The 142,998-nt window shown below is 40.3% G+C and overlaps 6 protein-coding genes, 6 long non-coding RNA genes and 3 pseudogenes across 38 annotated transcripts; 9 read left to right on the top strand and 6 right to left on the bottom strand.

Moving 5' to 3' along the window:
- Positions 1-3,668: 3,668 nt before the first annotated feature.
- On the top strand, positions 3,669-6,041 carry LOC133734493 (uncharacterized). The gene is made up of 4 exons (XR_009858347.1): positions 3,669-3,805; positions 5,365-5,441; positions 5,667-5,806; positions 5,980-6,041. It is a non-coding gene; the product is annotated as an uncharacterized LOC133734493 (long non-coding RNA).
- A 14,029-nt stretch (positions 6,042-20,070) lies between these two features.
- Positions 20,071-22,686, top strand: LOC133728529 (ankyrin repeat-containing protein At5g02620-like; annotated as a pseudogene).
- A 4,294-nt stretch (positions 22,687-26,980) lies between these two features.
- On the top strand, positions 26,981-29,413 carry LOC133732316 (ankyrin repeat-containing protein At5g02620-like). Its single transcript, XM_062159845.1, has 3 exons — positions 26,981-27,824; positions 28,106-28,629; positions 28,715-29,413. The coding sequence occupies exons 1-3, from the start codon at positions 27,203-27,205 to the stop codon at positions 29,363-29,365; spliced, it is 1,797 nt and encodes a 598-aa protein (XP_062015829.1). The 5' UTR covers positions 26,981-27,202; the 3' UTR covers positions 29,366-29,413.
- An 8,430-nt stretch (positions 29,414-37,843) lies between these two features.
- LOC133734453 (endoplasmic reticulum oxidoreductin-1-like) lies at positions 37,844-49,184 on the bottom strand (annotated as a pseudogene).
- A 9,773-nt stretch (positions 49,185-58,957) lies between these two features.
- LOC133728593 (endoplasmic reticulum oxidoreductin-1-like) lies at positions 58,958-63,801 on the top strand. Of its 9 annotated transcripts, none has more exons than XM_062156011.1 (9): positions 58,958-59,279; positions 60,090-60,169; positions 60,275-60,321; positions 61,157-61,281; positions 61,451-61,564; positions 61,663-61,865; positions 61,978-62,101; positions 63,141-63,253; positions 63,610-63,801. In XM_062156011.1, exons 4-8 carry the CDS (start codon positions 61,261-61,263, stop codon positions 63,180-63,182), a joined length of 504 nt encoding a protein of 167 aa, XP_062011995.1. In that variant the 5' UTR covers positions 58,958-59,279; positions 60,090-60,169; positions 60,275-60,321; positions 61,157-61,260; the 3' UTR covers positions 63,183-63,253; positions 63,610-63,801. The 9 variants fall into 9 exon arrangements, with proteins under 9 accessions (XP_062011995.1, XP_062011996.1, XP_062011997.1 ...); XM_062156012.1 differs by having other exon boundaries at positions 60,269-60,321; XM_062156013.1 differs by having other exon boundaries at positions 60,090-60,321.
- Positions 63,802-69,700: 5,899 nt separating this feature from the next.
- On the bottom strand, positions 69,701-70,504 carry LOC133731060 (endoplasmic reticulum oxidoreductin-1-like). The gene is made up of 3 exons (XM_062158527.1): positions 70,385-70,504; positions 69,896-70,108; positions 69,701-69,784 (listed from the first exon to the last, which is right to left on the bottom strand). Exons 1-3 carry the CDS (start codon positions 70,499-70,501, stop codon positions 69,701-69,703), a joined length of 414 nt encoding a protein of 137 aa, XP_062014511.1. The 5' UTR covers positions 70,502-70,504.
- Positions 70,505-72,981: 2,477 nt separating this feature from the next.
- LOC133734556 (uncharacterized) lies at positions 72,982-75,353 on the top strand. The gene is made up of 3 exons (XR_009858403.1): positions 72,982-73,397; positions 74,072-74,147; positions 75,081-75,353. It is a non-coding gene; the product is annotated as an uncharacterized LOC133734556 (long non-coding RNA).
- A 4,894-nt stretch (positions 75,354-80,247) lies between these two features.
- On the top strand, positions 80,248-84,589 carry LOC133728527 (uncharacterized). Of its 13 annotated transcripts, XR_009855893.1 has the most exons (8): positions 80,248-81,208; positions 81,305-81,529; positions 81,787-82,308; positions 83,000-83,164; positions 83,247-83,339; positions 83,462-83,500; positions 84,202-84,255; positions 84,330-84,589. XR_009855893.1 is itself a non-coding variant. In XM_062155930.1 (5 exons), exons 2-5 carry the CDS (start codon positions 81,474-81,476, stop codon positions 84,217-84,219), a joined length of 228 nt encoding a protein of 75 aa, XP_062011914.1. In that variant the 5' UTR covers positions 80,255-81,208; positions 81,462-81,473; the 3' UTR covers positions 84,220-84,589. The 13 variants fall into 13 exon arrangements, 1 of the variants encoding a protein (XP_062011914.1); XR_009855892.1 differs by having other exon boundaries at positions 80,249-81,208; positions 84,202-84,589; XR_009855888.1 differs by lacking the exon at positions 83,462-83,500 and having other exon boundaries at positions 80,250-81,208.
- A 4,029-nt stretch (positions 84,590-88,618) lies between these two features.
- Positions 88,619-90,537, bottom strand: LOC133727796 (uncharacterized). 3 transcript variants are annotated; one of them, XR_009855362.1, is made up of 4 exons: positions 90,419-90,537; positions 90,239-90,310; positions 88,774-89,073; positions 88,619-88,671 (listed from the first exon to the last, which is right to left on the bottom strand). It is a non-coding gene; the product is annotated as an uncharacterized LOC133727796 (long non-coding RNA). The 3 variants fall into 3 exon arrangements; XR_009855361.1 differs by lacking the exon at positions 88,619-88,671 and having other exon boundaries at positions 88,707-89,073; XR_009855360.1 differs by lacking the exons at positions 88,619-88,671; positions 88,774-89,073 and adding an exon at positions 90,039-90,107.
- Positions 90,538-90,898: 361 nt separating this feature from the next.
- Positions 90,899-100,812, bottom strand: LOC133731884 (uncharacterized). The gene is made up of 3 exons (XR_009856849.1): positions 100,781-100,812; positions 91,733-91,819; positions 90,899-91,034 (listed from the first exon to the last, which is right to left on the bottom strand). It is a non-coding gene; the product is annotated as an uncharacterized LOC133731884 (long non-coding RNA).
- LOC133733689 (uncharacterized) lies at positions 94,462-96,155 on the bottom strand. The gene is made up of 3 exons (XR_009857840.1): positions 95,953-96,155; positions 95,791-95,865; positions 94,462-95,043 (listed from the first exon to the last, which is right to left on the bottom strand). It is a non-coding gene; the product is annotated as an uncharacterized LOC133733689 (long non-coding RNA).
- A 2,740-nt stretch (positions 100,813-103,552) lies between the features above and the next one.
- Positions 103,553-104,785, top strand: LOC133731058 (uncharacterized). Its single transcript, XM_062158526.1, has 3 exons — positions 103,553-104,032; positions 104,186-104,389; positions 104,495-104,785. Exons 1-3 carry the CDS (start codon positions 103,553-103,555, stop codon positions 104,783-104,785), a joined length of 975 nt encoding a protein of 324 aa, XP_062014510.1.
- A 16,914-nt stretch (positions 104,786-121,699) lies between these two features.
- Positions 121,700-122,626, bottom strand: LOC133731057 (protein WUSCHEL-like; annotated as a pseudogene).
- A 3,836-nt stretch (positions 122,627-126,462) lies between these two features.
- LOC133733859 (uncharacterized) lies at positions 126,463-129,674 on the top strand. 5 transcript variants are annotated; one of them, XR_009857946.1, is made up of 9 exons: positions 126,463-126,563; positions 126,669-126,758; positions 126,860-126,942; positions 127,101-127,416; positions 127,610-127,704; positions 128,229-128,312; positions 128,520-128,623; positions 128,856-128,980; positions 129,106-129,674. It is a non-coding gene; the product is annotated as an uncharacterized LOC133733859 (long non-coding RNA). The 5 variants fall into 5 exon arrangements; XR_009857945.1 differs by having other exon boundaries at positions 126,669-126,942; positions 128,856-128,976; positions 129,316-129,674; XR_009857944.1 differs by having other exon boundaries at positions 126,669-126,942; positions 129,316-129,674.
- A 4,279-nt stretch (positions 129,675-133,953) lies between these two features.
- Positions 133,954-137,784, top strand: LOC133728524 (ankyrin repeat-containing protein At5g02620-like). Its single transcript, XM_062155928.1, has 3 exons — positions 133,954-134,889; positions 136,293-136,813; positions 136,900-137,784. The coding sequence occupies exons 1-3, from the start codon at positions 134,271-134,273 to the stop codon at positions 137,533-137,535; spliced, it is 1,776 nt and encodes a 591-aa protein (XP_062011912.1). The 5' UTR covers positions 133,954-134,270; the 3' UTR covers positions 137,536-137,784.
- Positions 137,785-142,998: the final 5,214 nt, after the last annotated feature.

The following is a 142,998-nucleotide window of genomic DNA, read 5'->3' as shown; positions in this document are numbered from 1 at the left end:
GGGATGATTCACCCACATTCATCACTTCAACACAAGTTCATCATCGTCGCGACTGATTTCTTTACAAAGTGGGTTGAAGCAGAACCTTTGAAGGAAGCATCTGGTGGCACGTTGCGACAATTCCAATTCAGAAACATCATCTGCAGATTTGGGATCCCAGAAGTTTTTGTTTCGGACCGGGGGGCGGCTTTCATGGGTGGTGAAGTTGATAAACTGGCAAGAGAATGGGGAATACAGTTCATCCATTCCAGTCCTTACTATGCTCAGTCTAACGGTCAAGCAGAGGCCAGCAACAAGATCATTATCAATTTGCTGAAGAAAATGTTGGAAGCTAATCCACGACAGTGGCATGAGACACTTTATGAAACTCTTTGGGCCTACCGCACCTCTAAGCGGAATCCCACCGCGACAACACCTTACGCTTTGATGTTTGGCCATGATGCAGTCCTGCCGTTGGAAGTCAACGTCCAATCATTACGAGTTCAAGAGCAACATCATCTCATTGGAGAAGACTACGTTCAGGCTATGTGGCAGGAACATGAAGACCTTAGCGAAAAGCGTTTGGAGGCTTTAGATAGTTTGGTCATGGAAAAGCAACGAGTCGCTCGCGCCTATGACAAGCGGACGCGGGGAAAGAGTTACAGCGAAGGAGAGTTAGTTTGGAAAGCAGTTCTCCCGCTTGGCGAAAAATTAGATGGTCGCGGCAAATGGACTCCAAGATGGGAAGGTCCGTACATCATCTATAAAATCTTAGAGAAAGGAGCTTTTCATCTCAAGGACCTGGATGGAGATGTCCATCATAACCCTATCAATGGCAGATACTTGAAGAAATACTTTCCCAATGTCTGGGACTCGGAGGAGTCGTAGACAGTTTCTTCGCATAAGACATGGGGGGCACGCTAAAGTTTTGATTGCCTACAACCTGTCCAAGTTTCGCTAGATCCATGGGGGGCAATAAAGTTGGCAAAGGAAGCGTCAGTTCATGACAGAGGCATTTCAGATCACGGCATTCAAGTTTTATGGCCTATTTAGAGGCCTATATGAAATCAGTCAAGCCAATACCAGTGGCTTTTGGAGCAACAACATTATAAGAGCAGTGCTGATTCAAGACCTCTTCAGTCAAGACGAAGACCTTTGACTTCGAGGTCTGGGGGGCAATGTTTGGACCCAAAATGAGCATTTTGGTTTGACAAAGCGTGTCTTGGAGAAATTGAGCCAATATCAGTGGCTCACATATATATTTTCGATAAGTTCAAAAATATATTATTAAGAGGCTAAATAAGGCCTACCAAACATGGAAATGAAAAATCAACTTTAGCACATTTTCCTACTTCGGCTAGGAGAAAGCGAGCTAGACAAGATATGAGGGATGGCGGACTAACCATCCGAACTCCAAATGAGTTGAAACTTTCCAGATTAATTCTAGACATCCCATTGATCATTTCTTATGAAGAGTGCCAAAGCTCGTTCAGAGTGGAAAACCTTCAAACAAACAGTCCAATTTTCTACAGAAGCAAAACTTGGAAACTGGACCTGTAAGAGGTCCAGCAGTTTTTTCGGCCCAACCACTATATGAAAAGCTCTGAAAATTTATCAGGGTGATCTACACTCATAGTGGAACATTTCTTATGAAGACGTCATGGTCAAAAACGGAGTTCTTGATGGAGATAAAATTGAAGGAATTTCCTTGTCTAGAAAGGCTTGGAAACTGGACCTGTAAGAGGACCAGCAGCGTTTTCGGTCCAACCACTATATGAAAAGCTCTGAAAATTTATCAGGGTGATCTACACTCATAGTGGAACATTTCTTATGAAGAAGTCATGGTCAAAAACTGAGTGCTTGATGGAGATAAAAATTGAAGGATAAGGGAGCAGAAAATGACTCAAACCTAACATTCCATTAAGTGTTTAAGTGCTCAAACCTAACATTCCATTAAGTGTTTAAGTGCTCAAACCTAACCCATTATGATTTGTTTTTAAGGCCAAATAGTGTTGCTTGGTAGCCTATAAATAGAGGCTACAAAACAAGAACAACAGCACCAATTCATTCATCAAAACATCTCTAAGATGATCTAAGTTCTCTCTAGAGCAACCTCTCTAAGAGCAACTCCTTTCCTTCTCTTTCTCTTATAGGTGATCACACTTTAAGTCCTAGTCTCCTCAAGAGCCGACTTTCAGTGCCACCAAACCCTCTGTCAACGTGCTTCGGTCCTAGTCTCCTCGGGAGCCGACGGTAGTGCCGCGACCACAACGGTTACAGAACCAGCCAAGCAAGGGTAACGCCCTAGCAACCCAGCCAAGCTAAAGTCACGCTTTAGCAAGTTCTCTCTACTTCCCAGTGGTTCTCGCTCTGCTCGATCTACAACATCGAGTATCGATTGTGATTTTCAAGAAGCTCAGTAAAAGTCCTCGCCACGAGGCATAAAGAATCCCACGACGAGGTTGGTGCTCTCCTCGTCTACAATTGCTTGAAAGAAGTCAGGTCAAGGGACACCCCCGACGACCGCACCCGAACGGTGCTGGCACGCCCGCGCAGAAAAGAAACTGTTGACCAGCTCAAGAAAAACTGGAGCCAAACACAAACACAGAGACCTTTAAAACCCCAAAACAAAATCATTGAAAATACTAAACCTGTTACCTGTGACCTTAACAAAATAAAAGCATTTAAAATAAACTAAGAACAGTTCACAATTATGAGAAGAAATATTTCAATAAGTTCTTAACATGGGAAAAGACAAACCACGAGCATAACATGAAAATCAAGTAAGGAAAAGATAAACAAGTCTTCCACTTCTTTCATGACTTATCAGATTATCAAACCAAAATACATAACCATACTGTTCTTCAAAGTATAATTGACATAAAGAAAATAGAATTTAGCACTTCAGCAGTTTTACCAAAGTTGAGTGAACGCAAACAAAAGACCCAAGAAATGCCAAACCACATTTGCTATTAAAAAGATAGGAAAAATTAACATTCTAGGTTCTAACCACAATGACATCTGAAATTCAAATGAAGTAAATAGTACATAAACCTAACAAGTACAACTATTGTACTTGGTGAAACACAATGAAAATGGTAATGCAAAACCCTTTTTGGGCTAGTGTCGGCTAGAAAACAGGGTAGTGCAACTAATAGCATTAAGATATGCACCCATCTGCATATACAATGCAGAGAGACATGTATGAACTTTGCAACTACAGTAAGAATATGAATAAGCATCATGACATCTAGAAAGTGGTCTTATAAAAACTGAACCAAGTTGCGAGGTAGCAGATCACATAATTAAATTCAATGTTTGGATCTAACCAAGAAGAATCAACTAAGAAGTATGGAAAGAATTCCACCTACAGAACAGAAATAGAAAACATACATTACAATCAAGTTAAGTATAATTGCTTAAAAGAAAAGCAACTCATACAGTACAGAAATACAGAATAGCAGATAAAAATCAAACCACCACAAGCAAAGAAACCACATCACTGTTCATATACTCAATCGTCACAAATTATACATATATCTAAAGCTGAGTTTACTATTCCTAACTGTTCACTCGGGGGATGAAATGACGGTTTGGCCCCTGGCTTCTTATACAAATTACAATTGCTGTTGGAAATACACCGACTATGAATTTTTTTTTTTTTTTTCCTTTTCTTTTTGTGTGGTCAATTTAGAATGATCGAGAGATAGCGAGACAGAGAGCGTCAGACCGAGAGTGTTAGAACGATCTCGGGATAGAGAGACAGAGAGCGCTTCTGAATGAGAGAGAAATTTGATCCATCATTGTTGCAGGCAGAAAGAGAGAGGTATTGAGCTTTGGTGTTTTGTGTTGATCATATTTTTTGCTTGGTTCGCATTCTTTCTTTCGTTGAATGGTAAGAATTTTGTTTGGGTTCTTTTGTCACCGATAATGGTATTTGGTTTCAGACTGGGTTCTTTGGTTTTGGATTGGATCTTTTGTTGTTGGTGGTTTTGAATTGATATGGGTTTGTGCGTTTTGGGGTTTTGTTTGTCTGCTGGTTTGGGTTGTTGATGATTGATCGGAGAGGTTTCAAGTCATGTTTTTGGTGTTTAGCAGTTTATTGAATTTCCTTGATTTGTGAGTTTATGATTTTAAAGTTGGTTTTTGTTTTAAGATTTTAATAGAGATTGAGAATTGTTTCTGCTTTTTTTTTTTTTTTTTTTGAATGGGGTTTGGAACCCAGCCTAGCTGGGAGGCTCAGCCCCACGCCCGGTTCCATTTATTATATTAATAGTAAAATTTTGCATCGGGGGGGACGTATCACCTAAACCCCGAGCTACAGATAAACAATGACAATAATCCTCATAGAGAACAAAAATGAGCCGTCATCTAATCAAAACTTTGAAATTGGTAAACACCAGAGACAGAGCTTGAGACGTTTTGAATCATAGTTATTTTAAAGGTTTAGGCATAACTTGCTTACTGTAAATTTTATGGCAGCTTTAGACATTAGTGTTTTAAATATTAGATATTTGAGGATCAATGCCAATCGATGTTAACCAATTTGATTGAATAATCTAATTTTAAAGCTTTAGGCGTAATCTGCTTAATCTAAATTTTATGGCAGCTGTAGATATTAGGATTTTAAACAATAGACATTTGAAAATTGAGCTTATGTCCCGATGAAGTGCAAAAGTTACCTGAGGAAGATGAAAACGTTAGATATCTTCTTTCATGCCTATTGATATTTACTATGAGACACTTGCATTTGTATTTAATTGTTACTTAAAGCTAAACCTAATTACATTTTTTTAAAATATGTAAATGTTACTAGAAAAGGGTAGTGGACAGATCACCTGACCCTACAGGCAGCTGCGGACCGAGTTTAGGGTTAGCTTAATTGAATGGCTTGGTAAAAAATGTCCTCTGCCACTTCCAGATATTTTATTGCTGAAAATGGGATTCTTGGAGTGTGGGTTCATTTGAAAAACACACTGTTGCCTTCAATTTTTTTTTTTTTTCACATATATTGGTTCGTGATTAGATTCTTTTTTACTGCAATTATGTTGCTTGAAGACTTAAACATGTTGCATCCTTATGTTTCCATAACTTAGGCAGGCAAACTAATGTGTTCATTAGGAGTATAAGCTTGGAAAGACTGGAAAAGTAATCCATTTAGGAATCATGCCAATAACTTTCGCAACATTCTTTTGAGGTCCAATAGTAGTGGTTAGCATTATCTTTTTTTTTTTTTTTTTTTTTAAGTCTGATAAATGATACGAGTCAGAGATAGTAGATTTACTTTATCTTCTACATTTGCCAAGATGTGTCCATGTTTTTCATTGAATCTGATCTGACTCTGCATATCAAAGGCTCATGCATAAATGGATTTGGCATATGCAGCTACAGACTTAATCATTTCATGAGCTGGTGCAATGACTTGCTATGAGATTTTGGCAACTGGAAAGCCTTCCATTCTGGTAATTTCAGTTTTCAATTTCTGTTGTAGAACTAAAGCATGCCATGATATGATCATATATGAGACCTAATTAATGTCTTGCTTCTGTTTTCATGTTGCATGAGGCTATCTTTCGTGTCAATCTAACATGCCCACTATCAACCATGTTTTGATTATGTTCTTAATGTCCATAGTTTTGCCTATGTTCTGCCAAGGGGAAAACTCATTATTACTTTTGAATTTGTAGATACAGTCACCCGATGTTGCTGAAGGACATCAATTTAAAAATGCTTCTTTGTTGGCAGGGAGTGCCAAAATGGAAGAGAGGGTGAAGGAGGGAACTGAAAACATCTTCCCTTGGTTTTAAGCATTCAAATCTTTCAAAGGGTAAGAATATATATCAGTATCCATAGCTTAGCCATATATTTATTTGCCTGGTTGTCGTAATGCAATTCAAGACTTAACGTAAGAATATATTTTTTCATTACTCATAGTTGAACAAAGAAACAAGTTATTCAATTTCGCTTTTATATTTAATGGTTTTTTCTTTTATTCTGTAGGAAGAGCACATTGAAATTGCCAAAGCTAAGAAGAAGCTGAGGAAGAGCTTGATACTCAGGCATGTTTTCTTACCAGGCTTTGTTATCTCCAGATCTATCTGTTAATCATTCTGCTCTGATTACTTGCCTTATGAAACTCTCTAATTTGACACTGTTGAAACAGATCAAAGGCTTGCAGTATGTTATCCAGCATAAGAGCATTCTGTTTCGAAAATCCTTAAACAGATCAAACAACTTATAAACACACGTGGAGAAGTCATTGTAAATGCCGCTGTACAAGGCAAGATTCAGGAATCAGTCGTTCATATAGACAAAGAAACCCTTAATTACTCTCATCTTTTTGTTGTACTTTGTTTTTTTTTTTCCAAAAGTTTTTAAGCTAACAGATCAGTTTTTGGATTATATTATTTTGATAATATAATGCTTTGTTCATTCTTGAACCAGATTCATACAATGTAAACTAAATTCTGAAAAATTCGTTTAGCGCATATTTTTTGTTTCATCTAAACACATCTTGGCTGGTTTTCTGAACCAAAAACTTAAAACTGAACATAAAAAGATCAAAATACAAAATCTACCCCGTGGCATCGCGCGGGTTCTCTTGCTAGTGAAATACTAAGAGACCACATCGCTGTTCATATGATCAATCATCACAAATGATTCACTAAGAGAACCAATATTTGACAGATTAGCGTTTCTCAAGACCATGATTTCAATTCAAAGCATAAACCAAAAGACAAGTAAAATCGTAAAGTAAAGAAGTCACTCACACCAAATCCTAAATGGAACAAAAATAGAATTGAAACGAAGTTCAAGTATTTCTGCCCAATTCAACAAGAAGATAATATCAAGAAAAGAAACACACTCCAAAAAATAGAAGCCACTCACGGAAAAGAAAACGAACCCAAAACCAAGTTCTTGCCTTTTAACTTCAAACAACTCTCCTCTCTCCTTCTCTCTCGTTTCTGATTTCCTCTCCCTTAGAAAGCAACCCCTCCGGGATAAAAACTTATTCTTCTTCCCTCTTCCTATTTCTTCCTCTTTTCTTTCTTTCTTCTCTTCTCTCTATCATAGTATCATCCGTCTTTCCCATCTCCTCCTCTCTCTTTTTGTCTTTCCTTTGTCCTCTCCTCGTTCCTCTTTCTTTCTCCCTCTTTCCCTTTCTTTCTCGACGTCCCTCTATTGTCTCTTTCTCGTCTCTTCGCCGACCCCTCTTTATTATTTTTCTTCTTCTTTTTCTTTCCTCCTCTCGGCCACCACAAGCTGAACTTATCCTTTCCAAATAAAAACCCACACCCCAAAACAACTAAAATAAAAGAAATAAACTTAATATCTAATAATATAAGTAATTGAAAAACTGAGACAAAACCAAGTAACCAGGTAAAAGCACCTAACTAAATAAGTAAAAGAAATAAACCTTTAACATGACTTGTAAAAATGTAAACCCAAACACAAAAGAAAATGTATTTAAATTGGATACGGGATATCACAATATCCCCCTTAACGATTGGAATTAATACAAACCCATGTTTTCTCTCAACCCTAGCCGCCGCTGGCAAGGGCTCCAATGGCGATCTCTATCGCCAATAGCTTCTCTAATCGGTGCTATTTCTTTACCCGGCATGGGGAAGAGTGTGGGCTACCCAACCAGTTCTGTTTCGTTGATCTCCGAGGCAGAGTTTGTGTAATGGGAGGAGTCCCGAATGGTTTTGCGTTCCAAGCTGGAAGCGTCGAAACCTTGGGCAGAAGCCGGCGTCCGGCGTTGGATGATGGTGAGCAGGCTACCAGGGCGTGGCTCTGATGATGCAGGTCGGATCCGACCACGCAGAGTCCGATTGAAAATTTTTGGCGATTGGCAGGTAGGCCAAAATTTGATGGTGGGAATGGAAGGGGCTGGATACGGGGGGCTGCGCGTTCTTGGCTGCGGTTCGTGCCCTCTGCCCAGAACAAGGCGACAAGGGAGGCAGTGCTCCATTTTTCTGGAGTGGTGGCGAGTTTCCGAATGCACCGCGCTGCTAGTGCGCTCACTGGCGCCCACGGCGGAGAATGTGCAGAGGCCATTTCGGCGGAGTGGTGTCATGGGAATAGTACGACGGTGTCAAACTCTGGAAAGTCGCTGCTGGAGGGACGTTCTGGTATCGGTCCCCGGTCTATGGGTGCGGCGGCGGTACTTGTGCAATGGTCGAGTTGTGAGGCGGTAACCATGGCAGATGGGACGGTCGTCACCCCAAGTTGGGGGCCCAGATCAATTGGATGGCCTAGGCTAAGGTGGAGGCCCACATCAGTGGGGGTGTTTTGGGGGTCGAACTGGGTGTCCAAAGAGCATGTTTGGATTTGGGCTCATTTGTAGACCCAATTCATGAGCTCTAGTTCTCTAGGGTTTCGCATTTGGGATCCTGGTGGCTTGATTCTACAACCTACAGCTATGTTTGACTTTGGGGGTACTAGTGAATCTTCTGGAGTAGTACTGAAAGATGATTCAAGCTATTCTGTAATGGCGGAGCATGAAATGTCTAACGAGTGGACTTATCTCTATGTACCACCGTGGGTACTACCACATCTTCTTGTTCTGTTTGTACATGGCAGCGGAAGGGTATGTAATGGTCACTCTGGCCTTAGGCTAACACAAATTTCTAGTAGTTTGATAACACTCCACAAATGTTATCTGGAAGTGTTACTATATGGTTGTAATCTCTATTTGAGTTTCTATCTATAAAATTATTCTCTTGATTCAAAAAAAATATCCCCCTTAACTCAAAAAATATCCCCCATTTTTTATAAATTTCAACACCGAAATTTGCAAATTCTTATCACCGGCCAAATGCCAACCAATACCCAAAACACTGAACATAAATGACAATAACCAAATGTCCCTAACTCAAGTAGGAAAAGTCTGTAAACATCAACTTTGGAAAAATAAAATGCACACATTGAAAATCCGCCTTTAAAGAAGAAAAGAAATCTGGGTTGCAAATAACTTTAAATTAAGGTACCAAAATGATATATTTAGTAAAAAATTATTCATAAGTGTCATTTTGAAACTTTAATTAGTCATAAGATCACCTAATTTTTCTTGTTCTCGCCAGTTGCATCATCATTTTATTCCATCATTGACAATTTTGCCCTTCCAGCTTAAAAAAAGCAACTGCATCCAATTCTCTGTCTCCTCTCTCTCTCTCTCTCTGCAAACCCTTCCACCGGCACCATCTCGCTCGGCTCCGACGACTTCGACCTCATCACGCGCGGCTTCGACGACGCTTTCTCCGCCGTCGATCAGCTTATCCTAGCTCTGCAAGGCTGTTGGTTTCCTCTCTGTTGCTCACTTCGAGGCTAGAAGCTTAATCTTCAATCTCGAGGTAACTACTTTCGATGTCTGAAGGCTCTAAACTCTCAATTCTTCTATAAAGGCTCTTCGCTGTTTTGAGCTCTCAATTTCATCTCTCTCTCACCCCAAAAAAACCAGTGAAGGCCAGTAAGCAAAAGCTAAGAAGACCAAAATGATGTCATAGCAGCAGTATGTGGATGAGCACTCACTTGATATGCGATATCGACGGCAACGCTCTCACCGTCGTCACTATCCTCGGCCAAGACAGCATCACACCAGTGTTTGGTCCAAGAGCGCCAACTTTCCTCAGGTTGACTCATGTCTTTTATCTCTGACTTCGTCTCTGGATCTGACCTGTTAGGGTAGACTTGCTTATTGGAGGTTTGAGTATGATCTGATGATCAAGCTTCAGAAAAATTACTGATGAACTTAATTTTAAAGTGTGTGTGTTGTTATTGATATGAAGATTTGAGATATCAAATCAGATGTTTAATTGAGGTTTGGAATGGGAATTAGAGTAGCTTAGATTGCTTGGTGTATTGTGTATGCAATTTTTGTTGTATATGATTTATACTTGGATTATTGTTGTCTGGTGTTGTAGTTGCGGCCTGAAGAAACTGCGGCCATTATTAAAGAATTTGAGCTTACAATTTTGTGGCAATTATGCCACTGGAAATAGTTTTGATAATGCTAGCACCCGTGGTGGAGCTCAATTTGGAGAGGAGTAAAGTAGCTTCAATGAGCCATCATAGGGAAACAATAGGGATAATGATGACACCGCAGACTATGAAAAAAGGGCCTGAAATTCATGAGAAATTAGTTTGCTTGTTTGTAGTGCTACAAGTAGATTGTTTTTTGTCACAATTTCTGTGCCTACCTTCATGTCTCCCTCTGAACTGTTTATTTCATTTGTGTTAAATTTGGCTTTGACTTTGAACTTAATGTACTGTTTGTTGTGCTTTATGAAACCACAATTTTGTAAATAATTGTAATTAGAAAGGAAACAATTTTGTGACTTTGTTCAAAGCTTTTTTCTTATGTTTTTTTTTATTTAATTTTTTAATTTTTTTTTTTATAATTGCTTACTGCGTCGGTAAGGGTAGCTTCGGTGAAATATGAAGTAGCTTTCGGTGTTAGTGAGAGTAGTTTTTTGGTGTTGGTAAAGTAATTTTTGGTGTTGGTGATAGTAGTTTTTGACGTTGGTGAGAGTAGCTTTTATTGGTGGTGAATGTAGTTTTTTGCATTTGTGAGAGTAGTTTTTGTTGATGGTGAGAGTAGCTTTTGATACTGGAGTGCTCTCTAATGTTAGTGAGAGTAGTTCGCTGGTGTTGGTGATGGTAACTTTTGTTGTTGGTGAGAGTAGCTTTTGGTGTTGGTAAGAGCAGCTTTTGCTGTTGGTGAGAGTAGCATTTGTTGTTGGTGAGAGTAGCTTTTGGTATTGGTGACAGTAGTTTTTGTTGGTGGGGATTGTAGCTTTTGGTTTTGAGGAGCATAGGTTTTTTGGTACGGAGTAGCTAGCTTTTGTGACCTCGTTGGAGGTTGCCGAAAATCTCATCAGAATAGCTTTTGTTGCTAGTGACAGTAGTTTTTGTTGCTAGTGATAGTAGCTTTTCTGACCTCGCCGGAGGTTGTCGGAAATCTCACCAGAGTAGCTTTTGTTGTTAACGACAGTAGCTTTTGTTGCTAACGACAGTAGCTTTTGTGGTCGCCGAAGTTCGCTGAAAGTTGGCCGGAGGTCAGCCGGGGACTCGTTGGAGTTGGCCGGAGGTCGACCGGACACCCGCCAGAGTTGGTCGGAGAGGAAAGAGAGGATGATTGTTGACTTTTTATTCTAGTGACATTTATGTAAATATGTTAGTTTTTACATCTAAAACTTAACATCATTTTTAATCTAGCGGCCTTATGAGGTAAAAAAATAGTTTGTGGCCTTATAACTAAAACAACATTCAAATATGCACTTATATGTATTAAGACTATATATATATATATTTTTTGAAAGGATTAAGACTATATTTAGAAGATAGAGTTACTAGAATGACTTTGGAGTACTATTTGTGACTTTTTTCCTTAATTTCTCCATACAAATACACTACTTGCCTTTCATAGGCCTTAGTAGTGCCTTGCACATAAGTGGAGCTGCTGAGGATATGCGGCCATCGAAAGCCGCTACTTCGGATGACGAATTGGTTACATTTGGATACCCATGTAATTTCTGGAGTCGGGAAGAAATGAACTTAATATCCTGTGTGGTTCCCTGTCTGACGCAGCAACATTGGTTAGTTTTGATTCTTGAGCACAATTACGGATGTAATGGATATAACTCGATCTTTGTCTTCAGAAACTGTTCATATTCGAAATCTATTGTCTTAAGTCCCTACGGAACTGGAATGAAGTATGGATGATGATTTGATCCAAAAAAAAGTCTCTACGGAACTATCATTTCGACATGTTCTGCAAGATGGTTTTACAAGACAGGTGATTTCTTGTAATTTGATAAAACAAAAATTTGGTTAAGTAGTAGCTAGTCATGGTATTACAGAGAAATAAAGCGTAGCCTTGTCAGCTGGATGACACTCTTGTAAACAAAGTGCTTAGGTTTGTTTGAATTAATTCACTTCCTTAAACCGCGATTTATTCAATGTGAGAAAAAAAAAATTACGATTTATCAAGTAAACAAAAGCCCAACCATGTCAAGATGTGGCTGATAGCATTGCTTGCTCCAGGGGGCCTCCTAGCCACATTGAGCAAACTATGCTTATGCTATAGCTAGAGTTCCAAATATTGCAACCTTATGCTAAAGTTGATCTGGTCATCATATATGTGAAAAAAGAAAATTGGTTTAGAACTAGTTTACAGAAACAAAGGCGTTATTTTTTCTTTAAATTAATTCACTAGCTAATGTATTTTTTTACTTTTTTTTTTATAATTAATTTAAAAGAGGATCAAAGGGTTTCACTCCTGCCCTCATGGTGACTCGAACCTATGACTTCGTACATAGGTAGTGGGTCACTAGCTAATGTATTTGATTATTGGGACTTTGACCATTTACCTTAATTTTAGGATTAAAAAACATCACCCACTTATCCATAAAGACTCTAATAAGGTCTTTCCTAATACCAAGTTAAGGTTTTTTTTTTTTCCTCACCCTTTTGTTACATGGAGGGAGGGAGAGAGAGAAAATAGAATAGAGAGAAGTCATAGGAGACTTCGCAGAGTCTGGTCACCGGCGCCCCTCGATAAAACTTTTTTGTTTTCTTTTTTTTTTTCTTTTTTTTTTGGGCCTTCTGCCCCATTTTTACCAAAAAAAAAAGTGACGAGGCTTGATCGAATTCGACTCCGTCTTTTTGACAGTACAGCTACGAGTTCGCTCTGGTGTTCAAGGAGTTCGCGGCGCCGAATTGGTCTGACTGGATTTGTGCACTATCGCCGAGGACGAAGATGATGACGGCAATGCACGGCTGCGACCTCCAATTCCAAAAGAGTCGCTGCTGATGTCGAACCCGGACCGGTTCTGCATATTTTCGATCCAGCACCCGGAGGCAGAAGAAAAGCAGATCAGTCGCACAGCTCCACCAGCTTGGCCCTAGCCTCCTCCATAAGCCCAATCTCCGACTCCGTCGGCTTCTCTCCGCCTTGAATTTTCGCCATGGTCGACAAAGCCAGTACAATCTCTGCCACTCTCTTCAAGTCCCTATCGCAATTGGGCCCCAATCTGGGCTTTTTGCTTAGCCAGCCAGATCCATGATTCAAAGCGCAAGGGAGGTGGAGAGAGAGAGAGAGAGAGAGAGAGAGAGAGAGAGAGAGAGAGAGAGGAAAGAGTGGCATGGATGCAGTTTCTTAATTATATGAAGGGAAAAATTGTAATTTTATTTTAAATTGGGTAGGTGAGAATAAAAATCTTTTGGTGAGTTAAGTGGGATAATTTTGGTCAATTTTAGTGCTTTGGGTCAAGGACCCTTGATTATATCAATCGTACTAATTAATTATGTACGTAAACAAAGTGCAACCATGTCGGATAACAACATGTCAACATGTACAACCATAAAATTTTTGTAATGCAAAATTACAGATAGTCAAGCTTGCAGAAAATTATCAAGAACATATTAAGAAGATTCTTAATAGAGTTTAGGAAAAATATCGCAAATGGACATTCAATTTTTACATGTTCGACATTTTAATCACTCACTTTTTAAATATGTCACTTTGGTCACTCAACTTGAACTTCGTTATTCGCTTTAGTCACTCTGTTATTTTTTCTTTAAATCTTTTTTTTTCACCACAATATCGATGATATTTTCATCTAATTAATCGTGAAAAATTGAAGTTGGACTAGATTGATTGGGAGAAGTGACTAAAATGAGATTTTGACGAAATTACCCTCTAAAAATTGCATATTTACAAAATTATCATCTATTTAACTGAGAATTTGCCGGATGGTTTAGCAAAGAGACTAAAGTGCTTGATAGAGTAATAGTTGGAGAAATTTTGAGAAATAACCTTTTTCATCCATTGAATTGACTTTTAACTTGATTTTTCAAAACTACTGATATTTAGCCTTTTGAGCAGGTTAAAAGTCATTTATACCCTATTCATCCCCTTACAAGTTTTCCAGAACTCTTCTTTTCTCACTGCCATTACTCAACATTCATGTTTAATGTATTGTTGATGGGTAATGATTGAGTTTCAAAATTCTCATTGGCAGTGCTCCGACTCTTGATTTATTGGGCTTCAATTGGATCTTTCTTCCAGGAGCCACAATTGCCCGATGCTTGATGCATGACTGATTATGGAGTACATGTGTAGAATTAAACTTTTTTACATAGCTTGTTGTCTAACAACCAAAGTTTAGTCTTGGTAGTCATGGTTAAGTTTAAGCGATGAAGTTCGACTGAAGATTTGGTTTATGATTGGTTTAGGGCTTCCTCGATGACCTTTTTCTATTTTGTATATTAGCATACCATATTAGTATACTGCTTGAATCTGTGACATCATAATTGATAAATGTTCTAGAATAAAAAACAAGAGATTGATGAAATTGTTTGGACCCAAAATGAACATTTTGGCCTGACAAGGCATGTGTTGGAGAAATTGAGCCAATGTCAGTGGCTCAAGCTATATATTGTCGACAAGCTCGAAATATATATTTAGAGGCTAAATAAAGCCTACTATGGAAGCATGGAAGCATGAAAAGTTAACTTTAGCACATTTTCCTACTTCGGCTAGGAGAAACCGAGCTAAACAAGGAAGGAGGGGCGGCAGACTGACTAAATGACCTTGAAATGAGCTGAAACTCTGCAGATCCATTCTAGACAGACCAAGGATCATTTCTTATGAAGAGTTCCAGAGATTTTTTTGAGTGGAAGGCCTTCAAACAATCAGTCCAATTTTCTACAGAAGAAAAACTGGAAAACTGGACCTGTAAGAGGTCCAGCAGCATTTCCAGTCCAACCGCATGGAATAAAGCTCTGAAAATTTGTCAGGATGATCTACACTCATAGTGGAACATTTCATATGAAGAAGTCGAAGGCATATAATGAAGTCTTGTTGGAGAAATAACTGAAGGAATAAAGGGGCAGAAACTGACCTAAAACCAGCTCAATTTTCACATGTTCATGTTTCCTACCCACATGAAGAAAGCTAGATGCTTTTCTCTTTTTCCTTGGATATATTTTTCTTCTACAATCTCTTTAATAGATCATCACCACTTCCATGTTGCTGCACCTTCATGCTTTGCTTTCATTTCATCTTTTCTCTATCTTTTCCATATTTTACAAGTGAACTTAGATCTACTTTCATTATTTTTCTTCCACTCATCATTTCACTCTTCTTTTTCTTCCCTATATAAACACCTTCTCCTCTCATTCTAACACACTCATTCACATACAACAACAACATCTCTAAGATGATCTAAGTTCTCTCTAGAGCAAACCTCTCTAAGAGCAACTCCTTTCCTTCTCTTTCTCTTACCGGTGATCACACTCCTAGTCCTAGTCTTCTCAGAAGCCGACTTTCAGTGCCACTAAACCCTCTGTCAACGTACTTCGGTCCTAGTCTCCTAGAGAGCCGATTGTAGTACCACGACCAAACACAAAGACACATTCACATTCACAACATCAAAACATCTCTAAGATGATCTAAGTTCTCTCTAGAGCAACCTCTCTAAGAGCAACTCCTCTCCTTCTCTTTCTCTTACCGGTGATCACACTCCTAGTCCTAGTCTTCTCAGAAGCCGACTTTCAGTGCCACTAAACCCTCTGTCAACGTACTTCGGTCCTAGTCTCCTAGAGAGCCGATTGTAGTACCACGACCAAACACAAAGACACATTCACATTCACAACATCAAAACATCTCTAAGATGATCTAAGTTCTCTCTAGAGCAACCTCTCTAAGAGCAACTCCTCTCCTTCTCTTTCTCTTACCGGTGATCACACTCCTAGTCCTAGTCTTCTCAGAAGCCGACTTTCAGTGCCACTAAACCCTCTGTCAACGTACTTCGGTCCTAGTCTCCTCGAGAGCCGATTGTAGTACCACGACCAAACACCGACACCAAGACACATTCAACACACATTCACATACAACATCAAAACATCTCTAAGATGATCTAAGTTCTCTCTAGAGCAAACCTCTCTAAGAGCAACTCCTCTCCTTCTCTTTCTCTTACCGGTGATCACACTCCTAGTCCTAGTCTTCTCAGAAGCCGACTTTCAGTGCCACCAAACCCTCTGTCAACGTGCTTCGGTCCTAGTCTCCTCGGGAGCCGACGGTAGTGCCGCGACCACAACGGTTACAGAACCAGCCAAGCAAGGGTAATGCCCTAGCAACCCAGCCAAGCTAAAGTCACGCTTTAGCAAGATCTCAATACTTCCCGGTGATTTCGCTCTGCTCAATCTGCAATATTGAGTATCGACTTGTGAACAAGAAGAAACTTCAGCAAAGTCCTCACCACGAGGCACAAAGAATCCCGCGACGAGGTTGGTGCTCTCCTCGTCTACAATCGCTTGAAAGAAGTCAGGTCAAGGGACACCCCCGACGACCGCACCCGAACGGTGCTGGCACGCCCGCGCAAGAAAAGAGACTGTTGACCAGCTGCAGCGAAATTGGAGCCAAACAGAAATTTTCATCTCTGAATTTTGTGGGAAGGGAAAAGAAAGAAAAGAGAGCCAAACTAGAGTAGAGTCAGTGTCAGTGAGTATTAAAGAAAGGGCTTTTAAGACTTTTCAACACAATATAAGGTCATATTTCAATAACTTCTAAAACATAGGTTACAAATCAATATAAGGCCCAAAAAAAATATGTACCTCAGGTAAATCCTAAGACTCTCTCTCTCTCTCTCAAATCAAGGCGGCGCCTCTACGACATCTTCAACTCTTGTCCGGTGGTGTCTCCAACGTCATCCCTCCGTCATTTTGATGCTGCCGGACGGGTGATGAACAGACTATGGTGTTTTGTCCTATGGACCTATTTGCTTGAGGCTTTGACAGTGGTGATTTTGGGCTTGTTCAGATCGTTGCAGCTTTGCGCTGGCGTGTTCGTGTGCACTGTTTTGAGAAGGCAAGGTCGATGGTGGTCTGGTGCGATTTCTAGACGACAGTAGCTTGGCAGCAAGGGCACCATTGATGAGATTTTGGTGGCTTGGAGGTAGTGATCCATACCGGTTTTCGGTGTCGGGTTCTGCCTATTTTGCTGGTCTTCCTTTGTGCTATAGGTGAAGGCACACATTGGTAGTCTTTTTAGAGGCAGAATGGCAGTTCGCGGCGTGTAGGTGCGGTAATGGTTGAAACGGTCACGGCGGCGGCGAATCTTCTGTGAGCACAGACTGTGGGGATTTGGATGAGGCTAGACCCAGCTTGTTGGGCCTTGGGTGGGCTGTCCTTTGTGGCTTGAACTTCTTATTTTAGTTAGTGTATTTTAGTCTAATAATTTCCTACTTTTCTAGGGACCTATGCTCGTTAGTTTAGTGAGTGCTAATGAGTTTTAGGTACTTTGCCTATTTGCTATATCGTAGTTATTATAGCTTATAGGCTTGCTTCTATTAAGTGAGCATTGATTGTTTAATGAATTGTCTATCCCTATGTATCAACGTGGTACTACAACAACTTCTTGTCTGTTTAGTAATGGCAGCGAAATGATATGTAATGGTCATTCTGGCTTGAGATCAATATATTGGCTATGCCTTCATTTAAAAAGAATTTTTTTTTTAAATGGTCATTTTTCTAAATATTTGAATAGTGAATGACCAAAGTGTCGAATGAGTCATAGTTGAGTGATAATTTGTGATATTCTCCCTAGAGTTTATAACAACATGATTTTTAGTTTTTCATTTTCTCTACAGTATTTATCATAAACCATGTGCAATCATAATAATTTTGTAATGCAGAATTATTGATAGTCAAACTTGCAAAAGAAGATTCCGATTAGGGTTCATATGAAAATGGTTTTTATTTATTCTCTCTATTACCATGAAACAATGTAAACAATCATAAAATTTGGGGGGTGAAATTTGCACCCCCAAAATTGCAAACCACACCCCATTTCAATTTTTTAATAATATTTCATCCCAAGTCTTTTTGCACTTCCTAAAATACCTTTAAAAGTCAGATTTTCTTTTTCTTCTTTTTGGGTCTTTTCTTCTCTCTCTCTCTCTCTCGTTCTCTTCTCCAAAATCACGACAACTCTTCCTCTTCTCTCTTTCTTCTCCCTATGCATTTGTTAATGTGCTCAATATCCAACACAGTGTTGTACTGGTAATCCACTTTAGGGCTAGGAATCACCAAAACCCGGTTAAGCAATGCTGCGAAGAACATATGCTTCTCTAAGCAGATCAAATGGTTGGACATTTGGCCCGAAACGCAAATAGCCAACAAGTACTTATCAGAATTAGGCTTCCACTTGATTGTTCTTCTCTCCGAAAACCGCTGGTCCACTACTCCGCACCGATCGCCGAGGATGCTCGGATCCCGGAAATCTTCGGATTCCGATGATGAGTTCCCGGAGCTGTGCGGAGATAACAACACCTTCTGAATCTCCTTGTTCAACGAAATCTACCTCAAAATCGAGGATTTGAAATCCTGGAGTTCGGAATTGGAGTGATTTGAAGTGGAATTGGGATGCGTTTGGTTCCAGAGGCCGAAGAGACTGAGCTGCTGCTGGTGGAGCAAGAAGAGAGCTCGCAATTCAGACTCGCGGAGCTTATCGGAGAGGGAATCGGAGAGAGGGACGGAGAGGTGGGAGAAGAAGAGGCTCTTGATTTCGGTGGTGAAGAAGAGGATGAGGACGAAGAGAGGGATGAAGATGAAGAAGATGAGGCGAAATGACGTCGTATTTCGCGGTGGTGGCGGTGGTGGTCGACGTCGCCGTCGTCGATGTGGAAAGTGGTGGCGGATCGAGGGCTGGGGAGCTGCTGATGCTTGCGCTCGTTCTGTTCGATTAGGTCACTTGCCAATTCTGGGCCGCTCCAAGTTGCTTTTCGACGGCCAATCCCAATCAATTCTGGCCGTGTCCAGCAAAGCCCAGCCATCTCCGGCCAAATTCACCGACCTCTTCCTCATCTTGCATCTTAATTATTGGTTCCCAATACATCATCACGTCCTCATTGTCAACCTTACCATGATTGGTCGATGGTGAATTTGAACTCTGCATTTTTGTTTCTGCAATAACTCTTCGGCTAATTTCCGACAATCTCTGGGCAATTTTCGGCCCTCTCCGACCTCCATTACATCTGTATTCTTCGTCTCCGACCATCTCCGATCCTCGAGCGAAGCTTATACTCATGCCATCTCCGATCCTCCATTACATCCCATGGCAAGCAGATACAAATAGCTCCGGTCTTGACAGCTGTTGACCAAAATGTATGACCTCCTCAGAGCCTCCTCCAGCTGCTCCAAAGGCTCTCGAGTCTCCGGATACCTCTTGAGCTCCGAGATCTTGAGTTGCTCCAATAAATTCCCGATCAGCTTCAGATGCGACGCAAATTGCCTGTAGTTCTTCTTGTGCATTCTCGCCGTGGCCGCCACCTTGACTATCATTCCGATCAGCTTCATGGCGTCGAGCCCTGTCAACTGAGCCACATTGGAGAAGAAAGAGAGAAGAGGAAGAGTTGTCGTGATTTTGGAGAAGAGAACGACAGAGAGAGAGAGGGAAGAAAAGACTCAAAAAGAAGAAAAAGAAAATCTGACTTTTGAGGGTATTTTAGGAAGTGCAAAAAGACTTGGAATGAAATATTATTAAAAAATTGAAATGAGGTGTGGTTTGCAATTTTGGGGTTGCAAATTTCACCCCCCTAAAATTTTTGTAACGTAGAACTGTTGGTAGTCAAGAAAATATGAAAAGTTAGGAATCCATTTTGAATTAGGAATCCATTTTGAATGTAGAAAAACTGAGGTGTGTATTAAGTATTTAAGGATATATCGATAAAATTTCTCTTGCCACAATGACTCATTGATGTGTTTATTTCTTATGTAAGATCGTAAACTATCTGGATTGCTTAATTCTTAGGCCAGTCGAGATGAATTGTATAATTTTTTTTTTTTTAAAGGCTCATTCGTGGACAGTGTTCCGCATACGTGCGGCCCATCTCCAGTCAATTGCTTGGTTTTGAGAGGGAGAAATGTAGATACATGTATCAATCAGCATCGCTGCCAGTATTGACCGACCATTTCCTCTCTTCTCTGTGAAGTCAAGTCAAACACCTCTCCTCTTGGTACGTAGTTGACCAGTCTCCAGTGCCCCATTTCAGTTTTCAACTAAATCAAGTCCTTATTCTTCATGTCATTTGGTTCTTACTTCTTCCCCAATCTCGTAAGCTCTCACCCCTTTGATTCATTCGACTAGTAATAACTAAGGTCTAGCCTCAACTGGTTGGTGAGATAAGAATCACAAGATAGGACTAGGAGGAGGCATCGATAACCACCATGGATCCTTACCTGTATGAGGCGGCGACGCTCGGAGATGTCAGCTTCATGAGAAGAATCAGAGACGGCGACGTATTACTAAACCACGATCTTCTCCTTCAGAAAACGCCTAAAGACAACAACATCCTTCACATCGCCGCCGAATTCAAACAGATTGAGTTTTTCAGACAAGTCCCGAGTCATTATTCTCCTGCTCTGTTTTGGGCTGCCAACAAAAAGGGCGACACTCCTCTGCACGTGGCCGCTAGAGTAGGCTGTGATGAAATAGTAGAGTTCCTTATCGATCAGGCGAAAGCGCTGCACATAAGAGGAGCTGATGAGGAAAGCTGTCATCGAAAGCCGCTACTTCGGATGACGAATTTAGAAATGGATACGGCTCTGCATGTGGCTGTGCGGTACGGTCATCTTGGAGTGGTGGTTCTGTTAATGGAAGCCGATCCTTAACTGTGTTGTTTGACTAACAGGGCAGATGAATCGGTTTTGTTCTTGGCTGCTAGGAAGGGGTCTGCAGAGATTGCTCTTAATCTGTTGAACGAGTCTCCGGTGTGTCCTTGTTTTCGAGGGACTAATGGTGTGACGGCTTTGCACGCCGCTGTAACTCGCAGCAACCTCACCAGCAAAGGTAGTTTTCTACATGATCCCCTCAATTATATATGCATAGTTTATTTTCACTTTTCTAGGATTTGCTTGCCAGTTGTAATCTTAAAAAGAGTAAATTTGATTTTGACTTATTATTCAACTAAAAGTTTAGAAACCTTTTGGTTTTTCATTAAACCCATACATTAATATATGTTTAGTCCTAGTGAATAGTTCCTGTTAAAAGGAATGCCCTCTTTGTTCAGGTTTGGACTTGTAATTTTAGTGGTTGAGAGTATAGTACCCGCTAATTAGCTCTAATTTTAGAATGTAATATATGCTAGGTATTGTGAGGACTATGGTGTCCAAAAATCCTGAGATGATTAAAAACGTCGATGCACTTGGCTGGACACCGTTACACTATGCAGCATTTAGAGGGAACCTTGAAGCGACTAGAGTCCTAATGCATTGTGATAGTTCTGCATCTTACATCTTAGACAACTCTGGAATGTCAGCTCTCCATGTAGCAGCCCATGCCGGCCACACCAAGATAATGGAAGAACTGATTCGGTGGCGGCCTGATATTTGTGATCTGCTGAGTGACAAAGGCCAAACGGCTTTACATGCGGCAGTATTAGGAGCACAAGTTAATGTTGTGGAGTACATATTGAAGACGCCTAAGCTTGCAGCGATTATAAACGAAGCAGATAAAGATGGAAACACTCCTTTGCACTTGGCTGCCCTTCAGCAAAATGATAAAATCATCAAAGTTCTGTCAGGCGATCGTAGAGTGGACATGATTGCTATTAATAAGGATTTCTCGAAGCCCATTGACATGTTTCTTGGTGACAATATTGGTGAACAGGTATGTAACACACCAAATACTAAGCATTAAGTTGTTTTCTATGTCTTCTAAAGACTAAAGAGTGTGCTTTCTGAATCTTTTTAAGGAAACAATTCGCAGTGGTACGGTTTTGCACAACCTGGGGTGCTCCGTTGGTGTGCCATTTTTCCAACAACAAATCAGTCGTGACTTCGACAAATTGGAACCACCGGACAAGGATATAGACAAGACCAGAGAAAACCAACAGCAAGCTCCTTCCGATGATCGTAATGCCTTGAAAAGAAATGACACCAAACTACTTGTAGCAACGCTGATTGCAACCGTCACATTTGCAGCTTCGTTCACCAATGTGCCTGGAGGATTTAAGGACGACGGAATGCCTGTTTTATATGACAAGGCGACTTTCAAAGTGTTTCAGTTCTTCAATGCAGTGTCCTTCTACATCTCAATTCTTGCAATCTATAACGAATCAACTCCGATAACTGTGTTATCCATCCATCTACCCACACCATCAAGTCTCATTCAGTATTCAATTGGAGGAATGGTGGTTGCATTTTTTTCAGGCACGTTAGCTGTGCAGCCGAGACACTACGATGGAAATTTGCTAGAATTTTTGTTTGGTACAAGTTGGGTTGATATTGTGCTGGCGGTAATTTGTGGCATTTTATTAATATTAGCCATCATCCCTGTGCTGAAGTCTCTGATTCAAATAAGCAGAGGAAAGAGGATCCACTGGCTCCGAAACCGTGTAATTTAATGGCGCTACTAATTGAAGTAAAGTCTACCTGCACTATATTAGTTTTGTCTCTGCAAAAGGAAACCATGTTCATGTTGATGTGCAGCACATGGATCTATTCTTTTTTTTTTTACAGTTGCTTGTGGACTTGTGGAAGCCTAGCCATTATATATCTGCATGTAAATACTTTATACTTCACACATCAAGGTGGTCATCATGCAGCTTTATCCAGAACAATTAGTGAGAAGCAGATGTGTTAGCTCTGGATCGAAAACATCAACCTAACTATTTGGAGTTGCTTTTGATTCTGTTGCTCGAGCTGTGGTCATCAACTCTTTTATAATCTAACATAGCTTCACAACACGAATTTGTATTCTAATTCTCTCATCTAATACTAATTTGAAGGAAATTCTAAACTAAGGTATTCAAACTAAGGTATTCTAAACTAACTCTGCATCCAAATCCCATTCCATAAAAGCAAGAAGAACCAAGGTATTCTGGAAAGTGGAAACTAGTACTAAAACAATTGGTATTTTTGGAATCCGTTCCGGTCGCAAGGAGAAATTCAGAATTAGCTTGCAATTCACTTATTAGATTCTCCATCTATCACATTTGACAATTAAACAATGAACAGAACATGCCATGAAAAGAAAGCAAGACTCTTGAAACTTTGGCAACTGATTGCAGATCTCCATAATTATCCATTATTGAAAGTCCATCAATTCTTCAAACAACAAGACCAGCAAGCAATGATATAGACAATCTCTCCGTCCTCCTCCTTCCTCGAGCTCAAGTCCCGCTTTGAGATCTAATAACCGATCCCCTCCATCGTCAAAATTTACAGAGAACCCAACCCAAATCCAAATCCCAATCCCAATTTCAATTCTGTCCTCCAGAATGGCGGACAGAGTTTTCTGGAAGCATCGCTCGTTGGAGATCTGAAATTGGCGATGGAGTGCGCCCCCGCCTATCCTTTTGTCGGGGTCGTGTGGCTGAAATCGAGGAGGACTGAGGTGTTTTTGCGGGACAAATCGGCGAGCGAAGTCAGTCGTTTTAGAGAGAGTCGTTGACTGAGGGGAGAGGAAGAAGACGAGAGGTGGAAGGGTAAAAAAAAATTAATTAAAAATTAAAGGTAAATAGATCTTTTTATTAAAAATATTTAAAATGTTAGTTACAGGGCAAATCAGTCTTTTTACCTCTATTTTGTACCTCACGTGCATCACACATAACGGCTCAGTGACAACAATTTGACGTAGGTACGACGGAGATACGAAAAATTGAGTTTGGGTATCACTTTGATAACTTTGTAAGTTCGGGTATCATATTGTCAGTCACTCAAGTCTCCAGACACTGTTGGTGCAAAAAACCCTAGTTTTCATTGTTTGATTTTCTTTTTGATTATTTTGAATTACACATTTTCAATCACATACTCTCATATCAGACATTCATGACTCGAGGAGGAGATGTGAACCTCACAACCACCATCAGCTACATTCATGACTCGAGGAGGAGATGTGAACCTCACAACCACCATCAGCTACCTAAATTACCCTCAAATTTCATAATATAAATCAATATCGAAATCATCAAATTTTTTTTTATCCACCTAAATTGATACATAAGAAATAAGAGTGTTTCTATTGGGACCTCCAAATCTGCTCACTTGACCTCACTCTATTATGAATTATTAAATGACATATATAACCTACTATAAAATGACTATTAAGGACAATAATTATATCAAAAAAATATTATATTTATTTTATGTAGACTTTCCAATTCAATAATATTAGATTGTATTCTTTATTATTTCCCTTATCTATTTTCATTTTCCAATTCACTACATACTCATTAAAGCATTCATATATATTTAATAAGAATTAAAAATATAATTAAGATAATGTGACATAAAAATGTATGATATATTGATATATATGTTGAACACATATTGGTGAGGGAAAACAAAATATCATATTATAATTTATGACTTGAATCTAAGGGGGGTGTATTGTATTTGGATTTGTGCAAACTTTTTTTAAATGACAGACTTTTTGAAAAGTCCACAGACTCTTTAAAAAGTTGATAGACTGTTATGGATTTCTTAAAACCATTGATTTTAGCAACAGACTTTTATTGATTCATGAAAATCTATATACTTTATTATGAATGACTTCTACAGATTTCCTAAGATGTACAAAATATAAAATAAAAAAAAAACAAACAAACAAAAACAAAAAACAAAAAAAATTAAAACAAATGCAGCTCAGACACAAAACAAAATAATAACTTGTTGTCTCTTCAATGCTCCAGTATCTTCTAATAGAAATTGACTCAAATAAATGATTGTTAGTCTGTCTAGCGAGTTTGTTCTTATTCCTAATCTTCCAACAACATAAATATACAATATAGATCACTTGATGTTTATGGTTAATTATTCTCATCAATTTTGTTTTCGCCGATTAACATATATTATAGCAATATTGGTCAATGTCTTGATCTATAATCAATGAATTGAAATTCAATTGTTCAACCTTTTTTTGAACTATAATATAAATTCAAATTAATGAGAATAATTAATTAATAAGATAAAATTTAGTATGGTTCAAGGTCTTAGGGTTAGACCACAATATTTGAGTTTTAGGGTTTCATAAATCATTTTTATTGCTATTAGGGTTCAAAGTACCACAATTGAAAAAAAAAAAACAAAAATCACATTCAACAACTACAATGAACATGTTGGGTATCAAAAAAGGTTGATATCATAAAAGGGAAAATTCTACAATATGTTAACGTATGACATGCATACAATTGCCTTAAAGTGGTAAAATGAGTCCTCAAAATAGTAATATTAGTCCTCAAAGTAGTAACATGAGTCCTTAAAGTGGTAAATTTTCTTAGTTACCACATGAGTTCTCAAGTGATAAAATGAGTCCTTAAAGTGGTAAAATGAGTCCTCAAAGTAATAAAAAAGTTGATATATGAGAAACATTAACATACCATAGCCTTACCCTCATAAAAGATTAGAGAAAAGACAAAAAATTAAGAAAGAGAGATGATGAAGGACAAACTTCTTCGTGCGTGGAGAGAAGAACTTTGATAGACCTTTTTTTTTTTTTTTTGAAGAGGAAACTTTGATAGACTTTTTGAAATCTTTGGTCTGGAGGCTGGAAAATTATTGGAGTTTGGTATGTATAGTTAACACTACAAAGTCCATGATTATCCATGATTTTCTAATTCCATAAGTATGAATGATATTTTGAATACCTCTGTACTTTTATTCATTTTTAAAAGTCCTAATTGAATACTCCTAGATTTTGGTGGAATTCATGAAGTCTTTAAAAATCCTAATTGAATACCTCAAGACTTTCATGGACTGTTAAAAGTCTATATTGAATACACCCAGACTTTTAAATTCCATAGATTTCTTTAAAAGTTCCACTAATTCCATATACAATACACCCCTCTAAGTCTATCCATTATATTTGCAAAAAAAAAAAAAAAGTAGCAGTTATAAAATATATATATATATATATATATATATATATATATATATATATATATATATATATTTAATAATTAATCATGAGGTACAAAAAGTAGAGAAAATAAATAAACATTAAGAAAAAATGATTTCTTCATTGTCTTTAACAACTAAAATAGAAAAAAAAAAAAACAAAAAAAAAACCATAGAATAGTTCATGATATTTTCTTATTGATTTGAAATTAATTTTGAAAATCAATACCTTGTGTTTTTTATTTATTTTATTTTATTGGAAAAACGATTTATGCATGTTGTTTGATTAAGGTATGTATATGTAGTTAAGATTTATAGAGTAATTAAATCATTGAAATGACTAAGTTTTTATTTTAAAGATAATAATTTGTTTATGAGTGAGGTTATTTGAGGAACTTTAGTGAGGTTTAGTGAGTAAATTTAGTATTTAAAAATTTGATAGGAGGTGTAAAAAGCATAGAGGTCAAGTGAGTAAATTTGGAGGTTCCAATAGAAAAACTCAAGAAATAAATACATCAAATCATCAAAATTTCTCTTGTCACAATAGCTCTTCGATGTATTTATTTCTTACTAGTAAAATACCCGCGTTTCTCGCGGCTGATATTATGATGTTAATGGAAAATAAATCGACTAAAAAGAATAATTGTTATTTATTTTTTAGACATAAAATAATGGTAGTTTGGTTAATTACACTTTTATCTATTTATATTCTATAAACTTAATTTGATAATTATGTTATTGAACGGTATTACAGGTACTTCAAAATTTGGTGAAGCCCTTTGACACCAAAAGAGGGCCTTCATTTATAGTAGTAAAGATGTGTATCTGGATTCCTTCTTTTTTTTTTTTTTTTTTGAATAAATCTGGATTCCTTCTTTTTTTTTGAAATTCTGGATTCCTTCTTAGGGTAGCCTAGATGTTTTTTTTTTTTTTTTTTTAAAAAAAAAAAAAAAAAAAAAAAACTTAACTCACCGGGGACGTGCGGCCCTGGAGAGCAGTGCATTGCTTAGTTTTGTGAGTGGGAGAAATGTAGATACATGTATCAATCAGCATCGCTACCAGTATTGACGGACCATTTCCTGTCAGGTCAAATCAAGTCAAACACCTCTCCTCTTGGTAGTTGACCAGTCTTCAGTACCACATTTCGATTTTCAACTAGATCAAGCCGTCATTCTTCTCCCTCATGTCATTTGGTTCTTTCTTCTTCCCCCATCTTGTAATCTCTCACCCCTTTGCTTCATTCGACTAGTTGCCTCGACTGATAGGTGGGATAAGAATTATAAGATAGGAGGAGTAGGAGGAGGCATCGAAAACCACCATGGATCCTTACCTGTATGAGGCGGCGACGCTCGGAGATGTCAGCTTCTTGAGAAGAATCAGAGACGGTGACGTATTACTAAACCACGATCTTCTCCTTCAGAAAACGCCTAAAGACAACAACATTCTACACATCGCCGCCGAATTCAAACACAATGAATTTTTCAGACAAGTCCCGAATCACTATTCTCCAGCTCTGTTTTGGGCGGCCAACAAAAAGGGCGACACTCCTCTGCACGTGGCCGCTAGAGTAGGCTGTGATGAAATAATCGAGTTCCTTATCGATCAGGCGAAAGCGCTGCACATAAGAGGGGCTGATGAGGAAAGCTGTCATCGAAGGCCGCTACTTCGGAGGACGAATATAGAAATGGATACGGCTCTGCATGTGGCTGTGCGGTACGGTCATCTTGGAGTGGTGGTTATGTTAATGGAAGCCGATCCTGAACTGTGTTGTTTGACTAACAGGGCAGATGAATCTGTTTTGTTCTTGGCTGCTAGGAAGGGGTCTGCAGAAATCGCTCTTTATCTGTTGAACGAGTCTCCGGTGTGTCCTTCTTTTCGAGGGACTAATGGTGTGACGGCTTTGCACGCCGCTGTAACTCGCAGCAACCTCACCAGCAAAGGTAGTTTTCTACATAATCCCCTTACATATGCGTACGCAGTTTATTTTTACGCTTCTTGGATTTGCTTGCCAGTTGTAATCTTGGAAAGGGTGAATTTGATTTTAACTTTTTATTCAACGAAAAGTTTAGAACCCTTTTGGGTTTTCAGTAATCCCATACATTAAGTGAATAGTTTCTATTAAAAGGAATGCCTTCTTTGTTCAAGTTTGGACTTGTAATATTTTTAGTGGTTGAGAGTATAGTACTGCTTAGATCTAATTTTTCAATGTAATATATGCTAGGCATTGTGAGGACTATGGTGTCCAAAAATCCTGAGATGATTAAAAATGTCGATGCACTTGGCTGGACACCGTTACACTATGCAGCATTTAGAGGGAACCTTGAAGCGACTAGAGTGCTAATGCAATGCGATAGTTCTGCATCTTACATCTTAGACAACTCTGGAATGTCAGCTCTCCATGTAGCAGCCCATGCTGGCCACACCAAAATAATGGAGGAGCTGTTTCGGTGGCGGCCCGATATTTGTGATCTGCTGAATGACAAAGACCAAACGGCTTTACATGCTGCAGTATTAGGAGCAAGAGTTAATGTTGTGGAGTACATATTGAAGACGCCTAAGCTTGCGGCGATTATAAACGAAGCAGATAAAGATGGAAACACTCCCTTGCACTTAGCTGCCCTTCACCAAAATGATAAAATCATAAAAGTTCTGTCTGGCGATCGGAGAGTGGACATGATTGCTATTAATAAGGAATTCTCGATGCCCACCGACATGTTTCTTGGTGACAATATTATTGGTGAACAGGTATGCAACACAACAAGTACTAATTACCTTTAAGTCATTTCATCCGTCTTTAAAGACTAAAAGAGTGCTTTTTTGATGTTTAAAGGAAACAATTCGCCATGGTATGGTTTTGCACAACCTGGGGTGCTCTGTTGGCGTGCCATTTTTCCAACAACAAATCAGTCGTGACGTCGACAAAGTGGAACCACTAGAGAAGGACACAGACAAGATCAGAGAAAACCAGCTGCAGGCTCCTCCGGATGATCGTAATGCCTTAGAAAGAGATGACACCAAACTACTTGTTGCAACGCTCATTGCAACTGTCACGTTTGCAGCATCTTTCACCAGCGTGCCTGGAGGATTTAAAGACGATGGAATGCCTATTTTATATGACAAGGCCGCTTTCAAAGTGTTTCAGTTTTTCAATGCAGCGTCCTTCTACATCTCAATTCTTGCAATCTATAACGAATCAACTCCGATAACTGTGTTATCCATCCATCTACCCACACCATCAAGTCTCATTCAGTATTCTATTGGAGGAATGGTGGTTGCATTTTTTTCGGGCACATTAGCAGTGCAGCCGAGACGTAGTCACGGAAATTTGTTTGAATTTATATTTGGTACAAATTCGGTTGATATTGTGCTCACGGTAATGTGTGGCATGTTTTTAATATTAGCTATCATCCCTGTGCTGAAGTCTCTGATTCAAATACGCAGGGGAAAGAGGATCCACTGGTTTCGAAACCGTGTAATTTAAGCGCTACTTATTGAAGTAAGTGAAGTCTACCTGCACTCCTTTAATTGATTGGGTTAAAATTAATATGAATGGGGCATGGAAAATGAACTCACCTAGTGCGGGTTGTGGTGGAGTTTTTCGAGACTATAAGGGTGAGGTTCTTGGTGCTTAATTTCTCCTCCAATTTAGATATCTGAAGCTCAGTTGCAGCTGAAAAAATGGCGAAATCAAAGCTATTGAGTTGGCTTGGATTCACGGCTGGAAGCATGTTTGATTAGAAGTTGATTCGTCTCTTGTTCTCACATTCCTTCGCTCTTCTCATACGGTGCCTTGACAACTTCAAGTGGAGTGAGGCAATTGTCTTCATTGGATTTCTCAAATTCACTTGCTTTCTTCACACATTTATAGAGAGGGTAATCAAGTTGCTAATGCTTTAGCTAATTTTGGTGCTTTATTGTCAGATATGATTGGTGGGATTCGATTCCACAATTTACAATTTCTTTTTGTGCTCGTAACCGTTTAGGTTTTCCTAATTTGCGATTTAGCTAGTTTGTAGTTGTTCTTGAAGAGGCATATCTCTTCAATTTTTCGAGGGATAAGGTTGTTGTCTTCCCCTAGCTTACTTGTTTTTACGTACTCTTTTTTCTTTTTCTTTCAATAAATTAACCTCGTTCTGTCAAAAAAAAAAAAAAAAAAAAGGGTTTTTGTCCATTTACCCCATTTCTAGGGATTTTTTTCCCACTAACCCCATTAAGTTTTTTTAATTCCCTCTTACCTAATACACTCTAAGGAAGTCTTCCCTAATACCCCATTAAGATTTTTTTTTTGTTTTTAATTTTTTTTTAATACCATTTTACCCTTCACCCTTTTGTTACTTAGAGAGAGAGAGAGAGAGAGAAACCATAGGAGACTTCGCCGGAGCCCGTCACCGGTCGCCGGAATCCGGTCACCGGTCGCCGGAATCCGGCCAACTTTCGCCGGAATCCGGTCACCGGCCGCCGGATTCCGGTCACCGGCCGCCGGATTCCGGTCACCGGCCGCCGGATTCCGGTCACCGGCCGCCGCCCATCGGATTTTTCTAAAAACCTCTATTGCCCCCTATAGACATCTATTTCCCCCCAATAGATGTCTATTGCCCCCAAATAGAGGGGCAATAGAGGTCTATTGCCCCCTAATAGACGTCTATTGCCCCCCAATAGACGTCTATTGCCCCCCAATAGACGTCTATTGCCTCCCAATAGAACTTTCGGTCTACTGCCCCCCAATAGATGTCTATTGCCCCCCAATAGACGGGTAATAAACTTCTATTACCCCCCAATAGACATCTATTGCTCCCCAATAGAACTTTCGGTCGCTGAAATTGGAACTAATCTTTCTAAATTTAGATAAATAAAACTTTTATTAAAGAAAAAAATAAGGAGATTATATTAATTCAAAACGTCTATTGCCCCCCAATAGACGTCTATTGCCCCCCAATAGAACTTCATTTTTGTCTTTTTTCTTTCATTCTAAGCCTTCTCCCCTATTTTACCAAAACTTAAGGTTTAGAATATCCACTTACATATTCACCATTTGCAAGCTTCATGTGCTAATGCAATTTTTTTTGACTTGATCAGAATTTTTGGCATTCACCATTTTTCTTGACCAATTCACGGTACTTCCAGTACGAATGCATCTACAGCAACCCTATCCAATTCCAGTAATGCTTAATTTTCTCTTACTCTCGCTTTGAGTCTCTGTCTCAACTCTCAACCCCAACTCCAGCACCGCTTTCAGAGTTTCAGTGTCCAAATCCAAATCCGACTCTGAAATCGAAACCGAGTCTCAATAAGGACAGTTTACCACCGCAAAGGTACTCCCAGTCCCCCATTCATTTCTTCTTCTTCAAAATCGATTCACAAATATGGTTAATTTCGAATCTTCGTCTCTGTTCAGGCAAGAGTACGACGCCTACTTCTACAACGCCTTCAAGGTCTACACGCAGCTCTGGAAATTCCAGAAAGAAAACCGTCCAAAGCTTGTCGAGGCCGGTCTCCGGCGATCGAAGATCGGTGAGATCGCGTCGCGCAGCTTTACTTGGGGCAGTACATGAGGACCAGTGAGGCTAGCTATCTGTCTGTACATTTTCTACGAGACGATTCCGAGCCGATCGATGCTGTGGTAAGACTGGAAATCGACGAAGGGAGCAGGCCAGTGAGCTTGTTTTCGATGACGTTGAGGATCTGGAGGAAAGGCAAGTTGGAGATGCTCCGGGGAATCTCGCCGGAGAGGACTGATCTGCGGTGGGGCTGAGCGAGGCGCTATTCGAGCGTGGCTGGATATGTCCGGCACCGGAATCAGATTTTGGATGGGGGGGGGGGGAGAGAGAGAGAGAGAGAGAGAGAGATAGGAGGAGGAGGAGAGAGATAGAGTGGTCGTGGATGTAATTAATTAATTGATTTGAGGGCAAAATGGTCATTTGGTGTTAAATTGGATAGGTGGGAACAAAAATCTGTTGGTGGGGTAAATGGGATAATTTTTGCTCATTTTGGGGCTATGGGTCAAGGACCCAAAAAAAAAAGTGAAGTCTATAGCTACTTGCATTACGTTAGATTTCTCTGCAAGGAGCCAAGGAAACTTATATCAGTTCATGTTGATGTGCAGCACATGAATCTATTCTTATTGTTTACAGTTGGTGGTGGAAGCCTAGCAATTATTTGCATGAAAGATACTTTTTGTCATCATGCAGCTTTAATTTGTCCAAAACAAATTAGTGTGAAGCAAATGTGCTAGCTCTGGAAAACATTAACCTAACTATCTGGAGTTGCTTTTGATTCTGTTGCTCGAGTTGTGGTCATCAGCTCTTTCGTAATCTAATATAGCTTCACAACACATATTCGATCGTATTCTAATTCTCTCATCTAACTAATACTAATTTGAAGGCAATTCTAAAGTAATTAATTTAAGTATAGCTAAAAGGTGTTCAGTAATGCTATTGTGGGTTTCATATTTTGTTACAGGACAAGAATTAATGGTAAGAAGGATAATATGATTCAAAAAAAAAAACTTGGTAGAAAGCCTTCAAGTCGATCATATTGGTTTTAAACATGTTAGAAAGCCTGAATAAAGAAGATCGGCAGCCACCAAGGACAAAGAAAAACGAAGACTGGTGGATGAACTGTTACAACTGTAACTTTCTAACCTATTGATAAATAACTAAGCAAGTACCAGTATATAAGAATAAGTCTGATTATTTTTTCCTACTTGATCAGTGACTCGGTATACTGGGCATCCTTCACATATATTGCTTATAAAATTGCTAGAAGAAAGAAGATTGGCTGCAATCACTGAATCACCTCAAAATAGAAATAAAGACTGGTGGATGAATTGTTGATAAGCCAGTATCGGCCAGTACCTTCAAGGAAAAGATGTAGATCCGTGGATGCCGTATATATTGTTCTCAGAAGTTTAAAATGTCATTTGATTATTAAAAATAAGTCTACCTAATTACTAGCATTTTTTATTGTACTCGAAGCTCTAAAGTCTTCATATTCCATTGATAGAAGAAACGGTACGTCGACTTTAAATAACTAACTAAAGAGTAAAGACCGACTACAAAATGACATTTATATACTTGATTCAAATATAGGTGCTTAGTTTCTATCTCCAATAGTTTGAGAAAGTTAATTGATAGGGAGAAAAGAGAGTTCAAAGCTAGATGGATCCTTCTATGTACAAGGCGGCAACATCTGGTGATGTTTAGGGACGGATCTGTTAAGGAAATTAGAATCCTTCCCATCAAGGCTCACAGAGTAAACCGATAGAAAAGTAACAAACCACAAGACAAGCAACAAGAGAACACCGAGATTTAACGAGGTTAAGCATAAATCTATGCCTACGTCCTCCCGAGAGATACCTGTTCTTCACTATGAGAATAATTACAGTACAAGATACAATTGAGCTAAATCACCATAACCCAAACCCATAACCCTTGTACACCCACCAGGGCCGGTCCTGAGAATTCAGAGACCCAGTGCGAAAATTTAACCGAGGTCTTGTGTTCATTGCATAATGACTTTTTTTTTTTTTTGAAGAACATTGCATAATGACTTAAAAATAAATAAATGGGTATAATAAAGTACGAAAGTAAAAAAAGAAAAAAAAAAGAGAAAAGAAGAAAGGAAGATTAAAACAGAAAAAGAGAAAAGCAAAAAAAATAGGGACACGGAAAGTAGAAAAAAAAATGAACGAAAATCAAAAAAGGAAGATTAAAGTACGGAGCCTGGGATTCGAACTCGTGAAAAGGGAATGATGGCCCACGAGACGTTGCCAGCCTACCAACTGGACTACACAAGCCTTTGAGTGTATATGGGGAACTAACTTTATTATATTCCTCTTGTACCAACATATATGTATTTGAAACTCGAAGCCAGAGGCCGCCCATTTCCAGAGGCCTTGTGCGGCGGCACTATGTGCACACCCTCAAGGCCGCCCCTGACACCCACACTCATAGAATTTCCCAAGAACTCACTCTCACCCAAGAGCTGTATTCACTCTTGAAATCTCTGCTCCCTTACCCAAGAGATATACACTCTCTTGTCGATGATCGCATGCACCGACCATGCCTTGGTTTACTACCCATGCCCTCTATATATAGGCACCCCAATTATAATCCAATTGGTAGTAGGAAAACCAAACCTTCTTGTACAGGAGAAAGATCCTATTCCTGATAGGAATAAACTTTGACATCAACCATGTCCAATTAGGAAGACTAACCAAGTCCAACTAGGACTTGCCTTTCCTAATTATTAATTCTCATCACATCCTAACAGAATTCATGTACAAGCCTACTTGAGTTGTAGCCCAACCCAAATCTCCCTCATAAACATCTATATACTATAAAATGTACCAACATTCGAAAAGTTGTTTGCAGACCAGTTGGTTAAGGCCTTAGCTTCCCCGCCTTCCCACATATTAGGTCCCCAGGTTCCTTAACAAATGGAGTCAGTTTCTGTTTCTTCCTTTTTTGCCTTTTATTTCTTCCTTGTTTGACTAATTTTCATAATCTTTTTTTTTCCCTAGGTCGATTTTTTTTCCTAATCATAGATAAAAGTATTTCTAGCTTTATATAATTTTTTTCGTGATAAGATTGAGTGTAGTAAATGAGCTTCACTTCTCTAACTTTATTTATTTATAGTTGGGACAACCTAATGTTAATTGATAAAATATGTATCACATAGGTATTAAAAATAAACTCAAATCATTTTAGAACTTTTGTGCTTTTAACGAGAAAAAAAAATTACTTATTATTCTAACCCAACCGAACTTAACATCCTGAATCCTAGGGACGTATTCACGTGAAGGGCAACCCAAAATTCTTTTAATCTTTTAGCTAGTATAAGTGTGCTGGTGAACTTGCTCTTAATCAAGGCTCTAACTTTGATTTAGTTGGCAGAGAAAAAAAGAATCTTGTAAGCAGGCCTTAAATTAGCCCACCCCAAATCTACATCCTGGCTACGTCCCTCGTGTTGGTTTCTTACAAAGAATTAGAGATGGTGATGTATCATCTGATCTTCTCAGTCATCAAACCGCTGAAGGCAACAATGTTCTTCACCTTGCAGCTGAATTCGAGCAGATCAATTTCTTCAAAGACATCCCTCTCAACATGGGTGACACGCCCATGCACATTGCTGCCAAAGAAGGTTGTGATGAGGTGGTCGATCGACTTCCTCATCGAACAAGCAAAAATGCTACATATATATTCGAAAAGCAAATGATCAGGAGAAAGGATCAACTTATGCGGAATCTTATAAAAAGTAATTACTTCAACTCACTAATTTGGAAATGCATACAGCATTGCATGTTGCTGCCCAATCCGGTCAACGCGGAGTGGTGATTTTGTTGATGAAAGCATGCCCTGAGTTGTGTTCTTCAGTTAACAGCACCAAGGAGTCCCCGTTGTTCTTGGCAACTTGCATGGGTTTTTCCAACATTGCTCGTTATATTTTAACCGAGTCTTTAGTATGTCCTTCGTTTCAAGGAATCCATGGAGTCACTGCCTTACATGCCGCTGTAACTCACAAATACCAAGGTGCTGAAGGTAACACATGTCCATTACTCCTTAATTCAGTCATGCCAAAGTTATAACTTTTTCTTTTTTTATGTATTAACTTTTCCCACTAGTAACTTTCATCTCCTACCTACTGAAAATTACGATGAAAATTAAAACATGAAAAATAATAACTTGTTTTAGGTACTTCTAGTTCTAGGCTTGTAGGTTTAAAGACAGGGAAAGTGATTCCCAGTTAATCATAATGTGTGTGTGTGCCGAATCAGAAGCGAATGTCCGTACAAATGCAAAAGTGCGGACGTCCCTCCTCCGGCCTCAATCAGGCGGCGATGGCGGCGCTGCGGTTGCCAGAAGAACACTCTGGACATCCCGGACGGCGTCACCATCAAGGCGAAGGCTCAGCTGATCGGAATCGAAGGGGTGAGCGGCGAGCTCGCCTGAAACCATGGAAGCCCATCGAGGTCGACTTCGAAGTCTTCATCGACAACTCCAATAGCAAGCAGACGCTCGACATCGAGGCCTGGTTTGCCACCGGCAACCGCAGCGCCGCTTGATCGAGGCCGGAAGTGCGGACGTCCTCTTCTGAACTGCTCCGTGTGTGTGTGTGTGTGTGTGTGTGTGTGTGTGTGTGTGTGTGTGTGTGTGTGTGTGTGTGTGTGTGTGTGTGTGTGTGTGTGTGTGTGTGTGTGTGGCCCTTCTAGTGAGGGATCCCTTTTTTTGGTCTTTTCTAGGGATAGGGCATTAAACTAACTTTTCGATCATATTTTGGCATCTTAACTGTTCAGTTTTTAAGTCCTAATGTGTAGATCACTTATACAAATTTTCAGCAAAATTGATTATCGTTAAGGCATTCAAAACAGCGACTTAAGATTATAAGTATGAACGGTTCAAGTTTGACAGATTTGGTTCGTCCATTGATTTAATCTAGTTTGATACTTAAACGATCACCGATTTGGCTGAAAATTTGCAGAAATGATCTACACATTAGTACCTAAAAACTGAACGGTTGAGATGCCGAATTGTGATCGAAAAGTTGGTCTAATGCTTTATCCCTAGAAAAGACCAAAAAAAAGAATTAGTGGAAGGGCCCTCATATATATATATAGAGAGAGAGAGAGAGAATTAACCAATTGTCACTCTGTGCATAATGCTTGGCATTTCTCTTAATTATATAATTGTTTAATTTAGCATTTTAATTTTCCTTCAAATATTATAAGTATGAAATGTATGAGGAGTAACTTTTTCCTTTCAAATATTACATGTTTTAGATTGGCTAGAGTTTCAAATCGTTGGAGCAACATTATAAAGTTAATATTCTTAATTTAGGTTTTAATTAATTTTTGCATAAATGTGACAAACAAAAAACAAGTGCTATTGTCCAGTACCATTTGGTCGATCTAGTGGCATAGTCTCCTCTTTGTAAGTGAGAGGTTGTGAGTTCAACTCAAAAAAGACTAGTTGTAGCATTTTGAGTTGTTTATTTGATCAAAAACAAAATTGGAGATGGATGCTCCAATCTCCATGTTGTATTGTTTAAAGTCACCTCAACTCAATTCAGCCCGACATCACCTGAAAATGCGTTTCATTCGAAAATTATAAATTCATCACTGTCCAAATTATTAAACAATGTATACTCCAACAAATTAAATTTCAATAATATGCCTGGGATTGTGGTGATTATGGTGTCCAAATATCCTTATAAAATCAAAGAAGCTGATTCTTTGGTTTGGACATCCCTACACTACGCAGCATTTAGAGGGAATGTTGAAGCAACTCGATTAATGATGATGCACTGTTACAGTTCTAATAGTACTCCTTACATCTTGGACAAATCTGGAATGTCATCTCTTCATATTGCAGCATTTGTAGGCCACATCGAAGTAATGAAAGAGTTGATTGGATGTCGACCATAACTTGCGAGTGTCTCACTGCCAACGACCAAACAATTCTTCATGTTGCAGTTTTAGGTGCACAAAGTATAGTCGTTGAATACATTGTGAAGATACCTGAACTTAGGAGACTAAGAGATCAAGTAGATAAAAGAGGAAGAGGAAACACCCCTTTGCATGTAGCTGTCAGTGCTACTATTGATAAGGAATTTTTGCTGCATTTCAACAATTTTCTTGGCGATAATATTGAAGTGCAGGTTAGACTCCTTAATTCACACACACACACACACACACACACACACACACATATTATCTTTTAAACAAAAGTGAGGACATCAACACTCCGACTCATTGTGCAATGCAATTAAATCATCGGAGCCACACATCTTTTTGGTTTATTTACAAAACTTGCACTCAAAATTTCAGCTTCATGGGAAACTATTTGATCATCTAATTAAATTTGATAGCTAGAGTAAGTTGTTAAATATAGATCATTACACAAAACGGAAATGATGATTACTTAAGAACATATATAGTTTGGCGGGGGAAAGGCTTCCTAGCTCAGTGACTCAGTGTATGCTTTACATTTGCTCCAGAATTGTGATATCCAATAGTTACAGTGCTAACATCCCTAACCTGCAAAAATATACCATTCATTAGTAAGAAACAGTACATGCCTATAACCAGAATCCAGAAGACCAACGATTGGTGGCAATGTAAAATACCAATAGTGATATACCTAAGCCTGATCGGGATCACCGCCTCCCATATTCTTTGCAATGTTCTGATTGTTTGTATAGAATAAGGTTCAACAACTCGTCGTCCTTCCGCTACTTTCTTGATTGAATGTCCGCTTTGACAAGCATATTTGACAGATTCAGAGAGTCGATTTAGCAGATTTATGAGAGCTATCACTTCATTTCGTTGCAGCTGCAGCTGCATATGCAAAGAAAAATGAGAGAGAGAGATGGTTCAAGTTCACCAACTCTAAAGAACTTGTTAAAGAAGGCAACTCAAACAAAGTCTAGATATTCAGCTGGAAAGCTATTGGAAAACCTCAAGCATAACCTGATCAATTGGTTCGGTATCTTTGCAAGTCAAAACTGACAAATGGGTATTTAGATGAATAAGAAAACCTATGTTGCGAGATGAGTTTGATAAGAGAGCTGCAAGAACTTACAGGTTGATCTTGATGATTTTTACCATCAACAGAAAAGAGGATCTTCAATGCAGTACCAAGACCAAGAACTTGAAGTTTTCCCCAGAGCCGACATTTCTGACATCCCACACAATCCATTAATGCACTGAAATTTGAGGATGAAATTTTTACAACTCCAAATGACAAGAAGGTGATCAATGTTTAGTTCAACACAAAATATTAATTACCGAAGCAACTTCTCACAGACAAACCTAATGTTTCTGAAGTTCTTTTGAATTTGTTGCTTCAATTGTGGTCCACTCTGACCTTTCCAGAGCTTTGCTTCATCAAACGGTAGGGGACATGCAGCTTGGAGTTTAGGATTGTAAAGTAGCTGCCTCATCAAAGACTCTGTTCTTAGGTCTTCCTCATGATTACCTGTATCATACTCAGTCTGCTCTAAGTAATCTGCAGCCTACAAGATGTTCAGCCCATCAATGATTAGTACAATGTGGGACAATAAGAAAATTGATTATACGGTACCAACAAAGAAAGGATAGCAGAAAATGCCTACTTTTGTCACTGCCCGGAGAACAAAGTGGAATGCGAAGTACAAATTCTGAACACGATCTGGATATTTCAAAACGTGATCATGCATCAATTCCAAGTTTATACCTTTACTAAAGTACTTTTTATTCTCATTGTAGAAAAGTTTCTGAAATCCTATGAATTTTCAATTTTGAAACCACAAAAGATTATAGAAGAATGAACAATGCATGTGTTACGGATAACAAATAAGTTGATAGTTATGCTGATAACCCCTCAACTGGACAAATGAGATGAAAATGAGCAGGGAAAAGAAAAATATTCACATGATATGAGGCAGAAGGAGAACCAGATTGGTAATCTTGTCTAGAAGATAATCAGCAGCTATGTAGATTGAAATTGACGAGTGAAGACCCGATATTAATTTGTACAATACTCTTTGCTCCTGGAAAATGTCCTGAGATGAATCCGCAGAAGAGCAAAAGAAACAACACTGATACAGTTTTCAAGCAGGGCATATGTCATTTTGACATACTCAACCTAGACTTCCCTCCATAAAGTTGTATCATGTCACCTTCACTGGAGTTGATTGGCTATACAAATATGAAAGCAACATCCAACATTTTAATGATAGAATATAGCAAGCAAGCAGACTCAGGATCCAATTTTTCCAAATAGATATACCGAAAATTTCGACTCACATTTTGGGTAATTTTCAGAATAAGTCAATAAACAGCATCCCATATCCTTCTTGCTGATGGATCAGTATAGCCAGTGTAATGTTCAGGGTTCAGTAGAAGGTTCACATATGTCATCTCATCTGCAGATCAGAAGTTAACAAAATCAATCTCTGAACAACATGATTAAAAATCAGTTATTTACTCCAACAAGAAATTTTTCATTGAGAGAAATGAACACAGAATAAAGACCGAGGCAGTTTTACATTCAGAATTTGTTTGCTACATTTACCATAAACCACGACCTACATTCAATAAATGGGAAGATGCAAAATATTTAGTTCTGTCATTTAAAATGCAAGCCTATTGTCTTCATTGGTTTCTGATGTCTCTCATAATATAGCATATGCATTTCACACTAAATTATAAATAATGACTTTCGCATCTAAAATTCCAGTGTGTGTACTCCAGCTTCCAACAAAAAAAATCTTTACTAAGGACGTTAATACTAGGAAGCATAAGATCAAAGATAATATTCAGTGAATTACCATTATCAGTCTCGTCATCATTTGTCCAAGGGTCATCTGTCTCAATCCAGCCTCTGAAAGCTCTACTGTCTAGAGTGCGGTCAACAGACCCCAGCAGCTTATCATCTTGACAAACCAAACTGTCAGATGGAAGGCCACGGTGAAAGGGCCTCTTGAAAGGTTCCGGAATTCATTTTCTGGGCATTCGCAGGCGCTGCAGTCACGCAGGAGGCACATACCATCTTCAGTCCAGAAGGGACAGTCACACTACAGCTTGGCCTATCAAATGAACCAAGTACATAAGCTCCCACAAGGTAAACACAGAGACTGACAATATTACTAAAGCACTACTATAATATGAGGAAGCACAATGTCAATAGAAAGTTCACATATTCACATATCAATTCTGAATTTCTTTTTTGTTACTGACAGCTAGAAATGTATGATTATATATACCAGAACTCCATGTAAAAATCTGGGATAAGTAAGGCAAATCACAGGAAATGTAGAAAGTTTGGTGCTTGCCTATTTTGGATACACAAGTCTACAACTTTTATGCAAAAAAGTCATACCACTTTACACAATGCTGTCAAGAATTACAATGAATCCAATTACCACTACCGTCTACTGAACCCTCTCTAACCAGTGTATTCCATTCAAACAAGTTCAGAAAGGTCCTGATCTTCCGATTAATATCTATGAGTAAATATATATATTTGAAATTAACGTGTGAAGTTTGAGTTTTTAGTCACTTTTCGGTCGCACATCCACATCTCGACCGTTCAGTTTTTAGGTACTACTGTATAGATCGTCCTGCAAATTTTCAGCCAAATTGATGATCGTTAAGGTATCTAACTCGCTTAAACCAATGGACGGACTGAATCTGTCAACCTGAACCGTACTAGCTTTAAGACCGTTATCAATGCCTTAACGATCATCATTTTGGCTGAAAATTTGCAGAGACGATCTATACACTGGTACCTAAAAACTGAACGGTCGAGATATGGATATGTGACCAAAAAGTGACCAAAAACTCGAACTTCACACGTTAATTTTCAAAGCGGAGCTCCACTCTGGATAGGATCTGTATATATATAGCTAATTTGGACGGTAAGATGAAGGATATATTAAAAGTCCTAATATTGCTGGAAATCTTTTCCACCTTTAATTCTGAAACCTCAGAGCTGGGTATACGAGGTCATTAATCATTATGTGGCCCTCAATTCCTCTTGTTGTGCGGAAGCGTAACAAACAAGGTATTGATATGAATTCAATAGTAACAAACAAAGCAAAAGAAAACAACTAATAAACAAACCACAAAGAACACCAAGATTTATAGTGGTTCACTCAATCAGTGTGATTGAGCTACATCCACTTTCGGAGCCGGCAAGATATTCCACTATGATCAATTTGGAGAAACATACCACTAGAGTTTATGAACAACTCTCTCTACCCAAATCCCCAATACACCCAAACCTATTAACTCTCCTTTGATTCAAATAGAGAAGAAGAAGAATTCTTACTTCTCATATACAATACTTAACAACACCAACAACTAAGCTTAAGAAGCTTCAACTATGGAATTGCTAAGTCTCCAAAAAGAGAGGAAAGACTCTATGAGTATTCAAGGATGGCTTTCAATTATGTTTCTCCCTTATACTTCTCTCTGTTTCACGTTGCTGTCTATTTCTCTCTATTGCTCTATGTGTATTCCCTTCCTTTTTCCATCCAGCTGCAATCTCTTTCAAAAGCATATCTTATCTGCCTTTTGTTCCTTTTTGACTTCTGTTTCTCACTCTCTACTTTTGGCTGCCATGTTCCATAATTCTCTTGTCTGCATATGTATAATTAATCCTAGCACATGCATCTAGTTCACATGCTTTCAACTCTTTCGGTTGCCCACTTCAAAAGCACATATACATGCCTATAATTATGCTATTAAGCTAGCACATGCAGCTATCACACATGGGAGACAACTTTTGTCTGCCTATCAAGTGAAGTCAATAACAACAATCTCCACCTTGGCTTCACTTGATACAATAATATCACAAGTAGAATATCATATACCAATTTGCTGCTCCGACATCCCCGTAGGGAAGATCAAATGCTACGAACACAAATCAAGTTCAAGCAATGCTTGAACTTGCTCAATGGAACTAGTTTGGTCAACATATCAGCAAGATTTTCTTCAGTTCCAACTTTCAGGAGCTCTATATCACCATCCTCCACCAGTTGACGAATCTTATGAAATTTGACATTGATATGTTTAGTGCGAGCATGAGTAACCTGGTTCTCTGCCAAATGAATAGCACTCTGACTATCACAATAGAGATCCACATAATCTTGAATAATTCCCAAGTCCTCAAGCAAACCACGAAGCCAAACTGCTTCTTTTGCACCCTCTGTTACCGCCATGTATTCAGCTTCTGTAGTCGACAAAGCAATAGTAGATTGCAAGTTCGACTTCCAACTCACCGCTCCACTAGCAAGAGTAAACACATAAGCTGTAGTAGATCGGCACTTATCCAAATCACCTACGAAATCAGAGTCCACATACCCAACAACACACTGACTCATCTTATCCTACTGAAACACAATTCCAACATCCACAGTACCAAGAATATACAGTAGAATCCATTTCACTGCTTGCCAATAGCTTTTACCTGGGTTATGCATATATCTGCTCACCACACTTAAAGCTTGTGAAATGTCTGGTCTAGTACACACCATACAGTACATCAAGCTACCAACAGCACTAGCATAAGGAACTTTAGCCATATATTGCATATCATCATCAGTGCTAGGAGACATAGAAGATTTAAGCTTGAAATGAGAGGCAAGAGGTGTACTTACAGGTTTAGATTTATCAACCATGCCAAACCGTTGTAGTATCTTCTTCAAATATTATTTTTGTGACAAACAAACCTTGCCTTTGGATCTATCTCTTTCAATTTCCATGCCCAAAATCTTCTTAGCTTCTCCCAAGTCCTTCATTTCAAATTCACAACTCAACTGTGATTTTAATTTTTCAATCTCCACCTTGCTCTTAGATGCAATTAGCATATCATCAACATATAAGAGCAAATAAATGAAGGTCCCATCATGTAGCTTGCGAAAGTAAACACATGGATCATAAAGACTCCTAGTGTACTTCTGACCAAACATAAATTTATCAAACCGCTTGTACCACTGTCTTGGGGACTGTTTCAAACCATACAATGATTTATGTAGTTTGCAAACCAATTTTTCCTTACCAGCAACTTTGAAACCATCTGGCTGAATCATATAGATCTCTTCTTTCAATTCACCATGTAAAAATGCAGTTTTGACATCAAGTTGTGCTAACTCAAGATCAAACTGTGCAACCAAGGCTAATAGAATACGAATAGAAGAATGCTTCACAACAGGAGAAAATACCTCATTGTAGTCTATTCCTTCCTTTTGTGCATAGCCTTTAGCTACCAATCTAGCCTTGTACTGAGATCCTTCCTTTTTAGCAAATACCCATTTGCAGCCAATTGCTCTCTTCCCATGTGGTAACTGAACCAACTCCCAAGTCTTGTTCTTGTGAAGAGACTTCATCTCTTCATCCATTGGTTTTTCCCACTCTACACTATCTGCATGTATCACAGCTTCTTCATAGGTAGAAGGAATTTCTTCTTCAATAATTGGAAGTGCATAAGTTACCATATCATTTAACCAAGCTGGCTTTGGAGCATTTCTTTTTCCTTTTCTAAGTGCAATAGGTCCATGTTGCTGTGGAGACTCTTGAGCTTGAGCCCCTACTTCAATACTTGAATCTTCAGTTGTTGAATCATCTGGCTCAACTGTAGGACTACCTGGATCAATTTGAGTTTCATCAACTTTTTCTTTAAACTCCACCTGCTTCAAACTCTCTATGGTCATCTCCTGTTTTTGAGAATCAGTCTGTTCACTCTGATTAACCATAACAGCCTCATCGAATGTCACATCTCTGCTTACAATTACTTTCCTCACATCTGGACACCAAAGCCTAAATCCCTTCACACCATCATTAAATCCCAAGAAAATAGCTTTCTTGGCTCTCGGATCAAGCTTGCTTTCCCTGACATGAAAATAAGCAGGACAACCAAAAATATGTAAGTAATGATAATCAGTAGCAGGTTTTCCAAACCATACGTCCATGGACGTTTTACCCTCATTTGTAGCAGTAAGCAACCTGTTGATGAGATGGCCTGCATATGTAACTGCCTCAGCCCAAAACTCTTTGCCTAATCCAGCATTAGACAACCTACATCGAACTTTCTCCAGTAAAGTAAGATTCATGCATGCGCTCTGCCACCCCATTCTGTTGCAGTGTCTCTCTAACTGTGAAGTGTCTCACAATGCCCTCATCTTGACATAACTTCAAGAATGGATCAGACTTGTATTCACCACCATTATGTGATCTGAGCCTCTTAATTTTTAGACCGGTCTGAGTCTCAATCATCCTCTTCCACTTCACAAATATATCTAAGACTTCATCTTTATGTTTCATGGTGTACACCCATACTCTTCTAGAGAAGTCATCAACAAAAGAGACATAGTAGTGTTTACCTCCCAAAGATACAGTTTTGGTAGGTCCCCACACATCTGTGTGAAGATAGTCTAGAGCACCTTTAGTCTGATGAACTGCAGTACCAAACTTCACTCTAGTCTGCTTTCCCAATACAGAATGTTCACAAAATTCCAATTTGCAAGTCTTTGCACCCTTCAACAAACCTTGCTTCACTAATCCCTGCATTGCTTTCTCACCAGCATGTCCAAGACGCATATGCCATAATCTGGTAGTATCTGCATCATCTGTAGTCTCAGAAATTGCTGTTTCACTTGTCACTGTACTCCCTTGTAGAAAATACAAGTTTCTATCTCTAGTACCTCTCATCATCACAAGTGAACCTGACACAACTCTGGCAACTCCATTCTTCAATGTAACTGTGAGACCCTTTGATTCTAAAGTTCCCAAAGAGATAAGATTTTTCTTCAAGTTCGGAACATACCGAACATCTGTCAATTCTCTAACAACCCCATCATGCATTTTGAGACGAATTGTACCAATCCCTCTAGTTCTGCAAGGACTATCATCTCCCATCAAAACTACTCCACCATTTAATTAGTTCTCTTAAAGTACAGAACCATTCCTTGTTCAGACACATGTGGTGTGTACAACCCGAATCCAGAATCCATTTCTCAGAGTAATCAAGTGCAGATGAGCTTGCTAGAGCAAAATCAATCTCATCCTCTTCAAAATCATCGAAGGTAGAAGAACAACTCAATGCGAAACCAAAGTCATCATCATCTTCAAATTTCGCAACATTCACTTCAGAACCCTTCTTGTCTCTAGTCTTCAACTTGGGACAATCTTTCTTCCAATGCCCCTTTTGGCGACAAAAGGCACACTCATCTTTTGCAGGAAATTTGCCTCTTGACTTGGAACGAGAATTACCTCTTTTTCCACCAAACTTTCTATCTCCAGATCTTCCTCTTACTACAAGTGCTTCACCTGTCACTTTCTGCAATTGCTTCTTCTTCTTTCGACACTCATTATTTATCAATGAATTACACACATCATCAAATTTCACAAATTCTTTTCCATGCAACAAAGTTGTAATTAAATGCTCATACTCGTCAGGGAGACAATTTAACAAACACAAAGCCTTATCCTCATCACTAATTTGCACATCTAAATTAGCCAAATCTGCAAGTATCTTATTGAAATCACTAATGTGTTCGGACATAGAAATACCTTGCCGATAATTGAATCGGAAAAGCCGCCTCTTCAGGTGAAACCGGTTTTCAGCACTCTTGATCATGTATTGGTCTTCCAATTTCTTCCACAACTCTTTTGCCGAAGTTTCCTTCATGATAAAGAACTTCATATCCTTTGCAAGGCACAATCTGATAGAACCACAAGCCCACTTATTAATCTGCTTCCACTCCTTCTCACTCATATCTTCTGGTTTGTCTTCAAGAGCTATATCCAATTCTTGTTGACACAAGACATCCATCATCTCACACTGCCACATGCCAAAATTGTTTGTTCCATCGAACTTCTCAACTTCAAATTTGGCATTGCCAATTGATGGCCTAGTAGTCGACAATGAACCCGAACTCGAATTTTTCTTTGTGTCAACCATTGAATCCAATCAATACACAACTCCCAAATTCAGAACCGAAGCTCTGATACCAGTTTGTTGTGCGGAAGCGTAACAAACAAGGTATTGATATGAATTCAACAGTAACAAACAAAGCAAAAGAAAACAACTAATAAACAAACCACAAAGAACACCAAGATTTATAGTGGTTCACTCAATCGGTGTGATTGAGCTACATCCACTTTCGGAGCCGGTAAGATATTCCACTATGATCAATTTGGAGAAACATACCACTAGAGTTTATGAACAACTCTCTCAACCCAAATCCCCAATACACCCAAACCTATTAACTCTCCTTTGATTCAAATAGAGAAGAAGAAGAATTCTTACTTCTCATATACAATACTTAACAACACCAACAACTAAGCTTAAGAAGCTTCAACTATGGAATTGCTAAGTCTCCAAAAAGAGAGGAAAGACTCTATGAGTATTCAAGGATGGCTTTCAATTATGTTTCTCCCTTATACTTCTCTCTGTTTCACGTTGCTGTCTATATCTCTCTATTGCTCTCTGTGTATTCCCTTCCTTTTTCCATCCAGCTGCAATCTCTTTCAAAAGCATATCTTATCTGCCTTTTGTTCCTTTTTGACTTCTGTTTCTCACTCTCTACTTTTGGCTGCCATGTTCCATAATTCTCTTGTCTGCATATGTATAATTAATCCTAGCACATGCATCTAGTTCACATGAATTAGTTAGCCAAATGTGAATCAAACCCAATAATAGCAAAAACATCAAGAGGGCTCAAGCAGCACACCTTAAAATATCGAAAAAACGGGGTTTTGACAATCTCTTGTAGCAGAGGATGCAACACCTCTGCATTAACACTATGCACCGTTTCATAATCACAACAGCAGTCCTCATTAACAATGCCACTGTATTTCTTTGAATCCTACACTCTCACAAGAATAAATAAAAAAGGACTAATTTCAGTTTACCCCCCCCGAGGTTAGGGGTCGTCATCATGTTAGTCCCTCTAGTTTCAATTTAATCAGTAACACCCCTGTACTCTCAAATTTCATCATCCGTGTCCAATTTCTACTATTCCGTCCAATTTGGGCCGTTAAGTCTGACTTTTGAGGGCTAAAATGGTCATTTCAAGACAAAAAAAAACTATAAAAAAAAAAGATTTTTTTTTTCTTTTTTTCGTTTTTTTTTTTTTTGCATTTTTTTTCTGTTTTTTTTTTTGCATTTTTTAAATTTTTTATTTTCTTTTTCTTCGCTTATTATTATTATTATTATTATTATTATTATTATTATTATTTTATAATTTTGTCTTCAACCTATACACCACAAGTTATAATAGGTTTATAAAAACAAAAAAAAATACTCTAGGTGGTTAAAAAGCCGCTCGCTGGTCTACGATATTTGTGATATATCTCCGATAAAGCGAAGAATTTTAGGATATATCTGTAAAATATAATAGGTTTATAAAGTGAAGAAATATCTATAAAATATGATTAAAAAAATAAATACAGATATTTCTTCACTTTATTGGGGATATATCCTAAAATTCTTCGCTTTATCGGAGATGTTCCACAAATATCGTAGACCAGCGAGCGAAGAATTTTAGGATATATCCCCAATAAAGTGAAGAAATATCTGTATTTATTTTTTTAATCATATTTTACAAATATTTCTTCACTTTATTGGGGATATATCCTATTATTCTTCACTTTATAAACCTTTATAGATATATTTTACAAATATATCCTAAAATTTTTCACTTTATCGGAGATATATCACAAATATCGTAGACCAGCGAGCGACTTTTTAACCACCTAGAGTATTTTTTGTTTTTTGTTTTTATAAACCTATTATAACTTGTGGTGTATAGGTTGAAGAAAAAATTTATAAAAATAAAAAATAAAAAGAAACACCTAGAGTATTTTTTGTTTTTGTTTTTATAAACCTATTATAACTTGTGGTATATCTCCGATAAAGTGAAAAATTTTAGGATATATCCCCAATAAAGTGAAGAAATATCTGTATTTATTTTTTTAATCATATTTTACAGATATTTCTTCACTTTGTTGGGGATATATCCTATTATTCTTCACTTTATAAACCTATTATATTTTATAAATATATTTTACAGATATATCCTAAAATTTTTCGCTTTATCGGAGATATATCACAAATATCGTAGACCAGCGAGCGGCTTTTTAACCACCTAGAGTATTTTTTTTTGTTTTTATAAACCTATTATAACTTGTGTTGTATAGGTTGAAGACAAAATTTATAAAAATAAAAAAACGAAGAAACACCTAGAGTATTTTTTTTTGTTTTTATAAACCTATTATAACTTGTGGTGTATAGGTTGAAGACAAAATTATAAAAAAATAAATAAGCAAAGAAACAGAAAAAAAAAAAAAAAAAAAAAAAGGAAAAAGAAATTTTTAAATTTTTTTTTTAAATATAATTTGGAGCTCAAAATGACCATTTTACCCCCAAAAGGGGGCCCACTGGACTGATTTAACGTCCAATTTGGACGGAAGTCTAAAAATTGGACATGGATGATGAAATTTGAGAGTACAGGGGTGTTACTGATTAAATTGAAACTAGAGGGACTAACATGATGACGACCCCTAACCTCAGGGGGGTAAACTGAAATTAGTCCAATAAAAAATCAACAAAAGAAACCATGATAATGAACTCAATAACATGCACATCCACACATCCAAATCTTACCTGAGGACATTGGCAAGAACTGGGATTCTTGAAAAACAAAGAAAGGTTGAGTTTAGAATTAAAATCTCTGGTAGAGGTGAGAGCTATGGCTAATAAGTCCACAACCACAGCACCCAAAACAACCCATCTCTTCACATTCTTCTCCTTCACCATCTCCCATACAGAGATAGAAACACAACTTACGCGCCAATGCTCTAGCCGAGGACTAAGAGACCTAGTGACCGAGGCGAGAGGTAGAGACATGGAAGAAATAAATTGGGTAACTGACACGTGGTTGGAAGGGATTGGACGGTGTGACAGAAACTTCTTTTATGCGAGATAGTCTTGATTTGTCAACGTCCGATAGTTAAGTCTATCAACGGTGACGTGCTCGCGCCAATGGGGAAACCAGGAGCACCGTTTTACTATAAAGGCAACCCGTTGCGTACATGCTAGTTATGGAATGGACCTAGCCTAGCCTTCTGTAACTAGCCTTCCCATTTCAGAAAATTTTAATTTTATTTTATAATTCTCTAAATTTAGTCATTTTATCAAATTTTATTTTTTTTATATAGGTAAAAGAGATTTCATTATCCCGATCAAAAAAAAAAAAAAAAGATTTCATTAATCCCAAAGCTAAAATGGCACGTATAGAAAGATCCCTATACTTGTATGAGTTGTATCCAAATTAGTGATCAAGTATCTAATGACAAACCAGTATCATCCATTAAATATATTGAAGCTCACTTATTGTGATAGCTTACTAAACTATGACAGATTCCTATACAGAATTAAAATAGAATGAATCTACATTCGTCAATGCACGCAATTGTGTTGCTTCAGGAGATTCTTTAACAACGTGTAAAAAATCACATAGTAAGTAAGCAAAGCAGAAAAAAGAGTTGGGCCTTACCCAAAATCCTTTGCGGAAGGGCCCAAGACCAATTGGTCCAACTATAATTGTAGCCATGACCAGCCACCACATGTTGTCAATGCCATCACTACGGTCACTAGACCACTTCAATAGCCCACCGAAAAAATAGCAATAGTTTGTGCTGCCACTCCTACTCAATCCACCGAGTGATCCACCACAACATTTGGTCGGAACCAAATCGAAGAAGAAGTTGTCTTCCAGATTAAGATTAATATCCATTCTCACATGACAATCATATTTGTCCGTGAATGCTCGAAAGATAGCACCAAGTCGGGTCGAAACCCGACCGTTAATACCCACCTTAGAACGAGATCCCACAACAACCAAATGAGATCCTCTAATCGTGGGTCTCATTGTTGGAAAGTGACAACAACAAACTGCCTTGTTTGGACGACAAACAAGATCGTCATGAAGACCAGCGAACAACTCCTGCCCTTTAAGGAGGACGATGACGATTGAAAGGATTAAAAAAGTCAAGATTGGTCGAAACTCTAAAATTGAGCAGCAGCGCGGTGGCGAAACTGATTTACCAGCCAAAGGCGACTAGGGTTTAGGAACAGAGCATAACTCATGGTTTTATGTTCATTAGTGCTAAATTTTCATGAGAAAATCTTTGATTTTATCCGTTACATATTTAACTTGAAAAAAAAAAAAAAAAAAACCCACCCGACCCTTACATATATCAGTGAAAATTGAATTCATGACCTTTACAATTTTGGAATTATAATTTGAGAGAGTTGTCACTCTACCCTTACATATGTCAGTGAGAATTACAATGAACTTTGTTGCACCATTGACATGTGTGTCACACCCCGAATTTTGAATAACCAATTCAAATCCGAAACATGAATAATAATAATTACCAAATAACGTTTCTGAATTTTTTTCTCAGAACAACACACCACTCGCCACTCGAATATAAAATCTCGAAAACCTCGAGTTCATTATTACAATTCACTCTCAGAAACTAAAATTGTAAAGCTCTAAATGAGCATAACACACCTCACAAAAGAAATTCAGATAAACACAAATGCAGCTACTCTACGCAGCTCGATCACCTCCATGGTTCTCTTGACCTGTAGGATTACCCGCTACGCCGTTTGAATAGTGTACCGGGATTGCAACAACACAAACCCGATAAGCTTTTGACAGCTCGTATGAGTAAACTTAAGAATTGCACAAATTAAAGTAACAAATTCAACTCAAGCATTTCTTAGCATAATAATTGAAGTGCACAACGTCACTTCAAGCATCAATCAACTCACATCTCACCATGACCACCCAAAAACAACTAAACTTTCCCTTTCCAATATATACTCATGGGCATATGATAAGTTATATTTAGGATTAAATACTGGTTACTCCCTCTACTTATAGAGTTTCGTCGTTTCAGTCCCTGACCTTCGAATTTCACCTAAAAAGTCCCTGAACTCTCAATTTCCTCCCATTTCGTCCCTGCCGTCAAGCTCGGTCCAAATTCCCCGTTAAATTGTTGATGTGGCAATCCTCACGGGCTGAAATGTCTAATTTACCCTCACTTAAATTTTTTTTTTTTAAATTTATTTATTTTCTTCTCTCTCTCTCTTCTGTTTTTCTTTTTTTTCTTTTTACCTCTTCTTCTTCCATCTCTTTCCTCCTCTATTTATCCGAGTCAGGTCTTTAAGGAGGAGGTGGAGAGAGCCGACTAAGGGTTTGGGAGTGTCAGAGGGTTTGGAGTGGAAGATTTCGAGGGTGAGGAAGGATTCGTGGAGGGAGAAGGAGAGGGGGAAAGTGAAGCGCTCATTCCAGACAGGTCGGGTGGAGCCGGAGTCGTCTGATTTGGTGGCGAGGAGGAGGTCGGGGTTGACCCAGAAGACGGCGTAGGGCTTGAGGTCGTCGTTCTTCCAGTTGACGTTCTTTGGGTGCTTGGCGGAGACGATCGTGAGGTCGAGATCGGGAGGCTTCGGCAGCGGAGGGCAAGAGGATTAAAACTTAATAACTAAATCGACGAAGAATCGAAGATAGGGTTCTTCGATTTTTAGCTGGTAAGTCAAATTTCTGGGTTTTAGACTTTTAGTTGATTTGCTGCCTCTCTCATGAATCATGATTCTCACAATCTCACAGTTTCTGGGTTTACACTTTTCAGTCGAAGGCTTGAACTCTTCACTCTTGGTTTGCTCTCTTTTACTCTTCCTCAAGTTGTGATTCTGTGAAGCTCGGTGACTCAAGCTTGGAGAAATTTTGGGTTTGATTTCTGGGTTCAAGCTCGGTGATTCTTCAAGCTCGATTTATGGGTTCGAATTTCTTCAATCTCTTGTTAAGTTGCTGGATTCGATTAAATTTCTCATTCTTAAGTTTTTGATTTTGGGCTATGGTGTTTCTGGGTTCGAGCTGTTTTGGATGACTTTGCTTACTGTATCTGTTTTGAAATATCAATATTTTGCCTCTGTATCTATTTTGGATGTGAATTGAATCAATTGATTAATTAATAATTGAATTGCATATGTTTTGGCCTCTATGAATGAGAATTGAATCGATTGATTGATTGAATTGCATATTTGCATCTGTTTTGGCCTATGTGAATGGCCTCTGGAAGTTAAAGTGAATGTTGATGATGTTGTGGAGGTGGGTTCGAAGGAGGAAGAGAAGTGGAGGAGGTTGAGGGAGCAGGAAGTGAAGATGGAGAGAGCTGGGTTTGTTTTTGGAAGAAGAAGACAGAGATAAACAGAGGAGGAAGAAGAAGAGGTTAAAAAAAAAACGAGAGAGAGAGAAGAAAATAAATTATAAAAAAAAAAGTAAGTGAGGGTAAATTAGACATTTCAGCGTGTGAGGAATGCTACGTCAACAATTTAACGGGAAATTTGGACGGAGCTTGACGGCAGGGACGAAATTGGAGGAAATTGAGAGTTCAGGGACTTTTTAAGTGAAATTCGAAGGTAAGGGACTGAAACGACGAAACCCTATAAGTATAGGGAGTAACCAGTAATTAACTCTTATATTTATCCCACAAGCAGTATGTTATACTCCAGGGCATACGATAACACGAGGTTATCCCCCAAGCAATATAAAGACAGACAGATTAGAGCTCTAACTGAATCATAACCTGTCACCTTGGCCAAGGTTCAATCTTACGATAATACCTGCCTCAATCATCAACACGATAAACACACTCAACTCCAACATTTAAATCATCTCAACGACTCAACTATCGCACTTTACTCGATCAATTACTCTTTATCATAATCAACTCAACATATAAGATAAATTATATCTTCTAAAGAGTAATGCTCGAAATGATAATTCAATTAATCAAATCAATACTTCACCCAATGTCATAACATCCAATATATATTTCACTTAAATATATATATATACGTAATCACCCACACAAGAGTGACCACTAATACCATCTCTAGTTCACAGGCATTAAAAACAAGAAATTCATTTTATACTTAAATTCATTTTCCTTACCTGTGAGCCGCAGCCCTATGAACCGTAGTCGATCAAGTTCATATTATTTCAAACAAATCTTATTTCTTAAAACAATTTTCCACACATTCACAATTCCATATAAATCACTAAATTTCGGTTCTTGAATGAACCATGTGCGATTTACTCACCTTGATATTCCCGCTGCGTCTTCAATTTAACACAATTCACAACCGAACTTGCTCACCCAAGTAAGACAGTCAATCACCTAATCAAACATGACCTTAACTTAGCCAATAACTCAAAAACATACTCAAACTACAATCCAACGGTCGGATCGAAATTAAATGATGATCCAACAATCGGATCCTCACGGATCGCCTTTAGGATCATCCTCCAAAATCATCACGAAAATCCAACGGTCTGATCTTCCTGAATCGTCCTTACTAACATCTCCACAAATTTGTATGAAAATCCAACGGTCGGATTCTCATGAATCCCCTTCCGAATCATCTTTTTTTTTTTTTTTTTTTACAAATATACGAAGATCCAACGGTCAGATCTTCGCCCATGACACACAAAGTCACTGGAACGGTCATACGATCATCATATCAAAACTACGAGTCCATCGGCCAGTCCGATCTTCACAGATCACAAATCGAACGATCGAAATCGATTGAAACGTAAAAATTCATAACTTAATCATACGATAACCAAAAATTAAGTATAATATATCGAAATGATTGTATTGAAATAGAGAATCTAAAAATGAATAGAAACTGCTCTTGTGACTCCCGGAGGTGGCCGAAAAGGGCCGCCGGAATTAGTGACAGAGCCACCGCCGAGCACCACCAATGGTGTCAGGGCCGGGTTGTTCTCCTTCATCTTAACATGCTTATCATTTTTCATAACTATCTCAAGATCAGAAAATAACGGGAAGAGGTCGAAAATTACAGCCAAATTAGTCACGGTTGACCGGAAAAATTCCAGAATCCGGCGAGTTTGAGTTCGACGTAAAAACCTCCATCACTCGCTTCGATCCCTACTAGATATTTGTTCAGCAACTCAAGGCGAACTCACCGGTTTAAGAATCACTCAAAACAACATCCTGTAGCTCGAGATATTTGGATCGATAGCTCCGTTTCGATCTAGATCGGGGTTGACTTGCAGCCACTGTTACGAGCCGCGCCGCCGTGCAAGGCTGCTTCTGGGAGCTTTAGGAAGTTGAGGCGAGCATGAGGATGAAGTTTGGCAAGGATCGGTGGCCAGTAGCGTGAGATATCGAGCTTGGAACCAAATCGGGGTTAAACCGGCCTCAAGCTCCACCGCCGTGTACGGCCCACGAGACGGCGAAAGGCTGCCACCGGCAGCTGCGCAAGGAAGAGGCAAAGGCGTGGGACGTGGTCTGGGGTCGATCGATGGCCTGTGGAGCGAGAACGAGCTTGGAGAAGTTTGCTCTGTTCTGGTTTCGTTTCGGCTGAGAGAGAGAAAGTACGTGTCTGAGCTAGCTTAATTGTATGATTCTTCCAACGAGGAATTGTATGATTCTCCCAACGAGGATTGTATGATTGTTCCAACGAGGAATTGTATGATTCTCCCAACGAGGATTGTATAATTTTTGTTATAAAGTGTAGCACTTCCAATTATGCTTTAATCACGTAAAATATTAAAGCATTGGCCTTTCTCTTCATGTGATTGACCCACTACCGCTTAAAACACGGAACACACCACTACTTTGATTAAAAGTGTCTGCTACCAAGTTTTGCTTTGATTTAAAATCGAGGTTATTACAATGTGAGAGAGTTACCAACATTGACATTGTTCCTGAAGCCACCATTCTAAGCATTAAAGCCTCCATTATGTTGATTCCCTCTTCCACCAAAACTGTTACCATTTTTCCTTCCACCATTGTTGCTTATTCTACCATTACCTCGACCATCATTGAAGCCAGCAAATGTAGTAGGTGACTGAACATTGGGAATGAGGGAATAGATGTGAATCCATAAGGCACGGTTGGGATTGGAACATAAGGACTCTGTGCAGATAATGGATAGGTAGGTATGTTTGGAGATGAAAAACCAGGTGGAACAACAAGGGCGGGAGAGAGTAAGCCCTGAGTAGTGTAACTTGTAGATGCAACCGTAGACACAGAAGGTTGCACATATGTAGAGCACTACACTGATTGATTTTGCATAGGTGCTTGAACTTGAGTCTGCGTGGTTGAGGTTGAAAGCTGCATAGGTGCTTGAGACTGTGAAGTAGTAAGTGTGGGGCTAGTACATGATGACTGAGCAGAGGATGTGGAGGTAACTTAAGTGTTAAGGGCATTAAGATTGCAGTTTGAAAGCATAGTAGTGAGCAAGCTCTGAATACCAAGAACTTCATTGTTAATGTCCATTTCAGCAGCTTTAAGCAAAGTCTTCAATTGGCTCAGAGGGGAACAGTAAATTGAGCTCTTACAACAGTTTTAATAGTTGCAAATTCTGATAGAAGACTGTAATACCCCGAAAAATCCAAATTAAATTCCGTGGATTTTAGAAATGATTTCACGATAGTAGGGAGCGAGTACGAGGCTTGGAGAAGATGTGGAATTATTTCAAACGATTTAATTTTCGAAAACGAACGTTATTTAGGGGGTCGTGAAAATTGACTTTTTATACGTTCATAATTTGGGAAAACTTCCTTCATGAAAGTTGTAGAGCTCGTCGATACGATCTCGTGCATATGTGGAATGCAATATTCGGAGTTCGTATAATTAATTTATGAATATTTGAAATTTGGAATTTTTCTATAAATAGAAAAAAAAATTCGAATTCTGTCATTAAGGACAGAAAAATTTTATTTTTGCGTTTAGGCCCCCGAAAACCTCCGTTCTCTCTCCTCTCCCACGTGGCCGAACCGCTTGACCCGACCCGATAATTGCCGCCGCCTCCGGCATCCTCCGGCCACGACCCGGCCATCCCCGGAGTCGCCGTGCTGCGCCCAGCCGCCTGGTGCCCTCCACTTGCCCCGCCGTCGCCCCCAGAGTTGGATCGAAGGAGCCCCAGCCGTGCGAAACCCGACCCGGCCGGAAAACCTATTTTCCGGCATCACCTCGGCCAATCCTTCTCGATTTTGGAATCGTCTTCTCCTGCTGATCATCCTCATATCCTCCTTGCATCACGATTTGAAGTGTAGAGCAAAAGATCAAGCGTTGAAGATTGACGGCTCTGATTTGATCTGGAAACGTGATCCGACGGCCAAGATGGATCCAACTTCCAAGCTTGATCTAGGACGATCTAGACCGAATCTCGCTTAGCTCCAGGTATGAAAGTCGATCAACCCTTCATTTTGAACCAATTTGTAGTTGGTCACTTTGCCATCGGAGGTGGTTGACCCGGCGTTGACCACCGGCTGACCCGCCGCTTGTGGCGGGCGTCCGGCCTTATTTTTGTGTTCTGCTTTTAGTTTATTCATCTACGCATCGATACGGTCGTTTGAATATATCGTAAAGTCATTTTGGAGGAAGTTGATGCATGCTAGGATTTCGATTTTTACGCATTACTTTCGGTTTACGAACTGCGAAGATCTGACCATCAGTTTTGCTTCAAATTTAGATATGTTGATCATATGACTGTCTCGATGACTTTGTGTGGTCACGGGCGAAGATCCGACCGTTGGATCTTCGTATAATTGGGAAATAGTGATTTGAAAGGCGATTTGTGAGAATCCGACCGTCGGATTTTCGAACAATTTTGTAGAGATGTTTGTAAGGATGATTCAAGAAGATCTGACCGTTGGATCTTCGTGATAATTTTGGAGGATGATCCTAAGGGCGATCCATGAGGATCCAACCGTTAGATCATCATATAATTTCGATCTGACCGTTGGATCATCATATAATTTCGATCCGACCGTTGGATCATCATTAATCTAGAATCCGACCATTGGATTTCTGTATTTGTGTGCTTATGAGTTGTTGGCCAAGTTAAGATCATTATTGGATTAGGTGATTGATGGATTTATTTGGCGGACGATTCGTGAGATTGTTATTTGAGCTGTTAAGAAGACGCAGCTGGATTAGAGGTGAGTAAACCTCACGTGGTTCATATTACGAACCGAGTACTTTTAATTACTTTATTTTTATCGTAATTGTGTGAAAACATTTTTGGAATAAATATTTGTTTAAAAATCATATGGACTTGATCAACTACGGTTCATAGGTAAGTAAAATGATTTTAATTATACAAATGAATTTCTCGGTTTTATTGCATGTGAACTATAGTTGGTATTAGTGATTATCCCTGAGCGGATAATTACGTGTATATATATTTACGTGGTTGTATATGGAATGGTATGAAATTGAGGTGTGTGTGGAACTGTGATAACTTGGTTATGATATGTTATTGCTTTGAAATTGCCATGATTAATTGTGATAATGATTATCAACGAATGTTGTGATAATTATGTTGACCGTGTGAATTGAATAGAAGGTAGAGAATGTAAGGTCCCGAGAATCGAATGGTCTAAGGTTCTTCGGTTTAACAATAACCGAAGTGTTTTTGTTCTGAGGATGGGAATGTCCGAAGTTCGACGGTTAAGGATAACCGAAGTGTTTTTGTTCTGAGGACGGGGATGTCTGAAGTTCGACGGTTTAATGATAACCGGAGTATTTTGTTCTGAGGACGGGGATGTCCGAAGTTCGACGGTTTAATGATAACCAGAGTATTTTGTTCTGAGGACGGAGAGTCCAAAGTTCGAGGGTTATTAAGATAACCTGGGAATACATTGTTTACTTGAACCTAGGCCAAGGTGACAGGTACGATGTAGTTAGAGCTCTAACGTGTTATGGGATGGGACCAAAGTGTTGATATTTGAATGAGGGAAACGTGAGGATGTATTAATTCCTTGTTGTTCACGTGTGTTGGTTTGATGTTCCCTTTGTGGATGTTGAGATTGTTGGTTGTTACTTGAGTAAAAAGTATTGTAAATTAATAAATCAACAGTTCATTCTTGTTTACTCATACGAGCTGTCGAAAGCTTACCGGGTTTGGTGTTGTTGCAATCCTGGTACACTATTCAAATTATGTAGCGGGTAATCCTACAGGACTGGAGAATCAGGGCGGTGATCGTGCGGTTAGAGCATTTGTTATAGTTTTACAGCAATTGTAATAGTGAGGTGAGTTAAGCTCATTTGAGCCTTACAATTTGATTTGGTGAGAGTGTGCTGTAATAAATAACTTGAGGATTTGATTTATTGTAATATTCACTACAAAAAAGAATTCATTTAGCTTCACCAGTTAGCGTCGGCGTTAGAATGCCGTCGCCATTGATCAAAAATTTGCTACGGCAAATGCCGCGTCGCAAAGAGAAAAATTATTTGCCACGGCAAGGCATCGCCGTCGCATAAATGTACCTTCAATTGCTACGGCATATTTTTTCCGTCGCTAAATTTCTCTATTTTTAACTACGGTAGAATGTGCCGTCGTGTATTTTCCTTTTATACATTTTTTTTTTTTTTTGACTTTTGGGTGAATATATGTGCCAAAACCCGCTCCCTCCATCTGCTATTTCCCGCTCCCTCCATCCAGTCCCGACAACGAGGTCAACATAGCAATCTGTGAAGTCGACATATGCTAGTTCAGCTCCACCTCCTTCCTATTTTTCTTCTTCCTCCCAAAACCCCAAACTTCACTCCCCTTCGTTCATTCAACAACAACAACAACAAAACCCTTATTTCTGTAAACCCTAAATCAAGCTTCCGAATTAGAGCTTCCACCTCCAGCGATAATAGCCAACCGCCGTGGTGGGCGAACCTGTTGCCCGCCCAAGCTTTGGGATCCGATAAAGTTCTCAGATTGATCTCCGGTGCCACCGCTAGCCCCATTGGCCAGTACGTGTCGGAACCCGTCACTTTTCTTCATTCTCTCGACCCCAGAGTCAAATTGGTATGATCTATTTTGATGGGTAATGCTTGGTTTTTGATTCTATTTGGTGGGTTTGGTCTAATTTTGGTTTTGCAGGTTTTTGACTGTTTAAGTTTTGGTGATAGAATTTGGTTTGTGGGTTTTGGGTATTGTCGGTTTGTTCTTCACGATAGAGTTTCACATTTTATGAGTTTGATCTGCTTATGATAAGAAAGTACTGTTCCTTTTGATTTTCTAAGAGCAGAAAGATATCAGAAATAGTAAGGTAACTCTTGTAATAGGGTACAACTTGGGTCTTCTGAACTTTACATGTTTTTAGAAAGAAATTAAATGAAAGAATGTATTCTTTTCATGTTCTGGTGAAGCAAATAGAGAGTTACTGAATATAGAAAGGCTTCCTTAGTATCCTAGTTGTAGTTTAAGTGGTGAACTTGGAGAAGTTTAGTGACATCTTATTAGCATGTTGCAAGTGCCCCCTAAAATTTGAGATGATAGAGTGGAACCGGTTCCGTCTTATACACTTCAGATCACCAAAGATAAGTTATTTATTGAATTTGCTGACTCGCAGACCTTGTGGTCCTTCTCTGTTTAACTATAAAGTAACTTATTTCAAGGTAAAAACATCATTCTAAAGTAATTGTCAGTCGAGCAAAAAATAGTTATTGAAAATGGACTATCAATCTATTGATAATGATAAGGTTATGCATGCTGGAGAATTATCTGTTCTTAAATGCCTATTTGTTGTGACATCTCCCTTTTGGTAAACTTGCTTGACAAGCATTGTATTGAAACTGTACACATCTTTACTTCCTATATATTCTGCTCATGCAGGGTATCACTCTCTTTGCATCTGTTGCTGCAACTCTTGGACTAAAATATTGCTCGAGTTTGCTTGAGAACTGATCTCAAAGGTAAGCGATCCATATTGGTTAAGTTTGAAAATTTTACTTTTTTTTTTGTTGTTGTGAATTTATTTAATTTGCTGGCATTTTGTTTTGGTTTTGAATAAGGAGTAGTTTAGAGAGAAGCACAGAAACAGTGCCTCAACAAATCAGTCTCTGCTGTAAGTGAATCTCATTTCCTAGATCTGCATGCTCAATTCTTCTTGATATGATTTTTTTTTGGTTGCTTTGCAGAAATGTTAGTGTTGGTCCATAAATATGTCAAGTTGTTAGTCAATTTATGATTCATAAATTGGAACTTATGCATATATCAGGATTACCCAAGCAATTAAAGTTGTTAGTCAATTAATATCATTTGAGTCCATTACAACTTTTTTGTTTTGTTCCTGCACTCCAGACCTCAAGATTTGAGCTTTTGTCTTGTTCAGTTTTGATTACAATTGATTAAAACCTCATGAAAAATCCCAAAAGCCACCGCTGCATGACAAAGTTTCATTTATGCAAACAAGAGTCCAGAAGATTTTGACAAGAAGCCATTATATTTGGCTAGTGCATGATTCCATTTCTTATCTGCCAAGTGCTAACACCACCACCACAAGTAGCCAAAAGTTTTATTTTTAATTATCTCTTAGCAAAATAAAAGCTCTCAATTGCTTTTAACTTCACCCATGGCAGCAACGAAGACATGTATAACTTCAAAAAATGAAAACAAAAAGTCTAGAATTATGAGATTGATAAGTAGTTCATTTCATATCTAATTGTATCTAGTCACAAACTCGTACTGCATCATATCTAATTATCTTGTTAGTTCAATTTTGTTACCATGGTTCTCTTGCTCTTTACATGTTCAGTTAGCTGCTTTGGTAGAATGATACTGAGGAAGGTGTTAATTTGAGAGGAAGGTGTCAATTTTCAACAACCTTTGCAAAGTTTTGGTTATTTTTCTTGATTAAAGAGGAAGGTGTTAATTTGAGAGGTGATTCTTGTTTTCTGTAGAGATTCACTGAGAGAGATAGAGAGGAGTAATGGGATTGAGAGGATGAGATGCAGCTTTTTGAAGTTGCTGAGATAGCTTATTTAGCAGGCAAGCATATGATACCATGCTCCATGTTCTCTGCTTGGTATGCTTTCTTGAAGTTTCCTTTGTCTACATGCATTTAAGATTTCATAATTAAATCTTTATATGTACTCGTTTAGTACATGCAAGGGAAGTGTGGCAGTCAATCCTGTATATTGCTGGATATTGAAATTCTTAAATAACTCATTAAATATTTCATCATCCTTTGGCAGGAACTTGACCATGTTCATCACATGGAACTGATGCATGATCGCGTTTTAAAATATCCAGATCGTGTTCAGAATTTGTACTTCGCATTCCTCTTTGTTCTCCGGGCAGTGACAAGAGTAAGCATTTTCTGCTATCCTTTCTGAGTTGGTACCGCATAATCAATTTTCTTATTGTCCCACATTTACTAATCATTGATGGGCTTAACATCTTGTAGGCTGCAGATTACTTAGAGCAGGCTGAGTATGATACAGGTAATCATGAGGAAGACCTTAGAACAGAGTCTTTGATGAGGCAGCTACTTTACAATCCTCAACTCCAAGCTACATGTCCCCTACCGTTTGATGAAGCAAAGCTCTGGAACAGTCAGAGCGGACCACAATTGAAGCAAAAAATTCAAAAGAAATTCAGAAACATCAGGTTTGTCTGTGAGAAAGTTGCTTCAGTAATTAATATTTTATGTTGAACTAAACATTGATCACCTGCTTGTCATTCGGAGTTGTAAAGTAAAAATTTCATCTTCAAATTTCAGTGCATTAATGGATTGTGTGGGATGTGAGAAATGTCGGCTCTGGGGAAAGCTTCAAGTTCTTGGTCTTGGTACTGCATTGAAGATCCTCTTTTCTGTGGATGGTAAAAATCATCAAGATCAACTTGTAAGTTCTTGCAGCTCTCTTATCAAACTTATCTTGCAACGTAGGTTTTCTTATTTATCTAAATACCCATTTGTCAGTTTTGACTTGCAAAGCTACCAAATTGGTTTTGATCGGGTTATGCTTGAGGTTTTCCAATAGCTTTCCAGCTGAACATTTAGACTTTGTTTGAGTTGCCTTGTTTAACAAGTTCTTTAGAGTAGGTGAACATGAACCAACTCTTTCTCTCTCATTTTTCTTTGCACATGCAGCTGCAGCTGCAACGAAATGGCTCTTATTGGTGTCATTTAAAACTTTGTTGTTCAAGTTCTCATGCCCACCGTTTTTTGATAGAATTCAAGAATCAATCTAGTTTTAGTTCAATTTTTCATCAAAATTTAATATTGTTTTTTGCTGTGCTACTTGCTATTCTATCTATTTGATTTGCTTTGCTGGAGATTATATCTAGTACAATAGGATCATTGTAAACAGATATATACCAGCTTTAGGTGGTAGTCATAAAATCTGAGCACTAATTTGTTCCCAAAATCTTTTTTTAAACAATTTAATGGGAAAGACTATCCTTTGCTTTTGTGAGATTGGTTTAATGGTTTTGATATTAGGGTATGTGTTTTGAATTGGGGTTTGAGGAGGTTGGAATGAAAAAGGTGTATGCTTTTGATTTTTATTTTGAGCGTGTGACATCAATTGGTGAATAACAATGATAGTTATTGATGATTCACAATCTTTTGATCTCAGTTGTTTGTGATGAGTTAATTATGTGGCTTATTCCTCTAAGGGTTTATCTTTTGGATCCTTCCTGGGCACATGACAATGAAGCTTAGAAGTAAAACAGGGCATATCAATACCATAAGACAGTAGGAACTAAATGCTTTCATAGAGTATATATGAATTGAAACTATAATGAAATGACTGAAAGCTACGAAACTAAGTAAAGGTTTTTTTGGTCTGTAACTTATTTCTTATGTGTGTAATTCTTGTTCATTGTTTATCAAGTTCTAAATTTGCAACTCTATGTTCATTGAATCTTGAATTTACGCAGGTATGTCCAGAACTACAGGGAAAAGGAGAAGTTGGAGCATAGGCTCTAAAATGCACAGTTGGAAAAGGAGGATAAGAGGCAGAGCTTTCAGCAACATTTTTTGGGGATTGCAGGTATGAAAAACTCATATGTAGTTTAAATTTCACTCAAGTTTTTTTATCTGGATTATTGGTGTGTAGTGTGTACACCGATATTGTTTGATCTGGTTGACAGTAAATTTGCCAACCTAGGATCTATGCTTTAATGAAGTAATTAATCACTCAAATGTACACTTCTCCAAATTTCACTTAAATGTACACTTCTCCACACTAGGATCTATGCTTTCATAAAGTAATTAATCAGAGGATTTCAATATCAATTTGCCTAAACTTTAGTATCAGTAAGTGTAGTCCTAAGTCTCATGCTCATCCTCCCTCTCTTCACTTGATTTATGTTTCTTTATCTGAATACGTTTCAGTTATCTATGTAGATAGAAAACGGACACATATCTTGAGGAAGATGGAGGAAGATCCCTGCAAAGCTTTTCTTGAAGTAGAGGAAGAAAAGTACCTTGTATTATCTTATAAACTCTTGTATAAAAGCTTCATTGCTTTTGTAACATTCATGAGAAAAATCCAAATGTAACATTCCCTTTTCAATATGTTGAATTCCTTTTTGTACAGCTTTTATCCAAAAAAAAAAAAATCTGCCAATGCATATTTACATGCCAGATTTTTTTTTATTCATAAATAAAATTCTGCGACGGCAATTTTACCGTCGCAAAGCTTTGGTAGCGGTCGGTGGCGTCGCTATAGATATTTGCGACGGCATTTTTCAGTAGCAAAATTCTTGCGACGGCAACCTTTTGCCGTCGCTAATAAGCTTGCGACGGTGCATTTGCCGTCGCTAATACCAATGGCGACGCCCCCAACGACATCGGCGCAATTGCCGTCGCCTAGCCGTCGCCATTGGTCTTTCGCGACGGCAATTTCACTTTCCGCGACGGCACAGCGCCGTGGCAATTTGAATTTTTTTTTGTAGTGATTGAGAGGTGTGAAGTGTGGTTGTTTGTGAGAAAAAAATTCAGGACATTATTTGTAATTGTTATTATTCATGTTTCGGACTTTGAATTGATTATTCAAAATTCGGGGCGTGACAAAGACCATTAAGCATAGTCACTACAATATCTTCAGTCATCAATGACAACTCCAACATTTTCAAGAGCATCTTTGGCTGCCTTTATCTTACCAAGGTATGTCTCAATGTCATTAGAGCCTTTCTTTACATTCTGCAAATTAGATTTTAATTGCAAGATGTTTTGCTTGTTAGCATCAGCAAATTTCAGTTTTAGTCTGGTCGTTAAATCTTGAGCAGATTTGCTTCCCACAACACAATTCATAGCAACAGCATTGAGAGTTTGACCAATCATATTGACTATACTTTGATCCTGCATCTTCCAGGCAATGTAATAAGTTGAACTAGTGTTTGTGGAACCATCAGTAGATAGTACACAATGAGGTGGACAAGGACTGGAGCCATCCACAAATCCAAAGAGATTTTGGCCTCTGAGAAATGATTCCATCCTAAATAACCAGGTAGGGTAGTTTGACTCATCGATTAGGATATTAGGAAGATAGACTGTGGTTTGAGAAGGATTTTGAGCTGCAGAGACTGTCATGATTCTGAGTTGATGTGTGAACAAGAGAGCTACAGATCTAGGGTTTCAGCTAAGATTTTCTTGCAAAATTTAAGTAATCAAGGTTTCATTGTACACTTTGGAATATCGATCACAATTTCAATTGGATTTCAAGCTATGAGTGTAAACTCAAGAGCAAGAAATTATGTAAGCCTTACACCTGTATTGAGTAATGCCTGAGTCGTAACATCCAGGTCTGACCCAAATTGAGCAAAGGAGGCCACTTCGCATATTGTGCCAATTCTAGTTTTGAACTACCGCATCACAGCTTCAATTCAAGTAGTAAGTATCAAATTGCAGATGAATCACATGAACTTCTTCAAGACTAATAGTAACTTCAACCAAATCAATGATGAAGACTTATCTAGATTGCAGAGCTACAATCAGAGAAGAATAGAAGATGAACTTGTAGATTTGTATATGAATCTTTGGATTTTTGGTGCTCCAAGGTCGCAGCCTGAGCTATTGATACCATGAAAGCTTGAATGAGAAGAAGAAATGAAATTGTAAAAATAGAGAGAAAATGGATAAGAGAATCTTATGTATTTATGATAACAACGAGAACATGAGGATTACAAGGTATTTATAGTACTGAGTTAAGCACACATATGGTTTACACAAGTCAAGCATCCACAGCTCAACACACAACAAACCGTGCACACTTAACAAACTAAGTAACAGACTTAAAGCTAATTAACAAGACTAATTACAGTTTGACTAATTAACACTATATAGTCCTAACACTTCCTTATCCATAAGCCACTTGAAATGCACCAATCATTCAGGATAATCACCAACTCCAATAGAAGTCATGATCTGAATAAATAAGCACTTGAAGACCATATATCGACCTAATACCCCAAGAAGGTTCAATTCTTAGGCCAAGTTATCCCAATCCACTAAGTGATAAATGAGGGTGGCAAGATACTCTCTTTGAAAGACCATGGATTAGGCTAGATAGCCCATATATGAGCTTAGGCCCAAAAGCCCAAGCCCAAAAATGAGCGATCCTAGCATAAGCACATGTCATCTTCTACCACGCTACCACCTACCGTCCCTTTCACATCATGTTCTACTGCTAAATTTCGGATATGCCCACAACCGAGACTACTAAAGCAAGCCCAATCCAAGCTGGCAGAACTAAAAAAACACAATTTGCTGTGCAGGGCGCACCTCTCTAACAACCTGACGTTGCCGATTTCGCAAAGCTAATCACTTGCACAGCCAGTATTATCCAAATTATTATTATTTTAAAATTTTGATAAAATAAAATCAATCTATAAGGGTGGTTCGAGTTGGACCTCTAAATTTGATATTTGGATCTCTCCTACTTATTAAACCTCCAATTCACTTTTTCGAATACTTAAAAAGCTAAGTACACCTCCATAATTTTACCAAAACACCCTTAAATAATTAAATATGTATCTTCAACAATTTGTACGTTGTTTTTTTTTTATCTCTATTAATTCAATGTTGTTATATATATATATATATATATATATATATATATCAATTCAATGACAAAGAATTTTGTGAGTGAGCAGTCTACATTTTTGGTGTACTTTCAATTAAGGAACTAGAAAGTGATTCTTGAATGGGCCGAACAAGTGGACAATTACAAAGATTTTTCCGTTAATCCATATCATAGTTTTTGTGTTTGTTTTGCAATATAGTTGGTTCTAGAAAAGACTTTGGTTCTCAAATAAGTAATATATATATATATATATATATATATATATATATATATATATATATATATATATATATATATATTAAATCTAATTAAAAGGAGTTTACACTCCTTTGATCTTATAATCTATACTATTATTAAGAGAAGAGAGTTTGTCAGTAAAACAGAAAAATTTTACCAAAATATCCCTCAAATATTAAAAAACATTTGAACTGAAATATTTGAGAAAGACAAAATAGTCAATTCACAAATAAAAGAAAAACAAAATAAATTTAACAAAAAAAAATTAAAAATCAAAAACAAAATATGTGCAGCAATTTTCTTCATACTCTGTGGAATAACTTCCCACGTAATTAATATGGTGGGTGTGTTTGGAGTCTAGTTAGTAATAACTACACCAAATTATTTAATACATTTAATTTAAGGAAATTCCAAATTAGATTATTTTAAATTTAATTTTGTATTAAATGATGGGGCCATGTATAGAAATTAATTATTTTTATTTAATTATTTTAGGTAAATTATAAAGTTATATAGGTAATATAAAGAAATTTTTTATACTAATATGGGAGGTAAGAAGAGTATTTGTTTTTTGTTTTTTTTTCTTTCTTTGTCCTTATTTGTCTTTTCAGATAAGTTGACTAATAATTAAAAAAAGATGGAGGTCTAAATATCAAATTTGGAGGTCCAACTAGAACCACCCAATCTATAATTACCTACAAGTTATAGGCAATTTTTTTTTTTTTTTTTTGGAATTTACTAGATCATTGTCATGATTAGGATGTAACATTGACTTCAAACATGTTATCTAAGCTAGCATAAGTATATTTCAGGACAAGTCCAGATCGTTGGATGCTTTTCTTAAGTCTATTGCTCGATGAGTTTTGACTTTTGATTATAAAAATATATTGACTCCTTCTACCTAATGACCAGTTGTTTAGGAATTGAATTTGCTCACCACCATTTCTTATGTGGTGATACCACCAGGCACTAACAGACCAATCTACAAAAATTCGCCACGTGTTTCATAATATAACTATGGTTAACTCTTCAGATTAATATGAATAAATTAAGGGTAAAATCTTTATATGGTACCTGAATTATCACGAAATGCACTTTTTGGTATCTACAAATTTTTAGGGAGTCTAGTGGTACCTGTATTATCCCTCCGTTAGCCATTTTAGTACTTCCGTTAATTATTCCGTTAAAGTATGGGTAAAATCGTAAAACACCTATTTTTCATATTTCTTTTACAAATTTTTGATTAAACTAAATTAAAATAAATTAGACTAGGTTAAAAGAAAGACCTAGAATTGAATTTAGTGAATATTTAGATTTACCTATCATCTTTATTGATTAATCCTATTAATTGTTCGAGAAAAAAGTTATGTCTAAATTAATATATATTAAATTTTCATAAAATAAAAAAAAAAACTAAATAAAAATAAAAGTACTTAATTTAATTGACCCAAGTATCCCGATAACAGTGAAGAATAAATTGGGTATTATTTTTTATTTTTTATGTGTCAAAATGTTTTTTAATTATAGATATTTAATATATTAAATTCTATAATTCTAAATATGAATGAAAATACTATTTTACCCTTACTATTTTTACTCACATGAGTGTCACATGACCGCCACGTAGGCATTTTTAACGGAATAATGGATGGAGGTACTATAAGGGCTAACGGAGGGATAGTACAGGACTCTCTGAAAATTTGTAAGTACCAAAAAGTGCATTTCGTGATAATTTGGGTACGATTTTACCCTGTATTAAGTTGCCTCAAACTACATTGAATAGTGATACATATATTTATACAAGCATATAGAGGATTCTAGACCTGGTGTAGACCCTTTGAGATATTTTGAATTGTTGGACTATTACATGTACAGTGTTGGTATTTGTCTGTATATGTAAAGGATGTGCGGTGCAGAGTGCAGGCCTTCTCTTTGTTGTACGCCATTTTTAGTTGTAAGCTTGGGATTGCTCTAGCTCTCTGTGTGCATCTTCATCACTAGTCATGCGGTCTTGCTGATGTGGCTTGATCATGGTTTCATTAATTACTACCCATCTGTTCGCTTATCTCCACATTTCAGCACGTTAATTTTTATATTTCTTAGTAAAAGTCAGACCATTTATCTTCGGTCTCTATTTAGGATGGCTGGCCCTGAAAAGAAAAACACCGAGTTTTTTTTTATGTTGATGTCCTTTTTGTACGTTGCAGGAGATCTTTAATCATCGGCGACGCTCCTTTGGTGTGCCATTATTCCAAGAACAAATCAGAAGTGATTTTAAAAAGTTGGAATACGGCCCGGACTCCCCGGAGGAGAAGGAAAAGTACTCCGAAACATCGGCCGTTGCCGATAACAAAGAAAATCTGAAATCTGGTACTAATCTAATCATAGCGACACTGATCGCAACAGTTACATTTACTGCAGCTCTCGCCCCACCTGGAGGATACGGAGACGATGTAAAGATGATTCTAAGGGAAAACACAGACTTCAAATGGTTTCGGGCATTTAACATATATGATGTCCTTCGATCGTTTTCTCCGTCCTGGTACTCTTTTATGAATCTGTTATGGCGTATGTTGGCTCCAAACTTTTTCCAATCAAACCTGGAAGCCTCATTTTGGTTTCCCTTTACGGACTGTTTTTTTTTTTCGCAATGGGGATAGGCACGAGAGCAGCACAGACCAAAAACTGGAAAACTACCACGTTTGACCCTCGGTCGAATCTAGTTTTTATCGTTTCTGCGTTACTAGCTCTCGCCCCTCATTTCATTCGAAAGAGACTGGAGAAGCTTGCACGTGGAAAACCGAGATCTGGCTCCGCAACCGCATAATTTGATGGCCTCAGTATTAGATTTCAGTTGCCTCTTCGCATAGTTTGCCATTAATTTCAGCTTTTTGTATTGCACTATTGCGTATGTATGAATATTGCCTTACCAACTTGAGCTTAATTTGATTTGATCTTGGCTTCGTAACAGAAAGCAATATAGTTTTAGGAATCTATGTATGTCTAAAATCATTCAACTTGGAATCTGTTGAATCTTGTATTGGCTACTTAGAGCATCATTGTCCCAGCATTTGTATGTATTAATTGATAACACTGGGTTTGTTCCTATGATCTCTGTAACTCTCCAAAGCTTGGTTTCCATGATTCCCATCTTATATTATATATGATCATAGACTAATCAATCAGTAGTGTGCAGTATGCTTTACAGTTGCTTTCAAATTTGTGATATCCGATAGTTACGGTGCTAACATCCCTAACCTGGAAAAGCATACCATTAATTCGTTAGCAATTCATACTCCCTAGCTATCTCCACCTTGTTACATGCATGTAACCACAATACATAAGGGCAACTTATTGCTTGCAATGTACAACAGGAATAGTCACATACCTAAGCCTGATCGGGATGACAGCTTCCCATAATCTTTGTAACGTGCTGATTGTTTGTATGGAAGGTTCAATAACACGTCCTCCTTCTGCTACTTTCCTGATTGAATCACCACTTTGACGAACAATTTCGACAGATTCAGAAAGTCGATTTAACAGATTTACAAGAGCAATCACTTCATTTCGTTGCAGCTGCAACTGCATATGCAAAGAAAAATGAGAGAACGAGACGGTTCATGTTCACATATATATACTAACCAACTTGTTAAAGAAAAACTCAAACAAAGTCAAAATGTTCAGCTGGAAAGCTATTGGAAAACCTCAAACATCTTGACCGGATCAATTATTGGTTCACTAGTTTTCCAAGTTAAGCGAACAAATGGATCTTGGAACAACCAATCATGTCTGGTTTTTAGAGCAATAAGAAAGCCTATGTTGGGAAATGAGTTTCATAATAGAGCTGCAAGAACTCACAGGTTGATCTTGATTATTTTTACCATCAACAGAAAAGAGGATCTTCAATGCAGTACCAAGACCAAGAACTTGAAGCTTTCCCCAGAGCCAACACTTTTCACATCCCACACAATCCATTAACGCACTGAAATTTGTCAATGAATTCATTACGTTATGACTCCTTAAAGCAAGGTGGTAAATGATTTCCTTCAGTATAAAATAGTAGTCGGCGGAGAAAATTCTCAGATGCAAACCTAATGTTTCTGAATTGCTTTTGAATTTGCTGCTTCAACTGTGGCCCACTTTGACCTTTCCAGAGCTTTGCTTCATCAAACGGTAGAGGACATGCAGCTTGGAGTTTAGGATTATAGAGTAGCTGCCACATCAAAAACTGTGTTTTCAGGTCTTCCATGATTACCAGTATCATACTCAAGCCTGCTCTAAGTAATCTGCAGCCTATAATATGTAACAATAAGTTCAATGTGGACAAATTGAACATGCAAGTATGCGAAGCAGAAAAGAAACGCTTACTATTGTCACTGCTCAGAGAACAAAGAGGAATGAGAAGTACAAATTCTGGATACGATCTGGATATTTTAAAACACGACCATGCATGACCTTCAGATTAATTTTGACCCCACTGAAAGTTATATGCTCAAAGGTCAAATACTTTCTCAACTTACCAAAAATCAGGAAACTGCATTCATCTTTTCTTTCTACCAAAATGCAAGTTTTTCTTCATAATAGAAAAAGTTCTAACTTCTAATCCGAAGAAGTGTCATCATCCAACCAAGTCATTACTGAAGAATGAACAATGCCTATATTATGGATTATTAATTTGGCAGAAATCTGCAAAAACTTTATAGTTGCCACTCAACTGGACTTAAAAAAACAAAATGAAATGGACAAAGAAAAATAGTCACATGATATGAGGCAGAAGGAGAACCAGATTTGTGATCTTGTCCAGAAGATAATCAGCAGCTATGTGAATTGAAATGGAGGAACGAAGACCAGATATTAATTTGTATAATACTCTTTGCTCCTGGCAAATGTCCTGAGTTGAATCTGCAGAAGAGCAAACAAACAACAATGAATTAAAAATTTGGTATAACAAAATTATAAACATCACTGATACACGTTTGAGCTTTGAAGCAGGTATACTCAATATGAAACAAAGATATAACATTTTAATGATAAAAGGCTACAAGCAGTCAAATTGTCACAAATAGTGATCTAACAGAATATTAAACACACATTTTGGGCAATTTGCAGAGTAAACAGCATCCCATATCCTTCTAGCCGATGGACCTGTGTAGCCAGTGTAACGTTCAGGGTTTAGTAGAAGGTTCACACTTCACATATGTCATCTCACCTGCAGATAAAAACTTAATAGTCAATCTCCATTCAATATTAGTAAAAATATTCATTTTCCTACAACAAGAAAGAGCATGTATCAAAATTGAAATAAATGAACAAGAAACAATGGCTGAGGAGAATTTCTACATTCAAGATTCATCTACTATATATATATGCCATAAATCATGAACCTAATTTCAACCAAATTGTGGGATGAACTCATGAAAGCGATGAATAAACAATTTGGTTGAAATTGTAAGCCTATTCTGAACTTATCATGACTTCTATAGATTTGGATGTAAGCCAATTATCTTCATTACTTTCTGATATCTCTTAAATGTAGCACGCAATTTCCAAAATATATCATAAATAACGACTTTTTGAATTATGATCCAAAATGCCAATGCACATACTCCAGATTCCAACAAACAACAATAAAAGACTAAATTACAGAACTTAAGACTACGGAGCACAAAATGCAAGAGTTACATTAAGTAACTACCATTATCATTCTGATCATCATCAATTATCCAAGGGTTATCTGTATCAATCCAGCCTCTGAAAACTCTACTGTCTAACGTGCGGTCAACAGAACCCTGAAGCTTTTCCTCTTGACAAACCAAACTGTCAGATGTAAGGCCACGGTGCAAGCGCCTTTTAAAAGGTTCTGGAAATTCGTTTTCTGGGCATTCACATACGCTGCAATCCCGCAATAGGAACATGCCATCTTCAGTCCAGAAGGGACAGTCACACCACAGCTGGCCTATCATATTTACCAAGTATTTGAGCTCCCAAACGGTAAACAGCAAGAAGTGACAAAATTACGAAATCACTTCTAATTAAATCACTACTATAGTATGAGGAAGCACGATGTCAATGACATATTCATATTTCAATGCTGAGCTTTTTCCTTGCAGACAGCTAGAAGTGTAAGATCATACAAGAATTGTAATACCCGGTTGTTTCTTTAATCAAAGCAAACAGTGTGCTTTACTTTCATGATTCGATTACTTTAACTTTAATGATTATGCTGGGTTAATTGTTTGTATTGATCGACATTGCCGACACTCTCTCTCTCCCTCACTCACACTCTCCCTCTCTCCCACTCACACTCTCACTCTCTCTATCAGCCGAACCCAGCAAGAAAAACAGAGCAACCATTCACCTGCCGACCTCTCTCTCCTCAGGCCACCTCAAGACGTCGGACCACCTCCAGTAGCTTCGCCTACACCTTGCGCAGCCGCCGGTGGTATCCTTGCGCCGCAACATGAACTGTAGTGACGGCGGAGGACCTGGCTCCGTTTGAGCCGATTTCGAATCAATCTCAATATCTTGAGCTACAAGCCACCAATACTCTTGATTCTTGGCTCATATGATTCGCATCAACTTTCTGAACAAGCACCAAGAAGAACCAGACCTGAATCGACCATTTTCACGTTCGTCGGAGCTCGACCGGTTTTTGATCGAAAATCAAAACCTTTCGATCGTGATATCTCGAGTTGTAGTGCATCGTTTTGATTGATTCTTGAACCAGTGGGTTTGCCTTGATGTTCTTAACAACTCTCTAGAAGGAATCGAGGCCTGAAATTGAAGTTTTTACGTCGAAATCTTGGCTCGCCGGTTTCTGCATTTCTTCGCCGGTTTCTGGAAAATTTCCGGCCACCTTCAACTGTTCTAGGTAATTTCCAACCACTTCCTTTCGTTTTTAGACTTCATGCTAGTTATGAAAGTTGTTAAGCATGATGAGAGGAAGAGGAGCAGCCCGGCCCCGACACCATTGGCGGTGGTCGGCGGCGGCTCTGCCACTAACTCCGGCGGCCCTTTCCGGCCACCTCCGGGGATCAAAAATATGGTTTCTGTACATTTTCAGATTCTATATTTCAATACGATCATTTTGATATATTATACGCAATTTTTGGATATCGTATGATTAAGTTATGAATTTTTAAGTTTCGATCGATTTCGATCGTTAGATTTGTGATATGTGAAGTTAGGACCGTCAGATGGACTTGTAGTTTTGATATGATGATCTTATGACTGTCCCAGTGACTTTGTGTGGTCATGGGTGAAGATCCGACCGTTGGATCTTCGTATAAATGCAAAACAGTGATTAGGGAGGCGATTCGTGAGAATCCGTCCGTCGGATTTTCGTATAAATTTGTGAAGATGTTAGTAAGGACGATTCAGGAAGATCCGACCGTTGGATCTTCGTGATGATTTTTGGAGGGTGATCCTAAAGGGGATCCGTGAGGATCCGACCGTTGGATCATCATTTAATTTCGATCCGACCGTTGGATTGTCGTTTGAGTATGTTTTTGAGCTATTGGCTAAGTTAAGGTCATGTGTGATTAGGTGATTGACGGTCTCCCTTGGGTGAGCGGTTTCGGTGTGTATTGTGTTGAATTGAAGACGCAGCGGGAATATCGAGGTGAGTAAATCGCACATGGTTCATTCACGAACCGAAATTCGGTGATTTTATTTAATTGAGAAATTGTGGAAATTGTTTTATGAAAATAAATATTTGTTTTAAATTATATGGACTTGATCGACTACGGTCCATAGGTAAGTAAAATGTATTTAACTATAAAAAAATGAATTTCTAGATTTTATTGCATGTGAACTATAGTTGGTATTAGTGGTCACTCTTGTGTGGGTGACTACGTATATATATATTTACGTGGAATATATATTGGATGGTGTAATTTACTGAGTTATATTTTGAGCATTACCCTTTGGAATATGTGATTTATCTTAGATGTTGTGTTGTCTATGATAATGGGTAATTGAGTAAAGTGCGATAGTTGAGTCGTTGAGATGAATTAAATGAGGAGTCGAGTGAATTGAGAAAAGCAGTCATTCGTAAGGTGAACCTTGGCCCAGGTGACACTTTACGATACAGTTAGAGCTCTAGTCTGTCTGCCATCATACTGCTTGGGGGATAAACGAGTTATCATATGCCCTTGGGTATGACATGACATACTGAATGGGGTGATTAATATAATTAATCATAAGCCTGTAAGTATGATATACTGAATGGGGTGATTAATCTAATTAATCATAAGCCTGTAAGTATAATATACTGCATGGGATGATTTATATAAATAAATCATAAGCATGTGAGTATATATTGAGTAAACAGTTGTTTGTTTTTGAGTAGTCATGTTGAGATGTGAGTTGATTGATGCTTGAAGTGACGTTGTACACTTCAATTATTATGCAAAGAAAATACTTGAGTTAAATTTATGCTTGAGTCGATTTGGTTACTTTAAATCGTGCAATCCTTTCATTTACTCATACGAGCTGTCAAAAGCTTACCGGGTTTGTGTTGTTGCAATCCCGGTACACTATTCAAATTGTGTAGCGGGTAATCCTACAGGTCAGGAGAATCAGGACGGTGATCGTGCGGGTTAGAGAATTTGTTTTAGTTTTACAGCAATTGTAATTGTGAGGTGAGTTATGCTCATTTGAGCCTTACAATATAATTTGGTGAGAGTGTGCTGTAATAAACAAATTTGAGATTTGGTTTATGTAATATCGAGCGATGTGAGGTGTGGTTGTTTTGAGAAAAAAATTCAGGTTGTATTTATGTGAGTTGTATTAATTCATGTTTCGGATTTGGATTTGTTATTCAAAATCCGGGGCGTGACAAGAATGCATGTCAAAACATTGCAAACCACAAATTTATTGTTTTTTTTTTCCTATTTCTAGTACATAGGTCTACAGCTTATATCCAAAAAAGGGCAGGTCCATACCACTCCATAGGAAAGTATCGAGAATTATAGATCAATATCAAAAAATTTGTCCAAAAAAAGAAGAAGAAGGAAACTATGGAGAACTATTGATCAAACTACCACTAAATCACTATTGTCTGCAGAGGCCTTGCTAGCAATTGCATCCCATTCAATAATCAAACCACTCCAGAAAAGTCTTGAGCTTTTAATAACTAATTAAAAGAACATATCTAATTTGGGCTGTAAGATCAAAAATTAATATTCTTAATCTTTCTTTATATCCTTCCTTTATTCCTTTCTACCTTTCAATTTCTTAAACCTTAGAGCTGTGTGCCCCTCAACTTGCTCTAATGTCAGCTTAGACTTTCAGCCCACAGACACATAAAAATGCTTGAAATTAGCTATTCACCATAATGGGACAGCCAAATGTAAAATAAAAATTCTTCTAATAGCAAAAAAATTAAGAGGGCTCAAGCAGCACACCTTAAAATATCTCGGAAAAACGGAGTTTTTAACAATCTCTTGTAGCATTAACACTGTCCACCGTTTCGTAATCACAACAGCAGTCCTCAACAATGCCACTGTATTTCTTTGAATCCTACACTCACACAAGAATAAATCAAAAAGCAACAAAAGAAACCATGATAATGAACTCAATTACATGCCCATCCAAATCTTACCTGATGACATTGGCAGGAACTGGGATTCTTAAAAAACAGAGAAAGGTTGATTTTAGAATCAAAATTTCTGGTAGAGGGGAGAGCTATCGATCGCTAATAACACCACAACAACAGACCCACTACAACCCATCTCTTCACATTCTTCTCCTTCACCATCTCCAATTCCACCAAATCCTTTTAAAATCAAGCATCAAAGATATCAATGTCTGCAACTACATTTGTACATAGAAGACTTTTGAGTTCAAGGTTAGGATTTGATTTGGAAAAGTCCAATTTAATTTAGGGGAAATGCTCATTTACCCAATTTTAATTAGCTTAAAATTTGCTCACTTGCTCCACTAACAGTTTTTAAACCTCATTTATCCAAAATACTCTAAGGGATTATTTCCCCTTTACCCAATTAATTCTTTTTATTTATTTTTGGGACTTTTTTGCCCTCTCCTTCTTTCTCACTTAGAGGGAGAAGTCATCCTCCACCTTGCCGGACTTCGGTGACCAGTGGCCGGCCGCCGACTCCGGTGACCGGATTCCGGCGGCCGGTGACCGGAATTTGGTGACCCGTGACCGGAATCAGCTACCGGACTGGTGTCGGGATTCCGGTGTATGAATTTATTGCCCCCTAATAATACCCAGTAACCATATTATTGCCCTCCCAGCAATGTTATTATTGCCCCCCAATACTCATATTATTGCCTCCCAAAAATCATATTGTTGCCTCCAATAATCAAATTGTTTCCGTCCAGTGAATTGTATAAACTCCCAAAACCAAAATGAATACACTACAGGCACAATTGATCATATTATTGCCCCCCAATACTCATATAATTGTCTCTCAATAATCATATTATTGCCTCCAATAATCATATTATTTCCGTCCAGTGAATTGTATAAACTCCCAAAACCAAAATGAATACACTATAGACACAATTGATCATATTATTGCCCCCCAATAATCATATTATTGCCCTCCAATACTCATATTATTGCCTCCTAATACTCTTACTTTTATACGTTATCAGCCAATAGCCAAGAAAAAAAACTCTAGTTTACTAGTTTCCGTCAAAAAAAAAAAAAACCCTAAGAAGGAAAAAAATTTCTTCTTTTCTACCGCCATCCAAAAAAAAAAAATTGTTTTGGCCGCCGGCCTCACCGCACCTAGCCAAGAGAAATTGATCTCCACACCCAACAGCAGGACCAGAGCAATTGATCTCCGCGCTGCCCTTGAGACCAGATCTCGACCTCAACGACGACTCCTCTGCACCGTTGCCGCACCCAGATCGGATTCGTCAGCCCCCCACCGTCGTAGCACCCAGATCGGCGACGACATAGCAGCCCACCCCCCACCGTCTTAGGAGCTTGATCTCCATAGCCGCTTGGTTCTGTTCTTCAATCGAACCGGACTAGAGGACGCCGATTTTCGAGGTTGACGGTGGTCGCTGAGTCGTCTCAGCCGGGAAGGAAGAGAGAGAGAGAGACTGGAGGTGGAGATCGGGGGGGGGAGAGAGAGAGAGTCTGGGAATGAGAGAGAGACTGATAGGAGAGGGATGGGTTTTAATTTAATTAATAGGGGCTAAAATGTCAATAGATGTTAGATTGGGTAAATGGGGTTAAATAACTCTTAGTGGAGTAAGTGGACAATTTTTAAGCTGAAATTGGGTAAGTGGTCACAGCCCCTTCAATTTAAAAGCCAGACCCCCCATACAGGGCTCGAAACACAACTTACGCGCCAATGCTATAGGGAAGGACTGAGAGAACTAGTGACCGAGGCGAGAGGTAGAGACACGGAAGAAATAAATTGGCTAACTGACACGTGGTTGGAAGGGATTGGACAGATGCGAGTGGGCCTTGATAGTCTTGATTTGTCAACGTCCGTTAAGTCTGTCAACGACGACGGACTCGCACTAATGGGAAAACAATAGCACTGTTTTACTTAGACCTCGTTTGATTCAAGGAAATGAAACTCATTCCTTTGTTTTTTTCCATGAGAAGTTCATTTTCCAATAACTTTCTATTTCAATGTTTGGTAACTTTAGAAGAGATATTAGGAAAGTTGTTAAAAAGTTTGTAATTAATGAAATAAAATAATATGTTGTGAGTAATAAAACAAGGAAAAAAGTTCATTTTCTCACTTTGGGCCTCATTTGGTTCATGGAAAGGAAATCAATTCCTTAGGAAATCTCATGGTAAAGGAAAACAAATTTCCCACTAGCTTTCCTTTCCACTGTTTGGAAACTTTGGGAAAGCAATGGGAAAAGATATGTTTGTTTCCATTTTAGTATTTGGCTTGTGTAAGGAAAGGAAATTAAATTATACTAATATTCCATTTATATCCTCATATATTAAAACACAAATCATAAATTTTTCAAACAAAATTGTCAATAACAATTTTTAACAAGGATATAAAAGTATTTTTGATGTAATTAATGCACATTTAATGCTGGAAAAGTGGGAGGAAAAACGAATCATTTGGAGGAATTCCCCCATATTTTCCCTTCTCAAAGGAAAATTGTTCATTTCCTTGTGCACACCCAACATATGAAAGGAATATATTTCCTTTCCCAAACCCTCAGTTCCGTGAATCAAACGAGGCATTGGTGTTTGAAAGGAACCACTTTCCTCCTTATTTTCCCTTCCTTCAGGAAAGTATTTCCTTTCCTTTTGTATCCCAAACGCAAGAAAGAAACAAGTTTCGTTTTCTAGTGATTACTTTCCGCGAACCAAATGTGGTCTAAAGGGAATCGTTGCTTGCTTACTAGTTATGAAATTGAGCTAGCCTTCCTATGCCAGACAATTTTAATTTAATTTTATTTTTAAATCTGTAAATTTAGTCATTTTTTTCAAATTTTATTTTATTTTAGCAATTACAAATAGGAGTGACAATGGCTCACTGATTAACCTGAGGCTTGACAAGTGGCTGCCTCAACCTTCTTCTTTCAAAGTGATTTCACCCATTACTTTGCCAAGAAACTCTACGGTGGCAGAGATTTGATTAATTCTAATCATGAATGGAATTTGGAGCTTATTTATTGTCAGTTTCTTGAGTTTGAGGCTCGAACTATTCTTTCCATACCACTTTCATGAAGTGGAGGACATGATAAGTTGATATGGCACTATCATAAAAGTGGGAGATTTACCGTTAAATCCGGCTATTGGGTTGCTGCTCAAGAAAACTCACGGAAGGCAGGATTGATTGCTTCAAGTAGTAATGTGGATGGGAGGGGTGGGTACAGCATGGGTTGGTGGAGGTTTGGGGTTTACAACTCCCCAACAAAATTAAAGTGTTTCTTTGGAGGGCATGCAGTGGATTTCTCCCTTGTGCTGCGGCGTTGAGACAAAGAAGAGTGTGCAATATTGCAATGTGCGGGGCCTGTGGGTGTAGAGATGAATCTGTTCTTCATGCTTTGTGGGAGTGTACGGTGGCTCGTCAAGTTTGGAAGTGTACTTTTTTGGCTGAGGTTTTCAAGGCCTGGAAAGAAAGGAGTTTCTTTGAATTGTTCTTGCACTACACCAATAACCTTAACACACAACACTTTTGGCACAACGAAAAAAAAAATTTGTTGTGTGATGAAGGAAAGTGAATCAGACAACACGTTTACTAAACTTACGTTGTATAAGGTGGTTAAAATTCTGAAGTTTTTATCTAGAAGGTCATTGCACAACGGTTACAAGAATAATATGTTGTGTGAATAAAAAAAAAAAGTTGCGGCAGATTTCCCTCCTAGATGGACTCAAATTTGGCTCCAAATTGTACCCTAGATGCCACTAAATTGTACAACAGTATAGTTACTTGTGTTGTAGGAGTATACTTGCAAATCATCATACAATGGTTTTTAATGTGCCGTTGTGCAAATGAGTGGCAAAATTTGGAGAAGTCTCCAAAATGGCATTCATTCCCCCCCAAAACGAGCAAATTCGGCTTCAATGTTTGTCATGCTTGCAAGTTCCTACAACATAGTGAACTATTTCTGTTGTGTGAATGAGAAATGCCTAGCTTAAGCGCCAAAATTGACATTTTGATTGCACAGGCGGGAAATTTTCATCTTTCGTTCTCTTAGCTATTAGCAATTCAGACAACGTAAATGTATCTATACGTTGTCTGAGTAATAAGGGAAAAAAAAAAAACAAAGTTAATGCTAAATGCCTCAGACAACTTGAGGGCACACCTACTCTCCCAGACCGTAAGGAAACCTTTCTCTCTCTGAAAACAACCCACCGCCCAGTTCTCCTTCTTCCTCTCCTCTCTCTTGTCAGATCTCGATCTTTTATCGGGATCCTTGGCTTGAGAGTGGGGGGGGGGTGGGGGAAGGCCTTAGATCTAGCTTTCTTTTCTGTTTTTGTCGGTTTTATTTTCCGTCTTGCTTTTCTTTCAACCGGTTTCACCATGTCTGCCGTCTTTGGTGGTTTTGTAGCTCGGAGTTCGTCTCCGTTCTGGTCTTGCCCCATTTTCTGTGTTTCCGATTTCACACTTCCCTATTCAATAGTTTCCCTCCTTTTCATCTCCCTCTGTTCTGCTTGGTTTGGTTCATCGGTTCTTCGGAGCCACTCTCTATGTGGGATTTTCTCACTATCGCACGGGGTGATGCAACAAGATTCTGTGTACCTTCGGGTGCCTGTCTCTTCGATTCCACCTTCATCCGGTTTTTTCGGACTTCTTTCATCTGGTTTATCCAGTTGTTGTGTCTTTGGTTCTTTTGGCAGACGAGGTTGTTGATGCAGATGAGGGTTTTGGTGATTTCTGGAGGTTTGAAGGCTAGTTTCATGGATTTTGGCATAGGTCTTGCTCGACCCATTGTCCTGAAATGCTCCTGTCGCTATTTGCTTCACGTTGGGTTCAAGTAGATGAGGGTTCTGGTGATTTCTGGAGGTTTGAAGGCTGGTTTCATGGAATTTGGCATAGGTCTTGCTTGACCCATTGTCTTGAAATGCTCCTGTCGCTATTTGCTTCACGTTGGGTTCAACTTGGGTTCGATTTGGGGGTTTTCCATTCTGCTGAAAAGGGGATTGAGTTGGGTTCGAGTTGAAGGAGGAGGAAAGGGGTTTCACGGGTTTAGGGATTGTTGCTCAATTCCTTTCGATTGGTGAGTTAAATTTGAGATTTCATTGCTCTTATTCATTGTCTTTGTTCATTGTCATCGGGGGTCCCAAAATGATATGTTCTATTTTGATCTTAACAGCATCAAGAGCAACCTCATTGGCTCTCACCTAGTCGAATCTGCTCACTAATCGATACTAGTTTCCTTTTCTCTTTCTCTATGTGTTTCGGTTTGTTTAAATTAAAGATATGCGGTTGATTTTCAAGGGTATTGAGCTTGTTTATTTGCTGGGTTTCAGACGAATAAGAAGATGCAAGAGAAGATGGAAAGGAGACTTGGGGGTATAATTAATTGCTCTAAATCATGGTACTTTTCAATTCCAGTATGATTTTATTTTCTAGGCTTTCTGTCTGGTTATGCTTATCTAAGAACATTGGTTGGAACCCATTGCTCGATGATGATTCAATTTGTTTTAACCACACCAAAGTGAGACTTGGGGGTTGCGTTTTTCCTTTTCCAGAATTAAGACACTGATCAAAATCAGTGCTTCATGTGCTTTTCATTAGCAATGCCTTTCTTTTCTGAAAGTAGAGGTTGATAGTTTTATGTCCCTCTTATTTTAGAGGAGAGAAGAAGCCTTTGCCAAGCATTTGAAGCTTATGAATTGGGTGGCGTGTTGATGTCTTGGTTTGTCTTCACAAGTGGGGTTATGTGCAGCAGGGGAAACAATAACGCCATACATTACTATAACTACGGTTTGAGAATGGAATTTGCTTTAGATTTGCATTTAAGGTCAACTTATGTTCATGTGTAGGAACTAAATGTAATTCAATGGAACTTATTATACTCTTATCTATTTGCATGTCTTATGGTTTCTGATGGCCATAGACATAATTTGTTGTATTGACCATATATAAAATGTCTTTGTTGGACTCTCTAAATCAAGGTCAATGGTGCTAGAGAATGATCAATTAGTATAGCTTGGGTATAAATGTATGATAGAATGGGGTACTTTATTTAAGAGATGCTCTGACTTGTTTAATTTTATCAAATATATGTGCCGTAAAGGTACTTGTGAATAGCAAAGAAGCTTGTGATCATGGGCGCAAGGTGGGAGGCTGCATTATATTTTTTTTTCTTTTGAGGTAGTCGCGTTTTTTTTTTCTTTTGATTTACTAGCATTTGTATATAGTTGCTTAGAAATCTAGAACTCTGCCTTGCTTATATGTTTTTCATTGCAAACTCAATACAAGGGGATGCATTTTCACTCTATTAAGTACTTGCAAGAAATATGTTCCTGCTTTCTAAAATCAATTGGTTTCTACATAAACAGAGAATTATAGTAGTTTCAAGGAAACCAAAGACTTTTAAATTGGATGACAATTCAATTTGAAGCTATTTCTCTGTCCTTGCTAGGTTTAACATGAAAATAATATTACTTTGTCAATGCTGATGGTGTGCTTAAATTCAAAGCTATTTCAGATCTTCTTCTCTGTGTTTCTGCTCCGTGCGTCCTCTCCTCTGCTGTGTTTTTTTTTTCTTCCTCCTCCGTTGGGAGATGGGCACATAGCATTATATTTCTTTGCACCAAAACCAACTTGCAAAAACAATTAATATTGCTGGACATTGCTTTTGTTGTTGTCTTCCACTTCAAAACATCAATTAATTATCATGCCATATTTATATTGCTTTGATTGCCACCACCGAAGAAAGCACACATCCACCACAGATAATGTTTTTGGTGTAGAAATGCCGTAATAAAAAGAATGCCTGATTTTCTCTTAAGATGAACAACTTAGGCTTCAGACTATTTACCTGGAATTTATTATCTTGTAGGAAGAGCTCAGAGCTTGTAAAATTTTCTATGCTCTTTGGGTGCCTAATCTATTCATGAAAAGGGTTGGAAATAATGAAAAGTGGTCACTCTTTTGTCCTAATAGTGTCCAGGTCTGGGAGATTGCTAGGATGAAAGCTTCGAACAGCTTTGCACTCGTCATGAAAGTGAGTAATACCAGGCTCGATATTAACATTCAACATCTTTTTGTTATGAATAGCTTTATATTTATTCTTGATTGCTGCACAGAGTAAGGCCAAAAGAGTTGTATCTTCCCAACAACGTTGGTATGAGGTTTTGAAATCCCAGATTGAAACAGGAACTCCATACATGCTTTTTAAGGTGATTTCTTAATTAAAAAAATGACTTCTTCATCTATGTGCTTTTTATTTCTGTAGTGTTTTGATTGTGTAATCATTGTGCATTGAAATGACATTTTTAAGTTTCAATTTTGCAAAAAACAGAGTAAGAAAAAAGAATGACAGTATGGTTTATGTCAAAAGGTATGGTAACTTTCTGTTCTATTGTTGTTCTAAGCTATAGTTCTCCTTCTGTGACAGGGTCTGTGATGCTTTGGTTAATCCTCTATTTAGGTCCCTCTAAGTTTATGAAACTTGGTAGTGATTTAGAGTCTTGGAACATTTGCACACTCAATTTTCAGCAGATAAACGATGATTATAGTCATGGTCTGCTGCTTCCATGACTTCTTCACTTTTCTCATGTAACAGGACTTTGATTTCTTGTTTTTGTAGTTGAATAGCCATGCTTACGATTCTAGCTGTGTTCATGGTTTATGATGTGAGGTTTAGTTACCTGAGTTTTTGTAATGGCCAATGCTTGATGAGTGTACTTTAGTGCTTTTATCAGATTAATTTGGTCCTGTTTGAGTGTATCCAGTGCGTTAATAAGTCTGACTTGTTGAGTGAAATTTCAAATATTGAACTCTTCGGTTTTGGAAAATGTAGAGGTTTTAGGAATTAGAAACCAGAAAATGATTCCACCAGAAGATGATAATTAATTGAGCTGTGATTTTTGCTTGAGAGTTGTTTTGTTTCTAAATGCTATATCTGCCTTTATAATTTATGATATATAACTGCATGAATCATGATCATTTTACAATCTCAGTTTATACAAAAGTCTTGCTGATTTTGTATGATTTCCTTGCCAAAGTATCTTCATTTTTTCTTTCATTGATGGCTTGCAGATCATGTTGTTCAAGTAAAGGAGGGTGCATGTAGTTGATGCTGGATAAAGACAGGTGGGGAACTAGATTTGATTCCATGGCTAAACAAATCAAAATTTAACTCACCAAGAATCGCATCAACTTTATAGGTTTGACACCATGGCTGCACAAACTAAGTTCCGGGAATAGTGGGAAGACAAGAGTTTGTATCAATATGTTGGCTGTAGAAACCAAGTTCCTGCACACACTATATGTGGCATGTTTAATTTGGAACAACGTAGTTGTATCAGCTTTTGATGTCCCAAGTAGATGGCCATGCATTTGAATACTTTTCTTCTATTAATGGTTGCTTGGATGATTGGGAAATGCTCCCTTTTAACATTTGAGATATATGGAATGGGTTTGATTACTCTTTTCTTTCCAATTGATCAATGTTCATTAGGTAAAATGGAGCTATATATGCACAAAATATAGCAAATGAAAATGATTGTACAACAGTTTTATAGTGTGGCAATCTAACGTTATCTGAATACAAAAATTGGGTCATTCACTCGATGCACTCTTTACATATCACACAATGGTTGTAAAAAAACTATGTCTTCTGATTTTACAATCACACAACGATAATAACTGAATTATGTTGTCCAAGACCAATTCACACAACAACCATAGTGTACAACTGAAGTGTGATGGTATATCAGACGACGGTGAAATGAAAAAAATATTGTCTGACAAGGGTTTCCAACAACAGCTTGGAAACAAGTTCTGTTGTATGAAAGATGCAAGTCATGCTGCGTGGCAGCTGTGCTTGGCATATGTCGAGAGATGACACAACGCTGATAACAAAAATATGTCGTGTGTTTGTATATCATACAACGGTGCACCATCGTTGTGCAAAATTTAATCAGACAACGCTCCGATACACAACGGTGAGCCTCCAAATCACACAACGAAAAAAACCCGTCGTCTGTTTCGTTTTTTGGTGTAGTGTTGCATGTAGCTGCAGTAGCTAGAGATTATGAGCTTGAATGGTTTGGTGTGGTGGCATGGCATTTATGGCATGAAAGGAATAATAGGGTGCATGGAAAACTGAAAATGCAAGGACAGAATGTGTTTTTCTGGAGAATGGGGATTGCAGTGCACTGATCAATCCTTACTGGGCAGCAGAAACCAAAATGACAAAAAGAACACCAAATTTTGGTTACGCAGTGAAAACCTTAAGTATGAGATTAAAAACACTGCGGGGCTCTTACTCTTGAGAACCCAAAATAAAGATCATCATATTGAAAAGGATATGTTCTTTTACAAACTTTGAATAGCACTAGCTCGGCTATAAGATTCACACAAAATCTAATACAAAGTTTGTTTTCCTTCTTGAACTCCTTCACTTGAACAATCTTCAAATCTCGAGCTTCTTTCTTCACCGTCTCTCTACTGATCTCAAGAGAGTTTTATGCATATGAGAACACAATCAATGACACTTATTCATGGACCAAGTGCATGACTCTTTGTGAAGACTCAAGTTCAAAACCAAACTAACAAGCAAGACTCTATCACAAATTCTTGCGTCCTTCAAATCACCCTCTTGACCGTGTATAATACTCAATATATATTCAACTGACGGCAACCAACTCCCTACAAAAAGATTTTACCCTCATACATATTAATTAGGAAAGAAACTTCCCTTATATGAACTCCACAAATCTTAAGGGAAATCAATTAGGAATAGGCAAGACCTAAAAAACCGTAGGACATCAATACTATGATTTTAACCATCAGAAGACTTTTTAAAAACGTAAAAACATAAAATCAAATACCTACTTTCCAAAATCGGACTCCACAAGAAACTGACTGCAGACTCGGGGATTGCAACACCTGTTGCAATCCCATGCTTATGCAAATGCATTTACCTGTTTTCCTGAGATCAGTAAAGAGTCTTCAAGCTTTGTATGGGAATGCCAATACGAAATGTACAGGAATTGTACCTACAAAACAATCATTGGAAGCAGAGGCTATAATTGATAAATAAGCTATGTGTTAGTGGGATGTATATTTAAGAAGTTGCGTTGGTCAAGAGGAGAAGAATGATTTGGCTAGTAGGCGTGATGTAGGTTCACATGTGTAGCAGACTATTAGATGGAGATGTCCAAGGCCAGGAGCAATTAAATTGAATGTAGATGGAGCTTTGAAGATGGGACACGAGACTTTTGGCACTGGCGCAGTGTGCAGAGATGAAGCGGGGACCTCCATTGGTGTTTTGGCTGTTCCAGGGAAAGGTTATCTAAGTCCACAAACATGTGAGTTCCTGGCTTTAATTTAGTACTTCTGCCTTCAAGCAGGGTTCTCCCAATTAGAGGTTGAAGGCGATGCTCAGAACATCTTCGCGACGCTTGCATCTAACCAGGAGGATCTTAGTTCGGAGGGGGCTTTGGTAGATGAAGCTAAGGTATTATTGAGTCTTTTTCAGTCTTGTAGTTGGGGTTATATCCCTAGGGAGTGTAATAAGGCTGCCCATTGTGTGGCAAGAGCCGCTCTTTCTTTACCATTTCCTACATATTGGTGGAGGATGACGCCGGAGTGGCTGAATCTAATCCTAGCTGCAAAGTTAAGTCATTGAGTCTTTAAATGGAGTGTGGTACTCTTCCCTATGGTTGTTATAGGGTTTAATGAGGCCACTATTTACTCCTTTATGTAGTACTCTATTATTGATGATCGAATGAATTCACTTTCAATCAAAAAAAAAAACAGGAGTGATTTTAAAACTAGGGTAGATATTGCCGAAAGGAAAAAACAAAAAAATAGCTATTGAACTTGGTGAGTTGAAAGGTTATATTTTCTGCTTCCAAAATAGCTACTATTATAGATATTGTGGTTTTTCTTATCTACATTGTTTGAATGAGGTGCATATTTCAAATTTCTTTGTTAATTAAGAAGAGTAACTGAGGGTTAATGAAGACTTTATTATTTTCGTTTATGGATGTAGGGTGGATGGGTAGTTTTTTTTTTTTTTTTTTTTTTTTTTTTTTTTTTAAAGAAGGGTTGGTGTCGCTGTCCTCAAGCCTTGATTAATGAAACTGCCGAATACAAGGGGAGGACATTGAGCCTAAACCCCTTATTACAATAAGCATCTAGAACACATCCCGAAATGATATTGGGAGTCTCTATAAAGTACATGTATTCTAACAAGCACCAATTAGCAAAGAGTGCTCTACTGGCTACTCCATTTGGTTTGTCGTGCATAGCGATGACATACCGGAAATATAACTCAATTACAACGAAGCATAATTACCAAACTCACAGCATTTCTACTGTTTGAACCCAAAGTGAGCATTTTGGCCTGACAAGGCGTGTCTTGGAGAAATTGAGTCAATGTCAGTGGCTCAAGCTATATATTGTCGATAAGTTCAAAATGTATTATTTAGAGGCTAAATAAAGCCTACCTGCAGAATTATGGAAGATTATGCAAGCTACAAGAAAAGGCACGCCCATGCGAATATTCATACTCCATTCAATTAAGGAATATGGCATGCACGTGGGGAAGCATTCAACTACATTTCATGGTGGCCAATAGGGAAAACCTATCATGATTCCATTAATGCTTAATTGGAAAACCTATCATGATTCCATTAATGTTTAATTGGAAACCCTATCATGATTCCATTAGTGCTCCATGTACTACTACAATAACATGATTTAAGGACACGGGAAATGCGTCCTCTATTACATTTAAGGACACCCAAAAAAATGTGTCCTTTATCCGGGTGTCATTATAAGTCACATACAAGGACACTGAAAAAGTGTCCTCTTTTCCTTACAAGGCACTTAAACTGTGTCCTTAAAGAACAAAGTAATGTGTCCTCATATCTAATAGAGGACACATAAAATGTGTTCTCACATTAATAGAAATGTGTCCTCTTTTCCCTACTATGACACTTAAACTGTGTCCTCAAAAGTGCAAATAAGTGTCCTTGTATCTTTTAGAGGACAATAAAACGTGTTCTCATGTCAATAGAAATGTGTCCTCTTTTCCCTACTAGGACACATTTATTGTGTCCTCAAAACAAAATGAAAGTGTCATCCTTTGCTGGTAAGGACTCATAATCTGTGTCCTTAAAAGTTGAAAACTATCGAAAAAAAAAATTATCCAAAGCATCTGAAAACCACCAAAATGACTATATTACTTACTAAAATACATTAATATACATACAAAATAAGTCTGAAGCGACTACAAAATGAACTAGAAAAAATAACTTAAAGAATACTCTACTAATCTTCTAATCTTTGGTCAATAGATGATTCTCTTCCTCGTCAAGTCTTTCCAACCATTTCTATCCAAGATCACATCCTGCTTTTGCAGCGATCTGAAACCACTCTCTTGCCATTCCTGCCTGGTCTCTTACAATGCTTTCTGCATTCTTTCTTGCCTTTCTTGATAAATTAAAGAACCCCTTTTCGAAGTCAAGTTCATCACAGATTCTGGGACTTCAACACCTAAGACATGAAAATATGTTATTAAAGACTGAAAGTTCATGACATGGGACAGAAATATAAGTTCTTGCTGCAACAGACCATTATTTCTATTTGAAGAATCACCCTACATATAGATCCATTTCTGGCAAGAACTTAACACATTGCAGTTATTCGTTGGGAATCTTGATGACTATTCTACAATAACATAAAAGAAGCATGGTGGGGAAGAAGAGACCTTGAAGAAGAAGAAGAGACCCATATGCTATAGCTGCACCAGCATATCCCTGCATATATTAAAATAAAAGAACATTTCAAAACAGTGCAGTAGTTGATGCGTGTATGAAATCGTATACTTGGTGGCTTCTCTGGATAATTTTTGTCACAGAACAGTTTTAGTTGATATATGCGTCCTTCATGAACAGTCTGAAACATATTCAAGGAGCAAACCATGAGCATTTTCAGGTTTAGGCTAAACAAAGCCATGATAACCAAAAGTTCATGCTGATAGAATAAAGTACTGGGCAATATAGTCACTGATCATGTCGTGCATTGAACTAGCAATTATAACAAAGCAATTTGACCAATCATTTATGCTGACAAGTAAATATGGAAAAATATGGTATATGGTTCAAAAAAATTAATCATCATTTAACCATCACATAACATATGAAAAATCAATAATACCATTTAACTTAGATAAAAAAAAATCCCTAAAAAATGTCATCATAAAGTGTTGATTCAAAAAGCAATGAGAACAAAACACACAAAAAGAAAAACCAAGAGATTTCACTTGACTCATTCTTGTCTTTCCCATCCCAAAATGACTTCTTGTGATCATTATTTCCTCATGACCAATAAGAGCATCCGCCTCAATATCACAATGAGAGAGGACTGTTGCCACAATTAGCCAGAAAGTTAGAGTGGGTTGATGCCCAAATCAACCAGCAAATGGAAATGGGGTAGCTGCCAAAATCAAGAATAACTGTGGTTTCCTTCAAATTTGATACACAAATTTTAACCTTCACCTGATACACACACACACACACACACACACACACACACACACACACACACACACACACATATAGCAGGTATATTCCTCTACCTTTATGTGGACAAATAGAGTCTTACTTTTGTTCATATCTCCAATTTTAAGATTACTAGCAGTACATTATGACACATCACAAAGTGGGAAATCTAACATGTGGACGCAGCATAAGAGTTGCATAAAAGGAACTTCAAAATGTCTAATAGATGAGATCAAGGCAGTGTAGTCAAAAGGTTTGGGCTAAAGTTCACAGAAAACATAAACAAAGAGGTAGAACACATGCTTATTCCAAAACGTACATTTACATTGTCCGTATAACAAGTATACTATACGTTCTCTTATCCAAATATGAGCAATGTTTCAATATTGCACATTCAAGCCTTCATACTAATATTCTCTCATGCAGTTCCTGGTTGACATGCCATTAAGTTTTGACACCAGAGCCAACTTATATCAGTTGGTACTTGCTTATTCAACTAGTTAATACTTAAAACAAAAACAAAAAAATGTAAAACAAACTGGGGTTGAAAAGGAGCTTACAGATTTTGCAAGTTAACCAACTTCCTAAGCTCAGGAGGAACAGTTCCAGAAAACATGTTAGTCTCAAGGTTCCTGAAAACATATTCTCCTTTTCATCAAAGCAGACTAAATCAAACAAAAATTAAACTTTGATTTAACAAACACAATGAAGAATTAGATGAAGAGAGAGGCAGAGCATACAAGTATTTTAGAGTGCTGATGTATCCCAAGAAGGCAGAGATTGGTCCAGTTAAGTTGTTCACATAAAAGGACCTGCAGTTTACTCAAAGTCTTAGTTAAATCATTATAAGTCATTATTGCAGTTTACTCAAAGTCTTAGCTAGTTCCCATTCACTCTGTATATTACCACTACGAAAATTCCTCGTGAGATCATTGTAAACAAGGCAAACATATTAGTAATAACACTAGCATTTGAGAAAAAGTAAATATTTTCAGATAGTCTCATAGGATGATAGCAAAGAGTATGGCCCGAGTAGGGAGAAGGTCTATTAAAAATTAAATAGTCTTACTGTAAAAATCATAATAAATTATTCCACAAATTTTCTTTGACAAGCATGAGATCTACACATTTATTCATAATTCATAAGGTGTGGATCAGTGTCTGTAGTTGGCACAGAGAGAACAAAAAATCATTATTTTGTTTTGTGGCTCCTAACAAGATAAGCACATATATTTGCTTCTATAGGCCACTTGTGCGGAGGGAACTTGTGAGCAACTAGCACAAAGTTATTGCAAGAGAGAAACATTAGCACACCTTGTCCTTCTTCCAATTTCTGACTACACTGAGTTTTTCTATCTGCAAAACCACGAAGGTATCTTCATTAGTCCTTCAGAGATTAGCGTAATTTTGACGTCGCAAATAAATGAGATGTAGATTAGGTCATGGAGAGCAAGCAGTCTCCTCCATGGAGTGATTCATTCGAGCCTAATCACACAAATGAAGATGATATGCACAAGTGAGCATGCAATAGTCCTCGATGGAGTGAGTCGTGGGAGTTCATCTGCTATTCATACTACTACAAAGAATAAGCTTTGACCATCACTACTGGAACCTAAGTGAGCCAGACCCAAGACTACTTGAATCTTAAATGCTTTAAAGCTTATACAGTTATACCTAATAGTAATTCATTTCACAAGGAGGCAGCACCAAGGCTTACATACTGGGAATGTAAATCATCCCTCTGTTTTAGTAATAATTAATAGAGATAGAGAGCATAAAGTCTATAGTCTAATTAAAAAAAGACCATGCAAGCAACATCCCTAAACGTCCAAAAACTGGACCATTATTTCACTACAAGCCAAAGTTCTCTTGGATTATTTAGACATAAAACAAGTAAGAGAGATTCAAATTTAACTATCATGCAAGTACTAGAGGTCTGCAAATCTACAACCATTCTGATGTTCAATATAATGTCTCAAACCACAGAGGAAGCATTTCCACATACAAGTTTAACATATCCTCAAAGTTAATGAAAAACCTGACATAATTCTTACCTTGTCGGACCTCTGATCAGGAAGTTTGAAGCTGAGAATTGCCTTTAGGCCAGGAGCAGATTGATCAATAGTAAGAGTGGTGAGAAACTGTTAGCAAAACAAACCATTAGTCAGCTGACTTTTTCCTAGAAATGGATGTACATTTTATAAATATTTCAACCACTCAACATACGGATATAGCTTATAGAAATGCAAAAGATATAATCACAGACAAGAGAGAGGAACAAAATATTATCCAGAACTAGAAGCTGTTCTATGCATCAGAATGAATCCAGTAGCAAGAAGAATGAAACCAAAAAAAATATTTTTAAAAAAAGCAGATATATATGACATCCGGCCCTTTGCTGCACTATTCTGTTTCTATATCAGTTGATGTCTCTTGGAAAACAGTAAGCCAAAAATGAATAAGCTGTTCTATTTACATAGGTACAAACTGCAGTCATGAAACAACCTATCTTTAGGCACAAGCAACTTATATTAACCCCAACAGGACATGGGAGCAGATGTCATAGTCCATGAATATTGAGAGTAGATACTGACTTTATAGTACTGGAGTTTCTAATATAGATGGACATGGTACTATCTTTCTAAAACTACCAAAATTGAGATCTCGGTCTATCGTTTCTACAAAATACCAGCAGAATTGGAACCTCTGCAGACCCTTTCAATCAAACAAAGTCCAAAACTATTGTCATGTAATAGAATTTCTAGCTGCCAATCCATATAATAGAATCTACTATCTATTCAGCAAATTGAAACACCAGCCTCTTGCTTTCCTTAGTAGCAAGATTCTGTGCCTAAATATGACCAGTATGACAAGAATTAACAACAGATGAACTCAAAAACCTAATATTAGTCAAACAGAACAAAGACAAAGGGAAAGTTTGGGAATTTCTAATATACCGATCTTCTCCAAAGATGGAGTATATATACAAAGTATAAACATCCCTAATAGGAAACTAATTACACCATGATATTCTCCCCCTTAACTACATGATATCCTCCTTAACTATACAATCCCAATTATACTACAATTCCTACAATTATGGAGAGTGACTCACGCCAACACTCCCCCTCAAGTTGAAGCATACAGATCACGGATGCCCAACTTGTCAAGTGAGTCACAAAACGCCTTGCTAGAAACTGCCTTTGTAAGAATGTCTGCCAACTGCTCCTCAGTAGGTACGAAAGGAAAAGAGATGATTTGTTGATCCAACTTCTCTTTGATGAAGTGTCTATCAACCTCTACATGTTTTGTGCGATCAAGTTGGACAGGATTATGAGCAATTTCAACTGCTGCTTTGTTATCACAAAATAAGGGCATGGCTTTCTTCTGCTTGAACCCCAAATCCCTCAACAAGTTCCTTAACCACAACATCTCACAAACTCCACGAGCCATTCCTCTATATTCTGCTTCAGCACTAGAACGAGCCACCACCTTCTGCTTCTTACTCTTCCAAGTAACTAAATTCCCACCTAAAAACGTAAAGTATCCGGAAGTGGACCGTCGATCAGTGTTAACGTTAGTGATCCTAGGGATCTCTAGTTAGCTTTAGAGAGAGAGAGAGAGTGACACGAGATGTATAGTGGTTCATCTCCCACCTTAGCGGGAAACTACGTCCACTTGAATGTTACACTAGTGTGTTGAGCCTTGCGGCCCAAGGGGATTACAAAAGATGTAATGGGATGGTGTTTAAGTGGGAGGAAGCATTCCTTTTATAGGTGAAGGAGTGCTCTTCCTTTACATTTTCTTAGATGTGGGACAAGAACCCACTATTCTAGTCTAGAAATGCCTATTATGGAGGCAACTTGGCAAGGCTGGAAAGGTGGCTTCCCGGCGGCGGATTTGCGACTTCCGGATACCGTAGCGTAGCTTGAACATAGGGCTACAAGATGCAAGTAGCGGTTGGGCCTCACCATGGCTTGTGGGTGTCCCAAAGAGGGTGTTACTTATGCTTGGTGAGATAGCAAATACTCCATATTGTTGGAGGTATGTACAATCAGTTATACAACCTGCCCAGTCTGCATCTGTATATCCTAAAACATCCAAATGCCTATGCTTAGAAAACACCAACCCCCTTCCAGGAGCAGACTTCAAGTACCTCAAGATCCGAACCACAGCTTCCATATGAGCCTTACTAGGATTATGCATGAACTGACTCACAACACTAACTGCATAAGCTAAGTCTGGTCTAGTGTGTGACAAATAAATTAATCTTCCAACTAACCTCTGATATCTTGCCTTATTCGTGGGTACTTGATCTGGATATTCAGCTAACCGATGGTTTTGCTCAATGGGTGTGTCAGCTGGTTGGCAATCGAGCATACCCGTCTCTGCTAATAAGTCAAGGACATACTTTCTCTGACTCAACATAATACAATCTTTTCCTCTAGTAACTTCAATTCCCAAGAAATATTTCAAATTCCCCAAGTCTTTCATTTCAAATTCTGCTGACAATGCATTCTGCAACTTCTTAATCTCCTCAAGATCATTACCTGTCACCACCATGTGTTGAAGCCGAAAAAAATCACGAGTCCAGAAGTTATATGGTGATGGTCTTTCAAAATTAATTGAAAAAAGTGGGAGCCCATTACAACATTGATATTCCTACAAGCTGCTGTGAAAAAAAAGAGAAATACATTCAGTTTCACACATGGGATGAGTTTGTTACGTCTTTGACTATTTCAAACGGCAAACAAGGAGGCTATTATCTTTAACAAGTTCAAATGACGTCAAGTTAGAGGAGATAATGTTCTGTTAGCCTTGATTCAAGTCTTGGTCAAGTTATTTGACTAATTCAAAAGATAACAAGTGATAAAGTTGAGCTGTTATTCAAATTCAAATACAAGGCATCAACTATCCAACCACTATTATATAAAAGTGGCCACGCTGAAGAGAAATACACAGGGAGAGGGAAAGAAATATTCAGCAAGCAAAAAGCTAAAGCTCCGCCAAAACAGAGAGTGAAATCAAAGCAGATCCGTCAACAAGTCAAGCTGAAGCTCAGGTATACAACGCATCCATGCTATTCTCGTCTTCTTTGGCAGGGAAATATACCGTCCAGATTGCTTGCTGTCAACAAAAGATAGGCTGTTCATGAACAACCTTCCTTCTTTTGTTGAAGTTCTCCCAAGCTACCGAGAAATACATGGTCTTTCATGAACGGCCAACCTTCACGGTGATCTGCTCCTGCGTTAAGACATATATGGTTGTTCATGAACGGCCCGAGTCTTAACGCACTTGGCTGCTGCGGTTTTCAAGCGTTGGAACATATGGTCGTTCATGAACGGTCGAGTTCCAATGCTAAAATCTGCACAAGACGCCACATTCACTCTCTTACAAAATCGACAATATCAGCCACCACCAAAGAGCTTTCCAGCCTTCTGTCTTTCTATTCACCATGATAATAAAATGGCCTCACACTATTTCCAAACAAGCCATACAAAACCCAAAGAAAAACACACCAAGCTAAATATCAAACAAAATGATGTCTTAGCGGTGAAAAGCTTGGTGGAGGAACAATTAAGGCTTGCATAGAAATACAAAAGCAATTGTCAGAGTGGTGGATGCAAGTTAATTAGAAGACAAGGCTCAGATGCTCAGAAGCAAAACAAAGAATGATTAAAGTAATGCTTTGTTAAAGCGGTGGTGAGCGGTACTGACAATTAAAACAAAACTTGGAGCAGTCGTTTCTGATTTGGTGGTGTGATCAAATGAAGTCAAACTTTAGTTGTTGTTATACATGGTCAGCAAAGCTCTCATTGAAACGGTGGAGACCAAACATAATTGAGGCCATATTAATTGTCTAAACAAGCATTAAAACTTGAACTAGAAGACAAATGATGGCAAGGTTTAATTATATGGTTTCTCTGAGGCCGTGGATGCAAGCTGGGAACAAATATAGTGATAAACTCAATTGTTTTTGTTTCTGGAATCATGCTAACAAGAAGACAAAAACATGGCTTTAACGGTTCAATCTTGAATTTGCTCTATGTCATAAGCAACAAGACAAATGTTGCCAAATATAATGATTATGTGTGCACAGAAGCGGTCGTACCAGATTGGAGAGTCACCCCAGCTTTTGCTTTTGCATGCGAATTAAATCGATCAACCACCGGAACAAGATTTGAACCTACAGCAGCCAAAAACATTGGGAATTTTGTCAGTATTGAGAATAATGAAAGCCCAGTGGAGACGAGACGAGAAAGAGAAGCTTTACCCAATTTCTTTCTCTACGCAGGTGAGAAGCCTCAGATTCTTCGCTTAGGAGAACAGGTGCTGAATCAGACGACAGAGACCTCCCTTTCATGCAGAGTACAAGAGAACGTCTCCGTTTCCAAAGTCGAATTGAAATCCATGCCAGTCTTCGACTCGACCTCTAACTTAAGCTGATGATCTAAACTCTCTCAACCTCATCGAGACTCCAAGAACGAGTTATTAATGTGTGGCCTGGAGCTTTTCTTTTGGTTATACAAGTTGGGCCAACAAAGTTGGGCTTGGATTTCCAGATTTGAGCAAGACCCTTATTGGGCTTAAAATTGGGTGTACATGGAGAAGATGGGTGTCCAGTGGACCAGCCACCTACAAATATCGAAGCCCACTTCAAGACAATTCGTCTCAATGTTCGGGCATGGCCAAATTCGTTTGTCGACAACGCAAAAGCCCATTCATACGGCCCAGTACAAGATCCAATACATCGAGTGCCTAAATTTAATTCAGGTGTCTGCACAAGAAATACATTCGACGGATTCAAAAATAAATATATGTACATCCGTCAACACCAAAAATTCTGCCAATACCAGAAATACAAATTCTATGAACTACGGTTGGTTTGATCCCACAATGGGTACGTAGGCAATCTAGCAACACCCACTAGATGCAACCACAAGTCCAAACAGAATCCCTGACTCCACCAGTCAAAATTCAGCTAGTCCTAAATTGAATCACTGACTCCAGTCAAATTCTTCCAACACCAGAAATACATACTTCCGAACTACAACGGTTTGATCCATTTACAGGGTATGTAGGCAATCTAGCAACCCACTAGATGCAACCGCAAGTCCAAACAAAATCCCTGACTCCCTGGTTCATCCAATCCGAATCCCTGACCTCATCAGTCAAATTCCGCCAAACACCAGGAAACGTCACAGCCTTTCCAAACAAATCCAAAACAAATCGAATCCCTGGTTCACTTACACCAAATTCGTCCAAACACTATTCACATTCCAAAAGCAATACCCTCCAATGGGTCATTCACCCACTGGAACTCTTGAACTACGAGTGGCTTGATCCCTCTCCAAGGGTACGTAGGCAACCCATTCAAATATCCGGGTGCAGCCGCAAAAACAAATAAACAAACACACATCCACAATTGGTTTCTTCATAAATGGAATCAAAGGGTGTTTCCCTGTAACGAGGGAATATAATTAAGAGACACATTCTGTCTTGAATGGGTCGAACCCGAAATAATTAAAACTCTATTCACTAAATGAATACGAGTGAAATTATGTTGGGTGACATTTACGCTCACTGTGTGCATATTTTTCCTCAACACCATGTCATCCACATAAATAATTAAAGCTGTAACTTTACCCTTCTGATGCTTAAGGAATAGGGTATGATCTGAATTGCTCTGCCTGTACCCAATCCTCCTCATGAATGTAGTGAATCGACCAAACCAAGCTCTTGGAGATTGTTTGAGGCCATATAGGGACTTCCTTAAACGACACACCACCTTGACTCCAGTGGAAGTACCATATCCCGGAGGCAAATCCATGTATACTTCTTCATTCAAATCACCATGCAAGAAGGCATTTTTAACATCAAATTGTTACATAGGCCAATCAAGATTAGCAGCTAGAGACAGAAGTACCCGGATTGTATTGATCTTTGCTACTGGTGCAAAAGTTTCATCATAGTCCACACCATACTTCTGGGTATAACCTTTCGCTACTAGCCTTGCCTTATATCTATCCACCGAACCATCTGAATTGTGCTTCACTGTATACACCCATCGGGACCCAACTGTTTTCTTTCCAGGAGGTAGTGATACTAACTCCCACGTTTGATTTTTTTTCAAGTGCATCCATCTCCACAGCCATTGCTTTTGCCCACTTCTCGTCCTTCATTGCATCCTGCACTTTACTAGGAAGTGACACAGAAGATAATTGATTCACAAATGTTACATACGGTTTAGACAACCTATGAGTAGACACATAATTAGCTACAGGATATTTGGTCTTACCACACAAACTTGGTTCATATTTCTTGGCAGGCTGGCCACGATTGGACCGTTCTGGTAAGACTTGTGTTGGAACATGTGTAGAATCAGTTAAAGGAGTAACACTATTAGACAAAGGTGGGTCATGGGACAAAGGAAAACTACTACGTACCTCAAATGAAGATTGAACAGGGGACACCACTGATGGAGAGGGAGAGACTGAATGATTAGGAGCTTCTTCTTGAAGGGTAGACGATTCGGCAATTGTCTTTTATGTTTCGGAATTCACAATGCTCTGTTCGGCAGTTGCATGGTGAAGAGTAAACGATTCAGTAATTGCCTTTTCTATTTCGGAACTTGTAATGCTCTGTTCGGCAGTTACATGGCGAAGGCTAGACGATTCAGCAATTTCCTTTTCTGTTTCGGAACTCGCAGCGCTCTGTTTGGCAACTGCATTTTCTATTGCTACAGGAGTGTCGTTGGTTTCTGGCGCATTGGACACTTCCTCTTCACTAACCGATCGATCGTTTGAGATAAAGCGATCGATCGTTGGCCCTGTTTGGCACTGTCCTTCATAAAAAACACCCTGTTCTCCCTGACTATAAGTCGTAGAAGGTGGAAAATAACATGTATCCTCACTGAATGTCACATCCATGGTGACATAAAATCGTTGAGAGGGAGGATGATAACACTTGTACCCTTTCTGCTGAGTCCCATACCCGACAAAGACACACTTGAGAGCCCTTGCATCTAACTTAGAACGTTGGTTCTTATAGAGATGGACATAGGCTACACAACCAAAGACACGAGCAGGAAGGGTATTAAGAGATGGGATAGAGACATAACTAGACAATACCTCGAATGGAATACGACCTTGAAGAGAGGAAGATGGGAGACGATTAATAAGATGGGAGGCACACAACACTGCCTCTCCCCAAAGGTATTTAGGCATATTGGCACTAAGGAGAAGGGCACGACCCATGTCTAACAAATGACGATTCTTCCACTCAGAAACCCCATTTTGTTCTGGTGTTTGTGGGCAAGTGGTTTGGTGAACAATTCCATGAGATTGGAAGTAATCACGAAATGAATGATTAACAAACTCCCCCCCCCTCCCCCCCTCCCCCCCTCCCCCCCTTATCAGACCGAAAGACCTTAATACGAGCATCATATTGGATACGAACAAGATTATGGAAGGCTGTAAAGGCAGAAAAAACTGCATCTTTTGACTTAAGCAAAACAACCCAAGTTAATCTGGTGAAGTCATCAATGAATAAAACAAAATAATGCATTCCTGAAAGAGTTGAATTTTTGGAAGGTCCCCATAAATCGGAATGAATTAATTCAAAAGGCATTGTACTAGACTGAAAGCTAGAAGGATAACTAGACCTATGACTCTTGGCTAAAGAACAGGTTTCACAATGTAGACTAGAATCACTTATTCCCAAAAAAAAGGGAAGGCACAGACTTCTTCATGACACCAAAGGATGGGTGACCCAAACGGCGATGCCACAACCACAATTCATTCATCCGATCAGAACTCAATGTCAAGGCAACATGACCTTGTGGACTTGATGGTGCTTGTGTCGGTCCTCCGTACATGCAATCCAAGTGAAACAGTCTCTCCCTTAAATCTCCCTTGCCAATTATCACCCGAGTACACAGATCCTGAAAGATAACATACATAGGATAAAAGGTGACAGAGCACTTGTTTTGTGTGTTTAATTGAGACACAGACAAAAGATGATGAGATAAAGAGGGTACATAAAGGACATTATAAAAAGTAATAGACGGTGTAACCTGGACTGACCCAATTCCTAAGACTGGAAAGGACTCACCATTGGCATTAGAGACATGTGTTATGGATGGGGAGGACAACGTGACGAAGAAAGACTTATCATAGGTCATATGATCAGACGCACCAGAATCAATTATCCATGTATTACTACCAGTAAAGCCAGAAACATTTAAAGCGACACCAATTTTACCTCGATTCTCCTGAGTTATGGAAACATTACCCTTAGTTTGATCTTAACCCACCACATCATAGAAATCAGGTTCTTGGTCCTGCACCAGTTGGATTGCCGCCTTGCTTTTCTGACCATTGTTACTTCTTTTCCAACCAGAGTTATTGGAGTTGAGTCTTAGCAACTTGGGGCATTGACTCTTGTAGTGGCCAACAGTTTTACAATAGTTGCAAGTCACCTAACTGTTGAACAACGAACTAAGGGACAAGTCTGCCATTCTTATTCTTCAAGCAGTAACACAAACCACAAAATTTGACACGGCTAGGGAAGGAGAGGCTGACGGCAAGGTATTGCAAAATTTAGGGTTTTAGGGCAAAAGGAATAGAGGATGAAGACAAAGGACAAACTCTTAAAGAGTACAAAGACAAAAGGGCAGCGGAAACAAACGAACAGAGTCCAGACGGATCTCTGCTCTGATACCAAGTCAAACAGAACAAAGACAAAGGGAAAGTTTGGGAATTTCTAATATACTGATCTTCTCCAAAGATGGAGTATATATACAAAGTATAAACATCCCTAATAGGAAACTAATTACACCGTGATATTCTCCCCCTTAACTACATGATATCCTCCTTAACCATACAATCCCAATTATACTACAATTCCTACAATTATGGAGAGTGACTCACGCCAACAATATTTATGTAGCATTTCTATAACTATTTCTTCAAACTTCCATCAAACACAATGTTTTCTAATATGAACGGACATAATGAATACAACCCATCAAAATAAATAGAATTTTCATCTAAAATCATACTAAGTGAAGCTAATTACAATTACATGAAGAAAATTCACACCTATTCAGAAGGGTTGACTTCAGTGGCAACATGAAATTGAGACGTGCTGCTCTTCTTCCCATGAATTCTTAACCCTCCATAAAACTTCGTCCCACAACTTTGCCCCCAAATCAAGAAAAACAATAGCATATCCTTAACTAAATCCAAAATGGCAAATCAGAAATTCAAAAGATTTCCGGATTAGAATACTAAGCATGTATATCAACAGAGGCGAGATCTAACAGGTTACAAACCTTAAGCAAATTAACCGGTTGTGCATAATACGGGGACAAAAACCGATGTTGGTTTCTGGCTAGGAAGTGCCCGGAGATCAGCCATCACCGAGTGACAGATCTAACGATAACTGATATGGCTATGCAATTACAATTCCAATTGAATCAGTTCAAATTTTTCGCTCAATTAATTCAACTGAAATCAGAAACAGTACGAAATGAACTATTAGACCTAGCCAAAGCAAGAACAATTAGTTGTATAGATCTGGAATTAAATTGAAGAAACTAAGATAGAAAGTTACCGGAGGCGAGAATGGTCTTCCAGTCCTTGGCGGAGAGGCTGGCGTTGCCGCCCAAAATAACGAGCAAATATGCGGCAACAACCTTCATCTCTACTCTAGCTAAGGCTCAGACGCGGCGGTAGATTGGAGGCTCTGATAGAGCTTGTGGGTTTTCGGCAGAATTTAGGTTTATATACAGAATGGTTTTGTGCGGTAAAAAGAAGTGGGAAGTTTAACTTTTGGCAAAAATATTTCGGCGGGCCACCATAAGTTTGCTCCTGTTTTTTTTTCCCCGTCCTTATAAGGTTATTAGGACACTATGATAAATATGTGTCCTTGATGGGTGTCCTTATATCATGGTATTGTAGTAGTGATGATTCCATTAGTGCTCCATCATGATTTGTTTAAGGCCAATCACTTTGGCCCGGCAACCTATATATAGAGGCTACGACGAAGTAACAAGACACACAATTCATCAATTAATCTCTACGATTATCCAAGCCTCTCCAGAGCAACCCCTCTCATTCTCTTACCGGTAACCACACTACAGTCCCAGAATCCTCAGGAGCCGACTGTCAATGCCACCAAACCTTCTGTCAACGTGCTTCGGTCCTAGTCTCCTCGGGAGCCGACTGTAGTACAACTACCACAACGGTTACGGAACCAGCCAAGCAAGGGTAACGCCCTCGCAAACCAGCCAAGCTAAAGTCACGCTTTAGCAAGTTCTTCCCACTTCCCAGTGATTTTCGCTTTGCTTGATCTACGACGTCGAGTATCGATTGTGTGATTTTGAAGAAGCTTAGCAAAAGTCCTCACCACAAGGCACAAAGAATCCCGTGAGAAGGTTGGTACTCTCCTCGTCCACAATCGCTCGAAAGAAGTCAGGTTAAGGGACACCCCCGACGACCGTACCCGAACGGTTCTGGCATGCCAGCGCAGAAAATAGAATGTTGATCAGCTGCAAAAAAACTGGAGCCAAACATTTTGGCACGCCCAGTGGGACTCTACATAGCGTTTCTTCATGATCGCGACCATTGGGAAGTCAAGCGCAAACCCCTACCAAAAGGTTTACGTTAACTGCCCGAAGCACAAGACCTCCAGTTACAGCCCACACTCTCGTGCAGACTGTCGTGATCTTTCTCTCAACTTGCAATTACCAGACATGTCAAATGAGCAGGGAGGAAGTCAGCCGCCCGCTACTGAGGGCAAGAATTCTGTTACTAGCAAGGTGGCCAATGTCTCCGCTACCACAGTAGCCGCTGCAGTTAGCGAAACAATTGAGACCGACGAGTTCACGCCCCTCGTCATCCCAGATGAAAGACTCCGCATCCTTACTGTCAACAGCAACAACTATAGGAGGCACCTGGCTACGTCGATTGCGAGGACTGAGCAGCGGCTTCGCGATTTCGATTAACGAATGAACGAGAATGCTTAGAAGGCTGAGGAGCATGAACAAAATCTTGCCAATGAAGCCAGGATTCACGCAGATAAGATTGCTGACACGAATCTCACACAATATAAGGAGCTTCTGAGTGTTGTTTACACCTTTAACACACAAAGCAAGGATACTGCAGTTGACATCGCGGCAATGCGCAAAGAGGGGTCCAATCTCGCAACCCAAGTTGCCATGCAGCAAGCCGAATTGAAATAGGCCAAGGAGGTTCTGAATAAAGCATTGGGAGATCCCAACGCCATCCTCGGTTCCCTTGGCCAACCCTCTGCATCTGGCAAGTACATTCCGTTGAATGCCCGCGAGAAGGCTAACAACAGTACTGCCACACCCTTTGCAGCCGCCACCGCGACGTCTAACAAAACCAAGGACAAAGCGTTGGTGATTGGTGGCAAAGACAAAGCAAATAATCGACTGCGCAAAAAAGCAAACTCTGAAATTCGGTGACGGTACCCTGGCTGATCCTGTTGTATTTGCTCAATATGATAGTGATAGGGCAGAGAATGTCTACCAAGAGCTCCCAGGGAATTACTATGGGATTGATCAGATGGGCACTCCAATCAAAATCACTGCTTTGGCCAAGGATGTGTCCACACTAGCGATTATTCTTCAATAGCTCAGTATTCCCCGGGTCGTTCGCCTGGAAGATGGAATAGCGACTACTAGCCACGTGGTGCCTCCTTTGCAAAAGGTCCATCAGACGGTGGCTGCACCTCCTCCTCCTGGCCCAGATTATGTGCGACGTGAAGAAGTGGAGGAGATGATTAGGTTGGCTAACCCTAGGGCCCATCTCGATGGGGTTTATTAGGGGCCTTTCCCGCCACACATCATGCTCACACCTTTCCCTAGAGGCTATAAGAATATCATATTTTCTACTTTTTCAGGGGAAGACTCCGAGAACGCGGCAACTCATCTAGCCAGGTTCAAGGTGCAATGTGGCCAGTACCAGAATGATGACAGCCTCAAGTGCAAAATCTTTGGCACTTTTTTGTCTGGAGCTGCTTTTACATGGTTCTCTAAACTCCGCCTAGGGTTGGTGGCAAATTGGCCAGCAATAGAGAAACTCTTTAGAGAGACTTTCGGAGCTATAGAGCCTGAGTTTGATTTGGCTTCCCTTACCCAGATGTCCCAACAGCCTACTGACTCTACGATTGCTTATCTCCAAAGGTTCCAGATTCAGAAGGCTAAACTGAACATGGTTCTGCCAGAAAGAGAATTGGCTAAGCTGGCAATCAAGGGCTTGGAGTCGCGCCAGCGAAAGAAGCAGCATGGTAGCATGATACAGTCAATGGGCGAGCTTATTACTGAGGTAGGTAGCTTCGAGCATCTCCTCAGAGAAACGGATGCTAGGAAGAATGCGTCCAAAGGAACTTATGTACCTGGCAAACACCGTCCGGTGGCTTCCTTGAACTACCAGCCAACCACTTATGATCCCTATTATCAAGGCAAAAAGGTTTTCTAGGATGACGATGAGGAAGAGGAGAATGATGTTTCCGCTTTTGAGCTGACAGGAAGAAAGAAGCTCGCCTTGAAACAGTTGAAAAAAACCAAGGAACCAGTCAAGCTCAAGTCCGTAGCCTTCACCCCTAAACTTCAGTTCGCAACGTATACCTATGACGCCAATAAAGTGCATGAGATATTAGATGAAATGATAGCCGCGAAGATGGTAAAGACTGACTTTTGACCCTTTCCTCGCCCCGATCAGCTAAAAGGAAAAAAGTATTGCAAATTCCATAATCTGTGGAACCACAACACGGCTGACTGTGTTAAGCTGAAGGACCAGATTCAGGTATGGCTCAATAATGGAAGTCTGCAAGTGGAGACTCCGGCGACCGCAGCAGGGCTGGTTGATTTAAATCCCTTCCCTAACACTGGGGTCAATATGGTGTATGTAGCTTGGACCACGAAGGGCCAGAGGAGGCCAACCCTGGACATGACAACCAGAGGTCAAGAAGAAAAGAATGAAGAGGAACAGGTCCCAGCAAAGAAAAGGGACAGGCCTATTAGCGAAGCCTCATCAGCGGTCTTATGTTCGCGATGCAAGGAAGAATGTGGCATCTAGGTGTCACATGAAGAGGACGAGCAGACATTTCGTTTTGGCTCTCTTCCGCCAATTAAGTGGGCTTCACCGGTGTGAAATTATCAGCCTTCCAGCCCAAGAGCGAGAGATAAGATAGAGCCGCCATCATCCCCAAAGGATTCCAACTTGTTTAATAAGTTAAGGGCAGCTGCGGTTGAACAAAAACAGGTGGGGAGGCCTAAAAACGATGTTTGGACCAAACCATACATACCGCCGTCTTCAATGTCTTCTCTCAAGGAAGGTAAGTGGTACACCTGAGAAAAGGGGAGGGCAGTAGAAATCAGCCCTTCTAAGAAAAGGAAGTTGCAACGCAGGTTTGGAGAAGCCAAGCGAACATTAGAGGCTCTAGATCAGGGTTTAATGAAGCCTTCGAAATTGGTTAAGTCTCCTAAGCAATATCAGAAGGAGATCGAGGCGCTAGCTGCTAAGCCTTTAGTGGCTCCCCGCAGCTTTCAGAAGCAAGTAAGCTCAGCATCAGGGGCATCTAAGCCCAGTGTCTTCTGTAGGATCACCAAAGAAAAGACACCCCCGCTGGTTAGGAAGGAAAGTTCTCCAAATAGGCGTCCAAGCATCCGACGCAGGTTGTTTTGCGACAAGGCTGAAACCAAGTCCTCAGTTTTTGAGAGGCTGGGAGGCAAGGACAACGCCTCAGACACCTTGCAGTGGAGACCTAAGAAAGTTCAAAGCTTGGTAAGTGCCAGTGGCGAAACAAATTTCAGAGTCGCTGAACCAGGTTCCCATGGTACAGGAGCATGAACAGGCCAAGGCGGTGATCGCCGCAGAGGAATCATTGGTTGCTTTCATGGCTAAACAGTTCAACGCCGAAATCCCAGCAGATGAACCCAAACTCAATCTTGATGATGACATGGACGAGACAGAAATGGTGGATACCTCTTGCAATATGGTTTATGTGGTTACTGCTAAGTATGCCTTACCAGTCGCTGCGCTGGAATACGTAGAAGCTGACACGATTGGAGAACAGCAGTTGCAGATCACTTCAGCCTCAACAACGCTGGTGGAAGAAGCAGTGTTCCTTGAGACTGAAGATGCTAACAGTAAGGGTTTCTTCATGAGCTTCACAAGACCCACCCCGCCATGGTGCAACACATGCGACCTTTGTATATCACAGCAGAAATTAATGGGACTAAGGTCAGCAAGATAATGGTTGATACCGGCGCGCCTGTGAATGTCATTACTACAAGGACCATGCAGCTTTTGGGAATCAAGAAGGAGAAGATCCAGTCTACCTCTCTCACATTGAAGAACTTCGCGGGCACAGTAACCAAGACGTTAAGTTTACTATTTCTAAAAATCAAGGTGGGTCCCGCGGAAGGTGTTTATGCGTTCTTCATTACGGATTGTTACGCGGCCTACAGTGCCATCCTGGGAAGAGATTGGATTCATCGGAGCTATTGTGTTCCGTCAACACTCCACCAAGAGCTGATTATGTGGAACAGGGTGACAGATAAGGCTGAGATAATTAAAGCAGACCCTCACCCTTTCCCTGTTTACGCGAATTACGTAGATGCCAGGTACTATTTGGAGCCAATTACTCCATTGCAAGTCAGTGACATCAACAACAAGGGCCGCCCCACAGGGGTGACGGCTTCTGAGTTGGCACATTGGGGGCTCACGCTCGCAAAAGAAGACCTAGCGAGGCCCGGCCATGCTATGCCCCACGCAATGGATAATTAATGGATTACTACCTTCCAGAGGAACGGGTAGAGGTCTTCCACTCCTTGTACGACAGGTTATCTTCGTACTTAGTGGAGAAAGAGGCCTATGATCGAGTCGCAACATTAGAAGTGGTTAGCGAAGAAATATATGACAGAGAGGAGGAAGAAGAGGAAATCCAGCTCGCGCCAGCGGCGCTGGATGATATTCCTCCAAAGGTCAGGGATCCCACTGAGAAAATCAATCTGGGGAATGCTGATGAGCCTATGGAAGTGGCTATCAGCAAATATTTAGAGCCTAGCGAGAAGCAGAGGCTCATTGACTTATTGCGGTAATATAAGGATTGTTTCGCCGAGAGATATGAAGATATGCCCGGATTATCTCTTGACTTGGTCTGCCATAAACTGCCGACTATCCCAGATCAAAATCTGGTGAAGCAGGAGTCCAGGCGATTGAACTCAGAAACCCAGGTGTTGGTTAAGGAGGAAATCAAGAAGATGCATAAGTTAGGAATCATCAAGGTAGCCAAGTATAATCAGTGGCTATCCAATGTTGTTCCAGTTCGAAAGAAGAATGGCAAAATGAGGGTGTGCGTCGACTACCGCGATCTCAATAAGGCCACTCCCAAAGACGTTTACCCCATGCCGGTAGCAAACATGTTGGTGGACGCAGTAGCTGGTCATGAACTTCTCTCCTTTATGGACGAAACTTCCGGTTACCATCAGATTCCAGTGGCGGAAGAAGATAGACACAAAACTGCTTTTAGATGCCCAGGTTTCGAGGGAGTTTTTGAATACGTGGTCATGCCTTTTGGTTTGAAGAACGCGGGAGCCACGTACCAACAAGCAATGAACCTAATCTTCCATGACATCTTAGGGAAGATTCAAGAGGTTTATATAGATGACGTAGTCATTAAATCCAGGCAGCGGTGTAATCACATTGAGGATTTGCGAAAAGTTTTCGAACGTATGCGGCGTCACAAGCTAAAGATGAACCCTGTGAAATATGTGTTTAGGGTTCGAGCAGGTGATTTTTTGGGATTCATTGTACATCAGAGAGGCACTGAGGTATCAAAAGATAAAGCTAAAGCAGTTATCAATGCCTCGCCGCCGCGAACAAAAAAGGAGTTGCAAAGTTTGTTGGGAAAAATCAATTTCTTACGACGGTTTGTTTCCAATTCCATCAACAAGATTAAGCCTTTTTCTGCTCTACAAAAGTTGCAAGGACAAACATATTTTGTGTGGGAAGTGAAGCATCAAGAGGCCTTTGATAGAATAAAGGCCTAACTAACCAGTCCACCAGTTCTCGTTCCTCTGAAACCAAACCAACCGCTCAAACTTTACATCCCAGCAGCGGAAGCTTCAATAGGCAGCCTGTTGGCACAAAACGACGAAGCGGGAGTGGAGCATGCCATCTTCTACCTTAGCAGAACGTTAACAAATTGCGAAACTAGGTACACACCAATAGAAAAGCTATGTTTAACGTTATACTTCTCTACATGTAAGCTACGCCACTACATGTTGTCATTTACTACATGCATAATCGCTCAGACCGATCTGGTCAAATATATGTTGTCGTGGCCCATTCTTAGGGGCCGAATTGGCAAATGGGTCTTGGTTCTTTCAGAATTTTCTTTATAATATGTGCCTCAAAAGGCTGTGAAGGGTCAAGTCATCACGGATTTTCTAGCGCATCATCCCATGCTAGACGCTCCAGAGCTTCGCGAGCTAGAGGTCGCGGCAAATTTATGGGGAAAGGCATGTCATATACATTGCTCTGAACCTTTCACCAATGGCTAGGCAGAGGTCATGTTGCAGCCGTGGGTATTGTACTTTGATGGTTCCCGAACAGATACCATGGCCGGAGCAGGAATTGCACTGGAGAATCCGGCTGGAGATCACTTTTCGTACTCATTCCAGTTGGAGTTTCAATGTACCAACAGCCAAGATGAATATGAGGCCTTAATCATAGGCCTAGAAGTACCGCTGGAAATGGGAGTTAGAGACGTACAAATACTTGGAGATTCTGTCCTGGTCATCAATCAGCTGCGCGAAAAGTTCAAATGCGTTAGCTTTGCGCTGGTCCCTTATTTAAACAGGACACTAGAATTGTTGGACCTATTTGATGACGTGGATCTTGAGCACATTCCTCGCGAACGAAATTTCGCCGCGAACAAGTTGGCCCAGCTGGCAACAGGGGTAACGCTGAGATATGGCGTGCGTGAGAGAATCTTGAAAGTAGAGCGTCGAACGCTTCCTTCTTGATGGCGAGAAAAGATCCTTCAGACAACACGTCAGTAGCGACTTTGGAGCCCATTGATGTGGATTGGCGCATCCCTTTGATCAATTATATCAAACATCCTGATCAGACCACGGATAGAAGGATTCGCTACCTTGCCCTCAACTATTTCCTCAGAAATAATGAGCTGCGTAGAAGAGGAGAAGATGGCGTATGTTAATGTCTAAAAGTTCGGCGGTAGCTCAACCTTTGTTAACGCTGATCCGGTAGGCGGATCGATACTTGTGATGCTCTCAAAGCTTCCGCTACCTGTCAAGTAAAATACAAAGGGCGTCAGAGGGAGACCGTGCTAGTCAATGTATTTATGTTGACAAAGTAACAGTAGGTAAGTATTGAATGCGTAATTAATGAGGAGAGAGGAGAGAACCTTTTATAGGTGAGGAAGAGGAGGTTCTTCTCTTTGTTTTCGATGTGGGACTGAAGTGCTTCAGTTCCCAGCTCTGGGAGCTACTGATGCCATTTTGGCACGGCGCGTGGCGGCGCGTCGGAGGTGATCTGGGGGTGATCCGACGCTGAGGTTGTAGCCCGCCTGGCGGTGTATCTGTATGTCATTCCTTTGGTTGGAATTAGTACCTTTAGCGGTACAATGAGCGTGGCCCATTATAGCTAATTATGCTTGCAAATGTACATGTATGTACAAGTCCCCCAAGTCCCCAGTCAAGGAGGGCAATCTTGGTTGGGGAGTTGCTCGGCGGTTTGAAGCGTTTTCTTCCGCTAGACTTGCAAGAGCATAATTAGCGTCAGTGCGTTGTCAACCATGGATTTTAGTGTGCAAACGCTTTATACCCTTTCGGGTGGGCCCCTGCTAGGCCCCCCAGGGAGTCCCCCACTCCCTGGCCAAGGTAGACCTCCGGATGGTCGGCGGATTGTTTGTTGAGGGGGAGCTGCACGGAGCAGAGGGTGTTGGGTAGCGAGCCCAATCTTTAGTACCCAAGTGATGGGAGTCAACGTGCCTGATCAGGGCCATCGTAGATTGTTGACAAGTCCCCGTGTCTCGTAGGGACGGTCTGACCGTAACGCCGCGTGGCGGTCGTTGTCAATGAAGCATGGCCTCAGGATCCGCCGCTGGCGGATATCCCCCCGCTGACTGCAGCAGGAAGCAGCGTCCAGTAGACGTGCCTGGCGGTATTTTATTGAGCGATATTGGGCTGAACAAAGCACGCAGCTTGCAAGATGAAAAAAGGGATTTCGCTAGAGGTGTGTAGCGGAAGACGCCTCGCTTGCAGGATGGCAAGGGAGAAGTTCCGCTGGCGGGGTTTCGCTCATCGGAGACTTCGTCACTTGGGGGATGACAAGGGAGAAGTTCCGCTGGCGGGGTTTCGCTCAGCGGAGACTTCGTCACTTGGGGGATGACAAGGGAGAAGTTCTGCTGGCGGAGTTTCGCTCAGCGGAGACTTCGTCACTTGGGGGATGACAAGGGAGAAGTTCCGCTGGCGGGGTTTCGCTCAGCGGAGACTTCGTCACTTGGAAGATGACAAGGGAGAAGTTCCGCTGGCGGGGTTTCGCTCAGCGGAGACTTCGTCACTTGGGGGATGACAAGGGAGAAGTTCCGCTGGCGGGGTTTCGCTCAGCGGAGACTTCGTCACTTGGAAGATGACAAGGGAGAAGTTCCGCTGGTGGGGTTTCGCTCAGTGGAGGCTTCGGACGGTTGGTGAATTCATTCCAAGTGGTTACTTCCATCAGACGCTTCGTCTGGTGGTGGTTGACACGTGTCCAACCCGTAGAGGGTTAGCGTGCGGAGGCTTGTCTCCTAAGCTTGGCCGTCTTCTCGCCATTAATGCTAGTAATTATGGATTTCGTAACCGAGACGACGCCTCGGTTAATCCGGAGAGTAAGTGGAGACCTGTGACACGTGTACGGCTGGTGTGTGATGTCGTTTTTGAGCGGACGGCTTAGAACGCGTTGATGTTGACATAAAAGGGGGGGGGAACTTTAGCGAGATTTGACACTTTGTGAAAACTTCAAACCTGAGTCGTCGTCTTCAAGCTCTGTGCGATTTGCGAAGAGAGTTCCGGGGGACGAAATTTGTTGAGTCATCGGATCTTGGGGACGAGGCCTCTACCTGTGAAGACAAGCACCTTCAATCACACCAAAGATTTCACCTTTGAGGTTGGTGCTCTGAATCTCATCCCTATTTCATTGAATTTCTGTGTTTGCTTCTGTCAGTTTCTGGGTTTGTTGATGTTCTTGGCTATAACTGATGTAAGAATAGGCTAGATTTGTGTTTGTGCTAACTGGTATGGGTTTTAGGGTTTGGAATGGCTAACGTCATAGAGATTTCGAGCAGTGAGGATTCCGGGTCTGACGTGTCGTTCAGCGCGGCGGACAAAATATTTATTGACTCGTTGCGTCCGTCTGCCCATGCAGGAACCTCACTGCCAGAACCGCTAGAGGTTGAGCCGCTACAGACCATACCTTGGGAAGTAGTCATGGGTCGTGCTTCACGTCCAGAGAGCTCTAGGGCGGGTGAGGCCGCTGCGGCCAAAGCTAGGCGCAATGAGCGGTTGGCAAGCAACAGCGCTGCCAGCGGCTCTGCTGGGGAAGAAGAAACAGCGGGGGAGGACGCTGAGTCAGCGTGGTTCCTCCAGGATGGCACCGCCGTTGACGAGGCAGGAGGGCGGATGAATGCCGCCGCCGTCGCTCTGGTGAAGCGGATGTTCCGGCTGCCGGGTTCGGTGAAGCTGCGCCCGCCGACGGCGGATGAGAAGGCGTCGATTATCCCAGAGGGGTTTGCCGCCGTGCATGAGGCGATATTCCGCCAAGGAGTGACACTCCCGCTGGTGCCAAATCTTTAAATCCTGGTGTGCGAATTTGGCCTTGCCTTCGGTCAAATTTGCCCCAACATGTGGCGGTTGATGCTTGCGCTAAACTCTCTGTGGCGGTTGTCCGGTTGTGAGGGGCCTACTGTCGCGGAGGTGCTGTACTTCTACGAGCTGGTCTATGTGAAGCGCCAAGGTTGCAGAGGGCAAGTGAACTTGAGCCGCCGCCAGGGAGCGCCCAAGCTGATCGAGAATCTAAGGGATTCAATGTCCTACTGGCGGGGGACCTTCTGCGTCGCCACAGAGGGGTGGGAGTATCAGGTTGGGTCGAATGAGGAAGGGCCGACGTTTAGGATTAAGTCGGAGTTCCAACCCATCCGAGGTTGGTAACCGGTTTCCGCTGAACGTAGTTGGCGGGTTCTTGTATTTGCAGACTTGTATTTTTACTAACGACTAGTGTTTGTGCAGCGGGACTGCGGTATAACCTAACGCGCGAAGAAGAGTGTCGCGTAGCACGGATCAGAGGTTGTTGGCAGAACCGTAACTTGCTGGACTTCCGACTTCTGACCGGTTGGGAGTTGCTGGTCGATCAGCTGCTAACTCGCTCCGTTGGTAAGAAATCTCCGCCATACTGCCTTTTTTTTTTGTAATAAGTAGCCCAGGCTGACTGGTTTTTTTTTTTTTTTTTTTTTTTAGAACATCCGCCGGGTAACAAAGCGAGTCGCGACGCCTTTGAAAAAGCAATGGACCGTGCGGAGGTAGATAACTTCCTAGAGACTATGTACGCCGAGGGGCTGGTAGCGCAGAAGACTGTGGTGAACCCCGAGACATTGGCGATGAGCCAGTCCGAGGTTCCTGTGGTGCTGCCAATGCCGCACCACTCCCATCTCAGTGACGACGGCCTACCTGCCGTCCAGGCGGGGGCCTCCGTGGCAGGCGGGAAAAATGGGGCCGCAACAGCGGCTTAGCAAAAAGAGAGGGTACCCGCCAACAGGCGTGGTACCCATAAAGAAAGGCGGGTGCAGCCGGCGGAGACTGTCAACGCGCCCAGGGAGGAGCCGCCGGCGAGGGTGACGAGGGCCGCTGCCGGGAACCCAAGGGCGCTGGAGAGGAAGCGTCGGCAGATTTACTCTCCCGACGAGGAAGAGGGGGAGGATGTGGAGACAGTCGGGGTCCGTCAGCAGAAGAAAGCCCGTCAAGCTCCGTCGAAAACTGCCGTGGTGGAGGGGGAGGCGCCCGCCGCCAGTGATTTGGACTCATTTGCCACGTATGCGGAGTTTATGACGGATGGTGAGCGGGAGTTCCTCTTCCATCTCTGCGAGCGGCTAGGGTTCGGCGGCCTAGCGGGGATCTCGCGCCCCACGGCGATTGACCGGTCGCCCTACAGCTCAGCGTTAGGTCAAATATCAGCAGGGCTGCACGACAAGTTCGAGGCGGCAAAGAAGCAGCCTCTGGTCGAAGGGGAGCTTAGGGAGGAAATCCAAAGTCTCCAGAGGGAGCTGGCGGAGGCGAGGGAGAAGCTGGCGGAGGTGGAGCGTCGTCTGGCAAAGGCGGAGTGTGACTTCGCGGACGCCAACGGCAAGCTGACGGTGGTCATCGAGCGGGACTTGGAGAGGAATGAACGCGTCTCCAAGTTGGAGCAGGACATCGCCCTGCTGCAGAAGCGGATAGCCGCTAAGGATAAGAAGCTCATTATTGTGCAGCGGGAGTCCGCCGCCAGAATAACGGAGGTGAAGCGGCTAGAGGGTCAGGTTGCCCGCCTGAGGGTTGAAAGGGATACTGCCGCGGCCGCCGCTGTTGAGGCATTCAAACAGTCGGCGGAGTATAAGAAAGCTCTAACCGAGTCGGCGAAGGCTGGGGCCTTGGCGAACGTAGAGCTGCTGCAGCGGAAGGGAGCCATCGACTTCGCAAAAGCGTCCCAGCCCGATGTGCCACCGGCGAAGAGTGCCCCGCCGGAGAAGAAAGTCGTGACTGCTCCAGCAGAAGGTGCCCGCTCAGGCAGTGGCGAAAGTGACTCCTCCTCCTACCCAGTCGGAGGTGTCACGTGCTAGCTTCTGGCGGCGCACACCCGGGCGGACGGCACGATAGATACTCCAAGTCCCACAGCCCGAGGGTCGGATCAAACGAGTCGCGCCATTGCGCCGCCGCATGCTTAAGCAGAAGATGCCGAGGGCAACCCCTGAAGCTGGAACCTTTTACTATGTTCTCTTTTTCTTTTTCTTTTTCTTTTTTTTTGTAGCCGCTGAGGCATAACAATTTGTAACAAGTAATTTGCAATGGAATGAAGTTTTGAATTTGCGTTTGTTATGATGTGTTTGTACCGCTAGTACTTTGATTTAGAGTTTTCTTTTGTCAATTAATGAAACATTAAAGGAATTAAGATTGGTCCAAGTGCACCACGTAGCGGACGTGGTCCGCTGATGATTGCTGGCGTTGCCAGCTGCCCTCGGTGCTGGACTTGGGAACAATGGTTTGAATAATTCCTCGTTTCATTGATAGCTGATTGATCAGCGTGTACAAAAGTGGGGTAGTACCCGTTGGGTAGCTTTCCTTAGCTAAATATTGAACAAAAATGTAGCTAAGTCAAGATGCTCCTGGGTAGCGGCATGGCTATTTGTAGTAATACCGAAGGTGTTCGGTATTCCAAGGGTGGGCCGACGTGACGCCATCCTTGCCCATTAAGTAGAAGGTGGCTGGGCTAACGACTTCCACAATTTTGTATGGACCTTCCCAAGTTGGGCGGAGTTTTGTTGGCGGTGGAATGACTTCCTTCATTACCCAGTCCCCCAGTTGGAGGTTCCGAGCCTTGATTCTGGCGTTGTAGAAACGCGATACCCGCTGCTTGTTTTGTAAGTTGTGCAAGTGGGCCTTTTGTCGTTTTTCTTCTAGGAGGTCCCTGTCCAGGTTGATGTCGTCGCTGTTGGTCTCTGTGCAGTAGCCTTCGACCCTAGCGGTAGGCTGAGTGACCTCAATAGGTAGGACATCCTCTGTTCCGAACATCATACAAAAGGGTGTTTCGCCGGTGGCGGCGGTTGGAGTTGTCCGGATGGCCCATAGAACTTCTGGAAGCTTCTCCGCCCACAAACCCTTGGCGTCGTCGAGTTTCTTTTTTAGCAACTTCTTGATTATCTTGTTTGCTGCTTCAACCTGGCCGTTGGTTTGGGGATGGGCGACATATGCAAAACTCAGCTTGGTGCCCAAGTTGGCGGTAAAGGAGATGAGTTCCTTGTTGTTGAACTGCGTGCCGTTGTCTGTAATGATTGTATGTGGGACACCATAGCGGCAGTAGATGTGCTTCCAGAGGAAGTGAATTACCTTGGCGGTAGTTATTGCCGTCAGTGGCTCCGCCTCTATCCACTTGCTGTTGTAGTCGATGGCAACAATGATGTACTTGAACTGGCCCTTGGCGATTTGGAACTTTCCCATCAAATCGAGGCCCCACGTGGAGTGAATCCATGGGCCGATGATGATTGACAGCGGTTCTGCCGGTGCATGTGGGAGATCTGCAAACTGTTGGCATTTGTGGCAAGACCTCGAAATCCGCCGGGCGTCATCACCAAGTGTGGGCCAGAAGTAACCCTGTCGCATTGTGCGATTGGCCAAGGATCTGGCGCCCGAGTGGTTTCCACATTCTCCGCCGTGGATCTCAGCTAGAACAACTCTTCCCTCCTCCGGGGTTAGACAGCGGAGGTTGGGATGGGTGAATCCTTGGCGGTAAAGCTTGCCATTCTGGATGTTGTAGCGGGTTGCTCTCCGCTTGAGTTGTCGCGCTTGGACCTTGTCCTCCGGCAATGTCCCGCTGCGCTTGTATGCGATAATCTCATCCATCCAGCTGAGACTGACCTCAATGTTGAAGATCTCCGCCAGGGTTTTTGTGATACTTGGTCTGTCAAGGCTTTCCACCCTTGTGTCCGCTGGACTTTGATGTGGTTGGGCGGTTGACGTACCCCTGGGGATTTGTGTGATGGTGTGATGGTGTGAAATTTGAACTTTTTAAGCAGCGTTTTGACGTACCCCAAATATGCCGCTAACTGCTGGTCCTTGGCTTGGAAGCTGTCGTTGACCTGATTAACGACTAATTGAGAGTCGCTGAATATGTTGACGCTGTCAGCACCCGAGTCGATGGCAAGGAGTAGGCCGGCAATGAGTGCTTCGTACTCCGCCATATTGTTTGAAGCTTTGAAGTTGAATTTCAGCGCGTATTCCGCGTTCAGTCCCCCGGGTCCTGTTAAGATGAGTCCGGCGCCGCTGGCCTTGGCGCTAGCGGAGCCGTCCACATATAGGTTCCAATCTGAGTGTGGGGGAGCTGCTTCTTCAGTGGTGACCATTTCTGTTCCGGGCTCTGTCTCGGTAACGGGCTCTGGCTGACGCTTGGTGAGTTCAGCGATGAAGTCCGCCACTGCCTAGCCCTTCACGGCGGTTCTTGGCTTGTAATCAATATCGAACTCACTGAGCTCAATGGCCCACTTGTTGAGGCGCCCCGAGTGTTCAGGGTTCTGCATCACTTGCCTCAGCGGTTGATTGGTTAACACATGGATCGTGTGAGCCTGAAAGTATTGGCGGAGGCGCCTGGCGGCAACGATGAGTGCGAAGGCTAGTTGCTCCAAGGGAGGATACCTTGTTTCTGCTCCGTTCATGCCTCTGCCAGTGTAGAACACTGGGAGCTCGTCTTGGGCCTCCCGCCGGACAATGGCGCAGCTTACAACCGATATCGAGACCGCTAGGTAGATGAACAGTGTCTCTCCTTGCACAGGGACAGAAAGGAGAGGGACTGCCGCTAGGTATTCCTTCAGGCCCTGGAACGCCGCCTGACACTCTGGGTTCCAGTTGATGACTTTCTTGTGAGTCGTTTTGAGGAGTTTGAAGATTGGGGCACACCTATCAGTGAGTCTGGAGATGAATCGAGAAAGGGCGGTTAACTTGCCCTGGAGTCATTGGACGTCCACCTTATACTCGGGGTCCGCCAGGTCAAGGATGGCCTGTACCTTGTCCGGGTTAGCCTCGATGCCTCGCTCGCTGACGATGTAACCCAGAAATTTGCTGGCGGTGACTCCAAAGAAACATTTTTCTGGGTTGAGGCGCATACCATAGGCCAGGAGAATGGTTACTATGATCTTGAGGTTTGCCACATGGCCGCTGGCCTTTATGCTCTTAACTAGCATGTCGTCCACGTAGACCTCGATGATTTTTCCCAGATGCTCAGCGAACATGGCGTTCATCAACCGCTGATAAGTTGCACCGGCGTTCTTCAGACCGAAAGGCATGACATTGTAGCAGTAGAGGCCTTTGTCTGTGGTGAAGGTGGTGCATTCCTGGTCGCCGGGGTGCATCTTGATCTGATTATATCCGGAGAAAGCGTTCATCATGCTGAGGAGCTCATGTCCAGCGGCTGCATCGACTAGCTGATCGATACGAGGTAGCAGGAAACTATCCTTTGGGCATGCCTTGTTGAGATTTTTGAAGTCGACACACATCCTCCACTTTCCGCTGGGCTTCTTGACCATGACCAAGTTAGAAATCCTTTGGGGGTAGATGACTTGGCGGATGAACCCAATGCCCTGGAGCTTGGCAACCTCCTCTCCAATTGCCCAGTATTTTTCCTCATCAAAGGCCCTCCGCTTCTGTTTGATGGGATAAAAGGAGGGTTTGATAGTCAGCTTATGAGTGATAATTTCAGGAGAGATACCTGGCATGTCCGCGTAGGACCATGCAAAGACGGCGGCGTTATCACGCAGGAATTGAGTGAGCTCCGCCGCTACTTCTGGGTCTAGCTGGGCGCCTATGCGGATCGTCCGCTCAGGGTGCTCGTCCGAGATGCAGACAACTTTCAACGACGTCTCCGGGTTGACCGGTTCCTTCTTTACATACTTCTTCTCCTCATCTCTAGGATCCTCAAAGATGTTTGGTGGCGGTGCCTGATTACCCACCGTCAGGATTTCATGGCGGCGTGTTGACCGCGCTATGGTCGTTGAATAACATTCTCGTGCTAACTGCTGGCTTCCCCGCACACAGCCCGTGCCGTTGGGCGTGGGGAACTTCATTAGAAGCATGTAGCCGGCGATGATGCACTTGAGCTTGTTGAGTGCCGGTCGTCCAATGATGGCGTTATAGGAACTGAATCAATCGACAATTATGAATTCCGTATGTACCTCCGCCATACATGGGCTAGTGCCAATAACCAGCCGCATGTAGTCTGACCCCAGCGGTTGCGTGACGTCCCCGGAGAAGCTGAGCAGTGGCTCATGATCCTGAAGTAGTTTCTTGTTCCGCTTGAGATGGTCGTAGCAACCGCTGAAGATGACGTTGACAGCGGACCCGCTATCCACCAAGATTCTCCCCACTGAAAATCTGCCAAGAATGGCGTCGACCAAGAATGGGTCGTCATGGGGTAAATGCACTCCGCGCTCCTCCTCCTCTGAGAAGGTAATAGGTTCCCATCCTGATTTTGGGAGCTTGGCGGACCTCTCGTAAGGGATGTTGCAGACCTCCTTTGGATGATTAGCGCGTGCATAGCGCTTCCTTGCCCTGTGGGACATGCTAGTGATTGGGGCACCGCCGTCGATGGTGTTGATACGGCCCAAAGTCTCAATATTGGCTTTCACAGGTGGCGGTTGGCCCACCTTGAACTGTTCCAACTTGCCGTCACGGTACAAGGTCTCAATGGCCGTTTTGAGAGCATTGCAGCTGTTGGTATTGTGGCCGCTGTCCTCGTGGTATTTGCACCACTTGCCGGTGTTCCTGGGTTTGCCCGTTTTTGGGTACTTTGGAGGGGGTGGCGGTGGGATCTGATCCTTGCACTGATTGTAGATGTCTTCATACGAGGCCGTGAGGACCGTGAACACTGCATACCGCTGCGAGGACTCCGCCTGCTTGTTGCGGTTATCCCCATGGGTTGGGCGGTTGCCCCCGTTGTAATGCTGGTCCCTCTGCCGCTTGTTCTGGTGGTGGCCCTGCTGCCACTCCCTCTTCTTGTCAGTTGGCGGTGCTGAAGGGGTCTTGTTAGCGGTTTCCTGATGACTGGAGGATGGCTGTGTTGACTTTGTTGGAGTTACTGGTGGTGGCGGTGGGGTTTCTCCATATGTGAGGAATTCCGCCTGGACGTGGATGACCGCCTCACTCATGACGTGGTCATATGCCGCATTAGGATGATTGTAATTGAGGTGATAGAGGAATGGCCCTTTGAGGAGTCCCTGCTTGAAGGCCACCAATGCCATTGTTTTGTCTAGGTCACGGCACTAAGATGCTGCCGCCCGCCACCTTGTGACGAAGCCCTTCAGTGATTCGTCCGCCCCTTGCTTGACGCAGAACAGCTGACTTGTGTTGTGATGTCTGGCGGACAATAGGATGAACCGAGAAAGGAAGGCGTGTGATAGTGCATGGAATGAGTCAATGGACCCTGGTGGACACTCGAAAAACCAGCTCATTGCTTCCCCGTCCAATGTTTCGCTGAACAAGTGGCACAGGGTGGCGTCGTCAAATCCCTTGTTGTTGGTAACTTTCTTGAAGGTGTCCATGTGGACGAAGGGATCAGACATTCCGCCGTAATGCGACATCTTTGGGGTTTTTGCATACGTTGGTCTGATAGCTTGCAGAATCGCAGCGGTGAAGGGCCCAGGTCTGGAAGCGAAAAGTGGGTTCTGAGTTGGCGCTGGGGCGCCCGACTCCGCCCGGATCAACCTCTGCTCCAGTTGTTGCATCCTTTCCAATATCTGGACGGTTGCATCGCCGGCGAAATCAGCCTGAATATTCCGCTGGACCTGCCTGCGCCTCGGCGCAGGCGGATTGCCTTCAGTCCTCGCCCTAGCTTCCGAGCGGTTGGTGTGCGGCAGTGATTCCGCCTCCTGCTCTAACATTAGCTGGGGGATGGGCGGTGGTCCCATCTCCAAAAGTTCAGGTGGGTCCAGCGGTACCTGCATCTGTATGACCGGCCCCGGTACCAATGTGCCAGTGCCTGGTCGACTACGCCTGGTGCTGCGTGACTGTTCGCTTTGCGCTGGATTGGCGGTAGCTTCCAGCGTCCTCTTCAGTTCATCAAAACGTGACATCAGCGTAGCCAACTGTCTTTGGGCCTCAGCCTTCTCCTTGCGCTCCTCCTCACGTTCTCTGTTTGCCTTATGAAGATCCGCCAGTGCCAGCTCGTACATAGTGATGAGATCTTGGCCCGGCGGGCGGCTGATGCTTGGATTTGCCTCAACGCCGGAGTTGGCCGGGGTTGTGAATAGTGCGCGGTTAACGCCTACCACTGGGTCGGAGGGTTGGGGGATGGCGGAATGGTCTGCCTGCTCTTCAGCGTTTCCCCCGCTACCGTTAGTCATGGTGATTGTGATGGGATGACCTTTTGTTCAAGGGTTCCCACAGACGGCGCCAATGTTAATGTCTAAAAGTTCGGCGGTAGCTGAACCTTTGTTAACGCTGATCCGGTGGGCGGATCGATACTTGTAATGCTCTCAAAGCTTCCGCTACCTGTCAAGTAAAATACAAAGGGCGTCAGAGAGAGACCGCGCTGGGCGGTCTTCAACTCTCCAATGCCTAAGTTAGTCAATGTATTTATGTTGACAAAGTAACAGTAGGTAAGTATTGAATGCGTAATTAATGAGGAGAGAGGAGAGAACCTTTTATAGGTGAGGAAGAGGAGGTTCTTCTCCTTGTTTTCGATGTGGGACTGAAGTGCTTCAGTTCCCAGCTCTGGGAGCTACTGATGCCATTTTGGCACGGCGCGTGGCGGCACGTCGGAGGTGATTTGGGGGTGATCCGACGCTGAGGTTGTAGCCCGCCTGGCGGTGTATCTGTATATCATTCCTTTGGTTGGAATTAGTACCTTTAGCGGTACAATGAGCGTGGCCCATTATAGCTAATTATGCTTGCAAATGTACATGTATGTACATCGTAGATTTCAGGTGTGTTTATGGCAGTGAGGCAAAACAGCTCATGCGAGAAGCGCACTCCTGCATATGCGGTGCTCACCAAGCTAGTCCAAAGATGCAATGGTTGCTCAGACGACATGGATATTTTTGGCCCAGTATCTTGAAGGATTGTATCGCGTTCGCTAAAGGTTGTTTGGACTGCCAAGCTCGTGGGCCGGTCCAGCAGGTCCCTAATATTCCAATGCAGCCCATTATAAAGCCTTGGCCTGCAAGAGGATGGGCGCTGGATTTAATTGGGATTTTTTACCCACATTCATCACTTCAACACAAGTTCATCATCGTCGCGACTGATTTCTTTACAAAGTGGGTTGAAGCAGAACCTTTGAAGGAAGCATCTGGTGGCACGTTGCGACAATTCCTGTCAGGAACATCATCTGCAGATTTGGTATCCCAAAAGTTTTTGTTTCAGACCGGGGGGCAGCTTTCATGGATGGTGAAGTTGATAAACTGGCAAGAGAATGGGGAATACAGTTCGTCCATTCCAGTCCTTATTATGCTCAATCTAACGGTCAAGCGGAGGCCAGCAACAAGATCATCATCAATTTGCTGAAGAAAATATTGGAAGCTAATCCACGACAGTGGCATGAGACACTTTATGAAACTCTTTGGGCCTACCGCACCTCTAAGCGGAATCCCACCGCGACAACACCTTATGCTTTGATGTTTGGCCATGATGCAGTCCTGCCTTGGAAGTCAACGTCCAATCATTACGAGTTCAAGAGCAACATCATCTCATTGGAGAAGACTACGGTCAGACTATGTAGTAAGAACATGAAGACCTTAGCGAAAAGTGCTTGGAGGCTTTAGATAGTTTGGTCATGGAAAAGCAACGAGTCGCTCGCACCTATGACAAGCGGACGCAGGGAAGGAGTTACAGCGAAGGAGAATTGGTTTGGAAAGCAATTCTCTCGCTTGGCGAAAAATTAGATGGTCGCCGCAAATGGACTCCAAGATGGGAAGACCCGTACATCATCTATAAAATCTTAGAGAAAGGAGCTTTTCATCTCAAGGACCTGGATAGAGATGTCCATTATAACCCTATCACTGGCAGATACTTGAAGAAATACTTTCCCAATGTCTAGGACTCGGAGGAGTCGTAAACAGTTTCTTCGCATAAGACATGGGGGGAAATTCTAGTGTTCCTACACTCGCGAAGCCCATTCATGAAGGCCTGTTTTTTTAGGCCAATAATCGTTTCTTCGCTACGCCTAGCAACACTAGGAGGGCAACACTACACTATACTAAGCCGAGTCAGTGGCTTCGGAAAATTTTTTTAGCTTTGTCTCTTCTCTCGCAGAGAAAACACCTTCGCGGGAAAATAAGGTCGAGCCGTAGGAGTTGAGGCTGAGCTCAAGGGAAATGCGAGAGCCACCATTGTAGCCGCCCCAGCCACCGGAGTAGTAGCCGTAGCCGCCACCTCCCACGGAAGTAGTCTTCATGTTGCCAAAAATGTCCTCACCGTGCATGGGGAACAGTGGAAGGGTTTCAATCTCCTGGTGATGTTCTCCTTGTTGTTCCATGAAATTTTGTTCTACATTCATGTCAAAGAAAGTAGTACTAGTAGTGTAGGATGAGGAGGAATATGGGTCAACACTGCAGCCGACCCATGACCCAAAACTGTGACTAATGGATCCACCAACACCAGTAGAACTAGTTCCCCCTCCAACTGAAATTGAACAATCCCTAAAACTTTTCTCCATGTTCATAGATCCATAACCACCATAGTTCCCCATCTGCCCGTTAAAAGCAATCACACTAGCGAAAGAAGCAGAAGCAAATGCAGAAGATCTGAAGTTAATATACTGATCCTCAAGTTTCCAATTGGTACCATTACCATTACCAACAAACCCTGATCTTTGCATAGGCACATGAACATCTGAAGTGAACCTCTTCTTCTGCCTCTCCCGAGCCTTGTGGTCCTGGAACCAATAAAAGACGTTCTTGCCCTCGATCTTTCCATACCGTTTCAGCTGGAGACAGATCCTCTGAATCTGCTCTACATTTGGGGACCTAACTCCCTTGTTGTAGTAAAGCTCCTTGAGGATTCTTGTCTGATCTGTAGTGGGAGTCCACCTGGTACTGCTCCGCCTGCAAAGCATGTTAGCGCTATTCTCGGCTGCTTTGTTGCTTCCTCCATCGTCGGTTAGTTGCTGGGTTTATGGTTCCATTGGTAATGGGTTGAGAAAATGCGAGAATTGAAGAGTGGTGATGATGAGTAATTAAGCAAGATTGCTATTAGAAATATTGGAGTTGATGAAATGGTTTTGGGATTAGGGATTTGGGTTTATAATTTGGAAGGAGATATAGGCATGTGAGAGTTGTGAAGTGAAGAGAGGAAATGAGATCAGAGAAATATTTGAGAGAGAAGGACTGAAGTTGACAGAGAGGTGTTCGTAAAAAGGGAAGGGACAAAAGAAAGAGGAATGAAGGGTATTGTTGAGGATCTGAAACTCAGAGGAAGGTTTTTGGCGTGAATATTCCCATCCCCAAAATGCACCTATTTATAGGAACAGGGCATGCAAATCTCCACCCATGGATAGACAGTCGAAGAGTCAAACTAAGTGTCAGTAAATCTTGATTAAAGTTTCCCTAAATCTCGGAAAAGAATGGATTATTGGCGCGTGGGGGAACCGAACGGTTTTCGAGGAGGTAAGTATTCCATTTTCAATATTATCTTCTCACGATGGAGTTTTCAACAGTTAGTTAATGCGAAGTTAAAGACTCATTAAGAAGATACAACCAAGAGTTTTGAGTTGGGGCCTATATTTGGGGCCTTGCGAGACACAATTATTGGCTCCTCACGGATATTTGAATATCAGGATAAGAAAATGGTATTATATTCATAAAGTGGCTTTGCAGACAAAAGCAGTACATTCATTACAAAGCCAAAAGTGGCTAGAATACAAAACAGGAATCTTCGGATATCTTCTGAATCTTTAAAGTGGAAGCCCAGATTTGTTGTAGTGTTTCCTCAAGTGGAAGCAGCTATGAAATCCAACATCGGGTTGAGCCGCGCCATTATCCCAAGGAGGGGCAGACTTCAGGAAAGGAAAAAGAGGAGTAAAGGAGCCCCCGCGCCCCCTTTACATGGAAGCGGCAGAGGAATCCAACATAGGCTTGGCCAATGCCATTATCCATGAGAAGAGGAGACTCCAATGAAAGAAAATGGAGCCTCCAAGCCCCCTCAAGGGGAAGCAGCTATGGAATCCAACGTCGGGTTGAGCCACGCCATTATCTCCAGGAGGGGCAGAGAGTGAAGGAACCGAATATCGGCTTGAGTCTTTGCACCCCCTTTAGCCTTGGTAAGCACCATTAGTTGGACGTGAAGTATGGAAACAGCCATTCTATAGCTTGAACCCATTCCTTCAAAGAGTCCATCCCTTTTCATCCCTCCAAGATTCTGTCAAGAAGAGAGAGGGGGAGAAGGAGGTGATAACCAAAGCCCCTTCCATCTAGAGGGCACAACACGGGCCGGGTCCAGAAGGAAGGAAACAGAGGAGGAAAGAAGAACCACAAAGTGGCCTTCCTCCCTTCCCCGTTTTGCTCCATGTGTGGGATTCTAACAAAGATGATCTTGCATGACCTGAGATCCCACAATTGGAGCCCCCTCGTGTTTCTAAACCAATTTGAAGCCTGGCACTTTCCATCCAGACTTCCAGAAGGCCGAAACAAGGGGTTGCCTAAGATTACGCCATAAGGCCTAACCCAGGCTTGAGATTACGCCATAAAGCCTAAAATTTAAAGGCTAAAGATCATTTCATGAGGGGAAGATTTGTGAAGAAGGAGAAAGAGAAGCAAGGACTGAAAAACCATTTCTTGAATATTTCAGAAGATTTGTTGTGAGTATTCCCTGCCCAAAATACAACTATTTATAGGGACTTCAGGCAAATCCCCACCTTGGATGGATGGTTAAAGAGTCACACTGATGTCAGTAAATCGAGATTAGTGATTCCAAATCTCGGGAAAAAGGGACTAGTCACTATGCCAAAAAATGCTTCAGACCATACCCCTCAGACGACAGAAGAGGTTTTTTCTGTTGTCTGATTTTTTTCAACGTCTTCAGACGACAGTTTTAACTATTTCTGTTGTCTGAATGGTATGAAAATCAATACTAGAACAATTTTTTCAAGTTTGTTGTAATTTAGAAAATTCAGACAACAGAATTCTGTTGTCTGAGTAAATGGAGAAATTATTTCTCTTTGTTTGGACAAAAATATATTTTTGGCTGAACTAAAACTTAAGTGAGCTAGACCCCGAGTTTTCTAAACACTTGGTTAAAAAAACAGAAGCCTTCTTTCCTTCTCCGTGAGCTAGACCCCAATTAAGCAATTGCAGCTCCCATTCTGGTTCTTATCCCCCCGATCAGCAACATCCTTTCCCTTTCCCAATTATGGTTCTTCTCTCCCCGATCTAGGTTTTTTACACAGAAGAGTCTCATCGATCAACCTCTCCCCGATCTAGGTCAAGAAGACACTGTTGGTGGAATTCTTCGATCCGATTTTACAAAGTATACTGTTGTTGCACGGTAAGTCTCAATCTTCGTGTTAGGATTTCGACCTTGATTTGTGTTGGGTTTTAGGGTTTCGTTGAGATATCGATTTGGGGTTTCCTTTGAAATTAGATTTGTGATATCAATTTAGAGATGTGGTGGTTGAAATAGACTTGGGTGTTATTCTGGTTTTATGGATTTGGGGATGGTTTAGGGTTCATTTCGATTTGGGTGTTTGAAATTTGCTGAAAATTTATTGTTGTTCTTGAAATCGGGTTGGGTGTTTATCTTTTGGTTCTGGGTTTATAGCTTTTGACCGAATTAAATGTTTGTTCATTATATATATGATTGTTAATTGGGTTATGTAGGATTTCTGGTCAAGGAGAGAAGTCGTTACAGATAAAAAAAAAACCAACCAAAAAGCTTCAAACTTTACCTCATTTCATCTTCGTTTTCGGATTCTGTTGAATACCCAGTTCGTTTTTGATCGCCAAGATCGTGTATTTTGGTATTGGCTGTGTGATTGAAGTGAATTTTGATATTGGTTTAATGTAAAAATTGGGGCTTTTGATGAATAGAGTGGTGAAATTGATCTGGGATTTGATCAATTGGGAATGGAGAATAGTGGAGAAGCTCTAGATGATGATGGCGCTGGATGATCAATTGCATGCTTTCTGTCTCTTTTCAAAGGCCTGGACTTTGGCTCTTGTCCTTTTGCCATTCAATTCCTATTTCAGAACAAAGCTATAGCATACTTTTCCATGCCTTTAATTAATATAAATGGACTCAAGCAATTGTCTCTTGCATTTGATAATCAATTATACATGTCTGCAGCACACATGATCAATTACATATTTTGGGAGCTTTGACTTTGACAAGCTTATGTGTAATGCTATTTGTAATTATCTGCAGATTTTGGACATTCCTCCACCGCCAAGCTTCGTCGCTATCACAGTTGTTGGTGTCGAACCCAGAACTGGTGAGGAGCCATTCTTGCGAACTAATTGAATTACTCGGCAAAACACTCCAATTCATGCTTTATTTAAATGATGTCACCGATTGCTCTCTTTACTTTTCCACCGATGTCCACTGTGCCTCATTTTGAATATCCTTGCATGATTTTCTTTTGATTGACAAGGAAACACATAGCTAAACTTTGCTTAAGAGAGACTTGCTGCATGTTTCCAAAGCTTTTGTCTTTAGTTCATGGTTTGACAATTATGAATATGAAATTGTTGTCTTGAAATGTGCTGATAAGTTTCCACCGCCAAGCCTTTTAATAGAAGGCATGATCATGGACTTTGCTTGGTCTTCATTGTTCCACCGCTTTATGATCAAAGTGAAAGAGGGAAGAGATAAAGCTTTAATTATACTTTATTTTTTGACACATGTTCAAGGCAATTTACAGCAAACTTTGACAATGATTAACTTGAATATATATATATATATATATATATATATATATCCTGAAATCTCTTCCCCTTTAGTTCTCGGACAAAAGTTACAGCGGTACCACTTGCATATGGGATTTATGTGTTTTGATTAGTTCTCAGCAAAACTGTTGGTCCGTCGATGTTGGTCCCAGATTGCAATTCCGTGCTTCCCATGATCTCAAGGTGCCTCTTTTGCCTCTCTCTCTAACTCTAACTCTGCTTCCATTTCACTCTTGTAATTGGTGTATTTTTAATGTGCTCATAATCTATATCTAATGTTGTCCTTAGGCACAACAAGGAGAGGCAACTATGGTTGCGAAGCTTGCTGACCCTGGATATGCATTTCAACTCTCTTCTTCTTTCCATTCTGCTGGTTTGGTGAGTCAAATATAGCATTTTTGGACACACTAGCTTTCAACTGTCATCTGCGACCTGCCATTCCATTTAGACATGCTTTCTTTGTTTGTTTAAATTCTTAGCAAGCAACTCGAACTAGATGCAGTAAAGACTCTGAGGCTAAGATTGGTTGAGGATGTATCTCTTGGAGGTCTACTGCTCTGAGGTTCAGTATTATTGCACAGTTGTTTTTGTTTTTGCACATTTGATCTCTCTGAAACATGCCTCATCATTTATGATTTATCTTGCTGAGTTTTGATAAGTCAAGATTCATCATTTGAATTTCTGTTGGTCAATTTGTTCTTTGATGTGATTGCATTACAGGTTGTTCCAGTATGCATATGTATATGTACATATAGTGACAAATAGAAAAGTAGCCAACTTTAAGTAGTTCACTATCTTTCTGTTGCAGCTACCAAAATGATCATAGTAAGTTTTATTCCCTTAAGTATTTTTCTGGTGCTTGAAGCCAAAAGCTACCCTTAAATTCCCCCTTGGTGATGTTACTTTGGAGGAAAAAGAAGAGGAGGAGACGAACAAAATGTTGTCTATAAATGGCATTGTTAAAGGCCAACTTTTGAACTGGCTCTGCACTGCTCACTATGTGGATGATGAGTTGAAGTAACAATACTCATTCAAGGTAAGGATTATGTATTATTCTGGTCTCCTCCTTTTTTTTTCACTTGCAAAAGATGCTTGGATTTGTTGCTTTGATATGCGGTCCAGAAGACTGCTTTCTCTACAAACATATTCTGTTTCTCTTAGTTGTATACTCTATTATGTTGTTTCCTCTTTGTGAAAATTGTTGCTGATAGTTTTTGAATTTATTACAGGATGAGTTGTCGTCTTTTATCCCATTTATTTCGCTGCCTTCAAATGCATTGTCATTTGCTTTTAAGCGTCGCTTCGATCCTTCAGACAAGTTGAGGTTAGTAATCTCTTCCATTTTTCTTTCTTCCCTGTAAGCGTGCAATTTTTATTCATTTCTTTTGGTTTTGTCTGTTGGGTTCATGATTCACTTGCTTGGTGAGTGGTGACAGATGTAAGTACTTATTAATATATATATTTTTTTTGGAGGATAATGGAACGCTAGATATGAATGTTATGTGAAACAAATGAGGTGCTTTATTTTGTGCTTATGAAATCCAATTCAGGTTGAGTTGGCCACTTAACATGTTCTATGTCCTTTGCTACTTACCTAATATTGTTATTTCATGCGTGGTCCTTGTAATGTTGCCAAGCAAATCCTATCTCCAATAATTAATCGTTTTAGCATGAGTGATTCTTGTAAGTTGTTCCTGTCAAGCATTTAAGAATGGAAGTTGGAAATGGATGATTTGCACCTATCTGAAGCTATTCTGAGCAGTTTGAGCAGTTTCAGCGCTTTGGGAATCTGATGAAATTCTCTTCGTTTCTGATTTGTTTTGAGATTGAAAAATTTGATCTTTTCAGGTTCTATGGTGGCTACGTTCATCTGCCCTTTGGATGTCATCAAGACCAGGTTACAGGTCCACGGCATGCTTACCGGTCAAAGAGGTAATTTTTGGTTCATTAAGTTATTGAATTTGATGCAAGTTTCAATTTTTAATAATCCCAGATTTAGTACCTAATGTATTGGAATTATGTGTTTTGATTTGTGTTTGTCATTTTTGAATTTGTATGAAGTACATAATAGTGGTTTATTTATGAGCTCTAGAGACTATTTAGTAGTTGGTTCAAACATTCTATATTGTCATAATGTAGAGGATGGTGGCAAACTCTCAATTGGTGAAAATATGATAGATGCTGTTGGGACTGCCACAGCCATTTCAACAAATCCATTGTGGGTTGTTAAGACAAGACTGCAAGTAAGTTTGATGTTCTTATGCTTGTAATTCATTTGAAATGAAATACTCGGAATATGTGTGTTTGTGTGGATATAAAATCTGTAAGTAATGGTCTTAGTTTATAATACATTCAAAACTGATTACTAGAACATATATAATCAGGACATCTCTGATTCCCTTTCATCTCCGCTAGGCTGCATGCTCATTCTACGGTTAATTGTTGAATAACTTAATGGAGTTGTCTGTGGCCCAGATCTACCTTCCAAATACATACGAGACAGTGCATTTGAACCGCAATGTTGGGCTGCTCCAGGGATACATATGATACCAGCTTCTACCTAGGATTTCCACTTTTGTAATATGCAAGTATAATTGTAGGTAATATTCTTAATTCCCTTCTCTGCAAGTATAATTGTCATTTGTTTCTTAGACCTTCACATATATTAGTTGTTGCTAACAGAATATAAAGATGAAGTGATATTATCTATTCATTTGTACTACAGGTTATTTCAGGTGTCTTGGACATTCTAATCTTCAGATTCCTCCATTTGTTTAGATAGATCTTTTTCAGATCATTCTAGCTCAAGCATATATTGAGTATAGGTTATCTAAATTCATGCTTATTTAAATAGTTTGGCATAGTGGGTGATGACAGATGGTTGTTTCTTTCCTAAAAGTCATTCGTTGTTTCTTTCCATTTTGTGAATGTACAGATGGTTTCAACAATGAAGAAGTCGATCTTTGATGAACAAACTAACAAGGCCTTAAGGAAATTGCAAAAGAATGCTCAAAAGAAGAGAAGGCATCATGATGTGGTTCGAGCTGAATGGGCAAATCATGTTATACAGTTCTAACTTTGGTTCTGTTTCAGGTAGATGAGTAGCACTTGGAACTGCTTTTGTGCATTTATATACAACTGATGGAAAGAGTTGATGAACTTAAATTATGCATGCAGTTGCTCTGTCTAGCTACTCTTTCTTTACCTTATAGGTTTTTGACTTGGTGCAATTAAATGATCGAGATAAGATGGTTTTTTGGTTCTCTCGATCATAATGTAACTGTTGGCTAGGTTTAGAGTTGGAACTATGGATTGTATTTTGGATGATGCTGATGCAATTAATGAAACGTAGCCATCATTTTCAATGCTGAATTTAGTCCAATTTTATGGTTTTGATGATTGTAAATGACTGATGTTGAAATGGTTGAAAGGCAACAGATATATGCAGGTTTATGTTGTATCAAGAAAATACAGCACAATTTATGTTGTATCAAGAAAATAGAAACAACAGAAACAAATGATCATCTGTTGTTTCTACCAAGTTCAAACAACAGAAAAGTAGAGTTCAAAGAGCTCTCAGACAACAGAAATAGGTGGTTGGTATGTTGTTTCTACCAAGTTCAAACAACAGAAAAGTAGAGTTCAAAGAGCTCTCAGACAACAGAAGAAGGTGATTGATATGTTGTTTCTACCATGTTCAAACAACAGAAAAGTAGAGTTCAAATAGCTCTCAGACAACAGAAGTAGGTGATTGATATGTTGTTTCTACCACGTTCAAACAACAGAAAAGTAGAGTTCAAAGAGCTCTCAGACAACAGAAGTAGGTGGTTGATATGTTGTTTCTACCAACTTCAAACAACATAAAAGCATATTTCTAATCATTCTCAAACAACAGAACATAACTAAAACAATGGTTTAAAGTCCAAACAAACAACAGAAAAATGAGATTGAATACTACTTCAGACAACAGAAATTTGAGTAAGACTATACTCCAAGTGACATTCAAACAACATAAAAAAACTAAAACTGTAGTTGGAAATCAAATCTAACCACAAGAATCACAATTATCTGTAGTCCAAAGAAATCTCAAACAACATAACTCACGATATAAATGTTGTTACATACGAAATCAGTCGACATATAACTGTCATTGTTCTTCAAATCAGACGACAGAAACAACATAAATATGTAGTGGTATGGTGTTTCAGACGACAGAAAGACCCCGATTCTTCAATATTAGGTACTTCAGACGACAGTACCTTAAACTGAATCTATCGTCTGAGTGCATTATCAACGACGGAGAATATCTGTCGTCTGAGTGGCTAAGAGACGGCAGCCACTTAGACAACAGATTTTTACTTCATCAGACGACAGATATGGTCTGTCGTCTGAAGCATTTTTTGGCATAGTGAGTAGCATGTGAGGAGACCGAGCGGTTTTCGAGGAGTTAGCTATTATTAGAGGATTAATAACACGTGAGGAGATCGACCGAACGGTTTTCGAGGAGGCCTACAGAGATTGGCCCGTGAAGCTCAATTTTAAAACCGATGTCAGTAAATCGAGATTAGTTATTCCAAATCTCGGGAAAAAAGGGACTAGTAGCACTTGAGGAGACCGAATGGTTTTCGAGGAGGCCTACAGAGATTGGCCCGTGAAGCTCAATTTTAAACAAAGTTCCTCCACGCGGAGATTCGCCACAATGGCACTAGCTTCAGCCTGAGTGGCCCGTTCTCTAACACGGGCCAGGTTGCGGCCCATTTCTTCAGAAGCAGCCAAAGGCTCATCGAGTTGGGCTTCTTCTGCAGCAATCGCATTCTCAACAGAGAGCTAGCGAATAAGGTAGATACTTGCTGCTATACACATGGCGAAGCTACCACCAAGGAAGAGAAGGATCCTCATTCGCGATCAAAATCAGTCTCCTTCGCATGGGGGGCACACTAAAGTTCTGATCTCCTACAACCTGCCCAAGTTTCGCCAATTCACTGCATACCAGACATCAGATACATGGGGGGCAATAAAGTTGGCAAAGAAAGCGTTAGTTCATGATAAAGGCAATATAGATTGTGGCATTCAAGCTTTATGACCTATTTAGAGGCCTATATGGAATCAGTCAAGTAATTTCAGTCAAGCCAATACAAGTGGCTTTGGAGGAACGACATTATAAAAGCAGTGCTGATTCAAGACCTCTTCAGTCAAGACGAAGACCTTTGACTTCGAGGTCTGGGGGGCAATGTTTGAACCCAAAATGAGCATTTTGGCCTGACAAGGCGTGTCTTGGAGAAATTGAGTCAATGTCAGTGGCTCAAGCTATATATTGTCGACAAGTTCGAAATATATTATTTAGAGGCTAAATAAAACTTACCTGCAGAATTATGGAAGATTATGCAAGCTGCAAGAAAAGGCACGCCCATGTGAATATTCATACTCCATTCAATTAAGGAATATGGCATGCACGTGGGGAAGCATTCAACTACATTTCATGGTGGCCAACATTGGAAAACCTATCATGATTCCATTAGTGCTTAATTGGAAAACCTATCATGATTCCATTAGTGCTTAATTGGAAAACCTACCATAATTCCATTAGTGCTCCATCATGATTTGTTTAAGGCCAACCACTTTGGCTTGGTAGCCTATATATAGAGGCAATGACAAGTAACAAAAGACACAATTCATCAACTAATCTCTACGATTATCCAAGCCTCCCTAGAGCAACCCCTCTCCTTCTCTTACCGGTGACCACACTCCAGTCCCAGAATCCTCAGGAGCCGACTATCAGTGCCACCAAACCCTCTATCAATGTGCTTCGGTCCTAGTCTCCTCGGGAGCCAACTGTAGTACCGCGACCACAACGGTTACGGAACCAGCCAATCAAGGGTAACGCCCTCGCAAACCAGCCAAGCTAAAGTCACGCTTTAGCAAGTTCTCCCCACTTCCCAGTGATTTTCGCTCTGCTCGATCTATGACGTCGAGTATCGATTGTGTGATTTTGAAGAACCTTAGCAAAAGTTCTCACCACGAGGCACAAAGAATCTCGCGACGAGGTTGGTGCTCTCCTCATCCACAATCGCTCAAAAGAAGTCAGGGTCAAGGGACACTCCTGACGACTGCACCCAAACGGTGCTGGCACGCCCGCGCAGAAAAGAGACTGTTGACCAGCTGCAACAAAACTAGAGCCAAACACATACTATGTTGCTGCCAGAAAATAGATCCAGCGACACTTAGTTTTATTACGCCACTAGGAGGTTGCGACCATTTAATCATAGATTGCCACCTCATTAGGCCAGACAAGGCACTTAGAGTGCATACACAGGCATTTAGCCCGACTAGCGCTGCAAAAATCATGCAGGGACTAATTACACGCCGATGACGCTACAAAACTAACAAGTGAAGATATATAAAACTAAAGATAGAAAAAATAAAAAGGAAAACCCAGGCCAGGCCCCAAGCCTCATCACATGACATGGGAAGAACACGAACCGCTAGGCTTGGCTGGCCAAAACCTGCTACATCCACAGCTGCCGGACCACCAGCTGCACCGCCTTGCCAGAGCCACCGAACCTCTGCCATCAACACGCCATCCCCGACACGACATGGGTGAGCTCCGCCTCTGCCAATCAGACTCTCCCCTAGATCGGATCCAAAGGACCCAACCCAGATCGGGTTAGCCCGATCAGAACCCCGTTGCGCCGCCACTACCATAGCACGACCACGCTGAACCCGTGACACCAACCCACTCAGCCGACCATGGCAGCGAGAAACCAATTCACCAAAGCCCGACATCCTCGATCCTCCCCTTCCTGACCTCACAAACTGCCACAGCGATTGCCCTGATCCGAACAAGGATGTTGACTGAGGAAACCAGGCCTACTAGACCCACAAGGAGTCAACGAAAGCCCGTTCGACGACGGCGAAGTGGTTCGCCGCCGGACACGGAAGATAACCTCAACTTTTTCTCTCAGACCTCTCTAGGTTTTTGGTTTGGTTGCAAATTGGGGCGGGTAGCTTTAAAACACCTCATTTCTTTGCAAGCCGGATGCCGGCTGGGAGTCCCATCTCCCAACGGGGCCATTCAATATTGTTTTTATTCTTTGATTTTTTTATTATTATTTTGAATTACACATTTTCAATCGCATACTCTCACATCAAACTCTCATGACTCGAGGAGAAGATGTGAACCTCACAACCATCATTGGCTACCTAAATTATCCTCAAATTTCATAATATAAACAATATTGAAATCATAAATTTTTTTTTTTATCCACCTAAATTGATACATAAGAAATAAATACATCAAATCATCAAAATTTATCTTGCCACAATAGCTCTTTGATGTATCTATTTCTTATTTGTATCTGGATTGCTTTTTAGGGTAGCCGGGATGAATTGTATCAATTTAAAAAAATAAAAATAAAAAAAAGGTAATTCACCGGGGACAGTGTTCCGCATACGTGCGGCGGCCCATCTCCAGTGCATTGCTTAGTTTTGTGAGTGGGAGAAATTTAGATACATGTATCAATCTGTCAGCATCGCTGCCGGTATTGACCGACCCTCATGTCATTTGGTTCTTTCTTCTTCCCCCATCTTGTAATCTCTCACCCCTTTGATTCATTCGACTAGTTGCCTCGACCGTGTTCCGCATACGTGCGGCGGCCCATCGATCTCCAGTGCATTGCTTAGTTTTGTGAGTGGGAGAAATTTAGATACATGTATCAATCTGTCAGCATCGCTGCCAGTATTGACCGACCCTCATGTCATTTGGTTCTTTCTTCTTCCCCCATCTTGTAATCTCTCACCCCTTTGATTCATTCGACTAGTTGCCTCGACTGGTAGGTGGGATAAGAATTATAAGATAGGAGGAGTACGTAGGAGGAGGCATCGAAAACCACCATGGATCTTTACCTGTATAATTCGGTGAAGAATGGAGATGTCAGCTTCTTGAGAAGAATCAGAGACGGCGACGTATTACTAAACCACGATCTTCTCCTTCAGAAAACGCCTAAAGACAACAACATCCTTCACATCGCCGCCGAATTCAAACGGATTGAGTTTTTCAGACAAGTCCCGAGTCATTATTCTCCTGCTCTGTTTTGGGCTGCTAACAAAAAGGGCGACACTCCTCTTCACGTGGCCGCTAGAGTAGGCTGTGATGAAATTGTCGAGTTCCTTATCGATCAGGCGAAAGCGCTGCACATAAGAGGAGCTGATGAGGAAAGCTGTCATCTAAAGCCGCTACTTCGGATGACGAATTTAGAAATGGATACGGCTCTGCATGTGGCTGTGCGGTACGGTCATCTTGGAGTGGTGGTTATGTTAATGGAAGCCGATCCAGAACTGTGTTGTTTGACTAACAGGGCAGATGAATCGGTTTTGTTCTTGGCTGCTAGGAAGGGGTCTGCAGAGATTGCTCGTTATCTGTTGAAGTCACCGGTGTGTCCTTGTTTTCGAGGGACTAATGGTGTGACGGCTTTGCACGCCGCTGTAACTCGCAGCAACCTCACCAGCAAAGGTAGTTTTCTACATGATCCCCTCAATTATATATGCATAGTTTATTTTCACAGGTTCACTTTTCTTGCTTGGCAGTTGTATTCTTTTTTTTTGAATTGGCAGTTGTATTCTTAAAAAGAGTAATTTTGATTTTGACTTATTATTAGCTGGATGCACCGGAAGTGACGGTTTTGCTCCTGAATTTTAACTGAAATTACAGTTCTGCATTTTTTTTTTAGAGTTCTGTCATATATATATATATAAGTATATATAGCTGAACAAAATAAAAAGAAATGAAAAGGATCCTATCCTTGGGCAATGGCAAGAGACTGCCAAGCATGGTTAATTGAATTGTGTAAGATTAAGGATCCTATTCTTGGGTTACTTCCTTAATTATTTTTTTCTTCATCTTCTAAACTTCTTCATTTCAAACAATTCCAATTGTTATTAAAATATAAGAGTGAGTCTATCAAAATTGTTATTTATCTACATAAGCACATTACACACTGCACCTAATAATGTAAATCAATATTTTCACAATTATATAACACATTTTAGTTTTTATTTTTATTTTTTGTTTTTTTATCAAAAACAATCTAGCAAGAATGCATTATTATAAGTGGATCAATTGACAATGCTAACTCCCGCAGTAAAGCACGGCAACTATTACTAGTACATATACTAAAGATGATGCACTGTTCATCACTGTTCATATAACAATGAAGTGACGGTTTTGCCCCCAGATTTTGACTGAAATTACAATTCTGCCTTCTTCTTTTTTTTTGTACAATTCAGCCATATATCCTTTCACTTTGATTTCATTTTTTTATATTTTATTTTTTAAGGGAGAACAATTCTGTTTTGTATTTGTAAATTTGTACAAATCATGGAAAAAGTTTGTTGTTTGCTGTATCCCATTTGTTGCTAATCTATTAACAAAAAAATATTATATTCTATGTAGCACCGATATTTTTTAGATTACGAGTATTCATCTATTATATATGAAAATTGAAAAAAAAAAAAAAAAAAAAAAAAAACCTGCAGCAACGTGTGGCTCAATTTGCTTCAAATCATGAAAAAAGTTTATTATTGTTTGCATTTGTTGCTAATATATTATTAACAGCAAAACAAATCATATTCTAAATAGAGCAGATATTTTTTAGATTGTGAATATTCATCTATTATATATAAAACATAAAAAATAAAAATAAAATAAAAAACCCGCAGCATCGCACGGATCAATTTGCTAGTTATTCAACTAAAAGTTTAGAAACCTTTTGGTTTTTCATTAAACTCATACACTATGTATGGACTTGTAATTCCTGTTAGAAGGAATACCCTCTTTGTTCAGGTTTGGACTTGTAATTTTAGTGGTTGAGAGTATAGTACCGCTTAGCTCTAATTTTTGAATGTAATATATGCTAGGCATTGTGAGGACTATGGTGTCCAAAAATCCTGAGATGATTAAAAACGTCGATGCACTTGGCTGGACACCGTTACACTATGCAGCATTTAGAGGGAACCTTGAAGCAACTAGAGTCCTAATGCAATGTGATAGTTCTGCATCTTACATCTTAGACAACTCTGGAATGTCAGTTCTCCATGTAGCATCCCATGCCGGCCACACCAAGATAATGAAAGAACTAATTCAGTGCCGGCCTGATATTTGTGATCTGCTGAATGACAAAGGCCAAACGGCTTTACATGCGGCAGTATTAGGAGCACGAATTAATGTTGTGGAGTACATATTGAAGACGCCTGAGTTCGCAGCGATTATAAACGAAGCAGATAAAGATGGAAACACTCCTTTGCACTTGGCTGCCCTTCAGCAAAATGATAAAATCATCAAAGTTCTGTCAGGCAATCGTAGAGTGGACATGATTGCTATTAACAAGGATTTCTTGAAGCCCATTGACATGTTTCTTGGTGAAAATATTGGTGAACAGGTATGTAACACACCAAGTACTAAGCATTAAGTTGTTTTCTATGTCTTCTAAAGACTAAAAGAGTGTGCTTTCTGAATCTTTTCAAGGAAACAATTCGCAGTGGTATGATTTTGCTGGGGAGCTCCGTTGGTGTGCCATTTTTCCAACAACAAATCAGTCGTGACTTCGACAAATTGGAACCACCGGACAAGGATACAGACAAGACTAGAGAAAACAAACAGCAAGCTCCTCGCGATGATAATGCCTTGAAAAGAAATGACACCAAACTACTTGTAGCAACGCTGATTGCAACCATCACATTTGCAGCTTCTTTCACCAATGTGCCTGGAGGATTTAAAGACGACGGAATGCCTGTTTTATATGACAAGGCGGCTTTCAAAGTGTTTCAGTTCTTCAATGCAGTGTCCTTCTACATCTCAATTCTTGCAATCTATAACGAATCAACTCCGATAACTGTGTTATCCATCCATCTACCCACTCCATCAAGACTCATTCAGTATTCAATTGGAGGAATGGTGGTTGCATTTTTTTCCGGCACGTTAGCGGTGCAGCCGAGACAGTACGATGGAAATTTGCTTGAATTTTTATTTGGTACAAGTTGGCTTGATATTGTGCTCGCGGTAATTTGTGGCATTTTATTAATATTAGCCATCATCCAAATGCTGAAGGCTCTTATTCAAATAAGCAGGGGAAAGAGCTGGCTCCGAAACCGTGTAATTTAATGGCGCTACTAATTGAAGTAGGGTCTACCTACACCAATAATGTTACCTGAAATGGTGAATGCTGCGGTACGGGTAAGCGGTATGCAAGTCTTTATGGTATGCGGTACGTTAGGATATATTAGTTAATCATAATTCTAATAGCAAATTGTTTTTACATAACTATCCCATATACATGTACTATGAAAACCTCATTAATTAGAATGGGTAAAGAGGTAAAATTATAAATAACAGAAAATATTCGTTATCTCTTTTTGTTTGGATAAAAAAAAAAGTTATTATTTTTTTATGAGAAAAATTCAGGTACCGTCCCTAAACTATGCTGCCAAGGCCAATTTGATACCCGAACTCTCAAAAGTATCAATGTGATACCCGAAGACCTATATTGACATCAACGTGATACTTCCGTCAAAAAAATCCAACGGCTCCGTCTTCTTGCTGACGTGGCAAGCACGTGGGAATAAAAAAAATGGTCAAAAGACCAAACTAACCTTCTTTTAATTTTTTTATTCTTTTAATTTTTTTTATTGTATCTTTCTTTTTTTTTTTGGGAAATTTTAATTCTATCTTCTTCTTCCTCGTTTCTCATCCAATTTCGCCATTGATGACCACCTCTACAGCTCCACCTCAACCTAACCCACTGCAATTCGATCTTCAAATGCATAAGGAAACTATGGCAATTCGCTTCGAAGATTAAGAAGAAGCGATGGGTTCTTTGGTTCAATTGTTAACTATAGAAATCCAATTGGACAAATGTTACTTGAAATAATCGGAAATGTAGGGAAAGCAATTATTGAGAGATACACCAACAAAACCCCAATGATCAGTTTCATCACTTAAGGGTAGCTAGAGAGGAACTACTGGTAATTTTACCTTTAGTATGACCAAAATCCCATTTCCATAATCTGATGTCTGCAAACATATCCGAGAATTCCTCCTCAAGTCTACCAATGGCTAAAAGTCAAAAGTGTACCTTTCTAAAATCACTCCTATGACTTCCGATGCCTCAAATCTTTCTTTTCTCACCTGTGGATGAATATAGTATGATATTATGATTGATCATTTTACTGGACCGCAATATAGAATCCATATCTTTCTATTTAGTCATCTTGACTGGTTTTATCTCCTTTTTTCTGCTCGTTGTTGACTGGTTCTATCTGGGTTAATATTTGATCTCCCATTTGGGTCTCTGGTTTGTGCTTTTCTATGTTCTTCTAACCAGAATCAGAAGAGTCTGAAAAACCAAAAACAAATTAGAAGAGCCGATCACAACATGGGAATTGCAGCACCTGAACAATACATATACCAATGGCAATACCACTCCAGATTTTCAGCTACCAACCAAAACAACCCCGTCAACCCGCCCACATCTAGAGTCAGGTTACCCCTCCCGCTCAGTTCAAAATCAAACACGCTTACCTCTAACAATACTACAACTCCTCCAATTCCAACACCGCCGGTTAAACTCCACCGGAATAGGAATAATAATAATAATAATAATATTAGGAAGGGGAAGAACAAGAAGAAGAATGGATGTGGGTCCAGCTGCAGCACCAATCCCAGTGAAAAGAGATCGATGTTCAGTAGGGTGCCTCCTGGGATTTCACTTCCGACCCCAGTAATTTCGCCGGCGTTTACTGCAATTCCGACAAGGTTATCAGCTCCTCTTGCATTTACACCAATCCCCGGAAGAGGAGCTTGTTGACTCCGAATCGGTGCGAGGCGATGACGTTGGTCTGGATTTGGAGGTTGAGGGCGATGAAGTCAGCCGGGTGGTGTTGGTGGCGCGGATGCCGCCGACTTTAGCGGCGGCGAGGATTACGAATTAGGGCTTTTCGGCGGCGAAGAAAGACTCGACGTCGTTTTAGCGCGTGAGGTCAAGGTCAGTGTGGGTGCGGAGGACGAGGTTGGTGAAACCTAAGGACTGGAGCTGGCGGAGCCGAATTGGAGAGGATATCGGCGGGGTTAGTGATGGTTTGGGTGGTGGAGAAGGAGAGGAGAGAGAGGAGGTGGAGAGAGAAGAAGAAGAAGAGTCAGGTTGAAGAAGAAGAAGAAACCATTTTTTTTTAATTTCTTGGGAGAGAGTCACCATCGTCGTCGGTCCCAGAAGAAGAAGAAGAAGAAAAAGAACTGGTCTTGGGCTAGAAGAAAATCCCAGAAGAAGAAGAAGAAGAAGAAGAAGAAAAAGGAATGAAAAGAAAAAAAATGAATTAAAAAAAAAGAGGGTAAAAAGTCCATTTTGCCCCTTTTTTTTTGCCCACGTGCTTGCCACTTCAGCAAACAAACGGAGCCGTTGGATTTTTTTGACGGAAGTATCACGTTGATGCCAATATAGGTCTTTGGGTATCACATTGATACTTTTGAGAGTTCGGGTATCAAATTGGCCTTGGCAGCATAGTTTGGGGACGGTACCTGAATTTTTCTCTTTTTTTATTTAAGAGGTGATAGGTGTTAAGAGTTAGGACTCATCAAAAAGCCAGCGGATCAAGTGGGCCAATGGACCCCCGCCGACCCGCAAGGCCAAAAGCCCGGCCCAGCCCGTCAAAAAGCCTGCCTCGGTGGGTAAAGGGCCGGCCCTTCAAAAAGCCCGTAAAAACCCGGTCCGCCAAAAACCCGCTAGGCTCTGCCGGTAAAAGCCCGCAAGGCCCGGCCCGTAGAAACCCGTAAACTATTATATATATATATATATATACAGATCCAATGCAGAGCGGAGCTCCGCTTTGAAATTAACGTGTGAAGTTCGAGTTTTCGGTCATTTTTCGGTCGCATATCCACATCTCGACCGTTCAGTTTTTAGGTACTACTATATAGATCATCTCTGCAAATTTTCAGCCAAATTGATAATCATTAAGACATCTAACTCATTTAAACCAATAGACGGACTAAATCTGTCAACCTGAACCGTACTAGCTTTAAGACACTTATCAATGCCTTAACGATCATCATTTTGGCTGAAAATTTGCAGAGACGATCTATACACTAGTATCTAAAAACTGAACGGTCGAGATGTGGATATGCGACCGAAAAGTGACCGAAAACTCGAACTTCACACGTTAATTTTCAAAGCGGAGCTCCGCTCTGGATAGGATCTGTATATATATATATATATATATATATATATATGTGTGTGTGTGTGTGTGTGTGTGTGTGTGTGTGTGTGTTTATATATATATATATATATATATTTATTTATTTATTTATTTATAGATATATATGCGTGTGTATGTATATATATATATATATATGTGTGTGTGTGTGTGTGTGTGTGTGTGTGTGTTTATATATATGTGTGTGGAAATTCTCATACTTCTATATAGAATATGTGCATATATATTCATATGGATTACATGTGTGTGGAAATTCTCATACTTCCATATGGATTACATGTGAGAAGAGATCAACACACATACATTACCTATGTAATAAAGTACTAAAATCATTTCCAAAATTCATGTACTTAGGAGCAGTATTATATGATACTAAATGGGAGCAGTTCAACCACATAGATCGAACCACATTGCAGTAGTTCTTATTACTAATGTTTTATCTTGCTTTTGTTGTACTTGTTCATTTTCAATCACGGGGTTTTAGTATTACGTCTTTCCCATTGTATTTTTCTAATTATTAGTGAAAAAGGCTTGATGGCCAAGCCTCCCACTGGGTTCCAACCATAAAAAAAAAAAAAAAAAAAAGTAAATCATATTCACATTGTCAATATACAGAACATTTATAATTACATATAGATAAAAACACTAGTTTAACAACTTACTACAGTTTAGTTAATTACCCGTCTATATTAAATATAACAATTCTATTATTTATGTATAATTTTAGAGAGGTTATATTGTAAATAGGTTTATTATAGGTTAGATTAGTCTATATAAAAGTTTCATTCAAAACATTTATAAACTAATGTGATTTCTTTATTTTTAACCGAAATTTCCACCGAAATCGAAACTTTCTCCGAAATTTCCTTAAATTTGAAGTACCGAAATCAAAACCGAAACCGAAATTTGAAACCTTGCATATTTCAAATTTCTTTGTTAATTAAGAAGAGTAACTGAGGGTTAATGAAGACTTTATTATTTTCGTTTATGGATGTAGGGTGGGGCGGGTAGCTTTAAAACACCTCACACTACTAGAAAAGGCACCCATCACACACATGAGAATCCATGTGAAATCATAGTGTTTGAATCCAAAACTAATATTTTTTCCCGATAAGGGGGACTCGAAAAAAACCGGGCCAATATCCGTGGCCCAAGCTATATATTTTCAACAAGTTCGAAATGTATTGTTTAGAAGCTAAATAAAGTCTACTTGGTCTACTATTAATTATCAATAATTATCAAATATTTGATAATTAAGGATAGTTAGTTTGCTTACCAAGATTGAGCAGGAGGGAAGGATGTGGACGTGAAAGCAGGGGCTCTTATTGATTAAGGAATCAAAGGAATGTATATATACATGCAATTAAAGATACGTGCATATGAGTCCTCGCGAAGATTTGCTCGCGAATATCAAGTTGGCCATATATATATATTTCCCATGCAATTAAGGAGTGGTGAAACAATTAAGGAAGGGATCATGGCCAAGAACTATGCATGCAAGAATCAGGGGGGTCCCATATATCCTGCTCGCGAACGGCAAAGAAGGCTTGCCCAAGATGGATATACAAGTTAATTATATATGCAAGCTGCATGGCTCATTACGTGGGCTACATATATACATATGCATGCAAGCAAGCAATCAATGCTTTTCCATGCAATTAAGGTGGATGGACGTGGAACACATGGAAGAGGCAATCATCTTTAATTGCAATAATATATATATCATTTCGCAAGCTACAGAGTCCCCGCAAAGAGATATATTTGCAATTAATGCATATCAAACAGTTTGCATCCAAGAGGAAGATTACATCCAGGACTCCTTTTGGATTAACCTTGCCTAGAAGATTGCTACGACAGAGTTAATCTCTTATTGCTTACGATAGATATCAAAACTATTAAGAGTTTTGATTTGATTCAAGGTCAATAACTGTGGCCTAAAATATAGTATTTCATTCCTATTAAGAAGGAGAAGCTACAGAGCCTATATATAGAGGCTAAAGACATACAGAAAAAGACAACTCTCTCCAATTAATCTCTACGATTATCCAAGTCTCCCCGGAACAACCTCTCTTACCGGTGACCACACTTCAGTCTCAGTCTCTTTAAGAGCCGACTGTCAGTGCCACCAAACCAACCCGGCGACCGTATTTCCAGTCCCAGTCTCCCTAAGAGCCGACTGCCAGTACCACTGCCACCGATACCATCTCGACCAGCGAAGCAAGGGTAACGCCCTCGTAACCCAACGAAGCTAAAGTCACGCTTTAGCAAAACCCGTGCTTTCTCCAACTTCCCAATGATTGCTCTGCTTAGTCTACAACACTAAGTATCGATTCGGTGAACGTAAGAGACCACAACCAAA

The sequence above is a fragment of the Rosa rugosa genome, chromosome 2 (genome assembly GCF_958449725.1).
Source record: "Rosa rugosa chromosome 2, drRosRugo1.1, whole genome shotgun sequence".
NCBI lineage: Eukaryota > Viridiplantae > Streptophyta > Magnoliopsida > Rosales > Rosaceae > Rosa > Rosa rugosa.
The sequence above is the reverse complement of the archived record's forward strand: the minus strand, read 5'-3'. Positions and strand labels throughout refer to the sequence as shown.

Excerpts from the sequence above, each read along its gene's own strand:
- LOC133728593 (XM_062156011.1), top strand. The coding sequence starts at position 61,261 with ATGCTCCATGTTCTCTGCTTG. Across the intron at positions 61,565-61,662 it reads TTCTCCGGGCAGTGACAAGA|GCTGCAGATTACTTAGAGCA; the intron begins GTAAGCATTTTC and ends AACATCTTGTAG. Across the intron at positions 62,102-63,140 it reads AAAATCATCAAGATCAACTT|GTATGTCCAGAACTACAGGG; the intron begins GTAAGTTCTTGC and ends GAATTTACGCAG.
- LOC133731060 (XM_062158527.1), bottom strand. The coding sequence starts at position 70,501 with ATGGATTGTGTGGGATGTGAAAAGTGTTGGCTCTGGGGAAAGCTTCAA. Across the intron at positions 70,109-70,384 it reads AAAATAATCAAGATCAACCT|TTGCAGCTGCAACGAAATGA; the intron begins GTGAGTTCTTGC and ends TTGCATATGCAG. Across the intron at positions 69,785-69,895 it reads GGTATGTGACTATTCCTGTT|GTTAGGGATGTTAGCACCGT; the intron begins GTACATTGCAAG and ends ATGCTTTTCCAG.
- LOC133732316 (XM_062159845.1), top strand. The coding sequence starts at position 27,203 with ATGGATCCTTACCTGTATGAGGCGGCGACGCTCGGAGATGTCAGCTTC. Across the intron at positions 27,825-28,105 it reads CAGCAACCTCACCAGCAAAG|GCATTGTGAGGACTATGGTG; the intron begins GTAGTTTTCTAC and ends AATATATGCTAG. Across the intron at positions 28,630-28,714 it reads ACAATATTATTGGTGAACAG|GAAACAATTCGCCATGGTAT; the intron begins GTATGCAACACA and ends TGATGTTTAAAG.
- LOC133728527 (XM_062155930.1), top strand. The coding sequence starts at position 81,474 with ATGCAAGAGAAGATGGAAAGGAGACTTGGGGGTATAATTAATTGCTCT. Across the intron at positions 81,530-83,103 it reads ATTAATTGCTCTAAATCATG|TGTCCAGGTCTGGGAGATTG; the intron begins GTACTTTTCAAT and ends TTGTCCTAATAG. Across the intron at positions 83,165-83,246 it reads GCTTTGCACTCGTCATGAAA|AGTAAGGCCAAAAGAGTTGT; the intron begins GTGAGTAATACC and ends ATTGCTGCACAG.
- LOC133731058 (XM_062158526.1), top strand. The coding sequence starts at position 103,553 with ATGCTCACACCTTTCCCTAGAGGCTATAAGAATATCATATTTTCTACT. Across the intron at positions 104,033-104,185 it reads TGGGCGAGCTTATTACTGAG|GATGACGATGAGGAAGAGGA; the intron begins GTAGGTAGCTTC and ends AAGGTTTTCTAG. Across the intron at positions 104,390-104,494 it reads AAATGATAGCCGCGAAGATG|CTGAAGGACCAGATTCAGGT; the intron begins GTAAAGACTGAC and ends GACTGTGTTAAG.
- LOC133728524 (XM_062155928.1), top strand. The coding sequence starts at position 134,271 with ATGGATCTTTACCTGTATAATTCGGTGAAGAATGGAGATGTCAGCTTC. Across the intron at positions 134,890-136,292 it reads CAGCAACCTCACCAGCAAAG|GCATTGTGAGGACTATGGTG; the intron begins GTAGTTTTCTAC and ends AATATATGCTAG. Across the intron at positions 136,814-136,899 it reads GTGAAAATATTGGTGAACAG|GAAACAATTCGCAGTGGTAT; the intron begins GTATGTAACACA and ends AATCTTTTCAAG.